At 38.0% G+C, this 144,179-nt stretch overlaps 2 protein-coding genes across 7 annotated transcripts; one reads left to right on the forward strand and one right to left on the reverse strand.

Annotated features, from left to right (window-relative positions):
• Positions 1-5,414: 5,414 nt before the first annotated feature.
• Positions 5,415-73,896, reverse strand: DROSHA (drosha ribonuclease III). Of its 2 annotated transcripts, none has more exons than XM_064662233.1 (32): positions 73,753-73,896; positions 71,741-72,598; positions 69,918-70,010; positions 68,709-68,940; positions 68,002-68,143; positions 65,465-65,619; positions 62,407-62,487; positions 60,518-60,604; positions 60,324-60,410; positions 59,464-59,535; positions 57,830-57,911; positions 56,559-56,633; positions 52,980-53,149; positions 48,283-48,407; positions 45,011-45,110; positions 42,007-42,114; positions 37,394-37,501; positions 34,880-35,018; positions 34,142-34,202; positions 32,201-32,260; positions 30,191-30,290; positions 27,507-27,609; positions 24,986-25,056; positions 23,880-23,924; positions 20,974-21,131; positions 19,312-19,417; positions 15,654-15,795; positions 14,619-14,701; positions 14,403-14,506; positions 12,589-12,681; positions 11,725-11,771; positions 5,415-8,784 (listed from the first exon to the last, which is right to left on the reverse strand). In XM_064662233.1, exons 2-32 carry the CDS (start codon positions 72,589-72,591, stop codon positions 8,654-8,656), a joined length of 4,011 nt encoding a protein of 1,336 aa, XP_064518303.1. In that variant the 5' UTR covers positions 72,592-72,598; positions 73,753-73,896; the 3' UTR covers positions 5,415-8,653. The 2 variants fall into 2 exon arrangements, with proteins under 2 accessions (XP_064518303.1, XP_064518292.1); XM_064662222.1 differs by having other exon boundaries at positions 73,729-73,886.
• Positions 73,897-75,571: 1,675 nt separating this feature from the next.
• On the forward strand, positions 75,572-89,262 carry C1H5orf22 (chromosome 1 C5orf22 homolog). 5 transcript variants are annotated; one of them, XM_064662283.1, is made up of 10 exons: positions 75,595-75,702; positions 77,228-77,352; positions 78,084-78,229; positions 80,070-80,219; positions 82,226-82,688; positions 83,310-83,372; positions 84,319-84,440; positions 85,320-85,386; positions 85,992-86,131; positions 87,498-89,262. In XM_064662283.1, the coding sequence occupies exons 3-10, from the start codon at positions 78,189-78,191 to the stop codon at positions 87,628-87,630; spliced, it is 1,179 nt and encodes a 392-aa protein (XP_064518353.1). In that variant the 5' UTR covers positions 75,595-75,702; positions 77,228-77,352; positions 78,084-78,188; the 3' UTR covers positions 87,631-89,262. The 5 variants fall into 5 exon arrangements, with proteins under 5 accessions (XP_064518374.1, XP_064518338.1, XP_064518353.1 ...); XM_064662293.1 differs by having other exon boundaries at positions 75,686-75,702; positions 77,251-77,352; XM_064662276.1 differs by lacking the exon at positions 75,595-75,702 and adding an exon at positions 75,766-76,482.
• The last annotated feature ends 54,917 nt before the right edge of the window (positions 89,263-144,179 follow it).

Below are 144,179 nucleotides of genomic sequence, written 5' to 3' on the forward strand. Positions count from 1 at the left end.
CAACTGAACTCTAGTGCCACCTGGGCAGCATGTGGGTCTCTGGGCTGTGACCAGCATGACCCTCCCGCTGCAGACAGCGGTGGGCTGTAGCTTCCAGCAGACCTTGCAAAGCTGCTGCCACTGATGACATGCAAGTCAAAACAATTTGATTTCCCACTTCCAGCCAATGTGCTCAACTCAACAGAGACAGTTGCAAGTTTAAAATTAATCTTCGGCATAAGAATTGCAAGACAATGGCCACTAAGATTCTAGGGACTGGAAACCAGATGAAGCTGTTCCTTGATGTGCTGTAACACATGTCAGGTTTGAACCCTTCTGTGCTAATCCTGAGGGATTTGCTTAGCTAAAATAGATTGTGGAATCAAATTGAGGCACCCAAAATCAAGTAAGATTTGGGGACAATTTCTTAAGAAACTGATTGTTCATTCAGAGACATAAGATCTCTTGTGGAAGACAATACAGTTTGAGGCAAGGTTCCCACCAGTGTATCCAAATTAATTTTTTTCTGCTTTTCAAGGTAAGTCCTTTCTAAAACTTCATACTGCAAATTCAAGATTTGTTTCTCCCAAGAAAGTACATGCAATATGTAATAAAAATAGGAACTTTCAAAACAATTTTGAATTTTTCTTTGCCATAGGATATCATTTATTTCCAGAATATTCTTCAAATTTAGACAGCCTCTAACATATGACTAAGTCTGAAGTCACTTTGTCTGTCAAAAGATAAAGGGCAAATGAGTTATAAGGGTAGCTGGGTCATCAGAAGTCATTCTCTTTGGACCCAATGTAGTAAAAAATATGCTCAGTCTTCCAAACAACTAAAGTCCCAAAAGGCCACAAATCTTAGCTTTGCAACAGGCCAACCTATTCAACACAAAGGTCAGCATCATTAAACAGAATAAGAAACCAATCCTATAGCCAGAAATGACAGATCTGCCTAGGAGGCGAAGGAGTCATGCAGCTGTCTCTCTGGGCCTCCTTCACTCCCACACTTGCACAGTCCCAAACTTCTTTGCATGCACGCTCTTCTCTGTTTAACTCCATATACACGTATGCCTACATATGCCTGTACAATGTGTGCATGTGTGGGACCAGACAAAAATCCCTCAAAACATGTGAATCCACAAGATCAGCCATTACCAAACAGTATGGAAGCAGCAGCTGATGGAACTGAGCTCTTCTGCACATCTACTGTCCTCTGGAGTTCCTCTTACTCCTCATTGCTTTGCAGGAAATAATGTTTTCATCAGAGGTTAACCACAGCTTGTAAAATGAAGGACCTGTTTCTACTTTTAGCTCTCACTACCATCTCAACAGTTTCTGCCAGTCAAGGCCAGGCTAAACCCCATGCTCATTCCTCTGCCTGCCTTCTTATCACCTGAAAACGCACTGGATGCGTTCCCACGAGCCTGCCTCGGCATCAGCACACAATGCCCCCAGCCCAGGATAGTACTCAAGCCACCATCTCCACCTTCCCATTACTGCCATGGGAGCTGGCAGCCACTAACCCTCCTGCAGCAACAAGCATGCATGGCAGCACAGACTAAGAAGAGAAGATGCTCTTTTCTTTTTGTGATGCTAACCCATGGCCCCCTCTACCTATCTGTGGCCATTTCTGGAAGGTTTTCATTCTTTTCAGGAGACCACGGAAATAGCTTAGGCACTTCGAAGCCAAGTACTTTTCACAAACAGAGAGCACAGCTGTTCATCTGCTTATTCCCTTTTGTCACCATGCTGGAAGTATATCATATGTGCTTAGAGTCATACTAACCTCTAATGGATTTGGTGAGGATACAATCAGGCTTAAAAGAAACAACAGCCATTAACACCGAGCTGTGAATCCAAAAGAGAAACCTGCCTTCTCCTGCCTGTGTATAACAGGGCCAAGCTCAGCTCCGACGCAGCATGGCAATGCAGCTTGTTACTACCTGAGTGATGCTTGTCACACAGACTGTAGAGACGTGCTGAGCAGTGGACCTTGAAGCACCGAGCTTGAGCTGCCGCAGCAGGAATTCAACAGCAAAGGCAAGCAAATGCAAACGTGGAGGCTCACACCATGCAGGACCAGCCACTTGAATTTTCTTTCACTTTTTAAAATCACTTTTATAACCTTTCAGTATGAAAGAGATTAGGTAAACTCCCATTCTAGGCTGCTGTGCATGAAATTTAAAATACCCATATTAATGCAGAAATAAACTAACTACAACATCTAAAGCTAAATGCTGTAAATAAGTAGCTATGCAGTATGGAGGACTAATCTCAGCTGAGACTTGACAGATTCAGGTTTTGTTCTCGTTTCTACCCTTGACCTGTTTGGTGACTTTGAGTAAGTCGTTGCTTCCTTTCTATTTCCTTCTGGGTCAGAAACTGCCTATTATTTTGTGTTTGTAGTGGCTGGCATGAAAAGACCCAGTCCTAGGGAAGATCTCTGGACACTGCTTCAATATAAACAATCTCTAAATACCTGTTAAACAATAAGCACAGAGAGAAGACTTCTTTTTTTATCCTTGGTAAAGAAAGTATCACACTGCAGTGAGTGAAAACTTCAGATATTTCATAAGTAAATAAATACATACATACATACATATCTGCATTTACACGAAACACACATATTCAAATATGTTCCTAATTAAAATCTAAAAACCTATCACAGCTTTGCTAGATTACTTCCCCCCTCTGTATCTCTAAGATATGAAATTTTTATTGCCTCACTTGTAATAAGTATAGATTTGTTATATCTTACCTTTAAGATTTATTTTCTAGCTTTGCATAAAACTAAACTCTGAATTCATTTTTTAAATCCATCATTATCCCAAGCACATGGCACAGACTTGTATTTATGTTACAATGAAACCCCATATTTTTCAGTCTGCATTTGAAAGCAGTTAACATTTTTCTATCCCAATCAATCTGTTTCTCGGCAGTCAGTGCTGAAATAAGCCTTTTTGTAGTGTTTCAGGCATCTGCTTTGCCTTTTCTTAACCTTTCTCTCCTTGCTTACATGTATAAATGTCCATTTATAAGCTGTCAGCTGAAATGGATGCCAAATTTATTCCAAATGCATAAATTCACAACATAAGCTGGAAAAAATACATCACTATGTGCCTGAAGAACTCAGAGTCTCTCTTAAAACATCTGACAGAAACCACCAAAATTGTACTGGAAAGATTCAGTACTTTACTTCCACGGGTGTGCAGTGAGGCTTTCGCTCTTGCTGTGGGCACTTGATTTCTGATATAACTGTTGAGGTATGGCTTGCAAGGGCAAAGAGTTCAAGGTCATTTATATTCTAGTCTCACAGTGAGCAAGCAATTGATACCATATCTGCTAAGCAAAAGTAAGGATCAGGGAACCATGAAATAGGAGGCAGTAGTGCTTCAGACCACATTAAAACCAAATAAACAAGCAATGAAAACATTAAATAATAATAGTAACAGTAGTAGTGGTAATAATAATAATAATAATAAAAGCATTGGGAGCAAAAGGAATGGGAAGCTTTGACAACCTGTTTCTGAAAGTTTTGAGGGCTTACAAGGTTGGCACTGTCCCACTGTTTTGGATGTCTGGTCAAGCCTTGGTTCAAAAACCAGTAAGCAGTAATACACAGATTGATTTTGGTTGTTAATGTACAGACACCAATTGAGATGGGATATTGGTTGCAATATCTGACATATTACAACAGGTGAAACATATTTAAAACATTTTGTTTCGTTTTTGGAAGAAGGAAGAACACAACAGCATCAAATGACAGGGAATTTGAACATCCAAGATAAGGAAAAAATGGTTTTTTTCCTTTGGATGGTATGATATTTATTTTTTCACAAGTTAAAAGACTCGTGTATTCGACAGTGTTTTTTATCACAAGAGCAGAAGGTAAGAGCAGTAATTCTGGATGACTTGTCCAATGAGATCACTAAAAATTCTTATCTTACAGAATTTAAATATTTTTTTTAATAAAGAAGAAATTTATAATTGGATATTGAATAACACTAGCATTTTCAAATGTTGCCGATTGAGAAATTGCTGCTTTTTGTTTGCCAGTTCAAGTATCCCTCTGGAAACAGAGCTGCAGTATTTGAATTGTAATTCTAGTTGGCAGCAAAAACTAGTCACCATGTCAGAACTGTTCTGACACAGTAAATGACTGAAGTAATGACAGGAGGAAATCTGTAGGGAAGTAACTTTATTTTTTTCAGAAATGTTGGCTGAGCTTGCATCAGTGGGGTCCCATGGGCTCCCACGACCACCATCTCCATCCTTAAATAAGTAACAAGCTACCTCCAGTGACAAACACTTACCCATCACTGCTGCATCACTTCTGGACCACTGATGTATGAGCTGCTTCTGCCTCCAGTGAAAGTTCAGAATTTGTCAGTTCAAGACTCTGTCCTTTGCTAATGGATTACTTTTGAAATGTCTGCTCTAAGCAGAAGGTTTTATTTATTTATTTACTTTTTCTAAAAACATGTACAGGCAACCCACTGTTTGGGCTTTGGCTTCTCATAGGAGACTCACCAGTTCTATAGATCTTGATCATTGTTTTCCAATCCTCCACAGCAAAAGGGGATGAGGGGGACAGTGCCTGCATGGCCAAGTTCTTTTTACTCCCTCACAGACCCTCTAAGACATGTCAGTAGGAACACAGCAGACCTGCAAAGAAGATACTAAAGACACAGACTAAGGCATCCACTGGATGAGACATCATTGCCCTACTACAGATATCGTAAGGCCTGGACCCAAGGCAATATTTCATCCTAGTTTTCATCCCTGAGCAATAGAATAAACAGTCCCTTATTCCCTCCACAAAGGTGCTGTGAAGAGCTTGAGGCATTCAGGTATGATTGTACCGTAAGCCACAGGTATATGACTTATACACTTATTCATGAAAGACTTTGAAATCCTTTTGAGAAATGCAGTGAGGATTTAGAAAAAGAGAAATATACCTAGTTAGCAAGATTTTGGGAGTAAGTTGGTGCTCCCTTTGTTACCTGCAGCAGGCAGGTGAAGAAAAGGGCCTCTAAGGTAAACCTGCTCCCTGATGGATAGGGAAATATGCACAGCTGGAGCATCTAACCTATTTAATCTTAGGGCTTGAGAAAAAACATGAATCTGTGAAGTGTAGGGTTGGATAGGAAGGAGGAGAAGCAGGGTAGGATTTATGGGTCACAGAAATTTCTGTTCCAATGCTATCCTCATCAAAGACAACACAATGGTAAATGATATAGATGAACAATTCCCTAAGCTCTTACAGGGCTTTACAAACTTCCACCAAACAAACTTTTCACAAGTGAACCGCTTACTTCATTTAAATATGCAGCCTGTATAATCAGAGTCTTTGAAGTAGGGAGACAGATGATCAGGATTTGCCTTTTGATCTTTCCAAATTGTTTTAGCAAGTAACAACTATGCCTGAAGTCTTTTCTGGGAAACTTTATTAGCAACGATGTTTACAACAATCTTAGAGACCAAGGTTTTCTTAGTATTGCTGTTAAATAATCCTCCAAAAACTGAAATCTTACAAAGCAAACTTAGGGTCTACAAATAACAATCATGAACTTTATGTAAATTCAATTAAAATCCCTAATCAAATCAGCTACAATTCTATTAGATGCTCTGTACATATTTACATTAAAAATAAAATAGAAAAAAAAAAGTGCTTTCACAGGATCTGTTGGATTCATGCAGCTCTCAGTCTTGTTCTCCATTCATCTACTTGTATCCAAACCAAGTCAACGGCTCTGGCATGAGAACCTCTAGAGCAGAACAGATCAGGCTCTGGAGCAAACAAAAATTAGGACCTGACTTTATCAGTAAACCAGAAACCCCTTCACATTTACAAAAAGCAGCCCAAGTTGCCTAGTTAAAAGCTACAGCTGTCCCACTGATTAACATGAGAAAAATAATAATTTTTATCAAAGGCAACTTAAAGAGGCTTCCTCTCCTTGGTGTCTGTTATAAAGGACTGTGCTCACTTTACACAATCTATGCATCTCCTGAAATTCACAGAAACATTCACAGCCACTGTTTTTAGACAGTGCATACACAGAAAGACACTGCAGTTTTAACACAAACAAAAAGGAACATGAATTTTTTTACCTTGTGTTTTCTGTCCTCAAGACAAGGAAAACAAAATTGCTTCAGACAATTTTCCTAGCCCACGCTTATACAATGAAAAAAGGGAAGATAGCCTGCTTGTGAAAACACGGTTATCATCCACATTTTGAAGAAGTCCTAAAATTCATTAACTGCAGTAACTGGAATGCAGAAATTGTTTTAGAAGTTCATTTTTTTCAGGCAATTTCTGGGTCAAAGAAGAAAAAAGAACAGTTCTGGGTTCCTCCCCCCAAAGACCCTATCTGATAAATTCAATCTGTTTTTATGAAAATGTTTATGAATAAGCTTACAGTCTTCTTACAGCCGAAAAGTGAAATGTTGTATAGGACAAATTAATGTTAAACTATGAGCTGAGAATTCCACTGGGGTACTTTGGTGATATCAGATATGCTGAGAGGCATTTGCTAAGAAACCATACACCTGAAAATGAAGTCACTGCACTTTCTAATTGTTAAATACATAAAACTGGTCACAGGTAAGAAGGAAAAATATAATAATTACATTTAACCCTCACCACCACACCATTTCGACCCTAGAAGCAGATGAGTGATTTTACAAAAGCACTTGGAATACAAAAGACTTAAGGACAGGGGAGTTGCTGCTGCTTTTCAAGCTTGCTACTAGTGAGAAGCATTTCAGCTTTTTATTTACAGACTGAAGCTATAAGAAGTTACAATCACTTCTCAAAAGTCAAATGGCAGCAGCATTCAGCAGAGAGCAGTTCTTTGCCTTCATCTCATTGTTTTTATCTCCTCCTTTATGTTTTAATGGTTTATTATCACTCTCTAAATTACAGAATGTGTTTGTTTTTTTCTTTTCTCTCATCCTCTGAAATGGATTTAAAGCACCAATCCATTAAGAAAAGGCAATCACAGAGATTGGGAGAAGTGAGGTAGTGCTGTGGGTTCAGGTTTTAAACTCCCCTCCACATTTAAGTGCATCTCACATTGCATGTGTACAAAAATGTGCGTATTAAAATACAAACTGATTAGCTCAGAAGTGAAACTTTGGGAAGACATTTGGGTAGTCTGAATTTTTCAGCTTCATTTGTGTCTACTTTGGCACCCACAACAAAGTGCTTTTGTGGATGCCCATCACACACCTACAGAAACACGCTTCAGACAATTGCCAAATTAGTTGCTTGGCAAAGTGTGGACGTTGGGCAAAAGTTTTCTTTCATGAATCCCTTTGAATTCTTTGGGCCAGACTCGTGCATCCATGCTCACAAAGCTGCCCAGTATCTTAACACGTAATTCTATATTACACCAAAAAAGATGCATAAATGACTCGCCAAAAAGGATCTGAACCAGGAAGAAATAAGGATTGCATCTGTTTCAGTTATCAGAAAAGAAAGATAAAAAATGACTACACAATATGTACGAAGGGACCGTTTTAACTGAGAACTGAGGATAATGGGAATGAATGGCTCGAAGCAGGCAAATTTAAAGTAAAAAAAAATGCACCAACAGCTACAGTGAAGCTGGTAACCAGTGGGAAAAACTACCAACAGATTTTCATTTCTGGTGCCACTTAGCTTTTATAGCTTATCTGTCTAATACAAGCCACAGACACCAAAAATTCAAGGAAACTGTGTGACTTCAAACTGTACACCACCTTTGAACTACACTTTGGGGACAAATTCTGTCCTCCTTTTAATAAAAACCATTTTCAATGAACCTATCTGGAACAGCACCTGTAAAGAGTTTCTAATACACTATTTCACAGTTATGGTCATACTGGTATCTTCTCGACAAATTAATCCATTAGACAGCAGCCTCATAGAGCAAGAAGCCAAGAAAGAAATTAAACTTGTAACTGTAAACTCAGTACATTCTCTGCAAAAACAATTGCCATTCTCTTGCTTCATAATTATCTTTTTCTTCAAGTTTTATGACACTGATTTAGAAACAAAAACCCTCATGCTTCCACACACACCTGTGTCACATTCCAGTGGATTCCAGATGTGGAATCCACTGTTTAAAGCAAAACTTATCTCTTTTGCTTAAAGTACTGTACCATTTTCTGTAAAAGGACCTGTAGTTTACAGGTCTGATTTAGCAGAATCAAGCAGTAAATTTAGCTGCAAAACTTAAGTTACATACATGCTTAAGTGTTCAGCTGAATTAGTTTCTCATGACTTTCCTCCTCCACAGCAGAATTCATGCAATAACTTTGTTGGTCACTGACAAAACAGCATTTAGACATAGGAGACAACTGCTAAACAGCTTTTCCTCCTACAAGATTTTGAAATTAATACTTTATTAGTTCATACAACACAGTAAAAATAATAAAAATAATCCAACAACTTTTCATAAAAATTAAAAAGATTTAAAACTAAATCTTATTAAAAAGCCAAACTTAAAACCAAACGAAAGAAACACTATATGTGCACACACTTTTTAAAGAAGAGATTACAATTTTCTTTTTGATATCAACAGGCACTCTTCATTCACCATCTGCAAGAAAGTAGGTTAGGTCTCCATAGGCCACAGTCAGAGTTATTAAGTAAGTAAATATGCCACTGCTGCTGTGCCCTCCTTTTATTTCCTTGCTTCTTCAGTCTCCTCTGGCTCTCTCTCTTGATGCTCTCTTTCCCACCTCAATTCTTTCAATTCTTGTCTGTACTTCCGTTCAATGAACCGTTTCTGATGGGCCATCTGGGGAAAGTTATCTGATACAAGGAGAAACATTTTACATTAATAAACAAACTGGTAACACAGAAAGTCTCAGCTCTTTTTCTTTTTTAACTTTGATGAGATTAGAGGCAAGGGAGAATAATGTTATTACCATTTTCACCCATTTATTTCTAATAATACATAGTAAACCAAGACTGTGTCATAGGACTTTGGTTTCTTTATGATTTCTTTACATCTGTTTCTCCTGCTACAAAGCACTGCCAAATCTAATACACTCACAAAAATAAAATATAAAATTCTGGTATAGCAACATAGCCAGGTATTACCTGGGTTTTACATTCTGTTCCCTTAGCAACAGGTGGTCAATACTGAAAAACAAATGTGAAACTACTGTCAATGCTGTCAGGGTTTTTTGTCTTGTTCTCTCTCCAAAAAGTATGAGCCACCAGTTCCAAGCATTGTACAGATGTTTCCATTATTTTTATTATTATTTTAGACCACACAGAATCGACTTGATGTCCCATATTGTGGCAGCGATCCTAATGGAAAAGTAATAGTGTAGCAAGATGGAATGCAGTAAAATCTGTTCCTGAAAAAGTTAATATTTGGCTGTGTGCCAGAAGACAGCCTTAGCGTAACTGAAGAGCAGGGATGAGTGAAGACTGGCTAGAACAGACTGGACAAGGCTGAGGTGATAGAGGAATAGCTGGGGAGGTGTATGCTTGTGCTTTCAGGCATTTGTCTATTGGCTGCTATGTATGTACATGTTAGAACCGGGACTGTAAAAACAGCTTATGTAATTGAACAGAATTGCTCTAAATTTAGTGCACTGCTCACAGAATATGATATTTTCTGCATGACCAGGGTGCTGACATTCATATGTGTCTGTGCTGCAGAGACCTGCACCCTCCAGCAAGTCAGAAAGCAAAGAGGTGACACAGGTTGTAGTAGCTGGTAAATCCTGCTGGGATTACACAGAGTTCTGGGATCAGCACTGGCTACCTATCTGTGTCTGAGATGAATGTAAAAGGTTACTACACTGACCTTTAAAGCCATAAACAAATTTGGTAGATGCATTGCCAAAGGACTGCTCTCTCTCTAGCTGGCTACTGAGAAAGAATTCAGTTGAGGCTCCTCAGGGAAGAGTACCTTGGCACCAAGCTTTTTACTCCTTTCTTTGGGTCCCAGGCAGCACAGATTTGTTCAGGTGGAGAATATGGTGCAGAAGCCATATAAACTGCAGAATTTTGCTGTAGAGCAGAATAACTTTCTACTGCTTTGTTTTATTGGCCAGTGAAATTTGTGCCTTTTATTATATATACTACAGGAATAAAAGGTTTATTTATCAGTTATTTACAACTTGGGCTTAGGAGGGTATATTCATTTAAACCAGAAAGCAATCTAAATAAAATTGTTTTTCAATTGCTGTTGCTTTAAAAATACTAGTGCTTTGTTTAATGGAGTTCTGGGATATTTTGTTGCTCATGTGCACCACAAAATGAAAATCAGATTTCCATCACTGTGCCTGTAACATGATTCTTGAAGAACTCAGCTTGGTAGCAACCTGTTTGTTCTAATCTGTTTAGGATGGTAAGAAGGAAATTCATGTAATAAATTCATCATAGCTATCATATATAAAAAAAGGTATATGAAAACTACTTGAAGGTAACTACTTATGCATTAAAAAACATAACAAACAAACCAAATCAAACAAAAAAAACTCCATTCCACAAACATACACAAAACAGAACAGGTGCCCTTAAAGGTTGTATAACCTCCACCCCTAAAGACAGTCAAAACTTGACTGGCAAGGCACTGAGAAACTAACTTGAAAGCTGGTTCTGTTTTGAGGGGTAGCTGGAGCACAGACCTCTAGAGATTTGTGGCATTTAAACAAACATATATGTCAGAAGAGAGCTGTGAAGTCCTTGGACTGATAGGCCATGAAGCTCTGAGTGGTGATACTGTCAAAAGAAAATGCACTCAAAGAAAACTCCAGTAACATTTTGCAAATATTCAGCAGAGAAGGGAAGTTATATTTTTCTATTTGTCGAATTTACTGATGGTGAGAAGTATATGCCTAGCAGATGTATATAAAAACATTTCTAAATTACACAGATTCATTGTTTTCTGAAATTCTTAAGCCCTTGAATTTCCAGATCCAGAAATAACAGATTAAAAGCCTCTGGCATCTGAGGAACTGCATGTCTTTCCTTTGAATCAAATGCAAAAAATGGCCCCTCCATGTTCTTCTCAATAGAGAGCTTCTGCTGCACAAAATGCTTGTAATCTATTTGCTTACAGCACATCCACACCTGGCACTTTAACCCAACTGATCAAAGTTAATTCATATAAGAAGCTTGCATACATTCATATCTGAGACTCCATTTCAATGAAGGGCTGCTCCCATGCTGGCTATCTAGCACAGAATTTAGAGAGATGTATACACAGATCCCTGGATCTTTGGCTGATATTACCCCTTCTTCATGGATAAATATCAATTTAAATTGGTTGAGAATCTGCCTGTTAGATTTTAACCTAGTCAACTGATAATCTGAGATCAAATTTTATTTTCTAAAGTATTATTTTCCTCCTCCCCTAAATTAAAGGGTGAGACAACCACAGTGTCTGGGACTACGCAGTCTTTTTCCGCTGCATACTTAAGCACAGAAAATCTCTATGAATCTTCACTGCACAGGGTTCCTTCAAAGTTGCATCCTCTAGAGCTGATCAGCACTCTTTTATCTTCTGTAGCTGAGCAATTCTCTTTAACAAGTACCTGTTGGTATCGTATTAACTTCAACTGTTACAAATCTGTCTTGAAAGTACTAAAAGGGAAACGTGGTGCTTAGAAGCTGTCAGCATTTAGCATGTGTTCTGTTCAAAACTCATCCCCCACAAAACCTGCACCTTGCCTCACTAAAGAATGACAAAGTAAATTATAAATTATTTTCTTTGCTATCCAAATATCTTACATTTTTCAAGTGCATCCATTGCAGCTCCCATTTCTGCTTGCTGAATACTGTGAAAAACAAACAAAAACATGTTACATGAGATCAAAGTTGTATAGAATTAACTTAAGTTTCTGACAAGGTGGAACACTAGCTACTTGTGTAATGAAACTCTGTGGATAACCAGCAGCTAGTAATTTCCACAGTGTATGATATATCAGCCTTTCCATAAATATGTGAGAAATAGTACTACAATGCAGTTAGAATATTTTTTAAACTTAGATCAATAACACTAACAAAATATTCTAGTCCATTCTTCACTAAAGCATTTACTTCTATAATTGAGAGAAAAAAAAGGAACAAAATCATGGATGTGTGAATGCTAAAAAGCCAGTGATATTTTTATAACAACCACCACTAGATTTGGTAGCAGAAAATAACGTGAGGTCTTTGAGGTTCATGGTCTTTGCACACTTAGAACCATTCCAAAATGCCTAGAAGTAATAACATAAGAAAAAAAAATCCATGATAGTGTTGCACTTAAATTGCCAGCATAAGCTGCACAGTAATCCAGTAGCAAATCCAAAGGTAGCCACTGTTTCCTGGAAGCTGCTCTGCAATTTCTAGTCTGAGAGCCATAAATCGGTTACCATTGCTAGCCACCTTGAAGGCAAGTTCACAAAAAAACAAAAACAAAAACAAACAAAAAAAAAACCAAAAAAACAAAACACAGACATTGAACCCTTCAGGTATTCCTGAAGCAGAATAGTTTGAAGAAGGCTCTACAGCTTTCCTTTTCTAAGGCAAACCACACACTTGTCATCTCCATGGCTAGTCATTTTGTATACCACCACACTCTAATACCATGTGATTAATTTTTCAATATACCTTGGACCTTTACCACATCCTATTCTTTCCCCTTTGAAGTACACAGCTACTGTGTATGTCCTGGCATGAGAAGGTCCCACTGTCTGCAAAGTCCTGAAAGAAGAAATATTTTATTAAAGCAGGAAGTATCAAAAACCATAATCTGTTTGTGGCACATACATCACCAAACTTTCAGTCTGGTCAATATATATAGTTCAATCATGGAAAACGTAGAGCAAGGGTTGAAGGATGCCTGTATAGATTACCAGAATGGTGTTTATATCAATCACATTTATTCCTCCCTGGAATAAGGAGCACCACATGAAAATTAAAACTTAATTTAACCTATAAGCAAAAATGCAAACTTATAACATGATATGTTTAAAAACAGTGAAAAGACTTGTAATAAAGCAATAAATTATGTGTAGCTGTGCAACTGTAAATAAACACACCAATATGATTACGTGTGCACTAAAATTTTAGTTGCTAAGAGTTTGGCAGTTAGCAAGGTTTTACAAGGCCTTTATGTTAGACATGGTAGCTCCCTACACACTGAATTATCACAGTATAAAGAAATTTTCATTCAGCTTTGAAAAGTTAGTCACAAAACAAACTTTCCATTTGAGCTAAAGTCTAGAACGTGCATCAACAACCATCTAAAGAGGAAAAGATAATCCCCTAGACGTGCAATGAATTGCTTCTTTTGCAGTTTCTTCCTGTTGTCCAAAATCTCTCCCCACTTTCAGATCGAGTTCTTGCTACTACCTTGTTTCTCTTTAGATGGAGCACGAATTTCACAACAATTTTTAAAGTATCTAAATAAAGTACTCTATTTTCTGTGCACTGTGACAAGAGCAAATAAAACCCACCCTGAATTTAAAACCAGTAGTACTGACTACAGTGAAACAGATAAGAAGAAAAGGAATTTAACAAGATAATAGGAAGATAACAGTGTATTACTAGGTCTAAGCTGTACTATAAAAATCAATTTATTATCACAGCAAAACAAAACAAAGATTTGGTACTTGATACTAAGTGGTTTTTACAAAAACTGGGTGTTGTTTTTATTGTATTCATGTCCCTCACTCAAAGAACCCTCATAGAGAGACACTGAGGAGTCAGGTCTGCAGGGCAGTGGTTGCAGTATTAAAGCAACAGCACTTCTGAAGTGAACTGTTTGTCACTATAACTGAACTGCTACATTTCACTGAAAACCTTACTTCAGTAAATGTGACAAATACACTTAGACTATCATTCTTTCTATCTTTTTAATATAATAATCACAACAACACAAACCTTGAACTTCATGGATAGCCTTTATCTCTTCTTTTGGGGGCTAACATTCTACATTAATTGAATGGATATGGATGCCATATACAGTTTTAGGTTTATTATTGTCTCTTTGAAGCAGCTATTACACTGTTTTACAACTGAAAGAGAAAATGGAGATCCATCCCATCCAGCTTCAGGCATCTAACTGAGATGCACAAGTTAAAAGGTTCACTGCTCTGAGCTCTATCACTGAACAGGAGAACATATGTGGGATGAATTGTACACCAAAAACGTCCAAAACCTGTGTTGCCCTTCAGTGCCTGACTGTGGATTACAAACTGTAGAAGGTAAAATGCTTACTAATTCTTCCTCGTAATGGCTTAAAACACCTAAAGTCGAGAAAACACTGGTTCAACAATTTCCATCTTCAGACAGAGACTAGAGGGCTTGGATAACTACACAAAACCAAACTATGGGAAAAATGTAGGGTGACTGATCACATCTTCCTCCATATACAAGAAAGACTTATAATTAGCTGGTATCCATAAGATGCCTGCTCTTACTTGTAAAGAGGAATATCTGGCTCTTTTCCTTCTGTCCTGAGAGTCAAGCAGCACTGTTGAAGCTGAGATTTAGGATCATTCCAATCTTGATTTAAAATAAACTCCTGTAAGAAGTTCACAGAGATGTTTTATGATTGAGAGACCGTGGTAAGAGTCTCAAATGCAATAATGTGTTAAAACATAGTGGCAGAAAAGTAGGAATCTGACTGATCTTACCTTTAGCCGTGGAAAAAAGCATACATTCATGAAAGTGTGAACGTATTCCAAATCTTTATCAATGTACAGAGCAGCAATAAAGGCTGGGGGGGGAAAAAAGGTACTGTCACTCATCTAAGGAGAACATCAGTGGCTTGCACTTTCAGAAACAAGTATCTCTGAGTACTTTAAAGCCATATTCAATTATGTTTCACAGCAGTGATCCAATGAGGGTATTATCCTGAATACTCAGGAAAAAATCAAGTTGACCAAGAGATTAAGTGATTTACCCAAATCCACCCAGTCATTTGAAGTGCTAGAAACAACGCTCAGCTCCTAATCTCACATTTTAACCAGCAGACCATGGACACTTACAAATAAATCTCTATTGGGTACCATTAAAAAATCTAGATATAAATCACTCCTGTTTGTATGCTATTTTCATTTGCTTAGAGGATTTGGCAAAAGCCAAGTGGTCTGAATGCATCACAAAATATATCAAAATATACAAGATAGGGATTAACTTTCTCAGCAGAATATTTATCACTGTTTCCACTTTCTTTGGAAAGAAGGTAACACAAACTTCAAAAATGAACCAAAAAGAATTTAATTTCCACATAGCCTTCCCTCTCGTGGAATGATTGTTTTAAAACTTCCCAAAATGCAGACAAATGAACCACAGCAATATTCACCTGCTGAACGAACTACTTTGTCTTCCAATAGTGACAAGAACATATTAATTAAACACTGAAACTGCTAAATAGCTCAACTCAGACTACAAACTTTTAATTTTCAAGACATGCTTTTGACCTGGTCACCGTGACCCCTCAGTTTCTAAGTCTTCAGTTTTCTATCTGCAATTATGCCTCTTTCTGCTTTCATATAGACTTGAAAAAACTATGCTAGTGTTCAAAAATCTGGCTTTCAGAGGTATAGGCATAATTCACATGAGAACGTGAATACACATTTTTAGAAGTGGTTTGGGTGACTTCTCATGGCTTTCTTAAGTCCCAAGGAAAAGGAAGTCATTAAGTTGTTATAACCAAATTAACTCACATTCCAAGAGATCAGCCAAAGTCTTAGTTCGAAGAGTTACAGGTCTTTTTGTCTTGTCATTAGTGATGGCAAATTCTTGCATACCCAGCTCTTCTGCCACCTTAGCCTGTGTCCTGTTGTTCACCAAAGAACTTCTCAACAGCTGAAACAGAAAGAAGTTTCATTCAATGGTAACAATTACAAATAGCAAACTATGAAAGGTAGGGAGAGCTGGGGAGAAAAAGTTACTTTTATCCTTACAGTCAGTCACTTCTCTCAGTTTATTGACATTTTGTTTCAGGACACCTCAAGTGATTTACATAAACACACCCGCTGTCATTCTTTCTACTGCTGATTTTTCCTTCTGTTTCAATTCTTCTTACCAATCTTTATTTATTCTATGAACACATTACTTCTGGATGTATGTCTTGCATTTAAAATGCCTGCTTTGTGAGCTTCTTTACAATTATATACCATCTCTTCAGGAGTCCTGTACTTTTTCAGCTAACATGCAGTTTTCTAATTTAAGTAATACACAGTTATATACATTTTTTCACATAAAATGTAAGTAAACAATATTCGGGAGTCTATGGAGCAGCCCTGGTGTCCACCAAATAAGAAAAAAATAGACAGCAATTAAAACAAATACATACACTGCAAGACAGTGCAGTGTTTCAGAATAAGCAGATGAGGAAGCTTCTCCACTCCTTTGGCCTGAAAAAAAGTACATACTTGGACAGCCTGCATGTACTATTTGCTCTACTAAAAGGCAGCACAGCTGAGCCAATGCATCCCTCACAAGGATCGCCTGTAACATTTTCAATGTATGAAAATGTCAGGGATGCCTAGTTCTCTAGCAGGGTGCCCCAAAATGCTTAACCTTGGCTCTAGGCAGATTGCTTAAACATAAAGCTCTGCCAAAGATATAATCCCATACAGCTTAAAAGAGTATTTTGGAATTTTAGGGGTTTATACAATTTTCTGAACCCCTGGCAAGGTGAGTTTTTTTCCGTTTGTTTGCTTCTTTGCTTTAAATGAAACAGCATTAATTTAAGAAGTTAGAGGTACTATAGGAGGGGGGGTGAGAAGTAAAGAACGTCTTTCTTTTCCACTGTTTATGTGTAATCTAGAGTTAGACTCTGCATACACATTTTTTCTCTCTTTGTCTTCCATATCACATTTGCTCATCTTATTAGATTCAACTTATATTCTACCTGGCTCCAGCCTGTCGACTGAGCTTATGAAAAATCAAGATTTATTTGCTGTACTTGATACTTCATCTCTCACAACAGATAAATAAAGAACAGTATGTTCATAATTTGTTTGGCAATGATGTATGAAGCAGATACCCACAACTTGATCTTCATAAACTAGGCAGACCATAGATAGGATTATCACCTGCCTCCCTAATCTCTGCTTAAACTTGTTTTCTACTTGTTTTTTTCCAAAATTCCCAAGCACCATATGTAACCCGCGAGACAGAAGTGCAGTGTCCCATGCCAAAAATCTGTTTCTTGTAACAGGATTTCTTTTGTTGCGTTTACAGAGTATTTATTTTTATGGGATCCATAATCATGATTAGTAGTATCATAAAACAAAGAGCAACATATACACTACACAGTGAATTAGAGATGGAAAAAACCACCCAGTTATCCTTTTAGCACTGTGGTTATTAACTTGCTCTGTATTAGCATTTGCCTCCTCTACAAGTGTGATCCAGCAAGAAACTCAATTCCCCTTAATGATATGGAGAAACATAGTACCTGTGCCTTTCCAGCAGCTTTTTTAGAGCTAGTCTCCACTCTGGCAACAAACAGCCTGCATCACTGCAGATGCTGTAACATGTGACAGATGCTCAGCTGGAGCTTAACTGTAATTACAAAGCAATTTTTAAAAAACTTTTTAATTCTTTCATCTTCAAATAGCATACTACTACCTGTGACTGTACCAGAAGAACCCATAAGCCAGTAGTGGAGAAGCTGTATCTTCCAACATTCAATAAAATGTTAACTCCTTTTTGGCACATTATTTGGCTATCTCAAAGTATGTAGATAAGACTATGTTCTCCTTTCTTTTTTTTGAATATAGTTAATTTACAGACGTGTCTCCATAAGCAATCACTCCACTCTGGGAAGCCACTGCATTGCCAGTTGAGTGGAATCCTTGGCCAAAATCACCCTCGATGCATCAGACACCAATCAGCTGATGTTTCATTATTCTCTCAAATTTAAGTATGGTCCCAGATGACAGGAGAAAGAGCTCAGTGTTTTCTGTTTCTCTTCAGATTCCACATTATCAGTCTCCTTTCTCACATGTCTCCTTTCATTTGCCCTCAAAATTAAAAACATTTTAAGATGATTTTCTTTTTCTCTGCATGCGCATTCTCAGATTTCAAATTTTATTCTAGGCATTGTCTGCTTCAGCATCCATTTCACTCCAGCTTTGTAGTTTCACCTACAAACTTGAACTGTGCAACTTGTACTTGCCAACTCACTAATCATTAAATTAAGCAACACACAGATGTTCTGATCATCGTTCTGAGTATTTATATCCATTAATAGCAACATTTCATATCCTTCTGTCCAAATAGTTCTTGCAAGATTTATCTTACTATAACACCACTAATGCCTACATTCTTTAAAGTCATGTATAAAACAAAAAATCCCACCAGGCTTTATATCCACTGTCTCCTGAATCCATACATATGTAACTGAAACTTATGAAGTAGTGAAGAAAAATTGAAGTTACTTTTAGTCAGAGCACATATTTTCTTTCTTGTAAACAGCTTTAGCCCCAAAGACCCAAGAATCATATTCTTGATAACACATTGCCTGCTAGAGACCTAGTATTGCCATCTCTCTGTTGATCTGAGGAAACCACTCTAAAATTAGGCTGCTTCCTAATTTTAACTAGAAAACTTGACTCACACTCCTGATACATGTATTCCTTTTTTTGTTCTAATTAAGACTTTTAAACTAAGAAAAAAGTTAGTAAGTCCAAGAAAATTTCTTACTTGCAAACAAAGCTACCTGTTCAGCTGCAGTACCACATGAATCAATCAGGAAAAAAACTACATATACTATTACGCTATGTTTAAAGTCCTGTAAATTGTTGAAACATCCCCAAACTGAGTTTTCAGAGCCCAGATAAGAGAGGCTAAAAGACTACAGCAATCAACAACAGGTGAGTATAGCAATTTTAACATTAAATTCAAAAGCTACCACAGGAGCTCCAGATTGAAGACAACAGGAAAACCAGACTAAAATAGATCATATAAACTTTTTATCAGGAAGTATAACCCTGCCGGGTTGCAAGTTAAACAGACCAGAAGTTATGAATAAAAAAAAGTCACATGATACACCTATTTAAATAAATGGTTTAAGACATCCATCTTTAAACAAGAACAATGTCCCAATTTCATCGCCGACATCATTAAAATTATTGATCCATTTCACAGACTGAACAGAAATTATTGAAATTATTGCACTGGGCTCATAAATCACCATTTTTTATTCACTGCAGTGCTCATGACTTAAAATTAACAAAGCCTTATTAAGAGCAGCGGTTGCTGAGGCTTCTTTTATTAATCAAACTCAGAATAATTCACTAGTTGTTCCCATAATTTCAGTCTCCATCCCACTCTTGCTCTTATGGAGAGTATGATTGATGGCCATCTCACCGTTAAGTGCCCTTCATGATGATCGGGGAAATGTATGAATAAATACTCGGTGGCTACCAACTGCATTATGGAGTCACCCAGGAATTCCATCCTCTGGTTGTGGCCTCTGAAAAATGAGACATCAATGCAGCAAAATCAATAAGCACTCAGGGAGGAAAAAACCAAAACCAGCATGCACACACAAATTAAAATAAAGAGTGATCTGAAAGTGAGCCTTGCTCATTTCTGAACACATTTAAGACAATTTTCCAGTGTTAATCAGGTGAGATGAAAACATAGTTCATTACTGTTGTAACACCAACTTTCAGGCAAAAAGCAGATGAGGATAGATACATACAAACACAATCATTAGATCACAGATCTGGGACTAATTCAAGGAGAAGAGCAGTTGACATCAAATTTGTAACAGGATAAGGTCTCTATCTGAAACTTCTGGTAAGAAAGTGAACTAATGAATGCAACAACTTCAACAGAGAAAAAGGTCTGTCCATTCACAAGAAAGAAAAGGATCGGGGTTTCAACTCACACGAGATCCTGGAGTGGGTAACCACTGATATGAAGTTTAACAAGGGCAAGTGCTAGATTCTGCACTTGGGACAGGGCAAGCCTGGTTGTGTGTATAGACTAGGGAATGAGGCTGGAGAGCAGCCTGGTCAATGGCAAGTTGAATATGAGTCAGCAGTGCCCTGGCAGCCAGGAGGGTATCAGGCTGTGCCCTCTGTGTCCCGGGGGCATCAGGCAAAGCATTGCCAGCCGGTCGAGGGAGGTGATTCTCCTGCTCTGCTCTGCACCGGGGCCGCCTCACCTTGATTATTGTGTGCAGTTTTTTGCACAAAACAATATTGTGTGAAGGGTCTGGAGGGGAAGCTGTAGGAGGGGTAGCTGAGGTTACTTGGTCTGTTCGGCCTGGAGAGGAGGAGACTGAGAGGAGACCTCATTCTGGTCCACAATATCCTCATGAGGGGAAGCAGATGGGCAGGTACTGATCTCTTCACTCTAGTGACCAGTGACAGGACTCAAGGAAACAGCATGAAGCTGAGTCAGAGGAAATTTAGTTTGGATCAGGAAAAGGTTTTTCACCCAGAGGGTGCTTGAGCACTGGAAAAAGATCCCCAGGGAAGTGGTCACAGCACCAACCCTGTCGGAGTTCAAGAGCATTTGAACGATGTTCTCAGGTTCATGGTGTGATTTTTGGGATGTCCTGTGCAGAGCTAGGAGTTGGACTCGATGATCCTGATGGGTCCCTTTCAACTCAACATATCCTATGATACTGTTTCCTTGAAACAGTACCTTTGCTTACAACAGAAGAGGGTTACACTTGGACCAAAAAGCATGATTTTACTTCCTTCCTCTGTCCAAATGTACCTCCAGGTATGTTTTGCTACTGCCTCAGGAGTGATGTGCAAATATCAGTGATGCAGAAAACTCAAGATAAACACCAGGATAGGTCTCCAACATCTTCTATAGTCTTTCCCAAGGTATCCACTACTGACTACTGTCAGAGATGGAATACTGAGCCAGGGAGGCTTGTGAACATAGCTGCTCTATTCGCTTCCAGAAAACGGATGTAACATAATTTGTTTACAAATAAGGTACTCTGGGATATATAATGGAAGGGACAACAACAACAGAGCTATGTAAGGACTCTTGCTATGTACTCACAGAGTCAGATGGTTAAAGCCTACTGTCCTCAGAGTGAACGCACGTGCTAGAAGCCGAACGTGAGTGAAGGTGACTCCAATTGCCTCTTCAAACTCCGTAAGCTTTTGAAGAACTGGAGAGGTCTCAATGAGTTGCCTGTCAGTATTGGACTCCTGCAGCTGCAAGAAAAATGAAGTGAGAATAATGATAAACTGACACTGCTGCAGAACTTTTCAGAGAAAAGCAAGCCTTCTGTAAATCAAGGACAAAGAATACAACGGGCAAGTTGTTCCATGGACAGCTGAACCAAGAAAACCAGGCTTCCTCTGCTTTTTGGTCTTGGGTAACTACCACGCAAAGAAGATGTGAGCTCAGATGTATGCTTTTTTAACAGTTGAGGCATTTAAACACATCACTTACACGTCTCTATGTGTGGATAGCATGGAATATTTAGTTTCACAAAACGTGTACAATTGTACATGTCTGCATTTTACAGTATTATCATATTATTTGTAACTGAGCAAAAGATTCAAAAATTATTAGAACAGGGCTGGCAGACTGACAGCTTGTCAAGAGAGACAAAACCCAAATCAATTTCTCCCACTTTCCTTTAGTATCAAAAATCAAGAATAAATACTTTGTATATGAAATTCAAAAGGGCACAATAACACAACAAAATTAAAATTATTGCTTTGGGTCAGTATCTTTTGTTATCACTTTCTTGTCTGATGTCCTTGAGATGTGGTGACAGGTTTAAATGCCTTTGTGGAGCTGGGAAACGGCTTAAGCATTTCCTCCAGCCACTCTGGGCATCTCTTTTGTATAGTAATGCCTTACAGGAGGAACCATCCAGAAGAGGATGCCGAAAAGAAAAGTAAGAATAGCCACAGCTTTTTAAAGCGGTATTCACATAATTTCTGGTTTGTTGTCTGTCCATATTCTATTAATTGATTACATTCAAAATTGTCTTTGTTCTTAAACAGTAGTGAGCTTTTGGCTCACATTTTCATAGACCTACATATCCTTGCACAAAAATCTCACACTTGGGTGATAACGGTCAGTTCAGACCGTTGCATGTGGAACTGAGACTGCTTTTTTCTTTCTCAGGCACAGCCCTTTCTAGTTACCTACACAGAATTTTGTCTGCTCTTTTAACTCCACAGTTAGTCACTCTTGCGTTCTCACAGTTGGACCGAAATTCTTCAGTATGCTGTTGTCCCTGCTACCCTGAAGAATTTGGTATTGTCAATGAACTGCCACCTCACTGCTCATCCTCTTCCCTAAGCTGCTGATGTGAACAGCCTGTACTCCAGTAAAGATCTCTACAGAAATCTGCCAGTGATCACCATCCCTTGTAAAATGCAATCATTTCATTCCTGTTCTCCATTTCTTATGTTTCAGCCATTCCTTTAAATCTTGTAAGGATTGACGGTATTCACTGGGGCTGCATTTTTATTGCTTAAAAAAAAAAAAAACACAACATTTTTTAAAGCCTTTCCTGAGTGTCTTTCTAACAGCTTCTCAGTAACTCCAGCAGACAGTATCATCTGCATTATTACATGCTTTTTTGTCTCCTATTCATTTGGAGGTAGGACTTGTCTTCACATGTCTTTAGAAAGAGTCCATAAATATCCATGTGACCACTAATTATTTTCTCATTACCATTTCTACAGACCTGGCTACTGCCAAATAACAGGGTTACAGATCTTCAGTTGTGTGCATCTTACCCAGAGCTTTTTTTTTTTTAACTGGGATCTCATTTGGTGTACTTTTAAAATGCTATTTTTCAGGCTAGCTGTGCCCAAAGGCCAACCTGAGCAGCCTGTGTTTAACCTACTGGCAAAACCACCTAGGATGGTTTTTGGGACATGGAAGAAAATTTTCATCATACAACTTAAGGTAGTAGCAAGAAAATACAAGCTTCATACACTGACTCTCTCCAATCTCTAAGTCTTTGTGAAAGCAGGTTAAAATAAAAGGTTAAAATAAAGTAAGAGAAAAGAAAGAAATTCACAGTAAGAAAAATCTTCTTGGGAATTTGTGCCACCGTGCAGGATAGCTGGTGGAGTCTCAAAAGTTTATCTTCCCATTAAGAGTTTTTTCTATTTACACTTAGAAAGAGATGGTTGTAAAAAACACATTTGTTGCTGATTTGTTGCTGAAGATTTTGGCTATGCACCCATTGCTGTTCTTGCAGCACTCCTGCACACTCCTGTTTCCAGTGAAGACAAGGAGCTACAGTGCAAAGAGGCTCTGAGACTTGATCTAGGTCTCCCCCAAAACTGAGTCATGGAAAAAGGACTAGGAAACCATTGTCCCAACTTCCAGCCTCATAAACTGACAACTTGTGAAGTTGTATCCTTCAATATATGGAGAATAAGTTAGCCTTCAGGCACCTTCACAATTTTAGTGCTTATTTGGTAATAAAGTTACTGGCATCACTGAAACAACCATAATATCATTGCACACACACAAACACACACATATACATAAAAACCAGAATCAAATTAAAACTTTATTCCACTCCACTAATGTGCCTTCCTACTATTAAGGTTTCAGTCCTAACTTCAGGTTAAGAAAATATGTACACAGTGTTTGCACCCTTTTTCCCCAACTTTGAGAAGATGAACAAGAAGCTGTCAAAATGTTATCTCTCACTGGATTTATTTTATAGGCACAGTTATATAACAAATGTGAGTCAAGGAAAAGCGAATGACTAATCCTCAGAGAGACAGAGACTAATTTATTAAAAAAACCCACAAAACCCCCATATCTCAAACCAAACACAAAGGCAAACATATATATATATTCCTTTGGCTACTTTTTAGCACAATTTCTGAGATGCCATCACAATGGAAACCTACAGAAAAGCATCCCTAAAAATAAAAGAGAGCTATGAAATTTATTATAGAAAGGGATACACTTACTTGAAGTGGGTGTAGTGGATAATTAAGCCATACATCCCGCAGGTCCTGCAAACATTGAAAGATGTCTTTAATGCTCAAGGGAGTCATTTAACAAATTCCACAGTACTAAATAAAATGTCATTACTTGAAATACTGAACTATTTCAGATGCTGACTCTGCTTATTGCAAATTCAATAGTGCTGGCAAACTAATTTTTAAAATCGTGTATTTGCTGTTCAAACTGCCTGTAGTTCTCCCAATTAGCTTATGACAAAGAGGTGGAAAAATCCTTGAAACATATAAAACATGGTTAAAGGAAGAAAAAGATTTGTGTAAGCCTCAGGACTAACTTTATTTGCAAGTACTCCTCAGTATCAAGTTTGATTTCAACAAGGGCAAGGACTGAAAAAGAAAAAGAAAACCACTTATTTTCTATTTCTTATAGGCTTCCTTCACTACAGCCACCAAGCAGGAAATAAACACTGAGTTACAATAAGCTTCAAAATACTTCTATTTCTAATAAGCTTTGTCGTTTCAGACTCAGAGGAAGGAGAATTCTGTACAGTTCATCTGCTCACTGCTGCCACACGTTGTCCTCAGCAGTATGTATTTTCCTTCACCATTATATGGTATATATTTGCACTAAAAATCATCTAAGATACAGTATGCAAGAACAGATCAGACTTGAATTATGCAATTGTGTAGATGCTGGATGAAATGCCCTCTTCTTTTTTTTCCCCAAGCTTTCAGGGGTGGGATGATGCAACCGATGAAACAGGAATAGTTGCTCTACATGTGCATCATTCCTCAAAGCCTGCCAGTTGGATCCACAGCACGTATTTCTGTTGTTAGAGCAGCCCTTTGAATTGAAGCCTGTAGGTTTCCCATGCCACTCACTCTTCCCTAATTCAGCCATTCAACTTGCAGCACACCAGAGGAAACACCATAATTTTTTTGCGCGAACCAGTAGAGCTCACTGTCCTAAACACATTATATTTTATTCAATCTCCAGGAACTACGCACAACACATGTAGTATTCCTGTTCATTTGTGATCCTCAAGTAAAACAATGGACAAGAAAGCACGTCTTAAGTTATTTTTAAAATGGAAATCAAATCATATAAATACCTTTTCATTGAAGAGCAAACGTCCAAATAATTGCTTTGCCTCTTCTAGGCTCCCCTCTAGATAAACAGCTCCTACATGAGGGGACCGATATGCCAAAGGTCAATAATGCAATTAGTATTTAGAAAATTGCTAAGCAGAGGAAAGTCAAAGATCTTTGCCTTCTTCATCTCTAACACATTTATTTTTAAAAGCATGCTTTCTGTAGCAATACCTATTTTGGAGAAATTTAAAGTACGTTAAACACCAACATAAATCAGTTGTCATAAAATGCACAGAAAAACCTGAAATAATTATATCAGTGATAGAAAATGATACATCCAAAGAGCAAAGTTTAAACAAACGATCCCAGAAGCAATACATTTCTAAAAGTACTTTCCAGTAAACAGCTAACTATACAATATAAGCACATAGGAAAACCCATGAAATATGTTTCAATAGCTAGCAAATAATTGCATTTATTCTGTACTTCCAGCAACATTATATTCTGCATATAAATGATGTATCAGGAATATTACAAACCTCAAGGCCTTCTCAATATCACAATTAGACACTGTGATACAACAACACATTGGAAACTGCTCCTTTGCATCTCTCACTTTTTGGAGAGTATGGAATTTATTTATTTATTTATTTTAAACTTCACATACAGCCCTCACTAGCCCCCTCCACATGCCTGTCAGTAACAAGCTCTGCAAAACTTGTGCTATCGTGTTATATTTCTGGGTGTACTCCATACATTCTGTATCTCCACAAGCACTTCATAAATTCAGTATCAACATTTTGTCCTTCGATATTCTTTACAGTAGGGTTTCTAAAAATCTCCAGCTTGTTCTTGTAAGCATATCTGCATAAAAGCAAATGGAATACACAGTTATCTCAAGAACACAGAGAAAAGGAGTCCATGTTCCCACACACAGGAAGACTGCCTTGCTGTCCTTCCCTCCCTCTTTCCTTTTAATTCCTCACTAGGTCAACTACTTTCTTTGGACTCTTTGGAGAACAGTTTGGGGTTTACAAGACTATCTTGCAGAGGTATATTATGAGAGCACAGAATTTCAAACATGTCCTAGGCAGCCTGCTTATACTTCTCATTTTTATTTTTGTCACAGGGAATAAGCACCAGACTTTGTAAAAGAGTCTCAAGTAGGAGCTTCAGACCCCACATACACTTTTATAAACCCTTAACAAGCTCCCAGATTTTAGCTATGGCCCTAGCAAAATCTTATTGCTCAATTACCTTTCCGAATAACTTTGTATTAGAGGTTAAACAGCAAGCCTGCTCTCTCAGCACATCTCAATGCTTGCCAAATAATTCTCATCGCTATATCCTAGACAAGCTGAAGCCTATGAACAAAGAAACAGATACATATCTAGTGTTCCTCTTCTGTTTGTTTTTTTATTTTTAAATTAAAGATCAAAGCATTCATGGAAAGCAAAATAGAGTTAAAAAGAAAACTCTTATTTCTTGATAAGAGGAAACACAATCTGGCCCAAGGCAGAATGCACAGAACTGTTGACATCTAAGCCAACTATGATCTATTTTTCAAAGCAGGACAAAATGCTTTAGGAGCTTGTGTAGTACACAAAGACCTGGATCAGGGCTAAACCATGTCCATAGCTAATATCCTGTACAGTACATTTGGATGAATATGAAGTCAAACCAGTGAGATTTAGCTTGCTTTGTGTACTCAAACAAGTTCATAAAAATATGCTATTTAAAACAGAGCTTGTGTAGACATAGCCAATGAGACTTCTGCCTTACTGCCTGTTTATTCGGTAACTGTGGTCAGGTCCTGATTTATTCTCCAGCATAAATCTATGGACTAGTGCAGCCAGTCACTAATCAGCATCTTAGTGTCCAACCGCAAATTTGACACAACTGTCCTTCACCCTCAGCTAGAGGGTTTTGGTAGCTTTATTACACCAGCATGTTGCCGTGCTTTTTATTTGTAAGAAAAATGCAAAGACTAAAAAATATTTACTTGGCAAATGTCACATTTAATTCATGGAAGGCTAGAAGGGCACAGAGGAAGTAGGCTGGTGACTTGATTGGGAGTGCCTTCTGCATTCAGAAAGCAAGCTGCAGTTTAAAATTCAGGGCTCAGGTTGCAGATCTGTTCAAATACTTTTGAAAGCAGTGAACCTGCCCTTCTTCTGCCAGGCCACGGTGACTGAACTGCTCCCCTCAGACCAGGGGCAGGTGGCAGGCCATGGCGGGCATGAGAGGTGAAGTTCGGCAGTGGCAGACTCAAGTGCTGCGCCACAACAGTATGAAACAGCTCCAACTTCAGTGTGTGGGAGGCAGGATAAGGAAGGTGAGATTTTCATTGTAATACTACACACTCATGTTTTAATGCGGCATACGTGCAGGAGATGGGAAGAGACAAAGAAGAAGCAAGAAGCTTTACCACTGCCTACTCATACTAGCACTACTCAACAGACTCACATCTCCTCCATCACAGTCAACATGGCACATAGACACACATAAAACATTAACTGTCTGCACACACAAACACTTTACCTATTAGGGCTTCAAAGCAGTTGGCCATGGCATGACGGAGATCTGATTCCCTGCAAAGGTCTGGACCATGAGCATAAAGCATAAATCGTTCTAGTTCCAGCTTCTGCAGAATACGAGAAAATAGTTAAAACCACTAAACCTCAATTACACTGTTATCATGCAGCAACTAAGTCTGAACTGTGAGGGAACTGTGGACCTTTTCTCCATAGTTTCAGTTCCAACACAGGCTCAAATTAGAAAACTTCCTATTATTTTATTAAAGGCAAGCAACTACAGTGTGATACCGTGGAAAAACTACGAATTATCAAATCAGATTGTCAAAGGAAGCAAGATCAAAACATGTTATTGGTAAGTTTTAGGAATGAATTCAAGAAAAGGGCTGAGAGTGTGACAGAAAAACAGCCTGATAGTGGCTGGATGGTGTAATATGCTGTGCTTCTTGCTGGTAGTTTGCCCTTGTATGATTAGCCTTCAGAAATGCCAAAGGTACATTCAAAAGAAGAGGAGCTAACACTGAGGAAAAATATTTTGCCAACAAGAACAGTGAGGAATAGGAAATCTGGAAGACACAATCCACTGAACATATGGCTTTTTCCTCTAAGACTGTCAACAGGTGGTAGTAACAAAAGCCTCCGGGCACTGCAAGCAGAAGGCTGATATTATAATGCACAGTGCCACCTAGCTTCCTTCTTCCCTTCAAATGTGCATCATTAATATTCATCTGTTGCCTGAACTACAGTTCTGCCTGCCAGTCAGAATCCCAGGTAGTGAGTCAGATATCTTCTATAATATATGATAATTCTGCTATAGAAATGTGAGCAAGAGCTACTAAATTCTCTTTCTATATTCATCTTTTTGACACAAAACCATTATTGGGAGTTTTACAGAGATTTGCACATCTTGCAAAGTTTGTATGAGAACAGGTTCTTCCCAACTGGGTGTAAGTTTCTACTGATTAATTTCTCATTAACTTTCAACTTCATCCTCATAGATTATATTTAAGAGGTAAAGTTGGAGACTAAGTTGTTTGAGGTGCATTGTGTAGATGTGTTTCAGTTGGAAAAAAGTTTTCCACTATTCACTGCTCCAGAACACAGTGAATTACCCCTTACAATGTTCCATCACACTTTATAATGCATGGTGAGCGTTCCGTAGAGTCAACATAAGAGTAGAGTAATAATTGTCTTATATAAAATTTAAACTTCTTATATCATTTGTTCATGTTGACAGGTCTTGTTTGTGTGTTAGTGCATCTCCCCTACCTCCAATGTCTTACACCTTTTCAGATCTTGCATACAGCCTTTTTTGCATAGGTTTTCGCTTCTCATTTTTTGACCACAATACATTTCAGATTCTTTTTAAAATTTCTGCTACAATGTCCCTTAAAAGCTACAGAAACTGTTTGATCCTCAATTAAAACAGCATTCCACAAGCTCAAGAAAATTGAGAAGATGAGAATTATATTAAGTAAACTGAATGCAACATAACACTGCAGTGGATGAAACCAGGAACATCATATAAGACACATGAAACTTGGTATATGCAGATATCTGATATTTACAGTTGTATCTAATATAATTACAATTTTTAAAATGTTGCAATAAAAATTTTCAAAAATTGTCCACGTACAGTGGTAAAGGCTGTGAACAGACCTTAAGAATATATGATGCAGGTTTAAAAATAGTATCATGAATTCAAATGTCAGGCACCTCAATACCACATTTGTAAACAAAACTATGATTTGAAATGATTCAATGCTTACCTAAATCAGTAAAGAAAGCTTTGGAGAAAAATGACTGTGTTCACTCCCTAGCCTATGCCTCTCCTGAGAGCTGAGCAAAAAGATGACGTTAGAAATCATGCTTTTTTTTGGCAAAATCTCAAGATCGGATATGCTTGTTCAAGTTACTGTGTGATTACAGACAGGGAAGATTAAAAGAGCAACTTGAAAACTATCAGTAGTACAAAGTGTATGTGTGTGTGCATGTGTAGCTTAACCAGTCGCACCAGTAAGTCTGTTTAAAAAAAAAAAAAAGCTAACAAAATCAAGAATGAATAAGGGAATACCTATCTATGAACAGAGACTTTCTATATGATAGTACCACAACTCAGTATCATATAGAAATAGAAGAAGTTCTGTCATTCACAGAATTAAATGAAATAAAATTCTGAGGCATCTCAACTTTTCCCATGAGATAACAGAACTCTTCTCCAAGCATTTCGTTTTGACAGTTCACAGTGAATCTGAAAATGACTGCATAGGTTACGGAGCAGATATAGTGATTTTTTCCCCCCATTTTCTCTACCACCTGCTGCCATGTTCTCCCTACATATTCTATCAGAAAGTCCTTTTATAAACATCGAGTTTGTTTCTTTTCCTTCACAAAATTTCTACTATCAGCTTCATTACCTATGCAAATTAAAGGTAAATATAGACATACCTTCAACATAAGCTAGAAACTTACCCTACCTATTCCTATTCCCAAAAACATGTTTTGGAGAAAACACTAAATCCTACTTTATCTTTAAAATCTACTTTCAAACTGAAAAGAGTTCTTGTATTCCAAATCTTGTACTCAAAACACAGTAAAGAAACTGATGTTCAAAGCAGGCAGATCCCTCAAGAAGCTACCCACACACATTCTAAACACGAGTGTCAAGTACAGAGACACATAAAACTGTACCTTAGCCAGCATGGCCAGGTGTTGGTTCTGTACGATGGCAGTGCGGTATGTAGCTAATCCTCCTTCCTCCAGAGTGGGAAACAGGTAGTATAAGTGGACACTGGTAAAACAAAAAACAAATCAGATGCTGTCAGCATTTGATTAAAGATGAACCACATATACCTCTAAACAACTGTGACCTTCCCTCAGACCCTAGCTGATAAAATAGGTCCCTTACCAAGGTGGAAATTCACCCTGAAGTAAGGTGAAGAAACAATGCCCAATGCTATTTGATGAGTTAGCACTGCCAGGAGGGGTGGAAGAGTGCTGTGTCTCTACTGGACAGCACATAATATCAAATCCCTGCCAAGACCTCCAGTTTCCTCATCTGAGGTTTTTATCTATCAGCAGCGGTGGGTTCAGCAAGGTTGACACCTAGAGGATGCTGAGGAGTAAAGCACAAAGGAACCCTCAGACTCGAGAAACTCCACACTGCAGGTCGGTGCTTTCAGTGCTGCTGCTAATTCAGGCCAGACCAACAGCATAAGTTTCTTAGAGTACTTTTAAGAGATGTTAATGGAGACAAAGAACAGAACTCAACAACTCGTATTTATCAAATGTATGAAGTTATTAATGCCACAGAGGAAAAAAGAGTAAAAATCACAGGTTTTCAGAAACTTTTAATGGTATTTCTCATCATGCAAGTAAGATAATTCATAGAACTGAAAAAAAACAAGTAATTCAGCAATCCAATCAAGATCTGAATAATGAATCAATGATTTTGAACACCTTCATATTCCACGTTGGAAAAAAGTTAACACATAGAGGGCTTTCAACATCCCATAATTAAAGCAGTGTATGGCACTAATTATTACAATATTTTATTAACTTGGTACACAGGGAGGAAAATGCAGACGGATAAAGATTATTTAAGACAAAAACTGCTATAAAACTTAGAGACAATCTAATCAGGCATCATAATTCACAACAGCAGACACCTAAAGCCAAAAGAGGCAGAAAAAAAAAAATCTGACTTAAATAGGTGCTTACATGTTCTATTGAACTGAAATGGAGCTCGTTTTTTTTCTGAATAGAGACTAAAGTTAGCTCAGAAAGTGAACTGATGGTTGATGAACAATGACAATGAAAAATGCAAGACATTTTAATCAGCAAGTCTTCCATTTTATCAACCTGTACTGCTGTAAGAGGGAAAAGGTCATGAGTTTTAAGGGCAGTGGAGACCTTTACAGGCTAATAGTTTTTAATATCACCTAGCTAATGGCTAGTAGAGGCTAGCAGAGAATAGAGACAACAAAGGCATTTTTGTAGTTCAAACAACAACCTGGCTTAAAGAGCAGTTCACTAGTAAACAAGACTACTCCCCTATTAAAAACAGTAGAACAAAGCAGCTGAAAATGGATTATAATCTTTATTTAGTGCAACCTACATGCCTGCCTCTGCTACTCAGGTAAGATAGACCAATGGAAATAACAGGTAATATCCCTGTATTATTAACTGATTTCAGAATACTCAGACCAGAACTGAAGCAACCTCTGATGAACCTGGCTTTTTCTCATTACTTCTAAATAAATGACATTTGCGCTCAACTATTTTATTTACATACAGCCCTAATAACTAGAAATAAAAGAACACATTCAATATTATCAATAAATGTTTCTCCCTTGCAACTAGAGAAAAAGGATCTATGGAAACAAAATGGCATGCTAAGAAAAATATCTCTTTTTCAAAAAGGGTACAAAGTTCAACTTGTCTGTAGCTGACTAATCTCTAACCCAAATCAACTTGAAATCGCACTCCATGAAACATAAAGTCTGGCTTTTAATTTTGTAATCTTGTTTTATCATCAGCACTGAAGGAATTTTCAACAGTTGTGTGCAGATGTGCAAGTCTAAATATCAGGCAGGACTGCAAACATACACAGTCATAAAGCAGACACTGAAAAGCTTAATAAACCCAACAGTATGATAATACTATACAAAGGTGAGAACTACTGAAGAATTCCCCATTTACCTTGTTAAGAACTCCACCACAGCATCTCCCAGAAATTCTAAACGCTCATTGTGGTTAATCCTGAAAAAGACATTTTATGGTTTACTATCAGCTAGTAACACATGCTGGTTATTTTCACAATACAATTAAATTAGAAAAAATCAGAGTTGATTGCTAATTAGCCATGACAGTCATTCTGGCAGCCTCTCCCACCCTCTCCGGGTTACTGTCCTTTCCAAAAACAACTATATGAATCGTGAAACTCAGAACTGACATCACTGTCTTTGAAATTTCCTTATGTTCTATTCTGAGCTATTGTCAGAGCTTCACAAATGGAGAAAGAAATAGTACCACTGACTGGCCCTGAGGTCGGGTTTCTTTGTCCATCAGAGGGCACCACAGGATTGAAACAAACACCCTGTCCTCAACCTTGTGGATGCAACTAGGCAGCTGTACTAATTAACATCAACACCTGCAGGGTGGGATGACTGCAACAGATTGTTGGTGTGGCAGAGCTGTGAGGCAGTAAGTACTTTCAGTTTTCACAGCACCTTTAAGTGCCTTGTTTCCTGTAAGCTCAAAAGAAAAAACGGCTGTACAAGAAGATGCATCCAAAGATGCCATTAAAAGCTAGTAGAATCTTTTATTTCCTGTGTTCTCTTGTCTTGCATAAAGTTTCATTTCCTCCAAGCTCTTTGCCTGCTTATATAACAAAGAACTAACAGGACACAACAGCTGAAAAAGAATGCCAGTCTGTCTTTGAATATATACAAATTTCTGATCTATACATCAAAGCATGTAAGCAGCACTGTTTTTGACTTGATGTGTGATTGTAACAGAATCAAGGCCATTGCCATAGGAATGTATTTATTTACTTTTTTTAATCCAGAAGATCCTTCTCAAGTGTTTGGCAGCTTTTATTGTAATTTGCACTCCCCCAACAATTTTACGGTTAGTGTAATTTCTGAAATAGCAGGCTTTTGTTATGGGCTGAAAGAATTCAAGTACCTCTGCTGGGTAAAACAATGTATGAGCAAATCTACAATTCCTCCGTGTAGCAACACAGCAGAAAACACAGGTCACTCAGAAGTGGGACTTTATATTTGTGTGTTATTTCACAAGAATTAATGCAATTTAGCCTTATCTCATGTTATGTTAAAAGGGCTGAAATAAGCTTTTAAAGAAAAGGGTATGGTCTTGCTGAAACAGCATTTGGGGAACAATGCAACTACTATTTATGCAAAATTCAACTTCTCTTATTTCAGAGATTTCTCTAAAATTATGACTCTTAAAAGGCACAGCACTAGTTAACTAAAATACACTCAGCCATCTAGTTCATGCATTTAGGAGATTTCACATGCAACTGCTTCTTACGTTAGCCCTGTGGGTTTCGTTTATTCAGCTTTATCTTAATATGGTGCCTGTGGCTATAAACAACATCTTAAATATTATTAATTTGCACAGAATTCTTAGTGGTCATTTAAGGATTATTGCATTACAACATTAATGATTTTTGCATCTGTCAAAATTAGACCAGTAAATCAGTGAAGCCCATGTTCAGCATCACGCTCGTGTTAACAAGGTTCCAGGCCAGGAAGGTACTACTCTGAGAAAACATGATGGAGAATCCAATTTATAGCAATGATAACAACAACAAATCTTATTTTTTATTCTGCAGAAAGCACCAAGGTAGCCTTTTAGTCTTCTTCATTTCAGGGATCAACAAAAATGATAACATTATCTGTTAAAACCTTCCTCAGGAGTTTTCTGCGGGCATGACCAAACATTTAGTATGTCACTGCTAATGGAGGTTCAGCGCATCTTCATAATATAAAAGTCAATTCAAAATTACTTTTCATTTCTACTATTTGCCAAAGCTGTTGCTGACAGTAAGTTGGTTGTTTCTATTAAATATCTCTCTCTGCAACAGCTTTCCTGCCTGCAAACAACTATTTTCATTACCTGGAAGGAGCTGGATCATCCTGTCCCAAACGGGACATAATATTTATCAGGGTGTTTATCCCTAGAAATATAAACAATGCACTATTAAATAAACAGCCACTAATTCAATTTGAATACACATAGAAAATAATTACTCAAAATGTTATTTTGTAATTGCTGTACAGAAGATTATTCTGTTATTCACAGGGTTTATTACAGCAAATATAATCCTTATAGATGCTTTCTGCCTAAGTGACCACAGTCCCATTACAACACTATTGTATTTTTGCATTTAGAGAGCCAGATAAAAATACCACCTTTGCATGAAAAAGACATTCCAAATATTAGATAAACAATAAACAATTTACTTCATTACAACTGAATATAATTCTAAGGGCAAAGGAATATTCTGCAGCAGACAGACCACATGTTCACATTAATAAGACATTTTTACAAAATATCCTCCAGTTTGCTCACCATGTTGACCAACAAATTAGGAAAACAACACTTGCCAAAAATCAAAGAAAATACATCGTCCCATTTATTATCCTTGCTTTTTCTCAGCTCTTTATCTGCTGAATTATTTGCAAAATCCAGTCTTTTAGAAAGATCTCACTGATGTCTGTGTATAACCATTGAAATCCTTCACTGAAGGGATCTCTCCAAAGAACAATGGCCAGCAAAATGATAATGGACAAAGGGTGTTCATACTGATTAAGTGTGAAGTAAATGAAAAATGTTAGTGGTGTAACAGCATACCTTTTTTTCTCATGTGTATATGGTGAACTTTTCTATCTCCATACTTTGGCTGTCGAATCCCACAGTTGGATAAGGAATTTCTGGCATGATCTGGATTCATTCCAAAATTTAAGTGATGGCTTGGATGAGTCATGGCAAGCTATAGTGTAACACATACAGGAAAAAAAAAAAAAGTCTTAGATGTATTTTTGCAAATGGAAGAAAAACATTATATAAGAATGACAGCTACTAATTGTTATTTTTCAGTTTGAAGAAAGGTTACAGAGTGATGTAGTCAATCAGTACCTTGGTTCCAGCAATTTAAATGTAGGATGTACTATTTCAGATCTCAGAAAGAAGCAACATTTCTACCCAATCATCACTTTAACTAATTAACTTTCAACATTTTTTTCCTTTAAAGAAAAATTAGTTGAGAAGAGAAAAAGCATGAACTGTCAATTTGCCCTAAGACTTTTGCTTACCAGCTTTGCTGACCTGATTTCAATATATTTGCTTATTTAAACATATATTCTCTCTAACATTGAAGTATAAATATTCATATCAAAAATACAAGCAATTAAAAGAGCTTCTCAACCATCCACATTTGCATTATTTAAGTATCTATAATGCTTTCCTAGTTCAAAAAAATCAAACAACAAGTATATTACTCCTGGCACAGTTATTCACAGAAGAACTCTTTCCCTCATGACTAACAGGGCTCACTATTCAGTTGGAAGTAAAGAGCAATGGCAGCATTCTGTTTTACATTTGTACCACCTGGCATTATCGAAAGCTTACTCTGCTGCTGACCACCACCACTACAAAAATGGCAGCAGTAAACAGAACTTCAGCTTGCTCTCAGAACTTCATCCTGCAAACTCACACCTCTTCTCCTTCTTTACACATACACAGCTCAAAATGTTCTTCATGTACAAAAGTATGTGAACACAAAACTTGTATATAAAAAAGAGATACACTGGCAAATTCAAGCTGTAGAAAGTTACTTCTGACATACTTGCAGGACTGGTGCTGCAGACTATGAGCAAAGACATTTAGTAATTCATTCAAGCGTTCTCTGTTGTTTTCTAAACATAAGACTTACAGAGTAAAATTAGATTTAATCAACAATAAGAACTTTCTCCAAGTCCTTTTAAATTCCTTATTAATATTAGTAAGTTTGCCGTAATTGCACATTCTCAAATTCTGTTCCATCTGAACTGGATGACACATTACAGCTTCTCTGAATAGATAAATTAGTGTAATCTTTTTTTTTCCTGTCTGTACTTTAAAAAGAATATACTATGAAAAAGCAGGTAAAAATCAATGCAAAATTATACAACTAACATCGCCTATGCTTAAGTAGGTTACTGATGCTACATATATATATTTCTTAAAGTTCTTTCTCTTCTGGAAAATGTTTGTGGTTTTCAATATATCTGTGCAGGGATCAAGTATTAAAAAGCACATTTGTTATAACCAAACATGACTAATGCTTATACACTTGATTTTTATGCTTTCATCTCTTTTCAACTGGAATTTGCTTTTTGGTTTCTGTGTTTGGTTTCAACATTTTGAACATTTCCATCACTGCATTTTTATCTTTCACATTAAAACAAAGGCAGCCTGGCAACAACAAACCCTAGAAGACGCTCAATGTTTGATGTAACTTTCAGTAGGAAAGGTCTGGAAAACAACTTCAAGAAAACAGAAGAGCTACAAGAAAAAATATCTCTGTAAACCTCTGCTTAAATATACACAGAAACTGCCATGTTTGAACTTGGTTCAGTCAGTGCAGAGAGATGATGCTTATTTCAGGAGAAATCCCAAAGAGAAGTCCCCATTTGTCTTCACTAACTTCAGAAAAAGTCTAAGAGAAAAGGAGCAACCATGACAAGCATCAGTCTGAGAGGTGATCAATTCCAAATATGCACTAACATAAAAGACTGGTTATGTGACACAGATGCATTTAAAACAAATAAGAAACTCTCCTCTCCGGTTCCTACTCCTGCTTGTTAATGCAAAAATTTCATCATATACTTGCAGAAATAAAGTGCTGCAGAAATTCGCAAATTTCTATTCACTAGCTATGAATGAAAAACAAAAAGGCAACACTTTAATTATTCTTTCTTGCAAGAACAGACTATAAAAAGAAGTAGCAGGGCATATACATTCATCTGCAGAATATTGTATTTTCCATCAATATCTAAAAAAATAACTTAGATGGAAATAATGCATACTTGACAGTCTTTTCAGTAAGCATCTTTTTGTCCTTCTACACATTACAAGCAAGTCCAGAATTACCACAGTAGCAAAGGTAGGTGTATATCTACATGCCCAACAGACATTTCTATCTAGAAGTCTCTTGGGAAAACTGAAACTTTTGAAAGATCTGCAGTGGAAATAATCAGGCACATGCAAGCTGTGGCAATGCAGCACATTTCTCAAGTTTGTACAGCAGGCAGGGTTAAGGATAAACTCAGGAATATTATAAAGACAAACCATCAAGCAGTTGTTTGTTTTTTTTTAATATCTTACCTGCAGCAAACACCTATCTCGAAAAGTGTAGCCTATCAATTTGTCCAAATGCATCAGACACTGATGGTAGCGGACATGGTGAGTGAGGACAGGAAGCATCATTGCATGCTAAAAAACAGTTGGAATAAGGAAAAACATTGAAGCTCAGTGTAGAGGGTACTCAGTTGACTAAGTTATAAAGACGAACACTTTCCATTTGTCACAACACTGAGTTTTAGTGTTTTGGTTTAAATGAGGAAAAAAAAATAATTATGGTTTCCCATCCTTCATTATCAGAGCACTTACATAATTGTACTGGTTCATCTGCACAGCTTTAACCACTTCTTAACCCCTTTTAAACAACAACTTTAATCAGCTTTCACCACTTCTTAACCCCTTTTAAACAACAACTTTAATCAGCTTTCACCAAACAACACTTGGCTACTCACAGCCACTCCATTTTCAAGCACAGTTATTAGTACTTTTCTTCATTTCCTTTTGAGGAAGAATTAAGGGATTTTGAACTGCTGTAGTCTGGCATTTTTTGGCCCTAAGTGCTAAAGAAATATCAGAAAGGCTGCTGGTTGATCATCTAGGAAACAGAAAATATTTTTCTGTTGGGGAAAACGTCAATAAAATTGAAAAAAACCCAACAACTCTACCTTGTAACAACAGGAGTCTCCCTCTTTAAGTATTTAAAAGCAGAAATTCTATGCTAATATTGACTTTGGATGCATCTGGGTTGAAATAAGCAAGTAGTACAGTTTAGCGGCACAGTAGTACAGCAAATATGATATCAACATCACAAATCTTCCATAAGAATGAAAAGAGATAGAGGAGAAATGCAGGATTTAAAGACTTTTGTGCATGTGACTTTTTGTGACACTTTAATTTCTTCTAATCATTCCTATTAGTGACATGACATGAATATATTCAAAAGAAGGGCATCAAAATATGATGGCCAGCACAATTAATTTCAGAAAAAGGACTGTGTGTGATTACAGGAAATGAGTATATAGCATGGAGAGAACCAAGAAAAACAAGCACACAAAGTAGATGATGTATAATTTACAGAATAAATGACATTACAGATTTCTGCAGGTCACTAAAGACAGAACAGCAGAAAATACAGACTGTTGAGTGTCACAAGATCAAGAAATTAAGACTAACCAATGGCACTACTTTCTGTTTAAGTAAAAGACTGTGAAATTCTTGAGAACTGAATGCAGAGCTGAAAGGTAATCACAGAATCATTTAGAGTGAAAAAGACCTTTAAGATCATCAAGTTCAACTGCTAAACTAACACTGCCAACTACACCAACTAAACCATGTCCCAAATGTCTTTATAAATACCTCCAGGGATGGTAACTCTGCCACTTCCTGGGGCAGCCTGTTCCAGTGCTCGATAACCCCTTCAGTGGAGAAATTTTCCCTAATACCCAATTTTAAGCTCCCTTGGTACTATTGAGACTATTTCCTCGTGTCCTGTCACTTATTACCTGGGAGAAAAGGCTGACCTCCACCTCTCTACAGCCTCCATTCAGGTAATGGTAGAGGGCAATAAGATCCTCCTTGAGCTTCCTTTTCTCCAGGCTAAACAACCCCAGCTCCCTCAGCTGCTCCAGACTTGTGCTCCAGACCCTTCACCAGCTCCATTGCTTTTCTCTGGGCTTGCTCCAGCATCTGTCTTATAGTGAGGGTCCCAAATCTGAAACCAAGATTCGAGGTGCGGTTTTACCAGTGCCGAGTACAGGGTGACAATCACTGTCCTGGTCCTGTTGGCCATATTATTATTGATACAATCCAGGATGCCATTGGCCTTCTTGGCCACCTGGGCACACTGCTGGCTCCTGTTCAGCCAGCTGTCAACCAGCACCTCCTAGTCTGTTTCTGTTGGACGGAAATAACCAGATAACAGCAAGAAAAAGACTCCCTGGATTCCTGAAAGGCAGAAAAATGCAAAACCACTCCAAGCAAACTAAGAAAGTGTAAATGAAGTTTTATTTTGTTACCACATCACTAATTTAGAGTTTTCTCAGGGTAATTTATAAGAATGTTCCCTGTTATTGCTATATAAACTGTAAAGGTGTGCTTTATATGTGTTCCTTCAGAGAAGGAGTTAATGGAAAACCCCAAAATAACTCAACCCAAAACTGTTTCACAGGACAGTTCTGCCTCCCTGCCTGTATGCTCCACTGTACTAGACAGAAAGAGTCGCTCAACAAAGGTTTAACATTCTTTGTAGCAACACATGTGGTCCTACCTTTGAGGACTGAAATACAAAGTTTTAGACTTTTATCAGCTCTAGTGCAGTGAACAAAGAATTGACTGATCCCTGGGAGCACACAGAAGGACTTTAATTTGACTCTTGCAATCATATTGACAAAGTGCTACTTTGATGGCACTAACTACTTGACTGATTGAATTAATATCTGTCATCTTGGATTATAACTATTTGACGTTTCTGATGTTTTATGTATTTATGTCTTTAGAAGAAAATAAAATATATCTTTCAAAAATTTTATCAGGCTAAAGATTGGCTAGTGATTAAAAAGAGTCTTCTGAAACCATACAGCCACAGGAGTTACTCCATAACCTTGGTACTTGCATCTGGCTATAAACATACAGGTTATTGCTTTTCTGTTTTTAAATAGATACAATTTTAAATATTCTGGGTGTCTTTTTCTTGCTGTAGCTGACATGGCAAGGCAGAGACTCTCTCAGGTGCCCTCAGCTAGTGCTACCATCCCCCAGGATGGCAGATGCTCCTGATCTGAAGCTACTAAGAGGAAGCAGGTGACCTTAAATATTTTTAAATGTATGATGTTCATGCTGAACACTTAACACTGCTATTGAGGGCATACCAGCAGCAATACAAGCAACAATTTGGTGGAGTGGGGAGACGGAGATATCTTCTCAGCATGGTCCCATCTTATCAGACTTTATAATAAGTGCTGCCCAGCTTAGTGGCCAAATACTGCACTTGATCTACTGGGTAACTTCAAGTGAGCCTGTCAGAACACAGCCATTTTAAATTTTTTTGAACATTCCACTCACCATTTTTCCTCCCCTTTCAAGCGGTTCATTTCTGAGACTGCAAAGACCAGTGTCATTACTGCGATGTGGAACTTAGAGTAAGTATAATCTATCAAGAGTGACTTAGAAGACTTTCAATCTTCTTAACTCTAATGCTTTTAAAAGCAGTAATTTTAAATCGCTGCACTTTAGCTCTGCCCCCAGAGTTGATTTATGCGTATTTAGTTTTAGTCTTCTTTAATCTGGGAAAAAGCATGTAGCAACAGCAGCAATCTTTCATTTCACAGACATACAGTTGCCTATTCTTGGCCTCTCAAAGAAATCAAATCAAAGGACCTTCATACCAGAACTGGCTGATTTAGATGTTATGGCTGCAGATGGGCAGAAAAACTGTGAAACAGCTTTACTTTCATCATTCTTTGGTGTTTTGCTGTCCTTCAACAACAAACAAAAAGGAATATCCAAGACATTAAGAGATGAATCACAAGGTATTCCGAGTAACACAGACTTGTTACAAAGCTCCTAAATTGGAAATTTACACTGTTTACTTAAGCTGTAAAAATAGACACAGTTCACAACAAAAAATTAGAAAAGGGCTGTAATTTTCGTCAGCTATGTGAGAAGATACTGTCCCACTATTCTCTTTCTTCCACTTCAGAAGCACTAGTAGAAGCACAAGAAATGTTTCAGGTAGAAAAAAAGCAATTTAAGTTATTAGCATTTCTTTCCCTCTAGAATTTCCCCTTTGGTCTTATCAGACTTACAACAGGATTTCTACCTACACCTTTGCCTAGCAACCCTCCAAGTTTATACTTCACACTGTTAAGTTAATATTAAGTTGCGTACATTTAATTCTTGAATAACATCTCCAGAAAAACAGCTAAAAAAATAATGCAAGTATACATCTAGAATAATTATTTGGCTGTTACAACTACTTGAACTTTACTATTACAATATTGTATAAAAATTGCATAATTTTTCCTTTTCACAAAGCTGGTGGCTGTCAACTGATTCAGAATAGGATCTGACACATATCCTACTCCTTGGAGATCTTTCCTTGGAGATGTCATGAATATGAAATATAGTATCTGAAAGATATCTTTCTACTGAGGCTTACCTGTTTTAATCCAAAAGTTAGCTATGGTGGGTTTTTGGTTTTTTAACTTTCTTTTAAGTAAATGATATTTCTTCATGCTTCCATGTAAAACTTGGTTTTTTTAAACTATCTAAATAGAAAAATACAATAAAATTAAAATATCTAAAACCAACCTAGTTGGTAGATTAAGAAGACCTTAGAGGTCCGCAGTAGACTCAACATCCAGCCTCAAGCTGGACATCAAGCTAACCCCTCTCCCCTGTGTTAATCAACCAATGGCAAGGAAATAAAAATTTTAAAATATCTTTTTTTGTGTGTATGAAGGGAGTGGACAGGCCACTAGAATAGTTCCCTAAATCAACAGATCTTACTGAGCTGATTCATTACTTACTGATTCATTTCCATTTGGTTCTTCAGTCTAGAACTGCAGCAAAACTTTGCAAGAGGTAAATGGCAGCTATCAAGAAAGAAAACAAACCAGACATCTCTGCAGTTTAGTCACCTGGCAGACGTCAGAGCGTATCCCAGTTTTCCAGAATCCCTGGCTGCTCAACTCGACGGTCACTTCACGTCTCATTGTGTTCTTCTGACGAATTTTTTGCAGTGCTTCCTAAACAGGGAGAGAACAGAACTCCTATGAAGAACTTTCTACAACAAAGCAGTATCAATGTGCACACGAGTGCGCTCACAAAACCCATTTAAGGTTCACTTTTAGTGTGCAGTTTCTAAGGCTCGTACAAATCTGTTAAATGCTAATCACAGACTGTGGCAGAGGTGTTAGAATACAGTGTAAACAGGATTTTGGTAGACTAAGAACAGAACAGAGTTACCATATTTTTTACTGCAAATTACAGAACAAATCAGTCCAACTCATACATCCAGTATGATAAATAAGAAAGTTCAAGTGCTTATAATGAAAGCACCTTATTTATCCCATGTACAAAACAACCTCTTCATTTAAGTCCATCACCATGAGTACTCTTGGCTTGAAGCATTCAGTAGGAGTAAAACAGACTAAATAAAAGAAAGGCCTTGGTTTTGTGATCTTGACTACTTTGCAATAGTTTCTGTTGAACAATGTTAGTACACCCAGTCTGGAAAAGGGGTCAGCAGTTGCTGGTCTTGGAGACTATGATGATGAAATCTACCAATATTATTTCAATTAAAATATGTAAAAAATATCTGTTTTGCCTTGACCACTGCTGTTTGCTGTTGTGCAAACAGTTTATTTGTCTCTAAAACTACGAAAGGGTCAGTTTCATTAAAAATTTTGACAGAATCATTAAAAGAAAATCTTTTCAGTAACAATGGAACGAAAGAAAACCAGATAAAACAAATCATCCCTGGATCAAGATCTCCTGGTTCCAATGCTATAAAGCCCTGGGGTTGGAAGCTCTCCACACAGCATGAACTAACAGTAAAGACTCCCTCAGTGCTCTTCCTTCTTCAGAACATAAAACTCTTCAAAGCTGCAACCTATCCCGTCTCTCCTTCTCCTTTTCACTACAGGGCACTTGCTCAAAGCTGTCTCTCCCCAGCTTCCAGATTGAAGCCTGTGAGCATATCTGGGCAGGAACAGGCTCTGTTTTCTGTTCTGCAGAGACTCCCAGAGTAGTTCCAAGAGGTGCATCTGTCCAGACACAGATTCATCAAACTTCAGACACCTCAGTGCAGAGGCTTCTAGGGTAGGAGGCTGGTTAGCCTTGGCTCCTTTTATATTCAATGAAGGGGGATAAATGGCTTCAAAATGCATTTCTCCCTCCACTGACTTCAAAGTGAGCCTTCAGGTCCCAATTTATGCACCTGCTGTAAACGCTCAAAGTCAGGTTAGAGGAACAAAGCCCCCAGGCATGACCTTGTCACAAATAATACCATTGCACAACCTCAGAGTAATGGATGACTGACGGTAAAGGGAATAGAGATGCTTACAGCACTGCACCCCCTGGTGCATTACCGAAAGTTATGTCATTGAGTTTTTCCTGAGATAGGTGCTACAGTATTTGCTACACCTAACTGTATTTCAGTTTGACTGGCTCATAATATATGATTCATAATCTTTAAAAGCCCATGTACCAGTTAGGTACAGTCCTAGAGCTCCTTGTGAGTTACTGAAACTTCCACTGGAAAATACATAAGTTATCCTCACATAAAGCTTCTGCTTCAGCCCTGTATGCCTCTCTGATGGCAAACTACTGGAAAAACTTGTTATCACAGATAATACAGTCTAGAAACAAAAATCAGCAGTAAGTCCTAAATACAAAAAGAACATTTTATTTTTTGAAGCAAAATATGATCACTCCCTTAAAAACAATCCAATAGAATTTTACAAATGAGTCATCCATTACCCCCTAATGAAAAGATGCCCACACAACAGTGCTCTTCCCTTCTACTTGCTCCGAGTAGTTGTGGCAAACAAAATCATCTCCTGTAGGGATGAAATTTTTTTTCCCCTTACAACTGTAGCACAGTTAAGACACAATGTTATGGGTTTTTTCTTATTTACGAGTAAGGAAGCCAAGGGCTTATTTAACATCAGCAAGAATGAAATGTTAACTAAGATTCTTGCTCATGCAACAGCATATTACACTTTGCAGCAATAATAGAAATCAGGTGCAATGTCAAAAGTATCAAACAGTTGCAGCCAAAGGTACACAATAAACTGGGGAAGTCTCAAGAATTAGACTCCCTGATTTTCATGGATCCTTCCCCACTCAGGGTAGTCTATTATTTTAAGAATAATTAGTATTTCTAATCAATAAATAGAAATACAACACCATTTAATTAAATACCATCCAGTTAACCCAAGAAGTTAATTTCTCTTCTATGTACGCTTTACTCTCTACAGAGTGCCTGATTGACAGGCACCAAAAAAATTCAAAGCTTCAGTTCAAGATTTTAAAAAAAATAGATACCTAATAGCTGTTTTAGTCTATATTTGGGGGGGTCTTTGTTTTTCTGATTTTAATTCCCAATTAATTGAGCATTTACATTTTGGAAATGCTTATTGCTCAACACTTTTGTGGGGGAAAAAAAAAAAAAAGAGAAAAATGCACAGCAATCACACAATTTCAAGTCAAACATCTTAAGCAATGTCACTAAGATTACCTAATAAATTATGGTTTAAAATCAAACACAAGGATGGCAGTTCTTATCTCAGAAGAGAAATGCCTAAAATTATGAGCCAGTTAAAAGTACATTGTGAAATAAAAAATCCTTCTCTATGCTAATTCTTGAAACCATTAATGGCAACAGCTATAAAGACATTATGGTTCCATAATGATTATTTCTATCATTGGCTAAAAAACTTGCAGTAGTTTGACAGCTGAAAAAAGGAAAAAATCCCATCCAATAATACATATAGATAAAAATAAAATCTCTGTTAACAGCTTGAAAAGAAAATCTTTTGTGAAAGATTTCTATTGTTTCCAGAAACAGGGCAGTCACATGGCTTTATTCCATCCCGAATTACAGTGCTCAATTATCAATTCTAGGAAGGCCCAGCATACCTCTCTTTGTGATAATTTCTGTTTATCAGCCTGTTTGACTTTGGGACTATTAGCCAGTAGGTGACGCAGCTTCACATAACTTTTCCACAGCTTTTGGTATCTGAATGACAAAATCAGAAAACAAATATTTTGGTCAATACAACGAAAGTCTCTCACTGTTTGTCATTATGAACACACCAGCTGCTAATAATGCATAAAGTGTACACAGACTGTCTACAAGCATCTTTTTGCTCCAGAATAAAAATAATCCCAAAGCATTTTCTAAGAGAGGTGACAGTGACCCTGCAGTTGCTCCAGCAGGGTGAACAAAGTAGTGTGCAGTGTGAGGTAAAGAACAGCAAAGCTCAAGGCAGATCCCAGGTCTCCCAGATACCTGCCAATCCTCTCCAAAGGGCCACCTCCACATGCTAAAAAGACTTGCTCGCAATATAACAAATCAATTCAAGCAGGTGAAAACTCCCTCTTCTCCACATGGTTTGCCTATCCCTCACTGAAAAGCAGTAGTAACCTTTCCCAGGAAGTGTCTGTCCTTATATTTCCTCAAACATGAGGAAGAGGTCTACAAGTCATGCACAACATTAAGTTATTCTGTGAACAGCGAAATGAAAGTTTCATTCCCTATGGGTTTTTGCTGAATGGAAACAGCAATTCAAGTTTTCTCTGTGGTTAGCACATACTTAAGGTTTCTGGTTTCCTCCAACCATCTAGCATCTTCTTATTTTGGGGGTGTCTAATTACATGAGTCTCGATAATAGAACTTTTTTCTCGGTGAGAGTCTTTCAGCAATCTAGCACAAGCTTACACAAAACTTACTCCATTTGTAGACAACATCCCACATCCCACCATTATATTTAGCTGCAATTGACCAACAGGTTCAAAAGTTACAATGGGAGGAGCAACCAAGAGAATCATGGCAAGGACCTTGTGTCCTGAGGAAACAATGCTATCTTCAAAATATCACATCTGTAGAGTTTTTTCAAGAGAACCCATATAATCAGACTTTGAATAGGAAGCAGGGAATTAGAGGACAGAGGGAAGTTTACCCAAGTTATTTATCTTTTTTCTTATATTTGCAATTTAAAAGTAGATCCTCCTCAGCACCAACTTGGAACAGTGGTTTTATTAGGAATTTTTAACATTAGTGGCTTAGCAACAAACAAAGCAGCAGCTCTTTTACTATTTCACAGTCTTCTCAGGATACCACATTCACAGGCAGATAAATAGATCTTTTCCTATTGGCATTTTTTCCATAGCTATTTCTCTGCAGCATGCTTGAATGTACACTTTCTGCCTCTAGAGATGCTGGTATTTTTTCAGACTATGAACACATCTGAAATGGTCAATCAATAGATTTTTCTCATGCTCCGTTCTCTGCACTTTTGCAATTTGCAGAATAGCACATCTATTTCTGACAAATCACCATCCAAAGAAGAAAAGTGAGTACATGAACAATTAACCAAAAAGAAAAAAAAAAATGCCACAAAGAGGTTTCAACCCTAAAACAAGAACCTGAAACCATGATCTACAATACACATTTTTCTGTTAGTATTGATAAGGGTGAAACAAGCTTTGTCATTGCAATTAAGTTTGAGAATTAATAAGCATATTACCATTACAAAAAAATTGCATATTAGAAAAACATAAAAGACACATTAGAGGAAAATCTCCTCTGTGCATTACCAATTTCACACTTACACCAGAGTTAAAGCTGAGACTTATGATGGCACCTCTGAGTTCTTTCACAAAAACTGCTTTGTTACTTTAACAAAAAGAAGCATACCTACATTCTGTAAGCAGCTTTGAGGTGGAAAAAAAAACAAACCAAAAACAAACCCACAAGGAAATTTTAAAGAAAGTTAAGATAAAAAAGTGTGGGAAGAATGATGTTTGCATCTTTATACTGATTTCAATGGAAAGTACTAGAACTTCACAAATATTAATAAATTCAACATCAAAGTAGAGGTCATTCTTATATATTTGAGTCTAATTATTTCCTTTTGAGGGACAAGAAAACTAAAAGATGAAGAGAAATAAAAGTCATCCTCAAGGCAAAAAAAGAAAAGTGTTCTTATCCGGATAACAACTCTTTATTCCCACTTCCTACCATGTTAAATCTAAAATTCTCAGCAAGCAGTTGTAAAACAATATGACTGTCATATATGCGTATGAGTGTTTGGACCTCAAAACTGCAGCTGAAATACAACATCCTTAAAAGACACCAGAGGAAAATGCACGAGGAAAAAGACAACCTTAACTATATATACACCAGAGACAGACTCTATACTGTCAGTGTGCAGAAAACAGATTTCCCAAACATTGGAAGAGTTCCCTGAAATTGTCAGAGCTAAAAAAAAGAATTGGGAACAAAATCCAATGGTCACTTGTACATCCCTTTATGAATCCACAGTAAACCAGTATTTCTTGCTCCACCTGAAGTCCTGATTCCCTCTCCGCTCCTTCTCAACATTCCTCCCAAAATCTATCAGGATACAGAAGGTACAGAGAAAAGTAGTATGGATGCAACAGCTTCCAGGCTAGGAAACACTATGTAGACTTGATCTTTCAAGGTACAGAAAGAGACGATTAAGTAGGATATGGCAGTATGCAAGAAACATAAATGTCATGAAGAAAGCAAATAGAAAATGGCTATATTCTTCCTTATTAGATGTGAGACTCGAAGTGCATCTAATTAAACAATTAAGTAGCAGCTCTGAAACAAAACTCAGTCCTTTTTCATATGACGCACAATAGTACTGGGGAAGTGATTACCCAGACTCTTCTCCCTGTCAGTAGCATAAAATGATTCAAATAGTGATTTGAGAAATTTAAAGAGGAAAGAACTCAGGGCTGTTAAACAAAATGACATAAATATATCTTCTAGCTGAGAAGTCTGTATGCTACAGACATTAGGAAGCTTGGGTAAGTATTTCTCCCTCTGTGCTTTCCTGTTTCACTGTTCTCTCTCTTAAAACCTGCCACTGGCCTCTCAGAGAAATAACATGGAGCTTGAGGAACTTTTCATCTGACACAGAAGAGCTATTCTCAGGTTAAGAAATTTCATACTGCACACGCATGCATAATTCAGCATATTCTGAAGTGTGCCAGAAAAAAGTTATATCTTATATTCTCTAATTTACAAGAGCTTGTGTCCAATGTCATAAGCACTAAGCTTTATATCAGGCTCAATTAAGCACATAAACAAGCCCTATTTAAGTCAGAAATAACAACAGTAGTGAGTTCCTGAACAAAAGATGGAAGGAAAAGCATCTTACTGAGGATCTCCAGCATAACTGAGTTGAGCAGGTCGTATCCCAAAGTGCACAATAATAGGGAAAGTAATTACATCAGGATTGAACTGTTCACGGTCCAGTTGATCAATACGAACTGAGCTCGGTTTCTAGGAGAAAAACACAAAATACAACTAATTGACAACAGCTTCATGGAAAATTTTTTGCCTCTAGCCCACACTATCCAGGAACCATGACGCAGCAATATTCCAAGCTTAATAAGATGCAAATGAACTAACAATTAATACTGTAATAAACATTTGGCAACTACAATGACTGAAACAAAGCTACTTGACCTAACACTTAAAGAGAAAATAAAAGCACATTTTAATTTTACAAATCTGGAAATTTGCAGTTTGACTATTTCCAAGAACGTAAAACAACTTTCTCTGGTCAAGCATCACACCAGAAATAAAAATCAGGATTAGCATTCTGGCATCCAACCTCCCACGTGCCTGAGCAGTTTGCTAAGATCAGGTTACCTCTCTAATTTTAGTTCTGTTCCTCATTTCCCAAAGCAAATGAAGGCACTATCAGGTCCATTCAATCACACTGACTAAACAGCATCAAAAAAAAAAATGTGTCATGCTACTCTTAGAAAAGGCTCCTGGGTTGATATGTTCAATAAGGAAGACAGTCTTGTATAATGGGGAGACTTTTGCCCCTTTTACAGATCAAAACAGAAGTTCTTTTTATTGTTAAAATGGACAGTGTAAAAGGAGGCAACTTTTGCTTCAGCTCTCTAAACGCAGAAAATAAGTAATTGCGCATCACTGTAGCAGACATGCTGCTTACAGAGCTCTTGATCTAACGTTTAAAAACTCATCTGAAGGTGCACAGTTTGTCTCCAAATAAACATCATCTCCATTACCTGTCAAGCTGCTTTGTTATGTGCCTGCTTACTCCCCTCTTTGCAATCAGCTGGATGAGGCCAGTATATTTTGCTTGTCTTAGGTTTCAGAAAGAGGGCATTACTTCTAGTTACCTGCATCTCAAAACTTCTCATTTAGCACTGTGAATTTCTCAAAGATGAGTTTCAGTGTTAGAGAAACAGCTCCCACCATTCTCTTCACAAAATAAAAACTGTGTCAAGAACAAAGCTTTCACCCTTCAAAGCACCTTGTAGAACTGTTCACAGGAATAATTTTCTGCATGGATAAGCAAATCCAACTCTATATATAAAGGTCAGTCTCATCAGGTGGCCATAATTCTAATATATTCTAGAAAAACAAAAACTTACTTAAAAATTTGCCTTTCAAATATAGAAATATTTTCCAAGGGAAAAATACTTCTCAGCTTCCCTTTGGATAAGATGACTGAACATAAAGTTACATCTCCCCAGTCAAAAATAGGTTGAAAAAAATTTAGTTAAAATTTAACTACCTTAGTTAAAGCTGTCAGGTTTACCAAAAAAAAAAAAAAAAAAGAAAGAAAAGAAAAACAAATAAGAGAAAAAGTTTTCCTCGCAGCACGTCTTACAAAAAGGGATTAGAACAAAAATACCTAAAGAAAAACATGGGAAGGATTTGTAGCAGACAGAATGTTGTTCCTTGAACCAGAGCTGAAATTTATATGCCTTTGTGGGGTTTGCAGAAAGCCCATCTGAAAAGTTCATGTCTTCTCATAAGTTGTTTGTTGGTTCTCCCCACTCTTAACATTAAAAATGAGAATTTCTGCCATCCCTGCCCTCCTTAAAAAAGCAGCCTTGATACACCATTCCTCTGATAGCCAGGTCGGCAAAACATGATTAACAAAATATGAAACAATAGTTATACTCAATACACCAATTATAATCAATGTCTTTTTAAAAATTACAGACAATATTTTTCTATTCAAATGTTTCCCATTTTAGGTACTTCAATAGAAGTAATGTGATCCTCAAAAATGGGGAAAAGAGAGCCTTCAGTATGCCTATAGCAGGGTCTGTATTAAACATATGATCTCAGGACCACTCAAAACCTTCACCACCCAGTTACACAGCTGTTCACAGGTGGCTGATAACAACCAGGACAAAAGAAGTTCTCCAAGACCTAATCACAATTGCTCCCTCACTGACAGTTATGAGAGGGGGGTAGCTGGGCTATGCCTTTTCATTTCATGATGAACACCAGCCTCCTCTCTGGTGCCATTTCTGAACGTTAAATGAACAAACAGCAACGTACAGAAACAGAGTATAAACAGGCACACCAGTAGATAGGATGGAAGCAAATTAGATTATACTCTTTCAGAGTTTTATCCCTGTATTCTTTTAGAAGTGCTGTGATAGACCATCTAATAATGACAACCTTGCCTTTAAAATCACATCAAACCCAAAGAAATTCTAACAGAATAGAGGCCTGTTATCTTTGTTTCCTACTCCAAATCTCATCAACCAATCTAATGCTGACATTAGAATATATAATGAGATAGCATGCAGATGTATTACAGAAGCATCTTAAAATACATATATATATGTACTAGTGAGAATATCAGCAATACTTTAGGAGGAGTGAAGTATTAAAAGATGACTAAAATTTGTGAACTTTTAAATCTATTCCAACACAAAGTTTCATCAAACTAATGAAACATCATGAATAAATTACATAGTTTTAAATAATGCTGAACTATTGTTCGTTGTTTAAGTGGGATTTATCTGCCTATTGAAGTTTTTTTCCCCCTCCTCCATCATGCATATATATACACTTAGCATTTAAAAAAATTAAAATACATATGTATATAAAACCTAGATTTGATCACAAGAGGAATTATTATTTCTGAAGAGATGTTGTGGAAGAAAAGAGCAAAATAAAATTTAGTGGGTTTACTTTGTTGTGTCAAGTGGATAAAATTGAATTGAAGAGCTGTCATTTTCTAAAACAGTTTCACATTGTCTTTCCAACAGAACTGTTTTATCTTCTAATGTTGTAAAATGCACAGATAATACTTTCACACTGTTTTTCCCTTGCTCAATACAATAGTACAGCAATGTACAAGAAAAATCCACAAACTAAGAAGAAAATCATTGCAATCTTGAAAGAAAAAACATGTTCTAATGATGCCATTATAACATGACATTTCAAAGTGCTACATATTTCTTTTATGCTTACATATTTTGATGTCCACATGCATCTCTAAACACATTGCCTCGTAGAATGCAAAGTTTGCCAGTAAAAAAATCACACGAAATCTCAATATTAACAATCCCACTCACAAAGAGCACTGACTTGTGTATAATACAGACATTTACAGTTCAGTGACACAAGGAACAAGCATATATGCATTCCTTCATGCTAAACAAAAAAGCAAGTTGTCAGATAGCTGAAATCAGCATATCTTCAGCAAAATCACTGAAGTTATGTCAGTGTATACCATTCAGACATTGACAATTTGTGGACCAGCACGTACCTTGTACCGCAGAAACCACAGACAAGTTAAGGCTGTTAAAGTTGTCTAACAATTTCTATTATGGTATCCTGGTTTAGCAATCACTTGAAGTAGCTGAGGTAGATTTTTCCACAGTAAGAGTTCACATGTATTTTTGTATTTCATGTTCCCAGAAACAGTCCTATTTTCTTTTATAGAAACTGCTAGAGAGTTTTAGCCAGAACAAAAGCACTGAGTGAAATCAAGGGAAAAATTATCCTGCCCATGTTACTTATTATTACCTTACCGAGTAATTTAATAAATGTAATGCTGCCATACTTAAAAATATGAACTGGAAAAGAATATTTAGCAGGTTGCCTTTGCTGCAATGTGGGGACAGGTTTTTTGGTTGACAAACAAAATCTCTCCTTAGGCATGATATCAAGACACACTTTTTCTTCAGAAACTAAGAAGTTGAACTACGAGCAAAGGAGGAAAATGAAGTCAGAAAAAGAAAGATATTACAAATGAGAATGCTGCATATTAGGTCCAAAACACATCTCCACTACCAAGACACCACTCTGTGATACCGACCAAACCACGCAAATAGAACCCTGCAGTCCATGGGTCCTGAATGCAGGACATTCATCTATTCTTGTGACCCACATTCCTTAACGGTGAAAGTCAGAAAAACGGTCTGAATTCACATTAACACCAGATTTGAAAGGAGTTGTATTCAGAGAACACATGCTTTAAAATACTAATTGTTCCAAAAATAATAAGGCCATAGGGGTTTCAAACTATGCACTGAAAATTAATACATGCATTAATTAATGTACACAAAATTCCTCAGTGTGAATGAGAGCAACACAGAAACAATGTTGAAAAAACCACGTAGGCAGAAAAACACTTCTTCCATATTCAGGGCATTATTTGAACAGCACATATTAAATAGAGCTGTCAATAGGGGGTCAAAAGAGAAAGAGGAAAGTAAATAGTAAATAGTTATTATTTCTGTGGTCCTGTGTCAGGAAAAAGAGAAGGAAATCACGAACATACAGACTGCCTGAGAAAATAGGAAAGTTTTACACACATAAAATATTGCCATTCCTTTTAACATGCACATTGAAAAAGCACCCCTCTGGAAATCCACCCTTCAGTAGAGTAGCAGAGGGTACAAGTCTTCTCAGGGTTGGAACAAGTCAATAAGCTGTTCCTATAGCAATCTGCAACTGCCACTGGTCATCTTTTCCCTTTTCAATTTAGCCTGTAACAAACTGTCTGAAACAAGACATGCACATGTCATTGGATTGCTCATAAATGACAATTATTCGCTTTACCATGCCAGGGCTGGTAACAATCATCCCTTTGCATTCTTCTGCATATTTCTGCCATTCCAGTTCTTCCCACTGAAGCATGTTGGCAATCTCCTCTTCAGGCACCAGAGCTTTACTGCATCGTAACAAGTACAGAAGAATCTGATGCATTGACAGTACTTCTTTTCCTCCATCTTAAAACCATAAATAAATAAGATACATTTCAGAGATCCACTCTAAAAGCATGACCATAAGACACAATATGCAGAACAGAAATTATTTGTATGAGCTAAATAAAATGCAAAATGCTTAAGCGATCTGACAAATATGATGGCAAATGTTTTATTGATGAATACTGCACAACTTGGCTAAACTAAAGCAGTAACAGTAATGGTAGCCAGAGTAACAGTTTTATTGTACTGTAAAGCTAAAGTTTCTAACTTGCCTGACAAAACTTTAAAGTGAGTAGGCAGAACAATCAGTTACGTTGTCCAGTTATATCTTCCTTTTCACGATTTTATCATTCTTTTTACAACAGTAGTTAAAAAGCTCTTAGGCGTTATGCAGCTTTTTTTAAGACACTCAAAATTTTACGGGATACTTCTGGATGAATGTAGAAAGCTATCCCTGCACTTTAAAATCATCTGTACTGCTTACATGCTGTAACTGCAGTAATGAAGGCTAAAGAGCCTCATGCTGTCTCCTGTCACTAAATGAATCAAGGGTATGTGAAAATTACTTCTAAGACTTCAGGAAAAATGCACAGCAAAGGTTGCTTGTAACAAAAGAAGACAGTATAATCTGACTGGCTTCAGGCTGCCAGCTACAGATGTGAATATGCAAACAGGAAAGACAAGTGATGGTTCTGACAGATCACCACCACTCAGAAGACACAACTATTCAACTTCAGTATGTCCGCTCACACGAGTAAAAAGATACTACATGTTACTAAAATGCTTTAATCTTGACATACATCTCCCCAATTCCCTCCTTCAATAACAGGGTATTAATCTGCAGGTATGGAGGAATCTTCAAGTTCCATCCCCACAGAGCATGAACGCTGATTTAGTTCCTCAGGAAGTAGAAACACTCTGGTCCTGCCATTGAGTATATTCTTTCTATCACTACACTCACAAAAAAGTAATGCTGAAGCCTCAGAGCAATATGGGGGATGATGCCACAGCACAAGGAATATGATGCCAGGCACACTGGAAAATCTTTGCAGAACTGCTGCATAACAGCAGCGCTGTGTAAGATGACGTCCTCTACAAGACACGCGAAGCAACAAGCACTTCCCTTACTTCAGCTGGGACTACAGCACTATCATAGAGAAAAGATGAAAGGGAATGGTGTAACCTGGCCTCTTAGAACAGTCAACTCACTTAAACTCCAAGAGGGAATCTTAAATGGGGAAAATACACCACAAGCCTCACTGGAAATAGAAAATACTTCTAAATAGCTACAGGGACAGATTTTTAAATGTGCAAAATTTTCCTTCAAATTAAAGGGGGACTCCATTTACCAGGCTTGTTTTTCTTTGTCAACAAACTAGATTATACTGTTATGCAAGAGGTAGCCCACATCCAACAATCATTAAAATAAAAGTGTATCCTTACCCTCTGAAGACATGTACAGAAAGGTAAGGGTTGCTATAGATCCCTATAGCTGGAGACCCTTTCTGGGTCAGAACATGCAGTACTTGGGACCTCAAATGTGTTTTTTCAGTCTTTTACTCTCCAACTATATTTATCAACATAAAAACCTATGACAATGAATACAATACAGCAACTATTCCACATGCTATGCATCTCTGACACTCAGTACACCTGGTACATCTAGCTCGAAGCTCAGAGCTACCCCCCAAGGCCTGTCTCTAAGTAAATCCACACAGAAAACCTGACATCCCCAACCTCATTATTTTTAGACCATGTTGGAAAAATAAGAAAGAAAGAAAGAAAGAAAAGTAGAGGGGATAGGATATCAGCAATTCATTTCTATCTTTACAGAGACAGCTGATGGATGTGTGGAGATCTGATGCACCAGCATATTCTTTGATTAGACATAAGACATGTTCTGCAAACATACCTGAAGAAAATAGATTCCCACTATCTAAAAATTAAAAATCTCCAAGGATATCTCAAAAAAAATAATCAATAAAAAATGAAACTTGATTAAAAAATACCTGTCAAAAAGATGCTAAAAGGCAACTATATATGCAGAAATATCAGAAAAAAGACATTTTTAAAAAGAGTTAGAAGGCTGGGAACCTTAAAGAAGAAGCAGCACACAGGAATAACATGTTATAGAGACTTATCTCTCTCTATCACTAAACAATCCAACAGCACAGAAAGAGCTGACTTCTAAATTAAAATAAAAAAAGAATCAGAATATAAAAACCCTGAACAGGAAAACACCCTCAAGCTACACAAACCAGGCAGGTCAAACTTGTTCTCATCTTTTGATGAGGTCAAGTTAATCAGCCACATGTGGCTTGATAGCTTATTTTGTAAATTGCTTCAGCAAAACCAAATCAATGTTTGCTAGCAAGCCTCAGAGCTCTGCTTCTGATTGAACAGTGCTGTGTATCCAGGAAGGAACAACAATTAGAAATATAGTCATCTAACCATCAGTACTCTCTATGGTAACGAGCCAAACCTCATTTTGCTGCAGCTATAATTAATATCCCAACTAAATTTCAAAGCACAGAGCACAGAGCACCTCCAGGCCACAGCCCTCTTGATGAATATTGTTCCATGTTTCATGTGCACCCTCAGTCCAGCAGCTGAAACACATCCTTCTGTCCACGCAACACTTCTGGAGTAATCACTGGCAGGACCACAGCAGGACACATTTTCAATGGAGCCGTGACAATTACATCAACTGAAAGTCTGTTCCTGTATCTCAGGATGTGTTACATGTCTACAAAAGCTGTTCACTCAAAATGAGCTCCACACTGAAGCTCGTCATTGGATGGCAGGCTGGGTTGAATTGTATTGGAACAGTGGGTTTGGTCTTTCACGATTTGCTACAAGGTCTCAGCTTGCATTAAGATAAAGAAACAATCAGAAAAACGTGTGCTCAGGGGTGCCAATCGTGCTGACCCTCAAAATTGCACATCAAGATTTTTAACATAATCACACCCTGAAGAGGACAGGGGACATGAAATAGGCGAGATCAGGTAACAGCACTCCTCAAATGCCACAGCTCCATCACAGAGCAAGACAAGGATGACCCAGCACTGCCTAAAATGACAAGAGAAATGAAAGCTGGAAGCGCGACTTAGCCTGCCCATCTGAATTCCAGTTCTGAGTAAACCATCCACACTGCCAGCAAGCACAGAATCGCAGAATATGGTGAGCTGGAAGGGACCCACAAGGATCATGCAGTCCAATTCCCAGCCCTGCACAGGACCATACCCAAGAATCAGGCCATGTGCCCGGGAGTATTGCACTAAAGACTTCAGGTAGAAGCACCAGATCTCTGCGCTGACTGAACCGTGGGACTTGCAATAAGGGGGTTTTTTTGTAGAGGTTTTTTTCAGGGGATTTTTTGGGAAGGTTTTTTAAATCTAATTTCTATAAAGGTATGCAATACAAACATTACCTGGAAGAAATCTCACAAATCGTGGCATGAAGTGATATCTGGGACAGGAAACAGAATCATTTTCAAGTGAAGGACCTTAAATATGAAAAAAAATACAGAAAATTTATGAACAGCAACATATTTGCCATAGAAGAAAAAGAGCAACTTTGCTGCAAACGAAATCATTGAATGGTGATTACATTTGATAGGGCCCAAGTCGCAATTCGAAATGTAACGAAACGCACAGCAGAAAGGAACAGAGAGAACTTGCAGTGAAAGCTTTCACATGGACAATTTAAAAGAAATCTACAATAATTTCAAAATAAAAAGAACCAAACAAAACCTCCAGTACCTTTATGTAAAACAGTAATACAAAAAGACTGGTTTATATAATCAATTAATTATTTCACTTAAGCCTTACAGATACAAGCACTGGTTTATTAGCTCCTCCCAATTAGCAGAGTGGTTTTTGTTTACAATAACAAAGAAAATTTCCATGGTACTATTTTGTGCGGGTATTTTTCATTTCCTATTCATCACATAAAGCTTTACATAAAAACAAAAACTAAACCAGTAAGTACCTAGTGTTAAAAAAGAACTATCAGAAGCGGTGATATGAAAGACAACCTGATAACCTGATATTAGAATATATTTAGCATCACACCAAAGACTACACAAAATGTATTAAACCTGAGTGCTCCTCTGCTTAACTGCAGTGAGTGTAGAGTGCATCTCCACAAAGTCAAGACACTAAGACCTGCAGATACTGAAATATAATTCCTTTGATACATTCCTTTTTCTTTAAGACCATGGGAAGTATCATCCATGAAATTCTCCTTTGCTGCAGTCTTCACAGAAACAAGTATTTTCATCTTGTCAAGTCAAAAAACATTCAGCTCTAATGATACGTTATCCCTCCACAGCTGTCTGTATGACACTGCTTTGTAAGTTGACTGTAGAGAAATATGGTATGAGTAACTTGTTTGTGAGCTTGTAAAAATAAGAGAATAGTTGACTTGACACTTTGGCTTTCAAAACACCATGCCTATGATACTCTGAAATATTAAATGTACCGTAATATTTACTGTTTGATTAAAAAGAACAGTTTTGGATTAAAGCAGAAATTTAGTTTATCTGTGAGAATACAGAGCCAAGTTTGTGCATTTTCATTGCTAAAGAGTTCACACTATTGAACTCTAATATATTTCATCTTCCTGAACAATAAAGTGTCCCTCTCACATAAAACTGCATTTACATTGCTATTTTGAGGACCCTTTCAAAGGTAAAGTTACCTTTAAGATTCCAGTCATACAGCTCCAAAATATCTTTGAATAGATATGAAGAGAACAGCTCAAGACCTCTCACACAAAAATTCTGGAAAAACAAAGTAATAAACCAAAATTATAATTATATAATACTGTAATACAAATAATGCCACTCATGTATAAATAGAACAATGAAAAACCCCAGTGTCTTCATATTTGCCAACCATTAGATACTGGGTTTTGGAAACAGTATTGATATCTCTGTGATCATCTACTGTAACATAGCACAGTGGTCTCTTCAGAAAGCATTGTCAAGAAAGAATGGTATTGAAGACTCTTTACTGAATGCTCAAATCAACACTTGAGGCAGAAGTTATGAATCTGCAATAATGTGCCAAGCACTAAAACCATTTTCACCTGAGCAAGCTAAGCAGATGACATATTTCCGAGAAGTATCTTTTTCATAATTCATTTTTCCTACATACTCATATTAAAAGTTTATAAATCACCACCTGTGGTATCATTACCACTTCCATAGCAACATATCAGTGCAACACAAATTGAGGATTATGACCTCAACAGCCAACAGAAGAGGAGGAAAAAAGACGAAAGGGCTGAAAAAAACCCCATTCTTTTCATCAGGTAGGCTAGTCCAGTGAAGGAACTTATAAACCTTCCTGAACAAACGAAGTCAGGCTGGGTTGATATAAATTGTGCATGTATAATATCAGCCATAAATTTCAAACCCAACACCACAATCTCTCTCACAAGAAATCATCAGTACAGATGGTCCACGAATAACACTGTAGCCATTTGACCAGAAGTCCCCAAAACGGTCACTTCCCTATTTCGCTTGGTGGCCATTTGTTGTTTCAGATCAAGATTTGCAAACAACACGGCAGATTCCCTAACAAGAAATGAATTGCTTTGATCACATTATTCTTTCTGAGGAATTTCAGGGCTGTTGCATATATTTAGATGCTGCTGAGCAACAGAAAAAGAGATAACTAGAAAGAAAAATGCAAATATATGTGACTAAATTAAACACCGATCCTATCTTTGTAGTTAATATGCAGGGGTGTTTCTGTACCTACACACGCTGTTCCACAGTAGCAATTTACTTCACAAACTGGCTTCACCAGGGATTAGTTTGTGATAGAAAAACCCACCATAAACAGATTATGAACTGAATGTGCTTTGTTTGTATCCACAGGAAATTTGTTTTGGCAACAGCTTATATTAAGTACTGATAAGCAATCTTCAGAGCTTCAAACTTACAATTAAGTTTCAGCTCTGCCACTGACTTATGTGGTCCTGGCAAACAGGTACCTCCACATATGCCTTATTTTTGTCATCCGTAAGAGAAGGCTAATACCTTCCTCAGCTTACAAATAAGAGTACCTGACATATATTGTATATAACTTAAAATGAAAGGAACCTATGGATATAAGCACTTCTTACTATTTGATTTTGATATATGATAGCCTAGGTAGATGGATTTACACTAGTACCTGTGAGTGCAAGTTCCTCTTCAGCCATTAACTCAGAACTCAATCAGTCTCTTAGAGACTTCAAAAGATGGGATACTGAAGAGTTTAATCCATTAAGCACATCAACAATTCTTAACCCACTCTAACTTTTAGACTAATTATCCTTCTTACCTCAGGCATCATCTCCTCAATAAAGTGAATTGTATAGTCAATGTTAAATCTGATTACTTTACACAGAGGAATCTGGAAGGAAAATAGAAATTCAGCATGAAGAACTATACAGCATCAAATATATAGTTAATACAATTTTGTATGCAAAGGTATTACTGTCTACTGAAAAGGGCACTTACTAAAACACCTACTCTGGAGGATCGTGCAAAGAGACAGGGACACAAGCATGTGTGAAGGAAGCACCAGTTCTAACCTCCACCTCAGTAATAACGCAATGATGACAGGAGGGATGGTAAAGGAAGGTTAAATATTGCCATCTACTGGAAATGAAATTTTCTTCAGAAGCAAAAGTAAACCCGTAAACCTCAGTAAACCTGTATCTTCTCACTTGTATATTTGGAAGTGAATTTGTTGTTGGTGACACAACAAGTCAGATTGATACAGTGGTCTGAAAGCAAGATGTTTTTAGCACACTGCCAATTCTGTTAGCTATACTGTCTTAAAATGTGGTTTTAAAGCAACACCACATAAGAACTTCAGGATAAACTTACAGGTGTATACCAGTTTCATCCAATAAGTACTCTGAGAAGTTCATTCAACTAACTAGCAAGACAAACATCTAATTCCTTTTTTTCATCTTTGAAGAAGGTTTCTTTGTGGTCACAGTTTGAAGATGCTGCTTACCACAATTAGTCAAGACAAAACCTGAGACTCACTAGCAGAACTGTCTTTCTCCTGTCCACAGTGCTGGCAAGATGTTCGTAACATACATGTATTGTTGTTTTAGAGAAGTTTGGCTTCAGGGCAGAAATAGCATACCTTCTAAACAAACCCCAAGACGTAGCAATGAACATACTTACGTTTGTTAGTGGAGCATGTGCAAACATTGAGAACCCTTCAAAGATATATTCATGGTCATCATACTCAATAACAGTAGGTCTGTCTGTCTTAAAAAAGCAAAGAAAACCACCAGAGAGTAAGCAAGAAGTACTACTACTTTTGTCACTGAAAACAAAATTAGAGTCCTAGTTAGAATTATTTATGAAGTACTTACTAAGAAGTTTGTGGGAGGCGACACAGTAATTCGGTAGTGGTATAGTCTTCCAGCATTATTGGTCATGGGGCGACACGGTTTAATGGGCTTAAAGAAAGAGATAAGTAGAACTATATGTAGAGTCAAGGCAAATTTAGATTAAAAGAGAGAATAAAGCATTTCTAATAGCCATGAAATATGAATTAGGAAAAATTAAATAAAAGCAGGTAGTCATAATTAATCGTTCTGGGAAGAGGGAAAGTGTGGCCTTATCTACACTTTCACTTTCAGAAATACTTTTAATGCTACTCAAAGGCAAAAAAAGGTGAAAAATATTGCTGTATTTTTTTCATTTTCCATTTGACTCTCCACCTTTCTTACACACCGCAGTTAGTTGTTTACAAGCCAGGCTAATTTCCTCTTCTATACAAATTTGTTGCAGGAAACATATTTTTAAAAGTTTACAGAGGAACCTGGACTTCACATGGTAAGGTCTTAAGGTACATTAATTATCAAAACAGACAGGTATCAGCTCATTTGCTTGGGGCAAATCTGCGACCTGAAGAGAAGGGACTACTCTATCACCACAGAGGCAGCTCCAGTAACCCCGCTCTGTTTCCCAGGTTGTCATGCCTGACTATAAGGTACAAAGGTAGCCAGCTCTCCATGCACTCTGGTGCAAAACCAGACACCCGGGATTCTTGTTTCCTGACTTTTTCTGAAGCAGTTCTGTGTAAAGACCTAAAACTCCTCAACAGTCAGACAAAAACCGTTTTTCATATGCCCTACATCCATTTTGTTGCAGTTTGGAGGCTGCCACCAGCCTGTTCAGAATACATCTGTCTGCATAGGAAAAAAAAACAACAAAACCACTGCAGTGAGCAGGGTACTACTCTAAACAGTGCTACAAAAGTTAGCCTGATGGCAATGGCAAGACAGTTATACCACTAGGCTGCTCTGGACACTTGGAAAAACCCATCCAGTAAGTAGGGTGATTACACAGGCTGTTCAACCCCAAAGTAAGCTTCTCACTGTGCAAAACAACAGTTACACACCAGCTAGTTTAAAGCTGGGCAGTTTCTTCTGCAGGACAATGTAAAAATCACTATATCCTGGAGATTTTCTGAAACCTCAGATTCCCCAATGGCCTTGCTCCAGGGAGCAGCTGCCTTCATGCAACAAGTTTTATTTTTATATATATATATTCAAATATATTTTTTATATTTTTTTCCTCCTCCTTTTATCCCTCCTTCTTTCTAAGAAACACACTAGAGATAATGAGTTGAGGAACTGATCCTGAACTAGAGTGATTTCTAGTAAGCTTCAGACCAAAGCCATTTTTCCAAACTCAATAATTTCACAGAAACATGCATAACTCCTTTAGTTGCAGAGAAATAAAAGACTGTTTCAGTAAATATATGTAAGAAGGCCTACCAAAAAATAAATGCTTCAAGAAAATGTACAACAATAAACTGTAAAATCTACATGCTAAGCCAAGAACACCTCCTGACAATCTTTGTGCTCCTTTCAACAGCAGAATTACTATTTAGTTTTCCTTTTAAAGTAATCACTTCACAAAGCAGGCCCTTCACAACCTACTCATACACCTGAAGATAGTAGAACTTAAATCACAAGATCTTTTTTATTAAAGCAATTGTGTTTCAGAAACTTAAAAAAACCCCAAACATAGAACTAAACAAACACAGGCAAAAGTTTTCCCTAGTTTTCAGGTGGATTTCATTATCAGTATTGCATTTTAAATATGAGGTTACACAACTAAGTGATTTAAAGTTGCACAGGAGTTTTTTACTTAGCCTGTAAATCATGGGGAAAAAACTCAAATCAACCCAATTAGGAATTTACAGCAGTAAGTTTGTATTCATAATTGCAATTCTTAGAATTACTAATACCTCTTCACCAGGATAAATGCCATGTCTTATTCCCGTTCGTCGAGCTTTAGCACTGCACTTGCACAAAGGTCCATCATTCATCTGTCAAAAACAAAATAGGATTCTGTTTTCTTGAAAGTGGTTTTGGAAAAGTATGTTGGTTTTAATGCCCAGAGTGCTCATGCTTCTAAAAGCCTGTCATGCTTAGATTAAGTGGATGTTCTTAAGCCAATAAAACTGAAAACAGTATAGACTAATGTAACAGAACTGCACAATAGCATTAGAACTTTATCACTGTTTCAGAAGCACAAGATGGAAACCAACACTTTTAGCAGAATTCTACCTCTCTGCTATCACATACATCTTTTCCATTTCCTATACATACAAACAGCACACTGCCTGTCTAAAATAAAATTCAGGTCCTAAACATGCATGTGCCAATATTTACATGCTGAAATCTCAACATTGAAACAGTTCCACTAAACTCACTGAAAATCCATCTCCAATTAAGCCCTCTGCCATGGGACAAGGCAGAGGGTACTTTAAAGAACTAATGGGAACACTTCAAATCCAAACTGTGAACAGATCAGTAAAAAAGATAAAGGGGGAAAAATACCACTTCAGTATTCTATATGGGTGCATCAAGTAGCTATACCAAAAAGAGCCAATGCACATATTATAAAGCTAGTGTCTTTCTTTTTGCTTTTATGACCAAGATCAATGCATAGTATCAATTACTGCAACACCCTAAAGCTTTCTGCTTTTAACATTACGTTCGCTGCAGAAACACAACGAAAGATGCCAAGAACCAAACCAGAGAAACAAATTAAGTTCCCAACCCCAGGTTTTAATCCAAGTTTGAATCTAAGAACTTAAACTTTTTTCAACTTAGGGGAAAAAAAAGCCAATAACCCTGCAATGCAATACAAAAACCGCAGAACTTTTCATACTTTTACAAGCAGTCTGAAAACATAAATATCACCCATGGTGGGGCTAAATAACATCATCACACAACAGATATAATGTGAAGACATCACAGGAAGCAAGAACCACCGAACTGCTGCTAATGTTAGTTTTAGGCAGTTAGGATAGGGACAGAAGTTTTTAGTTCTGATGTTAATTCTCTGAATGTTCACTTCAGTTTAGTTTCTTAAGACTGGTATGTACAAAGGAATGTAAGAAGCAGGGCACTTTACTTCGACACCTTAAGTCACACAGTCTTAACAATGCAGTGACATGAGAGCTTGTTGTTCATACTTTTTTTCCCTGCACTCTGAGACCCTTGAGGAAAGTACAGGCTCAAAGAAAATGAAGCATGCTTACAGGTAAAAGCGTACTTCCTCATTGGCTTAGACAGCCACAAAAGAGAAGAGAGTTAAAAATGCAGTCAACAGTTAATTGCTCATCAGTCCTCCAAAACTAAGGGCCTACAGAGGCTATTTAAATAATCATCACTTATTTTCAAAAATCTCATCCTTATTTCTTAGAATTGTTCAGCACTAATATTGCCTCTGTTATATTAAATGCACAGACCAAAGTTGAGAGATATATGAAGTACTTGTAAGGCCCAGGACTTGAGAAGCAGGTCAGATACATATATACCTTGTCCCTCATGACACTGCTCATGGAAAAAAACCACAGAAGAGTAATCATGAAGTGATGATAAAATGATGGTGAAAGATCACAAATTTACACAGGCAATGCCTTCTAACTTTCTCTGACCAACAGGGCAGCAAAAACAAGCAGATAATGCTTGCAACGAAAAGGCCACTGTGGCGGCATTGGATTTAACAATTTATTTTCTGGCAACTGGCAGCATTACTGGAGATTATCCAAAATGACAAACAAACTTCTCAGATTGGAGGGTTGGCAAGAGGCATCCTACATATCTAGTTCTATGCCAGACAGAGTACTTGTACAAGTCAGTGCATTCCTGTTTTATTCTGTCGTAGCTAGAAAGCATTTTGGCATACTAGATAAATACCTATGCAAATTTCAAATGTTTTCAGATAAAATCTACTCAGAAGTAATACAGCAGTGACAAGCTCACCATGATCCAATTTCAGCCCTTTCAAGAAAGACGAAGAGGTAACCTCAAGAAAGTTTTTGGGAAAGAGTTTTTGAGCAGGAAACTCATATACTAAACATTCCTGAATCTATTCATTCTACAGTTATTTCACTTTTTTTTTTAGCTAATATTCTGCTTAGAACATTACTTTGAAGTGTGCCCAAGAGCTACGTCATTTTTATAGTTAAATATCTAAACAGTTCGCTACTTTTGTTTTCCATACAAATAAAAATAGCTAGCTATGCTCAATCAATTTTTTTTTTTAACTAGAAGCATAAATACGAATCTGTAATAGAATATTCAACAGACCTTTGAATTACCACAGTGGCAATATGCATTGCAGTATCTCTTCACATTATGATTTGTTGCACACTAAACTCATGCATCATACAAAGTGCCAGAAAAATAAATTTACTGAGATGCCACTTGACAAGGAGAGAATAGACTGTAAAATATTTATCTAAGAAAGATGAAGATGGTGAATTTGCAAACAAAAGCTAGTCTTCTGTGCAATGTTCAAAACAACACTTCATGAGCTCAGCAATTACGTTTAACGAGAACTACAATCTCCACGCAATTACAAAAGAACCGCTACACAAGAAATTAGAACCATTAACTGCATATTTAAAACATTATTTATCATTACAAGCTGAGAGCTTCAAGGTGAATTTATAAAGGACATAAACATGTTGCCTTTTCTCCATCACAGAATTCATTTGTATACCTTTATCTCAGGGCTAAGAGGACAACATTAGCACACTGTTAGCAATTCAGGCTTTATTAACACTGTCAGACATGATTCCAACTGAATAATCCCCATGATTAATTAGCTGGAACCATACTCTTGAAATCAAAAGTGAAGTGCTTTGAAGATGAGAGAGAAAAGGGAAAAGGGGGTAAAGAAAGCATTTTGAAATAGATGCCACCTGGCATGTTTGACAACAAGGCAGAATTTTCGGTCTGTGGGGAGAATGACTTCTGGACACACAGCACTTTTTCCTCTCACCGTACCTGCCCTGGATCGTTGTACCACAGTTCTTCATGAAGACGATCAGGGTGTGCTTTTTTACGCTTAATTTCTGCAATGACGTCAATAACATCTGAATCCGAACTGCTAGAGCAGCTGCTGTCATCTTCAGAGTCACACTCTGACTCACTGGAGCTCTCTGGTTCACACAGTAGAAATAAAGACAGCTGAAAAACACTTACACATGCTCCCTTCTCTGTAGCAATGCACTCTCTAACATGACATTAACCGTGGCATACTCAAAGTTAAAGTTGTGAATGACACTCGCACTAAGAAAAAGATGGACAGCAACTCCATTTTTAATTAAAAATGACAAAAAATGCTGTAGATATTAAATACCTATAAGAAGAGCACCTGTTTGCACACATGAGAGAATGTTGTTTGGCTGCCCAGGAGCACCACTGATAAGTCACAGAAAACCAATTTCAATTACTTGATGTTAAAGATTTTAGAGCTATAACCAACACAAGTATTACTGTAAAGTTAAAAAAAGCACATACTGAACACAAGACTCTCCTTAGTTAAAAGAAAAAGGAGTGAGAAAAAATGAGAGAATACCACTAGTAAAATATTTCCCTTCTTTTTTTTTTTAAGATGCATTTTTACACAGTTCATAATTTGGCACAAAGTGTTATTAAAATATGTCGTTGGAATGTATGGTCAGATATACTCAGCTGAAATTGAGTTTTCTCTAAACGTGTGCATGCGCGTATCACTACAAATATTCACAAAGACTTCAATGTTAAAAGTTCTCTGATACACAACTGGTTATTGTTTAAGTTTAATTTCAGGTGCAAAATGAGCACAGGACCTGTGAGACTAAGCTGGAGTTCTGAAAGACCAACGCAGAACTTCTGGATTTCACATACTGCAATCACAGTCATAGAATGATTTGGGTTGGAAGGGACCTTAAAGATCATCTAGTTCCAAACCCTCTGCCATGGGCAGGGACAGCTCCCACTAGATCAGCTTGCTTAATGTCCCACTCAAGCTGGCCTTGAACACTGCCAGGGATGGGACATTCACAAGTTCTGTGGGCAGCCTGTTCCAGTGCCTCACCACCCTTACAGTAAAGAATTTCTTCTGTAATCAGCCTTTCATGATCTAAAAGTGTTCCTGGAGTGCATTGCTATCTCACTACAATACACAATTACTGCTAACACAAGGCAGAACAGAGACAGCATTTACTGAAGTACAAAATAAGACAAACTACAGAAGCACGGCTGTAGGAGAAGCTGGCACAGACACCGAGTCATCCCAGGGGACCAGTGAAGACACAGAGCTTTCAGGTCCTCCAAAAATACTGGAAAAGGAAACACAAAGAAATTGCTCTTGGCCCAACCATCCATTTTAGCCTAGAGCAGTAGGCTTTCTTCCTGCAGAGATCTGAGAAAGTGAGGGCTTTACGCAGGTATGTTGAAGTTAGCAGTTTTGTACTTGATTCATCTACATGAAAAAACACCTCCTAAAACCCCCTACAGTTAACTTTTCTAGTGATTCTTGAATGAATTCAAATATATGCAAATTTTCTGTTCAAAAAAAAGTTAAAAAAATGGTTTTCTTTACAAAAGTGAATTCACATTTTATTTCATCAGTGTTTATTTTCTCTCATCTTGACTGTATCCTTTTACACCATCAGCATGTATTTAACTATGCCATTATGTCGGTATTTCAACTTTAAAAATTACATATAAAAAATTTTAAAGAGTTACTAAGCTGAGATATGAGAGTCTGAAGCAGCTCATCTGGCAAACACAAAGCATCAGCTAAGAAGCAAGTCCAACAGAGTATCTAAATTACTGTGTCTACGAATTTCCTGAACTAAAGCAACTGACTAAAAACGCACTATGAAACACTGAAATGCTGGAAGTATGAAAGGAAGAGCTAACAGTTCTCACAAAACTAAATAAGAAAAATAGCTTTCACTGACTTCTGAGTAGACGAATTGATATAAAAATCTGCTAATTCAACCACTATTTCCCCAATAAATGATGCTGCTAGCAGATGTATTTCACTGCAAGATGATCCATATGGGTGGCACACGACAATGCAGATAAAGTATGTTATGTAAACAGATGCATAAGTCTGATAATAGTAAGGAGAGTTGCACAACAAAAGTACAATCCAGAAGAAAGATTAGGTGACATAAAAAGCAGACCTATGAGTTTATCACCACTACTCTTTCTTAGTTTTTAGAAATATAAGACCAGGAGCTCCTCAAAGCCTCTCATGTACCATTCTTTGGACTATCTGATCATGCTCAGGGTGCTTTTATGCCATGGAAGAAACCAGCATACAGTAGTGCTGGATACTCTCCATTTTCCCCTAAGCTTTCTGGGTAAAGAATCTAGCTCTACTTCAGTCAAAAGCTAGAATAAAATTCCCATGGATACGCAACACAAAGGAGGGATTTTAAAAACACAGATTAACCTACCAACGTAATTAAATACACACAACTACCAAAACAGGTTAACTAGAGATTACTCCGTTTCTCCTGAGCTTTGTCATCATTTCAGCCTACCTAAATCTTCATCCAGCTTGGTCTTTGGTGGCTCCCATGGTGGCCTGGCTGCTTTGGCCTTTGCCTGTCGCTTTCCTAACTCCTCATCAAATTTTTCATACAGATCTCGGAGCTTGCTTGTTCCTACCACAGTAGAGTCCCCCTGTCAATAAAAAAAATCAGAGCAACAACAAAACAAAACAATACAGTGTTGAAATAGCACATGAACACAACATGTAGCAGCATTTCTGAAGAAAAGCAAGGGGGGGGAAAGACAGATCTACGTAGTTCAATGAAACATGAAAATACCTATTAAGGTTTCAGCATACCATTACATTGCTTCACTAAGTGAACTAGCAGGGAAATTACCTCCTTTGCTAGTATAACATTTCTCCAAGACTGTAGGAATACATGGTGCTTGAGGTATCTTTGCTCAAACACAGGTACAATGGGGAAAAAAAAAATCTTTCCCTCCTGGAGACAAAAAAAAAGTAGCCCTGTTCCATGTACCACTAATCTGAATGCTAACAGATAGAAGAAACTGAGGAAAATAGAGAATAGCACCAACATATAAAGCCCCTAACAGGGTTAAAAGACTGAGATGACTGGGGGAAGAGAAGAATTAAATTACATAAAACATGATCCTGATGAAGGGTTCATATTAATCAAGTAATCAAATAATCAATAACGGACCATGTACAGTAATTTTAAAGTTCTCACAAACATACCACTTGATCCATGGGGTCATTGGAATAATAGCTTTCGGAATGGGTGCAGCGAACCCAGACTGGCTTAAGTAACTCCTCGTCTTCCTCTTCATTTTTTTCAGATGCATTCTCCTCTGATTCTTTGTCTTTGACAGCAGTATAACTTTTCTCTTTGCTGGAGCTCTGGTTCTCAGACCACCTTTCTCTGTCCTCCTCCCATCGCGGTCTCTTCCTCTCTCTGCTTGGAGATCGGCTTAATGGGAGAAAGCAAGCAAAAGCAATTCTCTTTATTATTTTAACAGTGACAGTTTTATAATGAAAAACAGTTTGCTTCAGATCAGTAGATCATTCTATCATACAAGTTGCAGCAAAATCCAGTTGCCTTTCCTGCTTTTAACTTGCACCATAAAGAGTAGAAGAGCACTTTGTAGTTCTGATGTACTGTAAAAATTACTTAAAATTCGAAGTGCTTTTTTATTTTAAATCTTACTCAAGAATAATATATAATAATAATAATATATATGAAAATATATATGCTATCTTAGATTAAAATACTTACTAGTGTTCTAGGTGAATTTATTTTAATTTTGTTCCAAAGTTAGAAACTTTAGAAACTAAAAGTCACATCACTTACAACTAAAAGTTACAGTAAGAACTTTTAATACATAGCCCACAAAATATTTGCATGACAAAAGACTTGGGGTTTTATTAGAAGGATTATTCAGAAGCCACACTTCTGTTACTCTAACACTCTGCATCCCTGTGAACAACACAATTTGTGACAGTCCTTATGTATTGCAAGAGTAATGCTTTCAAAAGATGAATTAGGAAAAATACCTACTATTTTTTTCATCTCCTCTACCTATAAAACCAATAATGTTGCACTGATTTCAGCTATCCAGCATTCAGAAGGAGCACCAAGAAAAACCCCTAAAAGATAATCTAAAGATAGAATGACTTTAAATAATTATGGTACTTTACAGACTGGAAAGAGATGTAAGAGGAAGTCTTTAGGACACAGCAGAGAAAGTCTCTCTCCAGAGATAAATCCTGTTTCTAACTCTACAAGGTCTTGAGATAGCTGACATTTGCATGTATAAATAGATGGTTATAAATTTAAGACACTCAGGTTTTCTGAGTTTAAAAGCAGGCACATATGCATACACAAAACCGCACGAGTGGATGCACAGAGCCTCAAATACTCAAAAGACCATACGCAACCTCCCTTACCTTCCTGCTCTCTTGTAATCTTTTTTGTAGGATCTGTCTGGTGATGGTGATCTTCTGCTGTCACGGTGCCTATGCCTCTCTCTCTCCCGCTCCCTTAGAAAGTACGAAAAATAAGTTAAATGAGAAATCTGGAATTTCATACGTTCCATACCTGAAATGTGCACAAAAGCAGCCTGAGATCACATTACCAAAAATGATATCCACATGCTGACTGCTAAAAATGCAGATATTCTTGATGCTGACGAGCAAGAAATTTGCAAAGGACGGTCACCTATCCATCTCCTCTGCCTTTGTCATAAAGCCATCTATCTCAATATGACAGTTAATTCATACCATGCAGAGGCAACTTCTATGAATTCAGCACAAGTCTTGTTACCATCTTCCTCTTCTCCGGTTATGAATGGAAAAGGGTAAGATACTGCATCTTTAACCATTCCAAAAGCCTCAAGAAAGGGACAAAAAAACCCATCCCATGCACAATAGCTTTGTAAGCACAGCAGTCACGCAAGTGTTTGAGGCAAGCCCTCTCTTCTTTACAGCCAACTCAAGCATACACAAAAAAATGGACAGATACAGACAATCTGCATGATGCCAAAACTATGACTCTCATCTACAAGACTCAGCTTGCACATATGCATAAAGTATTTGATAACACAAACATACTTTTGGGGCAAAAGAGCTTTAAATTAACTCAAGGCTTGAGGAAGAGTGGCTGGAAAGCTGCCCAGTGGAACAGGAGATGAGGATGTTGGTCACAGCCAGCTGAACATGAGCCAGCAGTGTGCCCAGGTGGCCAAGAAGGCCAATGGCATCCTGGTTTGTATTATAAATAGTGTGGCCAGCAGGACTGGGGCAGTGACTGTCCCCCCGTACTCGGCACTGGTGATGCCACATCTTGAGTTCTGTGTCCAGTTTGGGCCTCTCACTACAAGAAAAACATTGAGGAGCTGCAGCATGTTCAGAGCAAGGCAACAGAGCTGGTGAAGGGTGTGGAGCACAAGTCATATGACGAGTGGCTGAGGGAGGTGGGGTTGTTTAGCCTGAAGAAAAGGAGGCTCAGGGAGGATCTTACTGCTCTCTACAACTACCTGACAGTAAATTGCAGTAAGGTGGGGGTCAGTCTCTTCTCCCAAGTAACAAGTGACAATGAAAGGAAACAACCTCAAGTCGCAGGAGAGATTTCATTTGGATATTAGGAAAAATTTCTCCACTGAAAGGGTTGTTGAGCACTGGAACAGGCTTCCCAGGGAAGTGGTGGTATCACCAGCCCTGAAGGCGTTTAAAAGAGATGTAGATGTGGCACTTAGCAACACAGTTAAGTGGTGGAGTTGGCAGCATTAGTAAACGGTTGGACTTGATGACCCTAAGGATGTTTTCCAAGCTAAATGATTCTATGAAATTGTTGTATACATTAGGCAGGAAAGATCACACAGGCAGTTTTCATACTCTGCTAACAGCTGACAACTTGTTAGTCCACCCAACTGTGGATCTATTGTGGGACAGAAACTTCATGATAAATCCCACAATAAGCAGTGCACACTCATCCATCTGAATGATGTCGACACAGCCTACAACTGTCCCACTTCCTTTAACAGGTTTATGGTAATGTTCACTTCAGTCCTCTCTCGAGATCACAGGCTGGCTTGCTGAGGTCTTCACCCTGAACAGAATCACACAGGCAGGTCTTTCCATCAGACCTGAGTACTGGCTACCTCCTGAGCTAGAGGGAAAAACAAGGGTGAGGGAAGAACATTGATGCAAACAAATACTATGAGGCAACGATGACATCCCTCTCCCCGCAGGCAGAAAATACCTCAAGTTACCTGTTTCGCTCGTAACTTCTGTGATGAGGCGATATCCTTCCTCTGTCATAATCTGTCCGGTGCCGACTGCTCTCCTGCCTCCTCCTATCTGGACTCCGGCCTCGATCCCGACGATCCCCATGGTTAGCAGACCGATGCCTGTCCCCGTGGATGTGACCGTGTTCGCGATGTCGGTGCTCATCATAGTGCTTGCTCCTGTCTGGAGACCGCCGATCACTTTGAGGCTTCTCTCCCTGGTACTGACCCGTGTGCCGAAAATGGCTGCTGCCACCACTGCTGTTGGCAGTGCTGCTCTGGAAGGAGCCAGAGTTGTGCTGATAGCTGTTGAAGCTAGGTGGTGGGAACGACTGCTGGGAGTATCCCGTGGAGTACACAGGCTGGTAGTTGACCTGCTGTGGCATGACTGGTGGGGGAGGAGGGTGCGGTACTGTGGGAGGAGGCATCATGTATGGAAAGGTGCTTTGTCCAGCAGGAGTTCCTGGCACAGGGGTGTTGCTAGGATTTGGCACTGGTGGCGGAGCAGGAGGGAAACATGGAGGCACTGGGAAGCTCTGCCTCATCTGATGGTTCGGAAATGGTGGCCTCATGGGACACTGGCTGATGGGATTTTGTGTGGAAGGGGGCACTGGAGGAGGATAGGGCACAAAGTCTGGCCTGGGAGGCATGTAACCAGTGGCTGGAGGGTTTGAATAGGTTGTTGGAGGGGCAGTTTGCTGGTCATACTGGTACTGTATGGAGGGCTGCTGTGGATGAAGCTGCCGTAGGTTCTGAGGGCGGTAGGTCTGCGTTGAAGTTCTTGCTCCTGGTCCCCCTTGACCACGGGGACATCCTCGTCCAGAATGGAAAGACATGGCTCACCTTTAAAGAGGAAAGTAAAAGTCCAGTGTCACACAATTTTTGTAAGATGTCCTTGCTGCATTTGCAGGAACTAATCCTAAAATGCTGAAACTATAGTTTTTGCAGTTTCCTTTAACGGAAGCAGTAAACAATGTCCACCAACTTTCACTGGGAGCTTTGTGCTCCTCAGACCTCTAGTACAGGTCATTTATGTCCCTTTGATTCCTTTAAGCCTCTAAATCCATGAATGCACTCTACAGTCTTTCTACCAAAGCTGGACCATGCTTTCTGACTTAGTGCAATGTTAATTTCAAAAAAATATTGATATAATGACTGGTCAAGGATTCAAGCACCTCTACTAGTACTTAGAAACTCTGACATAAAGACCTCAGATACCCCACACTGAAGAAACCACTCATTATTAATAATTGCAGTTGTCATCCAAAGTTGCATAAAAAGGAGTTCTTTGTAGAACACAATTCTAAACTTTGGGCAGAATGACGTGACTAACGCTCCATTGCGAGTTACCTGGTCCAACAAATCATGTAAACTTTAAATGAGATAGTAGTAATTTACATTCACAACTGAGTCCCCAATTTACTAAAGGACTAAATTCAACAGACCCTTCAAAAATGTTAAGTGAGGTAGGTATATTTTTGTTGAATGTGAATCTTACAGGTTACAGAAAACAATTTTGTGTAGACTGTGCTATTCCTTCATTTTCATTGAAATAAATGGTTCCCAAGAAATCCCTCAGCTGCCTTCTTGGCCTTGTTACCTTTCAGCAATTGCCACTGCTTCAAGTAGGCTTAAGTGTTGCTCAAAGCTACGCATGTATTTAAGGTACTGCATTAATGTTTATAAATGAAAACCACCGTGCTTCATCAGTTAAAACTGATTCTTTAATTACAATGTTAAGTTTCAAAAACTGAAAAAAGAGGGAAAAAACCACTTTATGGCTGGAATAGAGGGAGAGGGAAAAAAAATAGCTAAGCACCCACAGAACTGAAATCCTGTTTTCCATAAAGGGAAGTGAGAGAAAGAAAGGGAAGACACAGACAATTGGAAAGATCACCAGAAACACAAAGCAAAGCCTCCCTTTTAATGAGGCTTTCCTGATGGTGAAGTACATGCACAGAACATTCTCCCACCTGCTATAGTGCAACATGGCCAACCTGGACTGCTCAGAGCACTACTCTCAGCTGCACTTCGGTGCCACTGCAGCAAAAGATGTAGCTCTTGCTGAGAGAAAGCAAACAACTTCTGGTGAACTGCAGGGAGAAAGGAAAAGAGAGGAAAAGTACTGACATTAAAGAGGAGGAATCAAGAGGACCCTAAGACTCTCCTTACACACACAGGGCTTATTGGAAGCCTCTGGAATTGGTGGCAGTGATATTCATTCCCTCTCCAGAACAATCAAATGCCAAAGTAAGTGAGAATCCCACATTTCTAGGAAGCAGCAGCCACAATGGTATAAAGTCATTTGTTCCTTTCAGTCAGCCTGTACTTGCTCAGTACCCTCCAACTTTGTAAAGGCTCTCAAAAAAAAAAAAAAAAAAACAACAGGGGGAAAAAAGAAAGTCAACTTCCATTATGTCATACAGCAATAGTGCAACCTTTTGTTATTAATAATTCCGTTGCATTACATACTGAATCAATTTTGCTTTAGTTCTCTTGTCATGCTCTTACACAGCTCATGCTTGTAACAGTAAACTGTTTCAGATTTTGCTAACATTTACATACATATTTTATTTAAACAGGCTAAGTTAAACCCTTAATTAAAGCACAGGTCACTGTACCACAGTGCCTTGTCTTTAAGTGTGTTTCTTTTTAATATGTCATAGCATTCAAAGAACGGGTTTTCTTTATCAGCTCTCTTAAATAGGCTCTAAGATCTCCTCAACACCAGAGAACTGCTTTGCTTCTACCACCTTAATTTCACTCCTTCAGAACGCACAGAATCACAGCTGGAAAAAGAAATTCAAAAAACACAAGAAACTATTTTAAATTACTGAATTAAAGATCCCTCCGCTGCAAACTCTAGTAACATCCAAATTTTATTTAAAGTTAGGTAAGTACATAAACACCAAAAAGCACAAACTCCCCTTTTCCTGTCACCTAGAAGAGGAAATGTACTGCACTGGTGGGGGCCGTTGCACATTAAAGCAACACTGGTTCCCTAAAAAAGACCGAACAAACTCGCTTCTCCCTGACAACACACCTCTGACAGCAACAGGGCACCGACACATCTTGAGCAGACTGAGAGGGGACCTCATCAATGTCTCTACGTATCTAAAACGGGGGTGTCAAGAGGATGGAGCCAGGCTCTTCTCGGTGGTGCCAAGCAACAGGACAAGAAGCAATGGTTAGAAATTGATGGACAGGAAGTTCCACCTGAACACGAGGAAGAACTTCTTTACTGTGCAGTGACCGAGCACTGGAACGGATTGCCCAAGAGAGCTTGTGGAACCTCCCCCACTGGAGATATTCAAGAACCATCTAGACGCAATCCTGTGCCATGTGCTCTAGGACGACCCTGCTCGAGCAGGGAGCTTGGACCAGATGACCCACTGTGATCCCTTCAAACCTGACCCATCCTGTGACTCTGTGACACCCGGCCTCCCGACTGCCCCCGGAGGGGTGGCAGCGCGGAGACCGCCTGGCGCTGAGCCGACACCCGGCCAGGCCCTGCTGCCCGCACCAAGAGCTCTTGCCCGCCACCCCGACCCCCGCCATCACCGCGGAGTCGCCGTGCCCGCTCTCCTGAGAACCTGCGCGCCCCCCCATCCCGGCGACCGCGGAGACCCGCGGCACCAGAGCAGCGCGGAGTGGCCCCGGGGAGCCCCCGCCCGCCCCGCCGAGGGCAGCCGGACACGCCGAGCCCACCTGGCCCCGCCGCCGCCGCCGCTGCCCAGGCCAGCCCTGCCCGCAGTGCTCCGGCTCCGGAACAGGAAAGCGATGGGAGGTCCTGCGGGCGGAAGCACCGCCTGCCGGGAGGGAGGGAGGGAGGGAGCGGCGGGATGAGCGGTGGGAAGCAGGAGGCCGGCGGTGGGGGTCGGCCCCGCGGGGGCTGCCTGCGGGAGTACCCGGCGCTGCCGGTGTGGGTGGTGGAGGACCACCAGGACGTGAGTGCCCGGCGCTGGGCTGCCGTGGGATGGGCCATCCCTCCGGTGGTGTATGGGGAGTGGCTTTGTTTGTTTGTTTGTTTGTTTGTTTGTCCGCGGCGCGGAGGCTCGGTCTGACTGGTGGATCCCCTGTGCCGGCGCTGACGGCTTCTCGGGGGGATGCGCTTTCCCGCCATGTATCCGGGTTCTGCCCGCTCCAGGCGCTTCCCTGGGAACAGCCCTCCCCTGTATAGCCATGCACAAACATTAAAACTGCCTTCCCTTCTACTGCTGAAACATAAATGAAGTTCAGGGCCCAGGAGATCTGATTTTCCTTTCCCATTCACCGATTAAGTTAATTATTTCCATGATCGAATTTTGACATCTTTTTAAGCAATTGTTGCTGTCTTTTTTCTTTTTTGGGTCATAGTTGCTATAGTTAAAAAGAAATTATACTTGCATTACACCGCTGTTATAATTTGCTGGCCATTAGAGCAGTACTTGGAAACTCAACCCAACCTAGTGTCTGACAGCAGGTATAATCACATTCCAAGGAGCAGATTGACAGCCAGTTGATGAGAAATGTTAAATGTGGAGCTTTGCTTTCTTGGTTAAGTCATTGAAAAAGGGAGTGAAGAAGGAATTGCTTTTGAACTGCTGTTTCTGGTTTCTCATGTTTTGTTTTTTTTTTTATAGTAGCATAAGCTGAGGCCTTCATCCTAAGTAACAGATTATTTACTAGATTCTTTGCAAACAGAAAGTTTTAGTGTAGTAAAGTCCATTACAGAAAATAATGAAATTGTAAGTAAATAGTTTAATGCAGTTCATTTTTGCTAAGACTCACTGAAATATATGATACTGTGATATATGATACTGTGATAGCTGATTTTACATGGTAACCAAGGACTTAGAGCATCGCTGTGATAGTAATACTGAGATAATGCCAGTTAATGATCCTTCTTCTTTATTTTAGTCTCTGTACTTATGTTTTCAAATAACTTAAAGTCTTTTCATGCTAAATGTATACACTGCATTTTCAGGATGTGAAGGTAGATGCACAAAATGCAAATGGCTTTTTATTCCAAGTGTAAGAACTTCACAGAAAATTTAAATAATCCTTTGCTGACAGTGATGTTCCTCTAGGACAAGTTATCAGTAAATGCATCATGCATTGATTAATAATAACAGCTGGCATAAAGGAAATTTTGTTCTTAATTGCAAGGTTAGAGACCTCAGTCTCTCGTGTCTCTTGCAACCTGTAGTTACCCTTTCCTGAGTGAAGCTTCAATTTTAATTCCAAAGATTGTAGGTTTTTCAGGTAGGCCAGATTATTTCTTTTTTCCAAAGAAGTAGAAGTCATGGATCAGGGAACCCTTGTTATTTTTAACCTAGTTTTATCTACTGTTGCAATAGTATACTTATGTTTTATGGTTATGCCTATGCAGTATGCCAGATCTGTCATCTTAATCAGTTTTATGCCAAGAAAAGTAGCTCAGGTGCAGTTGTAATGTAGAGGTCACATGTAATTTTTGTTGCTTCTTTACAGTCTTCACATTCCCTGTATGATAGGGCTGCGATTCACAATCCCTGTTGGATTTGCTCTGGCAGCCAAGGCAGTTGATGTCCCCTAACTGTGAGAAAAACTCCATGTACTGCTGTTCAGTGTAAGAGGTATCATGAATCAGCCATCAGTTTTCTCATTTTTACCACCCTGTACTATTGCACTTCAGTGGTTTTCTATGCTGTAAATTGGTGAGTTGCCTCATCTTCTGTTTTTCGCACCTTTGAGTGAAGACCTTCAGCGGGGGATAAGGTTGGAGAGTTGAGAAAGGTTATATGTTTATTGCAGCCACTAAGTCATTAGGAATTAATTTTTCAAGAGGAATAGGTTTAATGATCAGCTAAAGTCTAAATCATGGTGGGGTCAGTTTTCATTCTATATCAGTTAACTTATAAACCTCGAGTAAAAGAATGTTTTTGTGCTCCACAGCACCCATGCATGGTGAGGAGTGTATGGGGAAGGAAATACAGGGGCAATGTTCTGCAGAAGAGGAAAGGCAGTCCTGGGGTTTAGTTGTAAATGAAAAAAAAGCCCTAGAAATTGAGTTGAATCATTAGTAAGAAGCTACTGCAAACAAGACTTCCTATAAAGAAGGAAAAAGGGAGTAAGGCTGTGATTCTTTAGCAGTTTCCCATGTGGAACGCTTAGGCTTATAATGATTACAGTTCATGAGTTATCTTGCCTCTGGAGTTATTTCCCCTTTGTATTGGTTTCTGTCTCCTCCTCCCTCTAATTTAAATTCTAAAGGAATAAGAGCGAGACTAGTGTTTTTGCTGTTAAAGTGGTCACATTTTTCAGCCTACTGGTTATCATTAAAATGTTTTTATTCATATTGCTTTAGGTGCTGCCTTTCATCTATCGTGCCATTGGTTCGAAGCATCTTCCTGCCAGTAACATCAGTTTTGTTCATCTTGATTCCCATCCAGACCTTCTTATTCCTGTTAATATGCCTGCAGATACTGTATTTGACAAAGAAACTCTTTTTAGGTAAGTCCCAGGTACTGCCTCAGAGTACTTTAAATCTACTTCTTGCTGCCTGTGATTCACAGTGAATATTGGTACAACTGAGTAGGAAACATGAACAAAGGAGGTATAATTCAGGTTCAGGTTGTATCTTCCATCTTTTCACTTTTGCTGAAACTTTATTTTTTTAATGGAAGAAGTTACGTTTGTGTTTTATGAATGTGGCCAAATGTTTATGTGGTCCATCAAGCAATTTAAGATGTATGAATTTGCTTTGTTTAGTTGTTCAGTAGTATATTATGATATTAGCCCCAGTAGTTCCTCTGGGTAACATGAAAACACTCTAAGTTGATGCTTTGACTGAAGAGCTGTAGTTTTAAATCAGTCTTTCTTTCTTCACACTGAAAAATTGACTTTGAGATTGAAATAGCATATCATTTGTTGGCATGGTGAATATGTGAAATTAAACAAGATTTTCATATTAGAATCATAAAGACCAATATTTTCTACCACCATGAGGTAGGTAGGGAATAAGCCACAGGGTGATCTCTGCTATTGTCTTTCTCTTCTTGTTTTAAAATAAATATTGATTGCTTCAGTATTATGGTGATTTACAGCAATTACAAGCTAATGTAATTGTGTAAATACTTGGATCGTCCTACCCATAGTGAATATTTTATTCTCTTTTTTTGACTAATAAGTTTTGTGGACTCTATTTTAGAATCTTTGAATGATTTGGTTTGGAATGGACCTTAAAGATCATCTAGTTCCAACTCCCCTGCCATTGGCAGGGACATTTTCCATTAGACCAGGTTGCTCAAAGCCCCACGCAACCTGGCTTTGAACACTGCCAAGCATGGGTCATTCACAACTTCTCTGGAGAACCTGTTCCAATGCTTCACCACCCTCACAGTGAAGAATTTCTTCCTAATATCTAATCTAAACCCACCCTCTTTCAGTTTAAAGCCTTCCCCCTTGTCTTATCACTGCATGCCCTTGTAAAAAATCCCTTTCCAGCTTTCTTCCCTTTTAGGTACTGGATGGTTCTGTAGGTCTCCCTGCAGCCTCCAGGCTGAACAACCCCAATTCCCTCAGCTTGTCCTCATAGGAGAGGTATTCTAGCCCTCTGATCATCTTCATGGCCTCCTCTGGACCTGGTTCAACAGGACCATGCCCTTCTTATGTTGAGAGCCCCAGAGCTGCATGCAGTATTCTGGGTGGGGTCTCACAAGAGTGGAGTGGAGGGGCATAATCACCTCCCTCAACCTGCTTGTCATGCTTCTTTTGATGTGACCCAGGATACAGTTGACATCATACATGTAATTAAATAGGGTCTTGATAATGAGGAAATATGCTAATCTTGCAGTTGTGGAGTGACTCACTTTAGTTACTGGGATGATATTTAAAATCTACCTAGAGCAGTTTACAATAAAACGCTCTCATGAGGTCAGTCTGAAGTTATTTAGAATGATGTTGTGTCCTTGCTTGCACTTTCCTCTATCTGATGTATCAAGAGAAAAAGGATGTAGAATCACAGAATTGTTAAGGTTGGAAAAGGCCTCTATGGTTATCAAGTCCAACCAGTAACCTAACACTGCCATGTCCACCACTAAGTAGTTTATCAAAGCACCGTACTAAGAGTGAAGCTGATTGCACTCTATGTCTGAACTTTTTTAAATCTACTACAGACATAGATTTCCCTCTTTTTCTTTCTTTGATGATGTTACCCTTACACAGAGTACTAATTTTAGATGATTTGCCTGGAGGTTTTAAAGATGTGGAAGATGGTTGTGGTGTTCTTGACCATATTTTATTTATAAGGAAAGTAACATTGTTACCTCCTGTCTTTCTCTATTGATTACAGTGAATTAAGTATTGAGAACTGGATTATGCCTGCTGTTTATGCTGGACATATTTCTCAAGTAGTATGGCTTCACCCACCCTGGGCTCATCAGATCTCAGAAGGAAAACACAGTTTTCTTGTTGGGAAAGATGTATCAACAACGACAATCAGGTAAATTGTCTGCTGTCATAATGCTAGTAATATAAAAGTTATCTCTGTAGCTTTTCACTGGCATTTTTTTGTGTTCTTGGATAAAGATGAAAATTTAATTTGTAATTTGTATTTGTAATTTCCTTAGGAAATGCCTAATGCAGTTCAACTTATATCTATTTACTCTTTGGTCCGCCTAGTAAAATTTTTATTTGGTGTCAGCCATGATTCTATTTTTCTGGTGTGGGAGTGGTTTTTTTGCTTGTTTTGTTTTTTGGGTTTTTTTAAGTTAGTCTACTACTTAAACACTGAAACAGGTACTCAGGTGGTGAATTCTCCATCCTTTGATAAAGGATGATTGATCTGGGCAGCCTCATCTACCTGGAAGTTAGTTCTGCTTTAATCAGATGATTGACTAGAGACTTCCAGATGTCTCTTCCAGTCTTAATCATTCTGTGATTCAAGTTCTGATCAGAACCCCTCATCATTCTGCAGGATGCAATCCATGATAATTTTGCATTCACTATATTCACTACGTTGTGATTTTGTACAGTTTTAATGGGCACTTACAAATCATGTCTCTTACCAGCATATTGAAGTAAATCTTTTGAAGCAAGTTTAACAGAAGACAGCAAAGAAATGCCTTGTTTTACCACCTTAAATAAAATGCTAAAGCTCTACAATTCTGAATCTGAAGCCTACAGTTAACCTAAATAATAATAATAATAATAATAAATTATAACTATGATAATGATGATAATAATTATAAAGCAGCTAGTAGTTTCAATTACATTTAATCATTTAACCAAGATATAGAAATACTTCATAATGACTGAATAGCTCTCTCACTGGTGGCCTTAGCTGTCACAAAAACAACATTTCAGGCTTCTTTTTGAACACTGTCGGGTACCTTCACTTCAGATTCCAGGCTTACCAAATCCGTGGAGGAAAAAAGGGAAAGAGTCCTCAGAAATACAAACTTGCTTAAAGTTTTGTTGACAACAGATGAATAGGCAATAGATACCTTAGTTAGTGTCCACTAAGGAAAAGGCTGTAGTATGAGCTCATGTTGAACCCCGCAGAATTTCTGAGAAGAGGTCCTGGGAATGCCCCGTCAACAAGATGAAGTTGTGATCCAGCCTCTCATCTTGGCAAGCTCAGGCTAATCCATCCACAAGACACTGGGGAACTGAGCTTCAAATGTCTCCTGCTTATGAAATTATTTGTCTTTGTGGCTGATTGATGGTGATACCCTGTAATCAAACGAGGCTTTAACAGGCTTGAGCGGAAGTTCACACTTAAGCTTATCTTTAGTCTGAGTTTATGATGCTTAAGGCTTAATGTACTGAAATATGGCTTAAAAATTCCATTCTTTATATAAGCAGAGGTTTTAGTACTGTCGCTTTTGTTGAATTAGTTGTTTTGTTTTTTTTTATATAAGTGGATTCAACTGATACCTAACTATTTATCCTCTAGTTACCATTTCTCTCACTTAGAGCAGGGAATCTATCTATGTCAGTGGTAAAAGAAGTTAAATTCTACCTATTAATTAATAATGTTTTACTTTTACTAAATCAATATTTATGCATTTCAGGGCATTTCTCAAGCCCAACTAACATAATTTTCCTGGAAAATTAGAAAAGACAAAATATCTATAGCTTTGCAATCTTATATGCCACAATATTGACAATATCTTGTTCAATTCTGGATGTTGTCTTTAAAATGCAATTTAATGGCAAATTAATCATAGTAGCGCATAATGTAGAATCTTTTTTCTTATCCATTAAAACCTTGTAGGACTATCATAAAAAGTGTAGGATGAATTTATATATATTTATTTCACAATAAAGAAGTGGAAAAATTTTAATTTAAAAACCTGAGGATTGAAATTTTGTCTACACAGTTTTATTGCTTTTGTTACCCATCAAACGTCTGTTTATTCTTCTCTGGATCTTTAAAGTATAAAATGCTTTTTCCTAAGGTCTTTGCCAAGATGTATATTAACTGTGAGTTACTGTCAATTGTAGGGTTACAGGCACAGATCATTACTTTTTAAGTGATGGTCTTTATGTTCCTGCTGATCAACTAGAAAACCAGAAGTCTTTAAATTTACACGTCATTCTCATCAACCCTATCGAATCATCTAATGGCCATGAAGAAAATGGTGAAGTAACATCTGCTAAAAGACTGAAGCTGCATACAGATGACACGGCAAGCGCCACTTCTGCCTCTTCATCAATGGGTCTTGGTGACCTTGATAACAGCACCCCAAGTGTGAAGCAAAAGGAAGTACCAAATGCAAGTGCCCTGAATAGGGCAGGAACCTCGCCAGAGTGCTCAGCTTCAAGCTGTCTCAAAAACAGTGAATGCCCAATAAAGGAAGTTGTTAAAGATATCTGCCAAGTGCTGCAGAAAGGTGATGCATATGTTTTGGACATTGACTTAGATTTTTTTTCAGTTAAAAATCCATTCAAAGAAATGTACACACAGGTAAGCATAACAATTGAATGGCCTCATACAGTTCACAAGTGCCATAGTCTTAGTATTTATGTCTATGGAGAAACTTTCACCTAAGGTTAATCAGCAGAGTAACTGATCACGTTTAATGATTCATGGTCATATTTTAAAGAGAGACATTCTAGTGGAGTGTACGTGATAAAAATTTACAACCGCCAAATAGGGGGAGATTCTTACATTTGATAATGGTATGGAGTGTACATTCAAGCTCAGAGGTATATGGCTCACTTGTGCTTGTTGCTTGGGACATAAAAGCTATGCTTGGGTTTCCACAGGTAACCTTCCAAATACTCACAGCAAGAATCATCAAGGAGGAATCATAGAATGGCGGATTGTGTCATTTTTTACCCTTCATGACATGCTATTAGAAAACCACAGTGGTATCAAGAGACTGCCTTTCAAAAGGCATGGTGGTGTTGATTGTCCAAAGAGTGGTAGCTTGTCCTGATGAGAGGCTGTTATGCTCATTATTGTCTGCAGTACTAGACTAGGGGAATGATCTTGGTAATCACATTATTTTTTTGAAGAAGGAAAGCTTTGAAGATTTGGTTTGTCATTTGAAGAGTCTAATCTTTTTCCTCTTTTTTGTCTAAGACAGAATATGGGCTCTTGCAAGAGTTGTACAATTTCAAGAAGCCGCACAAAAATGCAACAGAGGTATGATATTTCCTTGTGGGATGTAGAGGGAATGATTCTTTTTATTTACCCAATAAAAATGAGTTACGCCAACAGGAAGGAACCTATCAAAGGTGCTTAATGAAGTGGTCTCAAATTAAGCTACGTGGCACGCTGAATGCTAATCAGCAGAATCTTAGAAATTCTTTCCTATTAAATGTTTTGATTAAATGAGTGAATTGCATAAATATTTAGCAGGAGTGTGAAAATTAATTTCTGTAAACAAATGGTAATTGACAAGGAAGGAATGAAAACATTGTAAGTCATCTGCAGTGTTGTTCTTTTTGTGGCTCGACAGGACTTTGGATTGGTGAGGTTTCTTCTTTTTTTTTTTTAACCCCTCCAGGCTCTCCCCTTCTTTGCCCTAGTTGCTCTTGCTTGATAGCCAGAGTTGTGATGAATGTCTAATCGGTATTTTACCTGTCTATTTAGATGTGGAAGGGATGGTATTATGCCACTGTAATGTATTTTTTCATTTTATGTGCTCTCTGCTTCTCATAGGAAATGTAAGCTTTCATAATCTCATCTGGACACTGTTAGAAAGATTCAACACATATAATTAGCACAAATTATTGAAACCTAATTAATATATATGTAAAGAAATAGAGATATGTGGAATATTGGCAAACTGATTTTCATATCTCTTAGTAAATCAGCAGTAAAAACAGGTACATATTTAGAAGGTGGCTTTTTTAAAATTGTTGTTGGAAAGACAGAGCAAAGTGAGATGATTTATTCTGAAAGTATAACAGCTTCTACAGACATTCACTGTGATCCTCTTGAATTGATGTGCCATAGTAATGAAGCAGTTGTTTCAGATTCCCCACTTCCAGTAGATCAGTCATTACAGAGTTTAAATCATAAGGTAAGCCATGATATTCTTACTTCATTTTTTTACTAACATACTGTTATATATGCTTATCTAAAGGAAGGCTTGCTGGATTGTGTTGAAAACCGTGTTCATCAGCTGGAAGATCTGGAAGCAGCATTTGCAGATTTGTGTGACAGTGATGATGAAGAAACCCTCCAGAAATGGGCTTCATATCCTGGGTATGAGAATTATAAATGGCTTAAAATGCAAACAGAAGTTTTGGAACTGATATACCCCAGCACTTTGATAACAGAGAAAGATAGGATCTATGCAAGGATACTGTTTTTCCTTTAGTTCTAGAGGAGAAAGAGTCAGACAAAATAAAAGGAAAGTCAGTCTGCTGTCTTCAGCACCACCGTAAGCCTTTGAAGCTCAGTCTTCTCCAGCTTCGTGCAAATTCTGTTGCCTATGAATGGAGGCATTTTGTTGACTAAAAACTTAGTCATCAGTGTGTATCAGAGTTCTCAAAAAAACAACAAACCAAGGAGGACATGGAGAAGCAATGCTTTGGTGCTCCCAAAGGGTCAGCTTTCTGTGGAAAAATGGAAATGAGTGAAAAATTGTATCTGAGCAACAGTCTCCACTAAACATCTGAACTGTCCCAGCCCCGTTGCCCACTGTGCTGTTAAAGTAAATGTTTTCAGCTGAAAAGAGACACTGAAAATCTGAGCTTTTCCTTGATGGGAAAATCATTTATTTTCCACATCAAATGCAGCAATTACTGTCAGACCTCTGTAATAGTGACAACAAATATTTCCTGTAGAAGTTGATACGACTCGACCTTTGCAGGTCTGCCCTAAAAGAAGCACAAAGAGGACTTGCCAGAGGCAGCTATGAGTATAAGGGCTTTATAAGAAAGAAACAGTACAATAGTACTGATAATTGTACTGGTGAAACAGTACAATAGTACTGATAATTTCCATTTTTTCAGGTCCAAGATGACAAAGAGAGGCAAATTTCATTTTCAAATCCTGGGCCATAATAACTTCTACTTTCCTCTTTTTTTTTTTCTCTTCTTTTTTTTTCTTTTTATTTGTTTCGTTTTGTTTTAACTCCAGAATGAAGCCACTTGTTCAACTAGTTCACAGTTTGAAAACCAGGATGGAAAGCCCAGACTATGAAATGGTAGGTGGCAAGGTAGAAGAGCAGAAAGTAGATGAATTTCAAAAGCATAGCTTCAACAGACAGGGAAAATTCATACTTCCTTTCAGATTTGCTTCTTGATTCAGGACTTTGTGAGAGTTTGTTACTTTTCCTGGGTTTTTATGTCTCATTACTTACTCCAGCTTTTCTTTTTAAAGCTGCTAAAATTCTTCTCTGCTTGTCTATATTTAGGCAACATTAGTGTGATCTTTCAGGACTGTGATATCTTGAGCCACATTCTATGAAGGGAGGTTTCGTTTCACCAGGGTCTGTTGATCTTCTTTATAGAATTTAAGATATCTATTTATAAAGCATCAGAGCTATCATGTTCAAGGACTGCAACACACTCTGAATTTATAGAAAAGGTACAGTGTACTGGAGATAATGAAACAATCCATACAACCTCCAGATTTTTATTTGTTTCGTTTAAAGAACAAGCTGGGGCAGAAAAACCCACAACTCTTACTGTCTAAAGAGGTATAAGTTATCTACTGGGCTAGGGATGGTATGCTAGAGACCTTCTACACAGGTAAGCTGTATCAATAGTTCATCAACAGAAATTAAATCTCTGTTTAATTTACCTGTAGGTACATCAGGCTGGTTTAACCTGTGATTATATAGAGCTTCCTCACCATGTTAGCACTGAAGACGAGATCGAAGGCCTCATACAATCCGTTAAAGTTCTGCTAAAAGATATGCCCAAGCCCACGCTTGTGACTGTTGCTCGGTAAGACTATGTGGACACTTTTAGTTTAAAAAGCTCTGACTGTACTCATGAAGATAAATGATTTTATCAGTATAGCACTGGTTGGTGCATCTTAAGTCCCGTCTTGAAGTGGAAGCCTTATAGTATAGTAAACATTGACATTTGGAAATATTGATCATAAAGATGTGACAGAATCTACAGAGATAAGGGAAGACTCTGCACTGATGGCCAGTTTTACTGGGCTTTAAAGTAGCTGGCACAGATTTCAAAAGCTGTGAAAACATGATGACTTAATCTGCTTCAGCATAAGTTATATAAAGTCTATAATGAGGCCTTGTGTATGTTGGGATTGATAGCTGTCACTGGAGTTCATGCATCTTCACTACTTCCATTACTTGTGCTAATTAGAGCAAAGCTAGGACAAGCCTGCCTGGGCTGACATCCCACGTTTCTTCTTCTCTTGCTCTAGGGTATTGTACTATAGATAGGATTTCTGTTTTCAGTGAAACTTCTGCTGGAACTGGTTTTCGTCTAATAGGCTGAAAGCAATCTATATTCTTTAAGGCTCTAGTAAAGCTTTGTTATGGAGTAAAAGTTATGTTTCCAGGACTGTAAGAGTATTTTTTAGGAGAAAAGGATGGAGCTTGAGGCCAGGGACCTGGGAGAACCAGGGATCTCCAAACCTAATTTGGAGGCCACAGTGTTATCTGTTTTCAAATTGTTGCAATTTAATCATTCAGAAATACCAAGTGTGCCCTTAAAAGGGCAGGCAACAATAGCAGAAGCTGACATGAAACTGGCTTTGTCAATAAGAAATAGTATGGGTAATCCCTACAATAAAAGAAAACTATATTCCCTGTGCCAGCTGCAGGATTGTCATCCAGTGTTGCAGAGAAAACAGAATCATCTCTCTAAATCTTGACAGATAAAAATTCAAGAAGTGTCAGCTCTGCTAGTATTGGTTTGCAGTTCATTAATAGATACTGTAAAAAATGTTATATCCCAGGGATTGTGAAGATGTTTTTCAAGTTTTTCTACCTACTTTACTAGTAGCATTTGAATTTTTCAATTTTAACTTAACATGTGTCCTTTAATTAGATCGTTTGCTTGAACTTTATCTGCCAGCATATTCTGTGTCAGATTCAGGAAGAGAGTAAAATTAGAAAGAAGATTAGGTCACATTCCTGATCTGCTGCAGACTTTCTATTCAGCTTAAAAAGTAGTGAGGAGATCCACAGCACTACACTTTGAAGGGATACTGGGAGGCAGAACTTGCCAAAGTTTGAAAGTAGCTTCAGCCTAGCCACAGGGCCTTACAAAAATACACAATGTTGTCATGCTGGTGATATCTGTATTCTCTCATGCCTTTTTCAATTCCTTGTTACAGATCAAGTTTGGATGACTATTGCCCTTCGGAGCAGGTTGACATGATTCAAGAGAAGGTTCTCAATTTACTCGGTTCGGTGTATGGCTCTCTGGATGTGCACTTAGACTACTCAAGCACTTCATCTTCTTTGTGACCTTGCTTCATGTATTGCTGTCTAATGCAGTGGATTAATTTAAATTGCATATTAGCTATGGTTGCAAGGGGAAAACTACTGTTATTTCACCAGGTGGCACTAGAACCCAAGCTGACCCAGAGCTAGTTTTGAGTTGCATTACTTATCTCTAAGTCAGCTACATCTGAACTGTTCGTTACCTGTTTGGCTTTGTTTAGATTAGTTCTGTGATTATTATTTTTATTGTCTTTCTTCTTAAAATTGGTGCAAGAGAAGTGACTTTTTGTCTATAAAATGACACCTTTTGTCTGATTTCTTTCTGTCTGTAAAAAACCCATAAAATATATTTTTTTTTAAATAAATAGATATATTTTATGTAATTAAACTTTTTTTTTAGTTGAGTTTGGTGAGTAACAGAATTTTTTCCTGAGTTGCATTATATCTTTTAAAAAATTATCTGAATAATGCCCTTAAGACTGTAGGTTTACATAGTGATCTCTTGTAATTTTTATACTTGAGATGAACCTCTCATTTCTAGAGAGCAGCTTATGGCTTCTGCCCTATCCACAGAATATCATTTATATTTATACTCTCTTTCATTAATATTGTCTTATTTTGCCTTAGTATTTCATTGGTGACTCATATGATGTCCTTAATGTACAGACATTGGCTTGATATTTTCACTTTTACATAATTTTCAGGATAAAAAGTATGTTTACATGTGCATGCTTTTATCTTTGGAATCCTGTAAGGAATTGAATTGATAGTTTCTTCAGAAACAAAGATTTAGCTTCATTGAAGTCAGCAGCAAAATCTTCTGTACAAGTTTTTTGCTCATTTCTATATGCTATTTGGAAAATAACAGTTTTAGAAATGTTTAATTTAGAAATCAATATAGTTATAGAGAAAACTGCCACTTTCAGAGATAAAAACCCCACAGGATTTATTTGGGAATGAAAATGAAATGGGAAAGAAAAAAATGCCACCTAGAATATTGTTATTTGTTATGAATATATTTTGCGTGTAATTTCTTCTGAAATAGTTAGGTTCATTTGCTAACATTACTCTTTGCTCTACCATGACTTTGTGCACTTTTACGGTTTTTTATTGCTTCTGCTGTTGATATAAATTACTGTATTATAGATTGTAAATATATAATCATTCTAAAATATTTCTTCCAGTAGAATAAATTCCATGACCATGGACCCACCTTCATTGTGTTTTTTGTGACACATCTGTCACAAAGACATGCCTAGCCTTGGACCCAGTTTCCTTAATACTTCATAAATTATGAACAGCCATACATTACATATAGAAATGGAGTGCAGTCAGATCATGTGCTGATTGTGTAAAGATTGGGGGTTTTTAAAGTTAGAGATGCTTCTTGCTGGGCTTTGCATAAGGTTGTAGAAAACAAAAAAACCCAAACATGTAGGGCACAGCTGAGCCCCTCAGCCACAGGCGGGTGGGCGAGAGCCCTGGGGAAAGCTTGGGCAAGGGAGATCAAAACACTGCCCGGCAGCCAGGGCTGAGGGATCCAACTGGGCGAACCTTTAGCATGGACCAAACTCAGCAATGTTTGCATCTCTGCCTGGGTGCTGCTTTGGGCATTCCTTGGTTGGTGAGGTAACAAAAATAAATTTACTCTTTGCATTTTGTCTGTGGTTTTATGGTTGTTCCTGTGCCCTGCCTGTGCTGGCTTACACACGCATGTTCACTGTGGCTCTTCAGAATTAAACTAGCATCATGAATCGTCTATTCGCTATCCAAGTTGTTTAAGAAATGTTCCTTTCAAGCACAGTTTTTGTTTATGAATGTCAAATTGTTATCTTCTAAAATGTATGACTAACACAAACTGTATAATACACTCCAGAAAATGCCAGTCTCACCTAATTATAGAGACATTAATTTCTACATTAAGGACATTTGCAAGGTTGTTTTTTACTTTGGCAAAAAGTAATCAAGCCAAACCAGAAAGAGGTATCTCTATTTCTCACTTCTATATATGGCTTATTTATTAACCACACATACAAAATCCTCCATTCCCTATGTCTGCCTCAATGTCCTCTCAGCTTATTTCAATATCTATTATGCAGAACAACACAATGAAATCATACTGCCCAACTCCTCTAATCAGTGCTATAAGGATGAGACATGAAGACCCATTAGAAATAAATTCACTTGAGGATATTAACATAGCAGCACCATATAAGACAGCAGCTTCATATTGTCTCTTGTAGCTAGGTGTCCTTGCCAGCTCTGCTGCTCCTTTTGGCACCACTTAGGAGTGAGGATGCCCACTTGGGAGGGCATTTGCAGATATTTGCAGATGGATCTCAGCAGTAGAGATATGCAGGGATAGTTCTGTCATAATTGTGGCTCAGCTTCCATGATGGACCATCAACCTGAGCATAAACAGTAAAACTATCACACTTTTCCATACAGTATGAAATAGAGCCTTAAACCAAATATACTGGGCGGTGTCTCTGCGTCACCAGCTCTGCAGCCCAGCCACACTGCAGTTTCCCAGCTTGTCACTGCGGAACAAAATTAGCTTTTTCAAGAAAAATGAACGGAGGGTGAGTCAGATGGCTGAGGTTATGTCCTTTGTTACCATTTCTTCCTCTCCTTGAGGCTTCTGTCTCTGACAACTCTGTCCCTTCCCTTCCTCTGGTAACTGTACTGTGAGTTAATCACCCTAGTCTCAGGCAGAGCTGGACTATGGGGGTTGAAGAGTCAACTGCATACATATTTCTTCCTGCTGCTATTGTGGAAGAAGAAAATAGTTATCCAACAAGTTCAGTCTTAGGGGAAGAGTCCCTTCCCTGGAGGTACTTAAAAGATGGATGGATGGATGGATGGATGGATGGATGGATGTGGCATTTAGGGACATGGCTTAGTGGTGAGCATGACCATGCTGGGTTAACAGTTGGACTCAATGACCTTAAAGGTCTTTTCCAACCTAAACAGTTCCATGATTCTGTTTCTAGGACACCCAGGATATGGGTCCTGTCTCCTTATGCATCCACTGGACAGCACCTGGAACGGGCCCTCCTGTCCTGCTTGATGGCCCCTATTGTCCCCATGAGTGCCACAAACCCTTTCCATATCCTATCCTCCATCAGGAGGGAGGATGTAAACACGTTTTCTGCCTTTAGTTTTCAGTGTCTCTTGCAGGAGGAAATCCTCTGTGCCCACAGCAGAGGTGCAGCTCCCACACCCCAATGAAAATGGCAAGTCAGGGACCCAACAAACCCAGTCCCAGCTCCAGCCTTGGCACAGACTTCCTCCCTCACTGTCATCAGGTTCAGCCACAGGCCTATCTTGGGAGAGAGCCAGTCTGGCTAGGTCTACACTGGCCCCAAAGGAGGATCATAGCACCACCACAAAGGTATATTAATTCCTTCCCTGTCTTTGAGGCTCTGGGCCACTAGCTGTCCTGCTTCTCTGTCACAAGCAGAGCTCATGAAGGTGCTGGATCCATTCACTAGTGCTCACCTCCCTGCAGACTTACAGGGACGCTCATCTTCCTCCTCTCTCAGTAACTCTCTTCTGCAAAGGAAAGCTGTTGCTCGCCATATCCCCAAATATTCAAGAAATGGCTCTGATCTGAATTTTTGTCTAGTTCTGTGTTGTGGCTGGGTACTTTTTTACAGTTTAATTGCAATTTACTTTAAGCATACATAATTTCAAATAGGGATACTTAGCCCTCTCAAGGAAGCAGACATCTCACTGGAGAGAGACAAATCATTCCAACCTTCCCTTGCTAAATGCAAGTTAAATATATTCATTTGTTTCCCTAAATGTCCTGATGGTTTTGCACATCTCCTACCACAGGGGACTGCATTGTCTGCTAGGGAGCTTTCTTGTGGGATTGCATGCCTTTAGCAGAATTGTTGTCATATATTTTTACTTAAGGCCCTTGACAAAACAAATATTATGCTTGTGTTCATCCTTCACTACTTTACAGAATGAGGTGCATTATGTGCAAATTTAGGGCTAGATCTCCCAAAACACGTTTGACATATGACCCTTTGTCACCTGCCCTAAGCAATACTAAATCTCAGATTTATTCAACGTGCTGTCAGCCAGTCAAGAAATATCTCCCAGCACAGTTTTTAATATGGAGCTGAGATACCATGCTGAATATCACTGTACTACATTCTTTTCTAATGGTTATGTCTTTTGTGCTCTGTTTGCTACCCAGCATCTCTTCCAGCCATCCTTATAATAAACACGACTTTAATAAGATTCCAAGGTGCACAAAAGCCTTCTGGAACACTCTGCCCTGCACCAGGTGATCCTTCCCCGCTACTTGATTTTGCTCAGCACTGAACGCTAACGGCCAGGCTAACTCAAATGCCTGACTTAAATGTATCAAAGCCTGCCTTACAGCTTTCTTCTCTTTACTTCAGCTTTACTTATTTTATCACCTTAAAGCAGTACAGGTCACCAGCTACCCAATTCCCGTTAACACTGAGTTTCTGCTATCATTTTTGTAATTCCAGTTGCCTGAACTCAGATGCCCCATTTTTTCTGTAAGACTAGCTTCTCTGAGTTACTCCCTACCTTGGCTCTAGACCAGTCATTAAATTGGAACATGACTGGTCTTCTCAGTCAGCACATAGTGCTAATTCTTCTCCAAAGGCAATACTGATGTGATAAACTCAGTCCTTCCTCAAACCCTGAATTTGTTCCTTTTTTTTAAGTGCAGCATTTTGTGAATGCCTGTAACTAAAATCAGAACATGGATGGATTTTGTTTCCACACTATTTTATTTCAAATAAATATGGGTCTGCTCAAAGCTAGCTCACTGAAGTTTCTGAGAAATGAAAGTCAAAAAGGTGATGCATTAGTGACTTCCATTTCCCAGGTAGTCCAAAAGTTTCAAAGCAGGTCAATATTATAGCTCACTAATAGTGAACAGAAATAGTTCACTAATTTTGGCTTCTTTGTTTATAAATTGCAATAATAGAAATATGTTTATAAAAATATATATATAGTATACTGGTTTTCATAGGAAATTAGACAGAGTAAAACCTGTGGATTAAAATTTCTGCCTTTGATGAGGTTACACAAATGCTTCTCCTTTTCTAACAAGTCACTCTATGTATCATTAGACAGTGAAGAAGAATAGAAGTAGTTCCCTTTTTTCCTATTTCTCAGATTTCAAGGAGGCAAACAATCCTAGTAACACCACTTCTCTTCCTTCCCCTCCCACTGACTCATCCTTATTTTTTTAATCTACTTCCTTTGCCTTATTTGTCTCCTTTTTGTTTCTAAGCTTTTAATTCATTTGATATTTTCTGACTCTAGACAACAATTCAATATTCAGCCTTAAAAATACATAAGGCATGAGACACCTCTAATCCCAGAATGCTGTAGTATTAAATATTCTACTTTAACCACCTCTAATGTCAGTATTATGGATCCTACTTTAAGTTATAACCTTGTGCACAATGCAGAGCAAGTAACACTAAGATCATCAAACTAGACATCATATTAAAGAGCTAGTAATACAGTCATACTGCTTAAGCCTGTTGCCAAAATGTCCTTGTAATTAGGTCCAACAGCTGAAAAGAAGGACCATTCAGTGAACAAAATGCCTGGGACTGGCCCCATGGAGAAAAAGTACTTTTAAAGTACTGAATGCTATTGGGGATGAATTCCCACTAATATGTTTATTTTTGCTGCTGCCTGTGATTCTTCAGGTTTTTGAGGAAACCCTGGTAAATGCTGACACAGGCCAATAAGCTTTTGAAAAGTGACTTGAAACCAAAGAGAGCCTGCTTACTTAAAGGTATTTTTAGGACAAAATTCCAGATATAAATGTGCTGTATTATCTCCTTCTTTTGTGTCTTACGTCCTTCCTCCCTGCTCTCTCCCAAAAATACTCTCTCCAATTTGTTTCTCCCTTTTGTGTTTTATTGTCTAATTTTTGATGCCTAATTTTATAATTCATAATAGGTAACTAAAAAAAATTCACCTCTCCTTTTTTTCACTGGCAATAACAACTTTTATCAGTAATTTTACTAGTCTGTAAAAATTTTTCATACAGAGTTGTTCAACATTGCATATGTTTTAATGTGTTTAATGTTTGCTTCAATGTGTAGTCTTTTAAATTTTTTTAAGATTAGGGAAATTTATGAATACAAGTAATTTCATCTGAAAAACTGAATATATTAATTGAAATAAGATCAAAATATTCCAGCTTACATATTTAGGAAGAAAAATACATTTTTTATTAAAAAAACTAAATTTACTAACAGTAACTAAGAACAAGTACAATATTGTCAAGCAGGATGCTAAAATACTGTATAAAACTTAACGATTGTGGGTTGGTGATTTATTGTACTTAATTTCTTCTGTATTTTTCTTCTGGAAGCAGTCCTTGTCATATTTTATATCCCATTGTATAATGTGAAAGAAAAAAAATTAAAATATCCACCACAGTAGTCTGCAAGTCACAGCAGGTTCCAAGTCCACTTCCTAGAGCTCCCTTTTAGTGACGTCCCCAGTTCCACAGGAGTAATCAATAAAAGTGATGAAAGGGCTTTAACGATAGAATATTTATTGTATATAATTTATTTACTACCTTTAGCTTTCTTCCCTGTTAGTAAAAAGCATAACATACTTCTGGATCTTACAAATTGGTTTACAATGTGCAATTGTTTGATTTTTTTCATGAATGAAAAGGAGCTTTCCAGAACTTTTGGGGTTTTTTTGCACCAAAGAGTTTATTTATTCCTGATAATATTTATATTATTTTTGTTTGAAAACTTTTTTCCACTATTTGTGCCTATTTCTTAGCTTTGGTGAGTTTTCAAATCCGGCCAGTACTTATTTTATCCCAAAAGAAATTTTTTTTTCATATTATCCTGGGTTTGCCTGGGATAGAGCTAATATTTTCTTACTAGCTGTTTTGGATTCAGTAAAGAATAATGTTGATAACACACTGATGCTAAGTGGTGCTTACTCTAAGTCAAGGACTTTTCACTGTCTCATGTGCTACCGATGAGGAGCTGCACAAGAAGCCAGGAGGGAACATGGCCACGACAAGCTGACCTGAACTGGCCAAAGTGCTATTCCATACCACAGAATGTCATGCCTGGTATAGAAACTGGGGGAGTTACTCAGAAGGGAGTCTGATTGATGCTGAGGGACAGGCTGGGTATCAGGTGGTGAGCAATTGGACTGTGTACAATTTGTTTCTATAAGGGTTTTATCTTTCTCTCTTAGTCTATTATTCTTCTTGTTGTTGTGATCATCATTATTATTATCACTATCATTATATATTACCTTGTTTTAATTATTAAACTGTTCCTATCTCAACTCAGGAGTTTTAATTCTTTTTTGCAGATTCTTCTCCCCATCCTACCATGGGTGCATGGCAGCATGGTACTGACTTAGTTATCAGCTGGGGTTAAACCACAACACTTATGAAAATGACCATCCTATGTTCAGTTTCTTACCTAGGTATAAAAAGAAAGTGATCATTTTATTGATAACACTTTGCAACATGGCATATTAGGAATCACTTAAGACAAGTAAATATGAGATTGAACTTGGAAACATAGGGCAGGTATGAATGAGTATGTCATCATTGTCTTTAGGGATTTGCCTGTAGAAAGCATTATAAAAAATTATAAACAGCTTATTGGTCTCTGGTCTTAGAAGAACTTGTAGCTAAATTCTATAGCTGGAAATGTACATTGCAATCCCTCACATGTACATTAGTGCATACCTGTAACTGTACACACAGTCTGTAATGATATAGTGCATAGCAGTTCATCTTTTACTAAGACTTTTTTAAACATACATTAATCTTTATCAACCTACTCTTCATTGAGCCTTCACAACCACAGTGAGTGTTCTACTGAGTAAAGGAGAAAAGGAAGAAGGAAATGTTATTCCATCATTTGTCATGTTTGTTACTGCAAATTTTTTATGTCTCTGATTCTTTGTGTATTTGTGGTTTAGCAGTGAAAACACAGGATCTAGTAAGTTGTTTATGAGAGAGTGACTACTAAGTACCTTTGACATGATCTCAAATACATTTATTCTCTGAGAGTTCTCCCTATGGCCAGCAGGACTAATGCTGTGGCTATGTTTTGATGATACAATTTTGATTTTCAGAATTATGTATTTCCTAAGACTGGAATAACATTAGATGTGATCTGTCTACTGGTAAAGGTCAAGTTGTATATATTCTTTTCAAACAATGATAGCTACAGAGAGGAAAAACATTTTTTTTTCCACTGAAAATAAGAATGTAGAATGTAACTCACAAGGAAAATAATGTATTGTTTGTATTTGGCACATTTGGAAAATTGATCTTCCAGTTGCAAAACATAAGCCTGAGAAGCAATTTAAGGACAAAACAATTTTCTATTTTTTTCCCAGAAGCAGGAATCGCATGCAGTCACACGCACAAATTACATGGGTATTCGATAGGGCAGAAAAATAATCCCAGCTATGGTTTAGAAGCTTTAATTACTTCATAAATTAAGGAAGATTTCAGGACAGCAAAGGATGCTGGTGATGATTGTCCAGTCATGGAAGGAAAAGACAGTGACAATCCTACTTATCCTGCACTGTGTAATAAGCTATCATGCAAAAGGAGGTGAATTAACACTTTAAGCCATATCCATCTGTAGAGGGAAGACAGAGAAACAATTTGCCCTGGAGGGGAGCTGGAGAAGTTCTCAAAAGTGTGTAGCCTCCTAAAGAAATGAGACATTTATCACCATGATATGGGAGTGAGTGTGACTGTTGTCCTCCGTCTTTCATTTCCCCAGATAACTGATGGCTCTGTTGGTCTTCTTCAAGCAAACTCTGCAGTGGATTAGCATCTCAGACTTTTCAGCCTCACACTTTCACAAGCTCTGTATAAAGAGCAAACCAGGAAATAGGAAGAGACATTACAATTTCTCCCAGTGAGGCAGCAGCCTGAACCGACCAGAGAGTACACAGAGATGCTCAGTCCCTCTGATATGATGGCATCACACACAAGGTAAGAAGCCTCATTAACTCTGGTCTATCTGAATCTCTTTGATCTTCACACAGACTGCCATGGCCTGGGATAAAGCTCTTTATCCTAGAGGTTGCTTCCTGTGTGTCTAGAGTCAAACACAGCAAGTGGACACAACACACACAATGCAGCAGAGATGAAGGGCAAACGCACGGGTCAGCAAATCAGGAGTATGGAACCAAAGACAGCTCCAGAATACCTGCACCAGGAAAACAGAGCTAAGATCAAGGTCAGCAACTCCATATGCAATGCATACAGCTATTCTCTGCACTGCACTTTGCCCATGGTAAGAGATCCTGTGCAACACTGAGACTGTGAGAAAGCCGCACTTTGATGACAATTATCTGTGACTATACTTTTACTAGGTTTGGACGTTTTTCTAATAGTGGGATAGTGGGATGCTAGAAGGAAATATGGGCTCTTACACAATGTTTGACAGATAATATGAAATTGATGAGTTTCACAGTGCTGGAGATTGAGAATAAATTGTCTGACAGTCTGAGGAGAATCAAGAAAGTATGCATCTTGGGCAATCGCAACAGCAGCAGCAAAGGCAAAAGCATCTGAATCGGCCCCTTACCATAAACAAGATATTCCCTTTTCTATGGGTTAAATGAAGGTTATAACCATTTTGACCCTTTTGCAGGTTGAGCCATTTTCATACTTTAGAAGGCTTTCTTACTGGAAAATAAAACAGCTGCTAAATGTTGTCTCACCTTGCAAAGTGAAAACTGCTGCTTCCAGACATTTAAAAGGGCTGGACATTACCTCCTATGAAATTAAGTAATCAATAATATATATGCACAGCAGATTTCATTCCTACTAGTCTTTAACTGCGTACTGAGACATGAGACTCAGGAATTAATCACAAAAATTATAAAATCCTCATGTGTTTTTTTGTTTCTTTCCTGGAGTATTAAATTGTTGTGGTAGTTTATCTCATACCTTTACTGACAGGCTTTCTTCATTCAGTCATCTGTAACATTCTAGACTTGTGGTGGTGTGAGGGACATAAAAGGCCTTGACACTGTGTAAGCACTACTTAGATGCCCCATACCTGGAAACATTCAAGGTCAGTCTGGGGCTCTGAGCAACTCAATCTAGTTGAAGGTGCCCTGGTCTTTCCAGGGCGGTTGAACTAGAAGACCTTTAAAAGTCCCTTCCATCCTGAAGTATTCTATTATTCTATTCTATAAGTGGAATTAACATTAGATTGTTTCAGAAAAGCTTTTTTCATGTATTTGATAGTTAAGACACTTGATGTCATCTACCATTAAATTCCTTGTAAAAAGGAAAATTGAGCTATTGTTTGCTAAATGTGTGCATTGTGCCCTTGTCACTGAGATCTTCCTAATATTAACTGTGAGGTTTTATTTCCTGTAATACTTCAGCATTGATGGTCATAAATTGCTCTGCCTGCTTTTCATGTCCTTAATCAATGGCATATACTCTTCACTTTTACTGCTCACTATTAGTTAGGGGCAAGCCAGTATTCCTAAAGTAAGAGAACTTTAATAATGTAAAGCCTTTGCATGTAAAAGCTTCTGATTTCTGATGAGGTAAAATGGTACTTAATGTCTGTCTTCTCAGGCAGAAGTTTTTTAGTGTATAGGTTACACTAGGGTAACACAGTCTGAAAGCCCAGTCTGACTCCAGCATCTCACTGCAGGAGCCTTGGATTCAGGAACAGACACAGGACAGAAAGAATCAAGTTGTTTTGCTGACCTCCAAAAGAGTTGAGGGAGAACTGTTAGGTCCTCTAATCCAACATTTCTTGGAGAACTAGTCTACTACTAATAAGAGTTGTGGTCAATGTCCCAATGTCCAGCTCAAAGTCCAAGTGAAGATCAGTGACAAATGGCATTCCTCAAGGGCAGGTATTGGGACCAGCAGTTTTTAACATCTTTCTCTGCAGCATGAACAGTGGAACTGAATGAAGCCTCCACAAGTTTGCTGACAACACCAAATTGTGTGGTACAGTTGACATGCTGGAGGGAAGGGATGCCATCCAGAGGGACCTTGGCAGGCTTGAAAGGTGGGCCCATGCAAACCTTGTGAAGTTCAACAAGGCCTAGTGCAAGGTCCTGCACCTGGGTTGGGGCAATTCCAAGAGCAAATACAGGCTGGGTGGAGAATGGATTGAGAGGAGCCCAGGAAAAGGGCTTGGGGTGTTTGTGGACTAAAAGTTAAACAGAACCCAGCAATGTACACTTGCAGCCCAGAAAGTCAACTCTATCCTGGTTGCATCAAAAGCAATGTGGCCAGCAGGTAGACGGGGTGATTCTGCCCCTCCACTCTGCTCTGGTAAGACTCCAGCTGGAATACTGTCTCCAGTTCTGGGGCCCTCAACACAAGAGAGATGTTGACCTGCTGGAACAAGTCCAGAGAAGGGACATCAAGTTGGTCAGAGGACTGGAACACCTTTCCTATCAAGACAGACTGAGAGTTGGTGTTGTTCATCCTGGAGAAGAGAAGGCTTCAGGGAGACCTTATAGCATCTTCGAGTACCCAAAGGGGCTTACAAGAAGGCTGGAGAGGGACTTGTTACAAGGACATGTAGTGATAGGACAAGGGAGATGGTTTTAAACTGAAAGAAAGTAGGTTTAGATTAGATACCAGGAAAAAGTTCTTTGCTATAAGGGTGGTGAGGCACTGAAACAGGTTGTTCAGAGAGGTTGTGGACTCCCCATACCTCGAAGTGTTCAAAATGAGGTGGAATGGAGCTTTGAGCAACCTGTAGTAGTAGGTGTACTAGTAGAATGAGTCCCTGCCCATAGCAGGGGTGGTTGGAACTAGATATTTAGGGTCTTTCTTTAAGGTATCTTCCAACCCATGCCATTCAATGATCCTATGATTCTAGCCTAACTCCTTGACTGACTGTGTTGATTCTCTTGGTTGTCAAAGCCAAATGGCCCTTACCTGATGATTCTCTAGCCATTCATGGGAAATCCAGGTTGTATCTACATCAACAAAGTAGATGGAATCTGCTCTAGTCTACCTTTGGGAACAGCTAATAAACAGGTATGTCTGTTATACAGCCTCTCTTCTACCTGTACACTTCTTAGGCAAAAGTTTCTTTGTTAAACATGAAGAATTAGCATTCCTTGTGAAGGACTGGAATAAAATGACTCCTGCAATTTTTATCCAGATGTTTTGACGTTCTAATCTCCTAGAATGATGTTGGCTCCATTGTGGGCAGAAGGCAACTGCCACCTGTTGAGTCACTGTCACAGCAGTCATTAGAATAATTTTCAGGCACTGTCTTCAGAGGAGCCTCAGGGTTCTTTCAGTCCTGCTGTTCTTCTAAAATCATGTAATGATTAAAACAACATCTAGATTCTGTTTTGGTCCTTGTAAGAGAATAGGTCTTGCAAAAAGCAAGCAAATTTGATTCTGCTTCCTTCTGTAAAAAACAGTGGGAAAGTAGACTGTCCCTGCCTGTCCCTTTGTGATGTTTTCATCTTACATCTTTACTTGATCACTTCAAAGTGGTGTCCTACTCAACAACAAAGTACAGCTGACATGATCATGGGTCCTATGCTTGAAAGTACTTTAAGCTTTGGAAAACTTCTACATTAACAAACTTCAAATCTGTCTTGTATGAAGCCCAAAGAATTACTGTCCTATTAGCAGACATCCTTGATCTGTGAGCTCCTGACTGTTGTCATTCCCTAGCTTAAGGGTTGAGTCACTGAGAATGAAAGGGATGTAGTGAATGAGAATTAGTGAGTGGCATTCATGAGATGGAATTTATAGTAAAGACAAAGAAAATTTTGATTAAAATAAATTTCACTTCACATTGATCTATAATGCATATTTTGTGCAACAAAGATGCCTATTGAAGTCATATGTCAGTATGAGTTAAATAGAGTTTATTCTATTTCCAAGTAAGTGTTCATAAAAGGAAGCCTAAATATTATTCATTTTTTCACATAGCCACTGACTGATGTTTCCTCCTTATTTTGTACTTGGAATAGTAACTGTTTCTCTGACTAAAGATCTTCTCTTGCAGACTAACTTATACATGTTTGCCAGAAATGTGCTGAGCTGTTCTAAGCTAAACACATTCTCTTCCATTACCATAATACTGTATAAGCACGTACTGTCAAGAGGAAGTATATGCTGTTGTTGCTACTTTTTCTTTGCACAGGTATCCGCCTCCCTCCTCCCTCTCTATTGAGAAAGCTGGTCTTCAGCTGGAAAAGAACCTTCCTTCAGGCTACTCGTCTCTGTAGTTGTGCCTCTTTTTCTTGCAACTCAGCCTTGAGAGAGGATACCAGATACACATGGAGGTAATTTTCCTTGTATCTGATGCATAAGATCCTAAGCTTTTCTTATACTAAACAAGCTTTGGTGCTGCCTGGAACATCTCGATGCTTACTTTCTGTTGATAAGCCACAGAAATGGGTCTTGGTCACTTTTCTGTCTCATGTTTTGCAACCAAAAGTACCTTACTGGGAGGACAGGTACTTCAGCTTTCACAGGAGTAACTAAAAGGCTTTAAAAATTTTCAAGATGTCACAGGCGTTACATGAAAGAGGTGATGACAAAACTGGGGAAGGAAAGAGCTGGTGACTTCTACTTTGAATGAAGCTACTTACCTGGGATCTGTTCACTGCTTTTGAACAGTGAGACTCAAAAGAAGGGTCAGAGGGCATGAATGCTTGAGTATTCATCCTGCAGACTTCACAAACCTGAAGGTAATCAACTCCTAATCCTTGTGAAGTTTTGATTGAGTCAAGTTTTTAAGTCGGACAACATTAGCAAACCATTTTTATAAAAGTTCAGACTTAGGAATTTGTCATCTTGCATGGGAAGAGTTGAGCACAAGCTATTGACTTCAGCTGAATCCTTCAGAAACAAATCATAAGTTAAAATTTCTCTTTTGCTACTTACTATGCCTTTAGGATTTGAGTCAGTCTTTTATATGAAAAATGAGTATTTATTTTTCTGTGCCTTGAACCAAGGAAGTGTTCTGCCTGGAGAATTACAGTCTCCATAACCTCTGTGTTAAGTTTAAGGATCTGCGAATGCAAACCAGGTTGTCTCCAGGTGCATTCCTGGCACAGAACCTGCCACAAAATTAGGAAAAACAGAATAATAGAATGTCTGAGGTGGGGAGGGACTTCTGGAGGTCATGTAGTCTGAGTCCCCTGCTCAAGCAGGACCACCTACAGCCAGTTTTCCAGGACCGTGTGCAGATGGCTTTTGAATATTTCCAAGGATGGAGACTCCACAACTCAACTGGGTAACTTGTGTCAGTACTTTGTCATCCTCTCAGTTTCCTGATATTCAGATAGATCCTCTTGTGTTTCAGTTTGCACCCATTGCCTCTAGGCCTGTCAAAAACATCTGTCTGGAGACTTAGAAAGAGTGCACATAGACTGATATACCACATAAAATAATTTTGTCAGTTTTCTTAGCAGGACCTAAGTTTTCTTTGGGAAAAGGCCAATTTTGTGCTGTCCCCTACTAAAGTTTCATGTTAATATTAGCCTTTAATAGACTACAATGCTCTGTTTAGGGAACATCCCAGGTAAGTTCCATGTCTTGCTTCTCTCTGCTGACATCTCTCTAAGAGGTTCTCCTAAGCTGTGGATTGAAATGCCAGTGAAGTGACCAGAGTGGGGTTAAGAATATCTATTTCAAATCAGACACCTCCACAGATTTGTGAAAATGTTGCACTGTCAAGTCTTTACTTACTAGATCTTATAATATAGGCTTTTCTACTGGACTTGGAATTTAATTTCTTGAACATTAAGATGCTTTCCTTAAGACAATGTATATTCATCCTGTTTTCTCATATTGCTCAAGTTTCCCTCTAGATGTGAATGCCAGTGTAGTACATTCAAGGGAAAGTATTCTGAGTAAAACTTCAGGATGTTTTTAGAAAGCATTTTCTCTCACTATGTAGATAAGAGATCTTTAAAAGATCCCAGAAGATGCCTCATTGTCTCAAGAAATTTTGTCTTGTACTAATTCATCCTGATCCATCTAGTGTAAAGTGATGTAACTTTGAGAGCTTTAAACCCACCAAAACAAACAAGGAAACTCACCAAGAAAGATGATGGCTTTCTTACTGATTCAGACTGTGTTCAGCTGAAATAGCTCAATAATTGGCAAAGAACTGTCATGACATAAAAACATTTTGCTAGGAAACATTTCTTATGGTACCTACTTATTGTTCCCTCAGGAGGGAATTGTGTCTTCAGACACAATTTTAATATTCCAGGTTAAACAGCTCTTATTATCTTTGTTCACTACTCAAGAGCTTCTGATCTGAATTCTTAAGACAATGAAATTATACTAGAATAACTGCATCAAATTGCATTCAAATAGGAATGTGAAGAGTGTAGTAGCTTGAGATTGCACATAGAAAGTGAACTGCTCTTTAACATTCATTTCATTGTCTTTGCTGTTTTGAAATCCATCTGTACTGAATCTCTCCTGTGGAGACAAGTTGAATGAAGCTGACATTTCTCAATTCTACTGTTACCAACCTATTCTCTTTTCCAAGATAAATTATTCTCCAGGATGAAGATGAAGCTGCCTTTAATGCTTACCAATTATTATTCAGTTTGAAGTTAAAGCAATTTAAAAATATCTGTACATTATGATTTTCTGAAACAGGACAAGTATGAAAATGCCAGTGTAATCTATAAACTTGACAGAGTAGAATTAGACTTTCCGAGCGAAAGAGAAATGTAGACCTGTATTGCTGGTTTGAAAGTTTATAATATCCAGCAAGAGCCTATGGGGATTATAAGAATAAAAATAGAGGGTTTTTTTTCAGAAAGATATGGAAAGGAAGAACATTCTGAAGATGTGCTTTTACTCTGTAGAAATAGAGGGAGTGTACTGCAGAGAAAAATTTAAAATGGACTATTGCCCTTTCTTCTTGTAAAAACTGATGTTGTATGTAATTGTCAAGCTACTGGCATTAAATTCAACAGTGAACTTTGATTTCTCCAAGGCATAAATTAGTGTGGTTCTTGTCCTGGAAAAAATAGCTTTATGGATTGTGTTCTCTCTGTATGTAGTTGTACAGTCTGTCTCAAAATGTGATATGCTTTCTTAGGTTTGGAGCAGGACAGCAAGTAGGAGCAATGTTGTCTAAATCAGAATTCAGTACCATATGGACAAAAGTTGACTCTAGGAATAGTTTGCTTAGCTTCAGAGGAAAGCAGTTAAACATACTGGAGCATGGGGCTATTTCCCAGGCGAGATGCAGTTCCCAAGCCCCATGCTGGAGAGTGTTAAACCCTCAGGTGGTCCTGATCTGTATCCTTGCACCTCAAATGAGGTTAATGATTTCCGATCTGGGGATTCTTGTTTCATGAAACAAAAAATGAAATGAAGGAGGGTAAAAACAAAATCTTTTGAAGTTGATTCTGTCTTCCTGTGCCCAAGGGCAAGTTTTTCAAGAAAATCCCTGTTCAGGCTCAGATCTCTCAGCATCCAATCTATCAGTAGGGTTATGATAACTGGCTACAGTTATCTTTTGTGAACAGGGTTTTCTTCATTACTTTCTGCTTAAAAAGTTCTTTTTCAAAATATATCTGTCCTCTGTTGCGTATCCATGAAAAATCTGTGATAAACATTATCTTGGTTTAACAACTATGCAGTGACTGCTGTTCTTGAAGATAACATGGTATATATATCTGGAATCTGAGCATTTCTGTGCATGCCCTTTCCTTAATGCAAATATCTTCCTCCTTCAAATCTATGGGGTTTCTCTCTTCAGTTAACATTCCTTCTTCATTTTAGGAGTTGGACTTAATTATCCTTATTTGTCCATTCCAACTCAGGATATTTTGTGATTCTTTTATAAGTAATGAAAAAATATGGAGCTCAGAAAACTCTGTCACTACAAGCTCAAGCCCTGAGCTTGGCTGTGCAGATCTCTGGCATACAATTAGATACAGTGTCACATCAGTTCATCTAATTTTATCTTGTGTCAACAAGGAGCTATTCTATAGAGGTTTATCTTGAAGTGAAACTGTGCCTGTCGTACCTTTCTGTTTAAAAGCTTCTTTGCAGATTATCATCTCCCTACTCATACTTCTGGGAATTTTATTTTTTCTGAGTAATTTGTAGAAAAATGTTCAGCCATTTCTAATGCTCCTCCTTACTGTAAAGCATATGGTTGAGCAGCATAAAAAATATTCTGCACTTCAAGCTGCATCTCAATCTGCCTTTCTTATCCCCAAGTGCATTTTTTTTTTAAATGTGGGCTCTATGCAGGTTAAGATGTCCTTACAAACATAAAAAAGCAGGACAAACAGCCACAGGTGTACCAACTGCAATATGCAGGACTGAAAGAAGTAGGCAATAGATAAAAATGGTAAAATGGTAAAATTGCTTATATGAAAGTGAAAGGAAACATAGCCTTGAGTGTCTCTAACCACCACTCTCACTATGGCAGCATAATCATTGTTTTGGTTATCGCATAGAACTTAAATCTCGAAGTCAGTGAGGTAGGCAGTATGTGTGCTGAACTTAGGAATGTAATATATGTGGCATTAACAGTGGCCTATCAGTGGGCTCATTAAAAAATTACTAGGTATGAAATGGATTGTTTGTTCTCTCTTAGGTATAATGTTCAAGTCCTATTAACATTTACTTTGGAGGACAAGACATGACTCAAAAGTTAATTGACTGTTTACTAGCCTGTCACATTTGAAGATCTGAAATGAACTTTCCCTCACACTTAATGAGCTAGAGCTTTTTTAATTTGAAAAATATTTGTTGTAGTGCTCCAGCTGTTAATATTATAAATGCTTAGGGCTTCCTCTAGCTTAATTTGTTATGCTCTCATTTAAAGTTCACCACAATGCATTTTAAATTGTAGCATATGAACCAGAGGGAAAATTGATCACCTCTTGCAGAAGATTTTTCAAAGACTGAACAAAACCATGCTGCAAGCCCTGACAAAGCTATAAAGCAGACATTAAGAGCAGAGTGTTGTTTATGGTGGGGGACAGGTCTCATGTCAGAGAGAAACACCACAGTTTGGAAAATGTTATTTATGCTATACAGAATTCATCTGAATAGGGATCTTCTTGCAACTGAGAATGTATCTGTGAGATACTGCAGTTGTTATTAGGTTGGAAGGGGCAAGAGGAAAAAAACAGTCAATATATTTCAGTTATAATCCTAAGACATGCCCTTGCTTCTGTTGCTCTTGGAAAATAAAAATATCTTCAAAGTTTATTTTTTCTTTATCTTAACTTTGCAAATGTTCCATCAGAGTTTAAACCTGAGGGTAGCTAAAATATATGTGAAATGGTATTGGAAGGATTTGATTTTTGCCATGTCTTTTCCAGTTCTTTCCATGCATCAGGAAATTATGTACAAGCACACATCAAAAGTTCCCTTGCCTAGGAGAGGCACCTATGATTGAAAATTATTTCCCATTTTTGGCTCTGCATAAAAGTAATGGTATAATTAGAGAAATAATCAAAGTTGTCAAAGCTCTAATTCATCTAAATTTGTGAATTGTTCTTCATAACTAGAAACTGCAGAACAGAATTTCTTAATGTCATTGGGGGTTTACTTGATCACAAAGAGCATAAAAATGTATGACTTTTTCTAAATATTAATGTTGTAATTCAACACATATGATTGCAGCAGTTAAGAAAACATCTAAATCTTTAAGTCTCCGTATCTTGTTTTATGCCTACATGTGCTTTTAAAGGAAAGAAAATCACTAGTCATGGTGTACATGTAAGGAGTGACAGTGTTACTCTCTTGAGTAGAAACCCCAAGCCAAATAAGTCCAAGACTGCCACAGAAGTGTTAATTCTGTAACTGAGATCTAGGTCAAGGACTACCATTGGTTCCAAAATTTTCACAGTCGAGGAAGGAAAATAGTCCTCTGTGCACAGAGAAAGTAGGGGGTAAGTCTGCTGCCAGAACAACTTGAGGCTTCAAGGACAGGTGATACTACTTCCTTATTGCTCCTGTAGCAGAGCGACTGCATTTATTGATGTACAAATGGCTGCTACACTGGGAATATAAGGTACCTCTAGGACTGGAGTGAGGAAGAGGCATCTGGGGAAGGAACTATATTCTAAGGTGTTGGCTAATAAGATTTCGAGTATATCAAGCTTACAAATTCCCTTCCTAGAAGTCCTTACGGGAAAGGCTGGGGACAGGGTAGAGAGTTTGGGAGGAACATTTCAAGATACGTGAGCTGAAGGTACTGAGGGATAGGAGTTAGGGTATGAAAGCTAGAGAAGGGAGCACTGGGGTAAAACATGCTTTGCTTTCAGAGAAGGTCTGTCAGTGTGTGGAAGGGCCAGCACAAAGGTGATGTGGACGGGCAGCCAAGCTTCTGTGAGATCTGTGGGATGACTGTGATGACATGGAGGGTAGCCCATTATCTTCAAAAAGTGACTTCAAAAAAGAAGGCTGTAGACTACAGTTCTGCTACAGCTACACCATCTCCTCCAAAGAGAGCCACAAGAACATACTGATTAAAAAGATACCCCATGTATTTGCAGTTTCTGTCAACAACACAGTAACATTGTGTACCCATCCATGGGCCTGATAACATTATAAACTTTCTGACTATGTGCAGTGAAGACACTGCATAAGCCCAGTCCTTTTGCTGCATTAATCTGCCCCATGGAAGTGTTTGAGCAGCAAACATGCATGTGATTTTGGTGAGCTGGAGTATGGGTGCTTCAGCACACATTAAATTCAGAAGATCAGATATCTAATTTCAATAAAAAAGAATATTAAATAACAGAGCATCTGTCTTACAAGTTATGCATTCCCTTTAAAATTACTGTGGTTTGTAATGCTTTGCTTTAAGTGGTTCAGTTGTGTACTTAGCATAATTACTTGCTTTGGAGGGAGTAGAACTCCAGCCTCCAAGTCTGCCTGAGGCTGATTCCATCAAATGACACTTCGAACCTCCAGGCAGAAGAAGTGACACCATTTTGTAGCCAGCACATTCCTTTGAAATACACAGGTCATCATTCAATTGTCATGCGGTGCTGTCCTTTGATTTATAGCAGAATCACATATACCCATCAGAAACAAAATTAGCAATAATTCTCAAAGGCAGATGAGTACAAACTTGTAACTTGTTTTGGTTGTTTTGTTTTGTTTTGGTTTTTTTTTCTTTTGGGAAGGTGGTGTTGTAGGTTTAAGAGCCTGTTTTCAGCAAATAATAAATTGATTAAGGTACTTATGCATAATGGAACATAATTTTTCACCCATCATCCTTGACAGAAGAAGTTGCGTTGTCTTTACTGAGTCAGATGTCACAAGCCTAAAGCAAGAGATTCTAATTTACGTTGGTACAATTGATTCATTCACAAGACTCTACATTATAGTAATTCAGTGGGAAGAGACTGAGACAGGTCATGTCATTGATTTGTGTTTTTTAATGGAGAAGTAATAACTGTGGGTCAATATACTTCAGCAATGGATGAGCTGACTTCTTACTGAAAGAAACTACTTAGGAATAAGAACCTGAGGCTTGTACTTGTACCTGAGGCTCTGCAACCTATTTATTATTTCTACATGAAAATACAGGCCTCTTGCAGTTGCATTAAATGTTCTGTATTGGATGATTTGTCAGTTGATGACAACTGCTTAGCAGTTTTGGGATCATCAGATGTAATATATATATTTCGTCATTGCACGCAATCTGCATTGATAAGGAAATGGTGTTATTACAATGCATTTAGCATGTCCAATTTCAGGCAAACCAAATTATTTGGAGCATACTTGCTTCCACTTATAATGTAATTTTGCAGCTCCTCTGGGTATATACTGGAAAGTGTCATTAAGAGGAAAGGAAAGAAACTGTTCAGCTCTAACCAAATTCTCACATTTCAAACTGCCTGTTTCTAGAACACAGGGAAGGCTTGTGATAAGGGCTTTGCAAATCGAACCGAAGAAAACCTCACCTTGACAAGATTGCTTAAATAAATAATACAGTGTAAATATATTTAGGCATAACAGTGCTTGGCATAAAAACAGAAAACTGCAGCAAAGAGCAGATACAAACAAAAACTATGAACTGATGTAAAACATAACAGAAATCATAAATGATATCTAAAATGCGGATTGCCAGAGATAAAAGTTAGATATATTAGAGCTTCTTTTCAATGTCGTATGGTACTTGGAATTAATAGTATCCCTTGTTGGTCTCTGAGAATCTGAAATATTAATGAAAACAATTGTGCTACAGGTCATATGGCAGTAGCGTAAATTCTGCAAATCCCACGGCATAGCGACTGGATGATGTAACCAGAAGAAATTATGATGATTGTCAAAATGTCACAGTGGAGTTTAAAATTTATTGTCTGACAGTGGAGGTATATCAGACCTTGAAAAGAAGTAAAGATGTGTTTGGACAGATAGCTTAACAGTTCAGTTACCTAATATTTTTGATGCCTTAAGCCCCTAATGCTTTTTTTAATTTTTCTAATATTTGTAAGACTTGTAAGTTTTATAAGTAGTGGAAGTAGATTTTAAAAGTAGCAACCCCCCCCTCCTTTGTCCCTTGTCCCTTTCCCTTTCTCTCTAGCACCCTTGTTTACACATTCCTTAACCCTCTTACCCCATTCTATGCTCCCTATATCACTCATACCCCTGAATACAGCAGAAATGTTTAGTCTTTTGTCAAGGCAAGGCCTAGATTGTTGGCAGAACAGCATATCAGGGCCTAAACCACAGAACACGGTCAAAAATTGGGTAACTATGTACCCTTTGTGCTCTGAGGGAGAGGAAGATGGGATGAACAGGGGGTCCCGAAAGCCCCCCGACTCAATTCTCAGGGGGTAGACCCGGGGCGGACCAGAGTAAAGGCCACAGGGTGGACACATCTGGGATTGGATGGATGGTATTATAATATGTAACATCTCAGGCAGGGCCGGTGTGTGTCTTGTAACATCTTAGCCTTTGCAAAATAAACCCTTTCTTATCTCACGCCTAATTAACTGCTCCGGGAGATTTTTTCAGCACCAAAATCCCACGGCAACATTTTCAATATTAAAAGGTTGTTGCAGTCTTTCTAAGTGTATTCACATGGTGGCTGTGGTCAGCAAGGGACAAAAGCTTACCCCAAAAGGTCTATTCATCAAGTATCTCAAATATACTGAGACAAGGGATCATAATTATTGTTTCTAACTTCCTGGCTGAACTCCTGAGATATGTGTCAGTCCGTCAAACGACTAAACTGCAGTTTGGTTCATGTTGTCAACATAACAATATCCAAAAGCACTGGGAATTTCTAAAGTCTCTTGGAACACAGAAAAATCCTATGTTGATATCTCCTTAACTCTATTGCCAAACACTTCTATCTAGTGATTTTTCTGCCTGAGCTGAATGAAGTTCCCCTCCAAGGCTGACAAACAAGAGCATGACTGAGAATTGACCCTATGATCCATTAAACAGGGAAAGGTCCATCATTCTGTCCTTTGTATTCACAGTTTTCTGAGCAGAGGTGATAGAAATGAAGCCATACTTGGCTGTATTCTTTTTACTCACCAAGAACTTCTAAATAAAGCCTTTAAGAACCATAACTGACATTTTAAAAGTAATTTTTACTGTTACTATCTTTGGCAACTAGTTCTTCTTTTAAACAAACTGTACATGTCCATACCATGCTTCTAAGGGTTCATGGTCAAAACATGATTGCAATGGAACTTTCAAGTGAGAGAGGAGGTTATATTTCTGCATTAGAAGGGGTAACCACTGAGGGGCTGAAAGGAGAATATAGATGCTTCTCATACACCCTGAAAACTCTTCACTGGTAGTATCAAGTCCATTTCTGTGTAGGGCTGCAAAAGAAGGATGTGTACCTTCCATCACTAGAAGATAGCAGCACTGTGAGTGTGTTCGGGGTTCTGCACTTCAGAAAAGTCTGGGATTCTTCTCGGCACAAACTTCAGATAAATCAAGGCTAAATAGACATAAGAGCCTAGTGACTAGACTTCTGAAGAAAAGCACGTGATATGATTAAACTACCAGAGGCTTGAATTGCTGTAAAAGGTAACTCATCAAAATTGTTCCTCTGTTTTCTTTGCATTGCTAAAGATGTATCTGTAATGATGAGGAAGAGAGATTCTAAAGGCTCACTTTTCTTCTGCATATTCCCCTTGCAGCTCTGAAAACTGGCAGTAAAATGCTCTCTGTTAACATCTCAGGTCTTCATCAGTTCCATTAATGAACAGAATGTCTACTTTGCAAATAATGGTCACTTAAGAATCAATTGCGCTTCATAGTGAAGCATTGTGCTGCTGCAAATTCTACCAGTCAAGAAATTTTGGGCAGCTCTAGCCCGAAAATCTGGATATCTTTGCAGGTCTTTCTTGACAGAAAGAAAGTGAAAGGTAGCCAGATCTTAAGAATTGTTTAAATGTCACACCTCTGTACAGGAAGTTAGAAGCCCAATGAAACTGGATATAGATCTGTCAAATTACCACAAGAAATAGCTTCTGTTAAGATTTATCTTTGCTGTTAAGACCCAGTTCAACTATAGACCACAATATTTCTTACCCACAAATTGATATAATGGGTTCAAATTCAGCTAAATCTGTGTGCTGATACATTGGAATACACGTTCTGAACAGTTGTAAGAATCTATTTTTTTTTGATTTTAGTAGAATTAAAGTCAGGTTATCATGTTTATTTTCTGTGTACACTTTACCTTTATATGTGCCTGATAGATAGATTTAAAAAAACTCTTCCAAAATTACTTCACTGACAAAAGATGAATGCATAATAGTCTAACAAATCAGTAAATGTTACACAGTCTATGTCCTGTAATTACAATCCCCCACGTCTTCAGTTCAAAGAGTTTGTTTTAGTACGTGAAGTTAACCCTTACTGAGAAGACCACGTAAAGACTGTTAGATTAGTGACCTAGCATACCTAACATCACTTAAAGGAACTTAGTGTTAATTCTAGTGAAACCACATTTTTAATGATGAAGGATATGATAACAAGCGCAGTGACAAACCTAGTTAAATGCTCAAGTAGTGACAATAACACAGAAAGCAAAAACTGGCAAAAGATGATAAGCAATGCTGTATAATGCAAACTAGATTCAACTGTATTGAAGATTTATGGCTTTCGTTAAATACTATTTCTCAAGGACAGAGGCACTCAGTTGCATGGTAACAGGGGATCCAGTGACTTTCAGGACTTTTGTGTGAGCAAGTAGCACAGGGGTAAGGAAAATACCTTATACTCAAACTTCAAACACCACTCTGAATGCAAAGCTATAAGAATTTTCTTCAAACATCTACCACATTTGGGCTAGCCAATTATCTAATAGATTCATAAGAATTGTCTAGCTATGGCTTACACATGCTGAGCTGAGATACCAAGTATCCCATTCCTCTCAGACTGGATAAGGAGTGTATCTGGGAATTTTTCAAGCCCATGAAAAAGATTTTGGCACGTCAAGCAAGCACAAAACTCTTTCAGAATGAATAAAAATGAAACTCATTCTGGAACAGACCAGTTCTGGAAATGCAGCTGTTTCTGAGAAGGTATAAAATCAGAAAGCCTGCATTACATGGGGAAGAAATGATGTGCAAGTGAGATGAACTTAATTTTAAAGTCTGGATGATCAAAGGTAAAAATGGTGTTGGTCCTCCAAGTTAGAGCTACAAATTTACCTTGAACAGATGTTCTAGGTGAACCTTCAGTAAATTCAGGTTACCGATTAGTTTAAATAGAGGAGTGAAGACCCAGCCTGTATTTCACCTTTCAGTCTCTGCAAAAGATGTTATTTCTTGGGTGAGTTATAATGATGTTTTAGTAAACATGAAGATCTAGGAACAAAAGCTGCCTTTACTAACCATCAGCTTTGTTACTGTGCATCTTCATTGCACTGCAGCATGGGTAATTCCAACTACTTTTTTCTTTCTGGCAGTCAAAATTAATCTGACTGCTGTTGACAAACTGTGGTGATGGTTGTGAACTCTCATTAACACCAACACTTGCTGAAGTTTAGTACTACCAGCTAAATCCTCTTTTCTGCATTATAGTTAGAATCTGTATACCTGTTCACATGGCAACAGGTCAGTTCACAAAAGCTAATTATTTCAGATTCAGTGACTCTGAGATGTCAATAGTCATTAAAGACTGCAGGTGATTTACTCCTTATCATATAGGTCAAAAATCAGGAGGAAAGATTAAAATTAATACATCAGCAACTGAATTGATAAGTTCTTCTGAAGTGTCACCCAGAAGCTACAAATAAATCTGTGAAATGTTGATCTTGTTGTGAGACTTTGCATTTTCTTCCTGTCCCAGAGGCATCACTGGAGTTGCAACAGCCTTCACACAAGTCAATTGTCCAGTGGCTGCTGAGGCTCTGTGCAGGCTACCCAAATCTCCAATGGATTTTGTGGCAATAAGCTTGTCAACAAAGTTAGCAGCTGAAGTGCCCACGTTTTCCAAACTGTTTAGCTTAAAATTATCAATTATCTCAGCAAACAGAAATAGAGTCTGTGCTTAAAAAAGGAAGGAGGTTTTTTTGGGGTGTTTTTTTCTTGTTGTTGTTGGGGTATTTTTTGTTTGATTGGGTTTTTTTTTGTGGCAGTTTAGATTAACAGGCCTTGTTTGAACACTGTGCTTTATGTCAAGATGCAGTGCTGGCTACAGCCATACCCATGATGCGCAAGGCCATAGCCTGGTATTTCCAGCTGGTGCTTCAGCCCAGAGTTGCAGAACTATAGCATATCCCAGGAGATGACAAGACATCCATAGCAGGAGAAGACCGACTTGTCTCCATCTGGTAAGGCTCCCTTGCCTTGTGTCTGTCTGTTACAGGGTGGCAAGTACAGGTCTGGCTAATGTGCTACAAACTGCAGTACTCTGTGACACCTGCTGAACAGCTTTTTCAAGCCTGTTTTCTTTAGGTTCTTCGTTAAATATAAAACTATTCCTCCTTTGTCTCAGTCCCTTGGAGCAAGTGTTTAATGCTTTAGCCAGACACAAGGCATGGCTTTACGAATTACATAGTACCATCACATTTATTTTCCCTTGCTGAGCTGCACACTGGGAACTCCTGCATGCCACGACCCGCTGGGAGAAGGGAAAGGGGTCGGGCACTGCAAGGAAGGTTCTTCACACGGTGGAGGTTGGTGAAGCAATGCCAAAGTTTATTTGAGGGGTAACAACTTATATAGGGTAGGAATGAGGGTGGAACTTGGGCTAGGGAGGAGCAAGAGACTGACAACTTGGGGAACAAGGTGATTGGGCAGCTGGATAAAGAGGGGAGGAGTTTAGGTATCACCGGGGGAAAGGACCAATAACAGCTACCTCTGCACTGCACCAAACTCTGACCAATGGCAGGCAGAGGAGCGGGAAAACAGGGAAAAGGCGGGAAAACTGAGGGAAGAAGAAGGGGACAACATGGAGGACAAATTTAAAAAACAACAACTGGGGGTACATATAACAGCATAACAATACAACAATGAACCGGGGATAACTGGGGTACAACTGTCATAATTCAGAGGGTGTCACATTCGGTGTTATAAGTCCAGTCTGGTGTATAAAGGTCTTTTCAGGGGTTATAAATCCTCCTCCACGCTTCGTATCTCTCCCAATCGGTTGCATTGCCTCCAACACCTGCAGGCACTCATTCTGCAGGGAGCAGGAGCAAGATGGAGGTGACTGCAGCATTGGTTGGACTTCCTGAAGCAGGGAAGGACCCTCACCTCATGTTCGGGAGCTGCCTTGGAGCCACAGCCCTGGTCCTGCTCCAGTCACTGTCCTCTCTGACTGCCAAGCCTGGCCTGGAACTCATTGCACGGTCACCTTGCATATAGGATTGCACACTGGGTCCCCTGCATATAGGAAAGGCCAACGTGATCATTGTATGGGAAGAGGTGCTGAACTGCATCCCAGCAGAAAAGATTTTAAGGAGAAAGAAAGTCTCCTTTTTTTCCTGGCACACCTTCCACTTTCAGCAGGTGGGAGTCTATTGAGTCTTTCTAAGCAAGTCAGCTGTCCTAGCTCATCATCTTTTCCCTTCTCCTGCCTGGATAATACTCACAAAGACGGTGATATGCAACTCATCATTCCACTGGAAAACACACTCAGATGGCTCTGGTTCCTGTTATGTTTCTTTATCAATGACTTCAATGAATGTTCATCGCCTATACATGTGAGTTGTCTTTTCAAATTAATTGCAGTCACTGAAAACACACACACATACACACACATACACAAGTAGAAGATTGAAAAAAAATATTTTTTTCAACTACTGGCCAAAGAATTATGTAAATGCTGTGGCTGGTACATGTTGCTGCAAGCTGAAAAAAACCCAGACTGTTTTACTGTAGCAGAGCAAAAAGGCCAGTAATTACACTTCCCAAATGAAGTGCTGTCTGCCCAAGTTACAACTTTGCAACTCTTCCAAAATCTTCAGATTCAAATTTCCAGATGCAATTGACCTTTCGACACTCCAAGCCTGCATTTCAGAATGCCTGAACTGCTGGAAAATAATTGTTCTGCTTCTAAACTGTCTCACTTCTAAACTGGCTGTGAACAAAAACCACTCTAATAATACCCCTGCTTCTAGTATTTGGTATCATCACGTAGTTCAAATGAGAAAGCAACCAGAGGATGGATATTAAAGAGCTACTACTTTGCATGGAGATATTGAGAAGTACTCTGAGATCAGATTCTACCAATTCCATGTTCCACTATGAGAAAAATAGGCCTGATTGACTATCTTTCTTGTTGCTTTCCTACCAGTAAGTTTTAAGGATCTCTTAAAAGACTGATTTTTCAAGCCTAGTGATCAGAAAGTCAAGCATCACTTTCCATAGCAAATAAGTAGAAAACTGATGGATTGCCATCTCTGATGTTCCGGTAAATATTCTTTGGAAAACTTTGTCCATTTTTTCCCCGGTCTCTCAAAATTTTTTTGTAAAAGAGGTACTTGAAGAGACAGATCTGTTGGAGCTGTTCCTTAAAAAAGCATTGCATTTTGAAACTTGATTTTACAAATGGCATTAATGGATGCTTGTAATATTTCAGTCTGGATGAGCAAAATGAACTTCTGCAAAATGATTACAAGAATACGCTGAAGTTACTTTTGTCATTTATAGACCCATAGAACAGTTTTGTTGATACATTCCTTTTGCTTTGTTTTTGCTTTTAATTTACACGTATTTAGGATCACTGCACTACCACAATGACACTATGAGACAATTCTAGAACTTCCAACTCCTATTACTGATAAGCTTCCAAGTTTCTTGACACTTCTGACACTTTGCTGGTCAGAAATGTGTAAAATTTCTTGCTTCTCTTCTTATTCCATCTACTTTTGCGTATTATGTCAAAAGGCTCTGGAAACTACAATGTCTTCTCTTGGGCCTGAAATGGTATTTTTGGAGTGCTGCTGCTGGAGGAAAGGTTGAGAAGGAGGAAAGAGGGAAGAGAGAGGGGAGAAATTAAACGTATTTTTGTCCTTACTGGAATTCATAATGACTTTACAAGGATAATTTTGCTTTCATTTATTAAGCACTTTTATACAGTTGACACAGACTCACCTACAGCGAATGGATATATCCTTTTTTTTAATCATAAGCATACAATTTTAAAAGACCAAATAAATGGAAGGGCAGGGACAAGAATTAATCAAAGCTGTAAAAATGAAAAGAGCATGTGTGTGATGCATTTTTGTTCATTTTTAGGTAGTTACTTTTTGATATGGTTATAATAATTCTAGATTGTCCCAGAAAATTCAATTACTTCTACGAAAGATCATGAAAATTCGTTACTAGTATCATGTACCAAGAGTCTGAAGAACCATTTTTCTGTTACTCTTAAATATGTTTGAAATTAGTTAACTTTGTAATTGTAATGCTTGATCTCAGATTGTTGAAGAAGGCAATATATGGCTAACTGAAATTAAGGGATTGGAGGACACTGATTCTTTAAATGAATGGACTTGAGACTCTACTAGTAGTTTGTAAGGCTACATGTAGAAAAACTGCTGACTGTACAGTCCCATTTAACATTATAGTTACTACTGTTCATAGAAAAAATTACTATGATATATACAGCCTTTTTTCAATTATGCTGAAACAAGAAAATGAAGAGAAAGATCACTTGCTGATAAAAACATGGGTCCCATTTACTGAAACTTTGGGAAAACACTGTCCTATATCTTTTATTACCATCATTTAATCTTTACTGGATGGATATAAGAGACTTTTTTTAAAGGTACAGATGCTTCTGTCAACCATCCTGGAATCTTTCATAATCTTTTTCTCTAATCTTCCATCCTTTTTCAGTTACATTGTAAAAATAAAGGAATAAGCTACCATATCAGTTTTAAAGGATGGCAAATATCTATTTCTACCAGTTGTAAACTGAAGTTAGCTCAGTAAAAACCTTTATTTATTCCCATATGCTAGGTCAGAAATAAAATTTTCTTTTTTACGCAATTCTTTTACCATCTAAAGCTAAGTTGAACCTACAAGTTTTACATTTCAATATGATTCTTTTCATTGTTTTCACTCATCAAAATGTATCTTTAATAAACTTCTGTATCATACAGAACTCGCATAGGTCTAAACTGTTTACATACAAAGCATCTTCAGTAGCAAACGTAACGGTAAAGAATGACTTCAGGTTGAATATATCAACATTTTACTATAAAGAAAGACTCTCGCAGGGCTCCACAATTCCACTTTCCTAACCACAGGAGCAGAGAACCTGACTCTCCCAAGATGTTGACAGAGAACAAAGCACATGAACAGCAGTATGAGTGGCAATAACTTAATTGTCAGCTCATTCCAGTCACTGTCAATGGAATGCTGAACATGATAAAGCATTAGCAATTTTCATCTGCTAGCATATCTAGCATTTCATTCATAATCTCTGTTTGGAGAGAGGAAATGCACTGGAAATTTTCTAGCATTTGCTATTTGGCTTGCTACACATGCAACTATCTGATTTACACTCAGACTACCTGCAGACAGAAATGGTCATTTAAGTGTATGTCTCATCAGTTTGCAAATGTGACCCTTAGCTATGAATTTACTTGCAGATTAATGCCACACTGATGTAATGGAAAATGTTCATGCAGCCCAAAGCTTAACTTCTCAGACTAGGACATTACAACAGCTATTTGTGTTTGAAAGGTAGTCTTTGCAACCAAAACAGGTAAGTGGTTTTCCCTTTCATACTTAACATATTAAGAAGTGACAAGATTTATGTAACATTAGGCATTTATAAATTAAGAGTAACAAAAATCAGATTGGCCATGCATATGAAATTAATCTTTATTTATACTTTTTAAAAGAAAGAGTTCATATCCTACTTTCATTGGGACCACAGGCTTGTTATGCTCTTGGTTAGAATATGACAAAGGGAGTGGCAGTGGAAAAAAAATCTCTTGGTAGCAGTTCCTCTTTGATGCTTATTTTGGAATCTATCTACAGTAAGGCAAGAAGAAAAAAGTTTTGGTTTTTTTTTTTTTTTGTTTTGTTTGTTTTTTGGGTTTTTGTTTGTTTTGTTTTGTTTTGTTTTGTTTTGTTTTGTTTTGTTTTGTTTTGTTTTGTTTTGTTTTGTTTTGTTTTGTTTTGTTTTGTTTTGTTTTGTTTTAAGAGGCTGCTAAATGTCCCTCTGGAGATTCTCATTCTGCAGCAGCGTTCATGCAAGGAGTTGGGAAATTTCTTCAAGAATAAGATTTTTGTGTATAATCACTTAATAGCATGTTCCCCATATTCTACATGACTAAACTGATCTAGCTACATTAATGCCAACCTAAGGTTCTTCAGAATTAAGAAGCTTTTGAGCAATGCCCAAAACCACATTTTGCATAATACAAGTGTTCATAACAGTACTGCAAAAGTAGTTCCTTAGTTGCAAGGCAGCTGCAATTGAGCGTAGACTCCACCTAAAAAGCCTGTTAAATAAATAAAATGTGCAAGTAGGATAACAAATTAGATTTTTCACCCAGGGATAAAACTTCTATCCAGTTATTTCTGGATGTTTTACATCAGCATTGATGGATGCTCAAGGATAGACTGCACAGAATATTCTGATTTCAATAGCAAAATCATATAGTTCACTTATTATCAAAGCTATGCAACAAAGAACTTATGGATGTCCTCCCAGTAAAAAGGAACAACTCTGATGTGAACAACAAGATGTTGGCTGAAATTTTCCACAAATGCTGATATCAGAAGGTGCTTTAACATCTGATTGTGCACAGCACTGACAATAACAAGAGCTTCTTTTTTCAAGATATTATCCACCTACTCAACTGCTGCCCCTCCTCTGGAATATTTACTAAATTTGTTAAATAAATCTACTATAAAGTATGAATTATCCTCGTTTGACTTAGAGTATTTACCTTTAAGTCTTAATTCATTAGATTTTTTTTTTTTTTAAATACCAGCCTCTTTTGTACAGCAATCCTTTTTAAAATACTACTTGAAACAGAAGATAATTGGAAACAGATCAGGAAGGAAAAGTAACACAAAGACTGCCAAATATTATTTCTATTATGTGCTACTAGGATCTCAGTTAAGACTCAGTGCAGAACATTAGCAACTGGAAAGCTAAACTTCTGAGATTAACTTCACCACTGCAGTAGCTGCGTGTATGTTACCATGGAAGCATATTTGAGAGGGAAAACGCAGCTGCAGAGAGGGAATTAACTCCTCAGTATAGCTGAAAATAACTTTTACAATGCTGATCTTCTTCTATGAAACTCTTTGCAAGACTATAAATCCAGACCAATAACCATTTCGTGATTAGCCCCGGTAGTGAGGGCAATAATCCGCCAGCTGTCTATAGAATTGAGCTCATTCTATAAAATGGATCCCAGACAAAAGGCTCACATTTAGGTCAGAGAGGAAAAACCACTCTAGAAGAAAAGTGCAATGCCAAATCATATAGAGAAAACAGCATGAAATGACAATTTAATTGGCAAAGTATTCAGGGAAGGTGTGGGTGGACAACATATGTACAAGAGAAGAGTAAAAGGTGCTTTTGTCATTTGATTCTGTCTCTCCATGACTTCAGTTGACTTTGATCTTGGAATATTTCATATCTATAGTTCAGTATATTTCAATGGTGTCTTAATGTTCTGGGGATCTAATATTCAAGATAAATTAAAGTTAACTTGAAAATAAAGAATATCATATAGTCAAGGTGCAGAAGTATATTTGGCATATTTTCTTCAAAAATACGGTAAGAGTTAGGCTTCTAGGTGCTTTGAGATAACTCCACTGGGGTTACTGGGGAACTCTGAAAATATTTAAGACACACTTAAATTATTACTCCATAAAAATGTTGCTGAAAAATGCAGAGTTCATTCATGCTGATGTACCACATTTCTCATGTGTCATTTACAAAATTTACTCAGTATTCATTTATCTTTGGGAGGTGCTGAGTATATTTGCTTTAGCATTGCTATTTTAGCTGGTAATCCTGACTACTGCTAATCTCTCATCATATAATTCATTATCTGAGCACTTAATTGGCACTTAATCTGAGCACTTATCTGAGCACTTAATCGTGGGGCTTGAAAATGACCCTTACTCATAGGAAACTATTTACTCTTAAAAAGTGTTGTCCAATACAGTCCTGTTGTTTGGAAGGTGCAAAGGAAGTCCGTCTGTGATGCACTATGTGTATTAACCTACAGAATGTGTTGAACATGTTTTAAGTCTATTTACTGTTTCAGTGCTGATTTAGTTTCTTGTATTCTCTCTTGTCCCAAGTTTCTGGCTGATGAGCGCATTCCCTTTGACTTCAGTGAGATGAATGTGACAATGGTATGTCAGGGCTGAAATTGAACTAAAGGATGAAGAATTTATGAGAAAGGACAGAAGTGCAATTTCCATGAAATAATCCAGACTGTATATAGTATTAGCCTATGCTAATGGAGACAGCTATGTTCCCCAGTAAATCCATTCACACATCCTATATAAAAAAAACCCAAATTTTTTTTTCTTCTCCTGTCTATAACTTGTATTACAATGTGTTTGCTTGCCTGATCTGAAAACAAGACAGAGCTTAAGTCATTACAAAGAATTGTTTAATAACCGTAACAGCTTCATCAAGAGTAACCAAGCTAGGCAGCCTATTGGCAAAGAGAAACTAATCACCAGCCAAAACTTCAAAGACCTAAACCAAGGAATTAAAAAAAAAAAAAAAAAAAAAGATAAATTTCTCTCCCTACCTATAATAAATATGAGAGTGAATAGCTGATAAAGTTTTGAGATGTTTGGTAACTCAAATATTGGCATATCTTTCTACCTTAATTATTCTCTCTGTTCTGATGTTTCATTCCATTCATGCCAAGTCTATCACTAAAGCTGAATTGAGGGTCTTTGTGGCTCACAATATTATCTTCTCCCTAGGAATAGAAAATGAACTTTTTAGCTGGGGGCTGATGCTGGCATAGCTTAACCAAATCTCAGGTCACAAACTGAGTACTGGAGATTGTCTAGATCAACCTCCTGCTCAAAGTCAGGGCTACTGCTGAGTCTGGATCATCTGTGGCTATGTCTAGCCAGGTCTTCCAGACGTCAAACAAATGAGATGCTTCAGTGAATGGCCCACACAAGAATCAAATCCACAATCTTGGTGTTTTTAGCACCATGCTTTAACCAACCCAGCTAATCTCAGGGTGTGAACCCCTGAAGGAACAATCTGTGACTGCTACTTCCTAATGTATCATTTGGCACTGCCAGGAGGCATTTGGCCCCATAACCTTGGTCCAGCTCTTTAAATAGCTATACGTGACAGTTCCCTCTCAACAAATTTAACCAGTTCAGCTCCCTCCACCTGTCACTACAGGGCACCTGCCCACAGCCTCTGTCCATCATACTTGTTCTCTGCAGGACCCTTTCTGATTTCTCCACATCCCTTTCCAACAGGGAGGCACAGGACTGGTTACAGTATGCCAGGGCAGTCTCACCAGTGCTAAGCAGAGTGGGAATAAAAGCTTTCATAAGCCTGCTGGTCATCTTTCTCTTAATAGAGCCTGGTGTTGGTTTACACAATACATATGCAATGAGTGCCTAATGTAACAAATAGTAGACTGCATAGATTCAGAAGAAATTGGATATAGTTAACAAGAAAAGACCTCTAAGCAGCTGAGTGAACAACAACTGGGTTAACAGTTTGAGGACAAGAGATGGGTTGGCAGGAGTTTCAGCTAGATGAAATAAGAGTGGCATCGGTGCTTAGAAGGCTACAGAGGTAGGGAAGGTATGAAACAGAAGTGAAGAGACTAAGAAATTCACTGAGATAGGTTATTAGTGCTCTTTTGATCAAAATTTGCACAAGGCAACTATTTAATTTCAATAACTCCTGTTCAAATCATGAAAGTGTAAGCAAAAAACCTAGATTAGCCAAAACATTCTTATATTGACAAGTCAGTACAGGAGGTTCAGCTTTTTTTACCTGAAGACAAATTGCTAGAATAAATGCGTTTAATATTTCTCCATTCTGTAAGGCCACCAACTACATGATAAGTTGGTTTTAAGTAGGGCTCCATTTTGGTGCCTTCTATTTTTGCATTCTCCTGTGAAGTGGTTTGAAATAAGGACAAGGAGAGACCACTCACCAATTACCATCAGGAGTAAAACAGACTCAACTTGGGTAAATTAATTTAATTTATTACCAATTAAATCAGAGTAGGGCAGTGAGGAATAAAAACTAAATTTTAAAACACCTTCCCCCTCAAACCTTCTTTGCTTCCTGAACTCAACTGCACTCATGATTTTCTTTATCTTCTTCTCCTCAGCAGCACAGAGGGATGTGGAATGGTGGCTGTGGTCAGTTCATCACATGTTGCCACTGCTGCTCCTTCCTCCTGAGAGGGGGGACTCCTCACGGTCTTCCCTTGCTCCAGCTTTCGGTCCTCCAGGTGGATTTCCACTCCACTGTGGACCTCCATGGACTGCAGGGGAACTGCCTGCCTCACCATGGTCTTCATCACAGGCTGCAGGGGAATCTCTGCTCTGGTGCCTGAAGCAGCTCCTCCCCCTCCTTCTTCACTGATCTGGCTGTCTGCAGAGTTGTTTCTTTCACATTTTCTCATTCCTTTCTCTGGCTGCCTCTATTGTGTTTTGTTTTTCTCCTTAAATATGTTATCCCAGAGGTACTACAATGGTTGATGATGGGCTTGGTGTTGGCTAGTGATGCATCCATCTTGGAGCCGGCTGGCATTGGTTCTATTGGACATGGGGTAAGCTTCTGGCAAGCTTCTCACAGAAGTCACCTCTGTAGTCTCTCCATCCCCCCCACTATCAAAATTTTGCCATGCATCCCAATACAATGTAAAAATAACAAAATATATAAAAATATCTGTTCCCCATCTCTTTTTTCTCTTTTCTATTTCTACCTAGCCAAAGATGAAATGAGCAAGTGCACAGGCTAATATAAGTCTGGAAAAGCAGAAGGAGACAAGTTTGAACCCTTGAAGTGTGGATGGGGGTGATTTGTTATCTGTAGTTCCTGTTTAGCGTTATGCCTAGTGTTTGTGTTAGGCAGAAATTGCACTCAAGTTAGTGGGAGACACAGGTATGGGTAATATTTGTGTTTTCTGTTTAGCTGCACTGAAGGGTCAGGGGTTCTTCTATCAGAAAAGTGTAGCAGATGGTTTCTGCATTATATTTCCCCATGCACCTATACTCTCTTAACAGATCCATATTTACAGAACTAATTATCCCATAGGAGAAAAATATTTGAATAAACAGTCCTTGACACTGTGAGTAACCTGAATGCCGGAACCAGCAAGGGAGTTGCTAACACAAAGTGTTTGCATTTTTGCTTTGTTTTTTTTGTTGTTACTGTACTAGTTTTTTTCAGCCATCTAAAGCCTTCTGAATATTAATCAAGTGCTTTTGCTTGGCAATGCTGTCTGTTGAGCTGGGTATACAGAGCATGATTAATCTTCATGCACATTTAGTCAAGAGCTGCAGCTAATAGTGACTGTGGCTATTAATTCATGTTTATAAAATGTGAACTAAATAGCTAGAATTTTCTGTGAAATGTCACACTTTGGAGCTAAAGAGTTATCTGATATTGACAATAGCTGAAGTCACTTAGGTAGAGATGGTTTTATTTTGCTTCCTCTTACTGAGATATTTTTTGTTTGGTACTATCTAAATCTTTTTGCCTCTGTATGCAAAATGCTACCCAAATAAATAAAAGGTAGTTGAAAATTTATGTGTAGAGACTAAGACAAGGTAACAAATAAACACTTTGAAAAAAATTTCTCAAGAGAAGTGAGACAATAGCAGACAAGGCAACAGCTTCATCCTCACTTGTGTATGTAATAGCCATTTCTTCCAAAGAGAATTATGAGGCAGGATTTGAGTGAGGCCAATGAGATGGTATTAGAGTCTTAGAGAGTTCCTTCCCCTCCATGGTGCCAGTGCAGAGTACCAACAGATAGAAGAATGAAAAAGAAGCAAATTCAGTGACAAAAACCTTCCTGGTGGAACAGAAGACTTGAGTGATTTTTAATATTTTTCTGTATAACACCGTATCCACTTAAGTTGGCCTATGTCTTTGAGCTGTTATATAAGATATAACAGAGAGTTTATCTGAGTCAGATCGTATAAAGTTCAATAGTTCTTTTTTAATAGAAGAACAACACAAGTGAATAGAAATGTATCATTAAGGCAAATGAAACAAGAGCAAGACTAACAGTGAATACACAGGACAGGAGCAGCATGTGGGTGTCATATAAATGGTATAGACTGAGTATGCATTGCAATGAGTTGTAATTCAGCAGAAGCTTTCTGCAAGTGAAACAGCAGTCAGTCCTTTACAGTTTCATATTCGTCTCTTTTCCAGTTACTAATATGGATGGCAGTGTTCCAGAGTAGGAGCTAATCTGTACTTTCACAAGTATTACATTCTGCATGCAAAGGCAAGGAAATACTTGTCTGAGCACCGCTGAGAAATCACAAACTGTATCTAATACTGTAAGTGTTGTATAGAGTCCAAACCGATTTTGTATTTCCAGTTTTTATGAGTTTGTGCTAACTGAATTAATTTGAAAGGGAAATTCCTTTTTACCTTGATACAGCTTCCTGAAGAGGCACTGGGCAAAGAAGTAAAGCCCATTAAAAATCATTAAAACGAACAGACTTGATGAGGAACATATTGCTTCTGTGAGCTGATGAGAATTAACTGTGTGGGAAGAAGTCTGTGGTAAAGCAGTAAATAATGTGTTCTTAAATGAGAAAGCAGGAGTTTACCTAGTGGAACAGGTGATCAACAAAAATTGGTTATTAATCTTTGAAACTCTTCTCACTTGGAGAACAATTTTCCGTATGTGAAAATGCTTCTCTACAGAACCCATCAAGGTAGAAGTTAAATGCTTCTCTCCTCACTATTGGATGGAACACTGCAAGTTTCTGTCCTGGTATCAATTGGGGTAGAGTTAATTTTCTTCTTAGTAGCTGGTACAGTGCTATGGTTTGGACTTAGGATGACAATAGTGTTGATAACACACTGATGTTTTGGCTGTTGCTAAGTAGAGTTTACCCTAAGTCATGGACTTTTCAGTTTCCCATGCTCTGCCGCTAAGGAGCTGCACAAGAAACTGGGAGGGAGCATGGCCAGGGCAGCTGACCTGAACCAGCCACAGGGCTATTCCTTTCCACAGAATGTCATGCTCAATATATAAACTGGAGCAGTTTATATACCAATTGATGCTCAGGGGTAGCAGCGATGAGCAGTTGTGAATCGCTTGTTTCTCTTGGGCTTTATTTCTCTCTCCTTTTTATTAAAATTATTATTATCATGCATAGCAGTAATAGTATTTTATTTTAATTATTAAACTATTCTTATCTCAGCCCATGAAGTTTACCTTTTCTTTCATATTCTACTCCCCAGTGGGGGTGGGGGTGGTGTGTGGGTGTGAGAGGGTGCATGGTGCTTACTTGCTAGCTGGGGTTAAACCACAACAGTTTCTCACTTTGCTTCCTCACTGAGAGCTCAGTCTGGGAGAGAATTCACTGGGAAGGAGTATACTTGGGAAAAAGAAATCCATTCTGTAATGGATTCTGCCTTTTTCTTATTTATCACAGTGCTCTAATAAGAAAAACTCTCAGGTTGTATCTGCTTGGGAAGGAAGGTCAGATTAGTTCAAGACCTGAGATAAGATCACGGCTAGTTCTTGTTGCTTCCTCTGCTGCCTGTCAATGTTCCTTCCCCGTGCTTTCTTGCAGGAATGTCTGTGCCCTGCCATTGCATTGATGACCCTGACTTTATCCTGCCCTCCTTGTTTCCTCTCTTGAGAACTCTCTCATGGCTGCAGCTTCACCGGGCGATTGCTGGACTGCAACCAACCCTGGGCCCCAGCTGTGGTACCAGCCCTCCTTAACCTTGACTCACTGGGGCATGGAGAGGCTGTGCCTACTGGGAGAGGACAGAGGAGCATTAGGCCATAGGATTGAAACTTCCCTATATCCCAGTGAGCATTTTTCACTCCTGCCCCTCCAAAAAGTGATATACAAAGAGTGTGTAATGGTGTCACCTTGCATTACTTACCTTTGAGTATTAAAACCATGTTTCTTTTTTTCTTTTCAAGCCTGACAGAATTGAAGAAGCATTTGGATGATATTCTCAGGCACATGGTGTGACTCTTCGGAATGGTCCTGTGCAGGGCCGGGAGCTGGACTTGATGATCCTTGTGAGTCCCTTCCAACTTAGCATATTTTGTGATTCTGTGATCTTACTACACCAAATAAGACTTGTTCTGGCAGATTTGAAAGTAGCCTGTGTTTCCTGGTATTGTGAAAGAGTTTCAGAGGCTCTCAAACAGGAATGGACAGAGTGCTTATTCTCACCGATGGAAAAAAATATGAGGTATGAGAATTGGGTCTACATCCCCAAAGGAGTGTGCATGAAGTAATCTGTACAAACATCTTGCAAGCAGAGTTTATGATGTATCATCTACTGGTGCACAGCAAAAATAACTACTTTTATTTAAGTTTCTTTTCACAATATAGCTGTAATAATGCTCCAGTATATATTCTGAAAGAAACAGGCTGAGAAATTTCTTTTTCAGAGGGGAGATTCATGTGCTACTTTATTTTGAATATCTAATAAAAATAGTCTCCTCCCACCTTATTCCATTTTAATCTCTTAAATAATTTGAGTGGTTTTAATTCTGCCACTGACTTTCCAGCCAAATTTCATAATAAAATTCAAGTCAGAATGAAATAGTTCTCCAGATAAGTAGTAGGAATTGAAAACAAGTCTGCTTCGTTGCACCAGTACTACGTTATGTCATAGGTATAACTACTACGTTTAGATGTTCTTCTGTAAGATAAGAAGTCTAAAGGGAGTAATGTAATTTCCATTACTAATGATTTTCAGCTGTCTGCAGAACTCTTTCCAGTTTTTCAGCTGTCTCAATAATACAGAAACTATCAACAGAGCTACCTCAGTGAAGATAAAACATGACAAAGCTATACTGAACAGAAGTTATTCAGATTTGTAGAAACTGTGCATATGTTCTTGGAAGTTTCTGCATAATTAACAGTTACTGTCTGTCATTCTTTAGCATAAATTTACATCACTAGAGTACAAACAAATTATTTTTTGTTAATATTCATAATGCACTGTTTTCAGCTGCTGTATACAAAAGAACACTTACAAACACATTAGCCTTCTTCAGCTTTTTGGAAAGTGTCCTTAACTCTTCAAGTAGTAAACAAGATTATTTTGTTTACACTCCAGTGGATGAGTTATTGCTTTGTGATGGCTGGCCAATGTACAGGGGATAAAAAAATGTAATAGCTCCTCTTCAGCTCATTGGTGTAAATGTTGAGTGCATTGCTATAGCAACAACCCAAAATTAAGAATCCACTAGTTCCCCGCATCTCTTTAAATTACTCAGTGTTTTGGAGAGGAAGGAGATGAATTTCATTGTTTTTGTTCAGCAGCAGGCTATTAGCCCCTTTGATATGATCCAAGATGGGCTTAGGCATGTTGGAGCTACCAGATTTCAAACTATGACATCTAAAAAAGCAATTCAGAACCCTGTGGTGGCTGGGCCACCACTTTATCCCAGAGAAACCTAAGGCCTGTTAAAGCGTCTATTTTCTAAATGCCTGAATAGATGAAGATTTGCAGCCCCGCGAGAAAGGATGTAGCTTCCCCAATGGTACTGCCCTGGATGATGGGGCAGCTCTGAGACACAGACTTATTTATATGCAACAGCATTGATGCAAATCCACTTTTTTCCCAGCCTAGCACAGTGGCCCCTCCTGCTTCTGAGGATGCTCCAGAAGCCTTTGTGCAGAAATGCTGTGCTGTGCAGAGTTGACCACCATGATGTAGAGAGTTCATATGCTTGGTTCACTGGAAAAATTAAATGTCTGAGATGGTTTGACTATACTCCTTCACACAATTTTCTCAGTCTAGCATAATCTCTTAGTGTGATATTTGCAGATCTCCGTCAAAATGAGAAGCAATTGGAAAACACAAACATCTGCTGATTAATCAATCAGATCTTTTTCCTCACTTTTTTTTTAAAAATGCCCATCAGCAAAATATTAGTAAGACGGCATCTAACTTAGAAAGGATTAAGATTGTTAATCTTGAAAGAAATTACACCACTCTAGCTCAGAACTAATATTTAAAATCAGGACTTCTGATTGACTTGTGTCATATCTCTGCTCTTGTATCAGGAACACAGTAGTCAGGTTCTTGAATGAATCTTGACTTTGTAGATGCCTGTCAGTTGAAGTTACCCTCTTCCACTATCCACAACTTCAAGGTGAAACTTAAATCAATACAGGTAATAGCTGGACCAGAATTTTCTACATCTTTCCATCCTCATTAAAGAAAAGAGGACCTAAAACTCCATACAAAAGTTTTTTTAAAAGCACTTGATGAATTGAATTTAAATCCAGGCATCAGGTTTTGAAAGAAGTATATTCTTCCAGTTTTGATTTAGCATAGAAGCATTGACTCCAAAAGCACAACAGCAGCAGGAGAGTAGAAATCTGTATCTGACTAAGCTTTGGAGAGTAGCAGACTGCTAAGTACAAGACTATTAAGAGTTAAACTAACTTGCAAGCATGTGTAGTGTCTGCAGTCGACTTGCAAGAAGCAAGATTTTCAATTTCAAAATATGAGGCTCTGTACTTCAGGGGACACCAGGGTTTCTGTTCTGTTAGTTGCTAAATGATAGATCAAATGAGCTATGTTAGATCTGAGGTTTCTGCACTTTCTTTTGCACTGCCCTGAAATAGTAGCAGTTCTCCCACTGGTAGAGACGTTGGTACTTTAGCCTGTGTCAGGATTCTTCCATCAGCAGAGAAGTAAGAAATATCAGCTTGTTCAGTGTTGCTGTGATAATAAGGTCAAAGAAGAGCAGTTTAATCAGAAAATGCCTCATTTGATTTACTTTTGTGTCAGTGTGCATGGGAAAAATAAGTGGTTTATTTAAGCCATTCAAAATGTTTAAAACATGCCATTCTGGAACAAAACCAAATGAAGGGATCTAATCTTGAAGTGCTTATTTGTAGAGTATCCTTCATACCTATTCTGTAGCCCAGCCAGTAGGTTCCTACTGAATTCATAAAAACCTCGGTCTCTAAATCCCTGTGTTACCTGCCTACACTCATTACCTTGTGCAATCCATGAGGAAAGTTAGATGCTTCTGGAAAATCTTGCAGACCAAGCAGCAAGTCAAATGGCTTTTAATGAATGATAAAATATCACCAAATAAATCTATTAAATATAGCCATGAAAACAAAGCTGAAACAGATACTCGGAAAATAAAAATTGTTTTCTATGCAGAATGCTCTTGCCCTCTTTCACACCATAAATATTCTAGAATTATATTCTTTCCCACTTCTCAACATGTTCACCAGATACATCTGTTTGATAACAGATACTTTATCCTTTCACTGAAGCTCCACTTTAAAACGAAAGTAGAAACAACACTTTAGAATGAATTGAATTAGTAGTTTATGTACTTCAAAGTGCTGGGATTAACAAGGGCTGTGAATACATGAGTGGGAAAAAGGGTGCTTCCTGTTGTCCTCATCAGCCAACTCACCGTATTTTAGAAAGAGCTTAGCTTGCTCAGATTTTAATCCATGATAAAAGCAGTTCTGAAAATTAATAGCTCCACTTCTGGAGTAACTGACATAAGGACATGTTTGTTACTTTCTCTGATGTTCTTAACTCATGTTAACCACTTAACATTTATTTAACTCTCCCTTTTTTCACTGGAATACTGCAGTTTCACTCTAGATTCAAAAGGCATCAAAATGTACTCAGTATATGAACTTGGTAGGGAAGTAGCATTGCTAATAAACAGATTAATTACTCTAGAAAATAAGAAAATGTTAGTGGAGAAAGAACTAAGCAACTGGCGAGTGGTAAAAGAAGGAATTCAAGAAGTCGTAGATGAGTTACTAGGCCTTTTAACTTCAGGTCAGTGATCATAATTCAGGCTAGCTCTGTATTGATAAGAAAGTAATTACTCTTTGACACATCTGAGGGTTCTGTGGCGATATGAATTAAAGACATTGGCCAAAACGTAAGGAAAAACTCTACATGTTACAAATCCCCAATACAATAAAAAGCTGAGAATAACTATTAAAATGTGCAAAATTGATTTTATGGAGCGAAAATAACAAATCTGGTACATGTCCTGGTCCTGTCAGGAACCGAGGTGTTTCTGTCACTGTCTGACATAATAAACTGTGTAGATCAAGTGTTTTACCTTCCCTCATTTCCCCTTAATTTCTGTGACAGAGACCCTACCCAGAACTTCACAATCACCAGTTTCATTGGGTGTAGTTACTTGCCAGATTAGAACTGCCCATTTGGCTTAGCACTTTTAATCACTGGCTCACTACTGTAGAGCCACACAAACATGAGTGCTGAATATGCCTTCTGTACATCCCACTCTTTGGTTTCTTCCCCTTAGTCTTCAACGTTTTTCTTCCAACAGAGGCTCTTCCACCAGACTGATTATTAGCGAAGAGTCTGGAGGGGATTTATATGTCCTATGTGCTTTACCTAAACATGTCTCTTTCCTTGCCTACTTTGATAGAATGATTAAGTCTGATAGCAAGATAAACCAGAGTTACAGAAATCAATGAACCGTGAGATAATTGACTGCATTTTACAATCAGTGATTTAGACCAGTACATAAATATTTAATGATATCTTTTAGGTCAAAATTACATGGAACAGGAGAATGAAGGAAAACTTATGCTTTTGCTATTTTTTTGTACTGCATGATTACACCTTTACATCAAATAGAAAGTTTTTTTAAAAAATGTATTTCTTTATCATTTCCCAGTAATAACACTTAGAAATAGGATATAAGAAGAACTGTAAGGATGGATGCAGTCATTATTCTTGAGGTCTGGAACAGATTTCTTCCTCTTTCTCAAAAAACAAAATCATAACTACCTGCCTAAAATCTGAATGTAAATTGCTATTCTGATTCTGCAATGTAAGTTTGTGTTGAAAGTTAAAGAGATTTACTATGATGCAAGAGAAAACAGATTGAAGGTAATCCACCCATGGCAATCTGCTCCTATATTTGTATCCTTTTCACTAGTCTCGTGCCAGTTTTGACTGGGGAAGAGTTAATTTCCTTCTCAATACTGGTACAGGACAGTGTTTTGGATCTGTGCTGAATGCAGTGTCAATAACATAGGGATGTTTTTGTTACTGCTGAGCAGTGCTTACAGAGTTAAAGCCTTTTTTGCTTCTCACACTGCCCTGCCATTGAGGAGGCTGGGGGTACACAAGGAGTTGGGAGAGGACACAGCTGGGACAGCTGACCCTGACCGATCAAGGGTTTATTCCATTCGAGTGGTGTCATATCTAGCATATAGAGCTGTGGGAAGCAGAAGGAAGGGGGGGACGTTCTGATGGATAGCACTTGTCTTCCCAAGTCACCATTATGCATGATGGATCCCTGCTTTCCTGAAGATGGCTGAACACCTGCCTGCCCATGGAGAATGATGAATGAATTCCTCGTTTTGCTTTGCTTGTGTGCATGGCTTTTGCTTTCTCTATTAAACTGTCTTTATCTCAACCCATGAGTTTTCTCACTTTTACTCTTCCAATTCTCTCACCCATCCTGCTGGAGAAGGAGTGAGTGAGTGGCGTGTGGTGCTTAGTTGCTGGCTGGGGTTAAACCACGTCATCTTACTATCCAGTATTCCATATACTACAGTTAAAGCCTATTTGTATGTTTTGACAGAACATGTATGTAAGAGCGTCCTTTAGATCTTTTGCAGCAGTACCTGCGAACCAGCAAGGCTGAATCATGAGCCACTGAAATCACTGAGCTAGAAAAATCAACATCTTGTCTTTTGTTATCTTGTTGGAAAAGGGTGTTTTGAGTTGGTTTGATTTATGGTTTATAGTTGGGTTTTTTCTTTCCCAAAATTCAAAGTATTTTCATATGAGTCACTGAATCTGAAACTCTTGCAGTTCAGTCTAATTTGAGTGGAACCATTTCAGTCTTCTAAGGTACAGATACTAGTAAGTAATATGAATTCCAAATACGTGTCATTAAATCCATGGTACTGGGTAAATAATATTAGACGAGTGACTGGTTAAGATTAAAATGTAGCTACATAAATTGTGATTTGGCAGGAACCTATCCAATCCATCAGCAGTTACAGGCATGTCTCACCTGAGATGAAAGGAAGCAGGGATTTGGGGTTTTTTTGAGGCTGCCAAATTTGGTAGTTTGGCATTAAGAGAATTAAATTGTAAGAAGGATTCGATTTCAGTCACTTGCCCTAAAGAATACCTTCTAGCCAAAAGAAAAACTAGTAGAAAAAATATTTCAGTAGTCAGAGGAGAAATGAGGAGGAAAGAGAGGAAAAAGTGGAAAAAATATTTTTTAAGCACAGCTTCACGGGAAGAATAGAAATGGCTGAAAATGCTGTTACACTTAGTGAGTGGGATAAGATTAGAAGCTGTGAAGAGCTTCCCATCAATTCCATAGTCCTATGGGCATGTTTGGGCAATGACTCATTGAAAGTCAGTTCCTTACAGTAGGGAATTGCTTTTTCCTCACTCAAAGAGCTATTATTTGCCTTTGCAAAAGATGACATCACTAACGATCACACCTTGGTCAAATCCAATTGCCTAGAGTCCATATTTAAGTCATGCAAAGAGAAGAATTTAACCAAAAATGCTTACACATATATATATATATATATATATATATATATATATATATATCCACCTGTTAAAATGCCTTAGCTTGTGTTTGGGTTCTTTGATGAACCCACAGATGGTCCTACAGACACTTTTCATTTTGTTCTCCAGGTAAATTTGCTCCCTCCTGTTTGCAATCACATTAAGTACCTGGCAGAACACAGCACAAATGGACCTGGAGCTCTTCAGATGCTCAGAGACCACAGCAGTAAACGTGCTGGGTCACTTGGTCCACTTTAAGACAAACTGAAACACTACAGAAATGTAGTCTTTTTGGAACTGAAAACACAAAGCAGACACTGTATTTAATCAGTCGTTTATACGCCACCACCAACCAGCACAGAAAGAACAAAAAAAGGTCATTATTCCATCAGAAATATTAATTAAAAACAAACAAACAAACACACACACAAAGAAAAAAAACCTGGACACTAACCCTTCAACATTCTGCAGGAACTGCAAAATCTAAGGAAGTCTGAACAAAAAGTAAGGAGAGGAGCAACAGATCCTGGTCTATGATGCAAGCTGGCATGCTTACCTGACTCCAGCAATCTGCCTACAGACCAATAGAGAAATCCACAAGTCAACAACATACTTTTTCTCAGCCCATCACAGTCCTCCTAATTTAGTGACTAGGAACTCTTCAGGAGCTGCAGTTGTGGGCTAGGACACTGGGTCTTCTTCCCCCAGATGAACACAATTTCTGACATGGTAAAATCCCCTATGGTAGAATCACATCTCCCTATTTGGCACTGTGTTCACCAGAGTTGGAAAACTATTCAATGCTTGAGTTCAAGAGAAAGCAGTTTACTAGCTCTAGGTAAGGATAGAAAACAAAGAAATTTGTACTTAAATCAAATCAGACTTTAAATTACAGATTTTATTCACTTGTTATGAGTTCAGTGTGAATATTTTTTTTCCCTCATGAAATTACTACAGGCTACCATGTAGTGGATACCTCTTTAGTGGAAAATTATGGCAGTGGTACAATATGCTTCTGATTAGCAATTGTATTTAGTAAAATGAATGCAAAACCAAAACCTGAGCCTTCAATAGACCAGATAGATTCAAACTAGCTCTATCAGGAATAATAAAACCACTGGTTATTTGTTTTCCTTCCCTCCCTTCACTTTCTACCTTATAATTAATCTATTTCCTCCTTTGTTGTACTTGTAAATTAGAAGCAGTGCATTAAGCAGAGGAGTCAAAGAAAAGAATAATTATTCCTAATCTAGTCACAGCTGCACTCAAATTAACAAACAATCATGCAGATTAGCTCCTCAAGAGACAGATAGATTAATGGTTTGGTTTGTAACAGTATGAGGCCAGATATTTATAATGAAACCTCAGCCATAGCTTAAAAGAGGTGTAAGTTTCAGTTCACGTAATTGAATTGTTTTAAAATGCTATTCTTCTTCTGGCACTGTTGCATATTCTTTTGTACTGTTCTTAACTTGAACATGAAAGGACATTATATATCATGTTTTAAAGCTGTTTTTAAAAGATCACTCTATCTATTCTTACCCCCCAGCAACGGGAAGCACATCAGTGACCTGAGTCTTCTAGATAGGCCAGGTAATATTAAGAAGCATAACTGAATTTAGTACATCTGCTTTTTAAGAGTATAGATGCCTACATAATGGCAGAGAATTGCCTCTCATCATTCTGAACAGAAATTAAGATGAAAAGTTTCTTTTTGCCGTTTTAAAAGAAAAAGATAACCTGAAGGATCACATACCTCTTAGAGTTCAAGAAGTTTGGACAAATCTCTCAGGCACATGGTGTGATTCTTGCGGTTGTCATGTACAGGGCCAGGAGTTGGACTCATTTATCTTTGTGTGCCCCTTCCAACTCAGGATATTAAGATTTAACTACAAGCTTCTTCCACTACACATTTTCTGTACCCCTATCAATTGGTGTTTTTGTAGTAGCGCACACAAGAATCAGTTCTCGAGTGAATTATGCCTATCTTTTATGCACACCTTTGTTGCTTCTTATCCTAAGTGCTATTATTAAGTCCTTTTTCATTACATTATAAAAAGTCTGCCTTTTGAATTTCAGTAATAGAGGAATGCTCTCACCAAACTCTTCTCTCAGTCCACATAAATTCTCTGGATCAAGCCTCAATAACTTCCAACTTTTTCTTCCATTTTTAGTATTTCCCTTGCAGTCCTGAAATCGATGCAGAACTTTTCTCACCCTCACTTTGTTTCTGAAATGTCATCCCACTAAACCCCCATGGCAATCCACAGCTGAGGTGAAAGTGTTACAAGCCAGGAAGAGGGATACTGACTTAAGATGTCAGCAAGGATTCTCTTCAAAGCTCTCATTTAGTTTGAAATGGAATGGCAGATGTGGATGAATGGCTTAGCGGATGAGGGAAAGGAGTTTGTCCACCTGGACTTTAGTAAAGCCCTGAAAAATATTAGGGCCTACGAATTCATCGGAATAATTTTTTTTTATTTGCTCGTGCTTTAAATTGGTCCTTAAGGCATTGGTGGGGGTGCCTATTTTGACCTGAGGTTTTCTTTCTTCTTTCCTTGGCATGAATTTCTATTCGGAACACTGTACATCACTCCTGGGTTTGGATTTTTTTATGTAGTCAAGATGCAACTTATTATTGTTTAAAAATAATATTGTAAATCCTCAGATCTCTGAGTTGCTTTTGCTTGGGCATCTGTTTATTGTGCATGGAGACTTAACAGAATTACACTGACAGACTGTAAGCATCCAAAAAGTTTCTTGGCTAACATTCATAGTGTTGTGTTGGGAGCAGCATGCCTCAAGGCCGGGCATCTGTATGCTTACCCTCACCCATATCCACTGTCCAATCTGTCCCCAAGTGCATGAAGATGTGTCAGTCTTTGTTCCTATGAACAAGCTGATCCTTGATCTTCCTGAGTTGTCATCCTCTGACCTCCCACTTTCTGTTAGCTTTTTATATCTTTTCATGTGTGTGATTCACTTCTGAATTCTGGAGTTACTAACCTATTATTAATTCAGCACACTCATTCCTGTGCTCTGTGTTCTCTTCTTCTTTCTCATCTTGCCTGATGTAATGTCCTCTGGGATCCCTCACTTACAAACTGGTAGCCATAGCTCAACAACAATTTTTTTTCAGTAAGGCAGGGTCAAGGTCATAAGATCACAAAATATATGCTTGGACATAGGCTACAACATGAGATGACAAATAATTGCATAACCATTTCTAGGAAACAAGGTAAGAAAAGATTAAAAAGGGGTAGAAATGAGGGTCAGGAGCTACTTCAGCTTGATCACGTGGATATTTGGCAGAACTTAGTGTACTTGTGGAAACACATACTTTGTTCTGAAACTATAAATTCATTTCTCTGATATTTATAGCAAAGCTATCTTTCTAAGGAGCAGCTAATTCCTTTCTTCACTGTAGTGGCCTATGTCTTTGGGCAGTTTTATTTACCAGGCAATGCTGCAATGCTGCATGCTGTATGTACTTAATAAAAGAGATAAAAATTGAAAATGTCAAGATCATTGAAAACGTTAAACACATCCAAATTTCCAAGTATTAAAAAAAGTTTACTTTAATCAGGGCCTGTTGGAAAAGTACTAAGCGTTATTCCTATGTACCGTTTCTGATATATATTTATAACGTATAATTAGTGTAGGAAGGTTTCTCATCTGAAACCTTTAATGCACAGAAAGAAGTGAAAAACTAGAATTAACAGTGTAATAAACAGGTATGCACTTCCAAGGCACTTATTAGTAAAGTGACTTTTAAAAGCAAAGTGGAAATAGAGTTAACACTGAAGGATTTTTTTGTATATCAACACATTCAGCCAAACTGTGCACAATTTTCACAAATTCAGATGTCTTTCATCATTTCAAATATGGTCAAAATATGTGATAATTAATGTGAACAGACAACTGGGGAAATAGGCAGCTTTTCAAAGTATCAGTAAGTTTTTAAATCAATTAAATTGGAAAAAATAAGAAACCAATATAGTAGCATATAATTAAATAATTAATTTTTTTTCTAGACAAGTCACAGAAGCACCACTGCAGAATACTGAATAATACACAACAGAAAGTACATTTATGTAGGAATCCATAATTATGTTGACAATACAATCTTGTTTTCACTTTAACAGTGGTAGATGGCAAAGCTACCAATAAATCCAAGGTAACTATTTCCTCTTTATAGACAAGGACAGTGCTCAATAGCATAGAGTGGTTTTCTGATACTAAACAGTAGAAAAATCTGCTGAGTGGACTGCCGAGTTCCTGAAGGCTGTCAAAAGTATTTTTGATTAGTTCTCACCTTGTTGCATACTGGGCATTTGAAAATCTTTTATTTTACTTTGTATGACAATAGTCATTCAAAACCTCAACTAATCAAAATTTCTGCTCATTTTCTGAAAATGCAGCTCAAATGTTCATAGGCAAAAGGCTGATGTGTTGGTTATAATTTATGTTAAGATGAGATCAAATCCTTAGTATGGATTAGTATACTTTCTTAGTATATTATGGATTACCTTAACACAGCACAGATTGGTCTGGCTTGTCTGTCTTAGACTATTTAAGTAAAAACTGATAAGAAAACTTATTCTAATAGCCTCACCTATATGTCATTGGGCCCCTTTAGGGTGCATGGAGGAATCCAGGAGGGTGGAGAATATGTCCTTTTTCTCTTCTTCCTCCGCCATGCAATGCATTTGACTCCAGTACTCTGAGTCAGGCAGTGGCACTGGTCCCAGAGAGGCAAAGAAAAATGGATAGGTTTGTTCCTATTGTTGAGGAAAAACCTCTCAGCATAGGGAGCAATTAGTCTGAATTCACATTTTTGGGTTTTTTAAAGGCTGAGTCCAAATCTGGTCTGTAAGCTCATGAATTGAGAAATGTGTATGATTACAGTGCAAATATTGTTTCAACAAACAAAATTAACTTCAGTGTAAAGCTTTGACCCTGCAATGCAGCTCTGTACATCTTTATGGGATCCTATCAAAATCCAAAGGTTCATTTTAAGGCTTGTCCAGTGCTCATTTCATGTTATATGCTTCATAGGACATAGCTTAAAAAGTCTGTGAACAGAACAGAGTTTAAATGTGCCTACAGGATCAGATATTGATTTCTTAGAAAACGGACTTTGAAAGAGTGAAGAATAATTAAAAACAACTTGGGTTCAATAATGCTTGGAGGATTCACAGTGGGAAAAAATGTGAGGTAATTAAAATGTCTCTTTCATGAGGCTTCAGTTCAAGATGCCTTCTAGCAAAATAAAAGGGCAAACAAAATCAATATGGTTAAGACGGGAGATAACGAGTAAACTGAAAAAAACCCACCACTACCCAATCCCCCATGGATTTTCAATAATATATAGGAATAAGTCTAGTGCCCAACAAGAAACACTACTTCAAATTTCCACAAAAAGCATGTGGTGTTTTGCCTACTAATCTCAGCGGTATAGGCTGCAACATATGAGATGCTGAGACGTGAGCTTTGCAGGTCAAGATCAGAGACACTCAGCGCTGCTAAAAGCACACACCTCTTAAACACCCCAAACAAGGATCTGGATCCTCCACCTCTCCCACTCCAATAACAAACCCTCAAGGGGAACTCACCTTATACTTCCAAGAAGAGAGCTATTTCTGCACAGACAGGCCTATCACGTCGGACTTTCTCTGCCTACACTACAAAGTGACCTGATATAGACTGGAAATTACGTAGTTGTGCTGATACGTTGCTCTGCCTGACCTCAGCTTCAAAACTGAGAGATTTAGCTTGAGCATAACATGAGGATAATATGGTTGTTCATACAGGTTCCAGCGTAGACACAGCTCTCACTGTTGAGAACATGAATGGAGTGAGCTGTGGGCATGTGTTGATCACGAGGCTTCTTCAACTACTAGGTAACAGGTGAATAAATAGGACCTAAAAAACTACGGTCAAATCAGTTACAGCAATCAGCTGTGATTCTTAATTTTTCTGTGACTGTCTAAAATATTTGTGTACAAATGTGTGTATGGCTGTAAATAAGCTTTAAGAAAGTTTGATTGTATTTTCATTAGTTGTGACACACAAAGTATTTTTACCATCGGAAACAACACATTCTTGCATTTTGATTTTCAGCAGCACTCCTTCTTCCTATTTCAAACTTGTTTATTCACTGAATGTTATCTGTCAGCAGACAGCCTAGGACACTTCATCATGTGTTTCAAGTCCCTGTCACCTGAAATACCCAGGAAGTAAGCAGCAAGAATTAAGGTTATAAATATTTCTAAGTAAGAAAGAGCTAAATAAATGATCAGTAAGACTTTACTTTGAACAGAATATTCATAATTGGCTCTTTCCATGTGTGAAGATAAAGTTGTTTCTTTGATAATTTTACAGTCAAGTATGACTGAGATTGCAAGATAGACTTGCCCAAGGACATGGAGGGAACCAAAATAAAGTTGGACGCCCTATCCTTTATTTAACACTTGGGTGAAATCTAAAATATAATATATGCAAGGAGCAATAGCTACTAAATTACGCATGTCTGACAGGATGCATATTTTATCAAAAGTATTATGTCCACTAACATTTCTAAAATACAGGTATGCAGTGTGGCTGGTGACACTGAGCCTGTTGCCTTCTTGCCTTTTTTGTCTTAGCTGAAAATGCATTGTGTAGCCAGATCCAGAAAAAATTTGGAAGCAAAATATCGGGAAAGGAATCAGAACAGCTTGTAAGGAGCAGCTTACCAGAGACAGGTAGGAGACCCTTGTCACATTTCTGTGTGTAATTCCTAGCTGAGCCTTGCTGGCTACACTTTTGTTTCTGTGTACTGTGTAGTTTCTTATGGTTTAAGAAAGGATTCCCATGTGATTCAGAAACAGTAGTCTTTATTGTATTTTTTTCCTATTTCACCATTCTGTATCAATTAATTTTCTAAGTTAGAGTAATTATGGATCTGTTTCATAAGATTAACTATATGATATAATGTATAGTTATATTATTCCATGACTTTTTTATATTCTGTTTTGTGGATATCCAGCATATGAAGAAAAGGGACAATGCTATTTTGCTACAGCATTTTTCATGAAGATCATCACTTCTTTTAATTCAATATTCTATTTATTGGTCTCTAACACCTGCACCCAATACAGTGAACAACTCTTTTTGTTTCAAGAGGGCTGCTCAGTAAAGAATTCAAGGAGCTGAGCCATTTATTTTACATCCCTGTAGCAGAGAATTAGAAACAAACTGCTGAGGACTTCCAGTATGAAGGACTGAATGTTGCAGTGTTTGGCAGAAGAGGTGTCTTCTTTTTGTGCCATGGGCCACCTCCTCTGAAGTTAACCATACAGACCCAAAGCCATAGTAAAGAAAGAATACTGGAGAGTCAGGCACAAGGTTCTAACAGGCTGTTTTTGGGGCCAGTGGTAATCTCTGCTCAGTCCTCTCACTCAGCTTCATTCAAGTGGATGGGAAGGAAAAGCTAGGTGAATTTAGCTGACCACAGCAATTTCTGCTGGTCCTGAACTAGCGTGATGAGTGCAAGAGCCTTCCTGTCAGGTACTGTTGGATCTCTTGTAAATATTTACCCTTGACTGAGATTGTTGCAGTAAACATAACATTTCAAATGACACCTCTCTGTTGGTTAACAGACTTATATGATGCATCTGTGATGATTAAATTCAGTCCTTTTCGGTTGTGTCTACTCTGTGCCTCATAACTAGTGTTAAAAATATACCCCAGCTCTCTTCTGACAGCAGTGATGTTATAAATGGACTTTCTTGCCCAAGGTCTAAGGAAGTTTCTTGAACTACCAGCGTTGTTTAGCAGTGACACCTCTGAACTTCTGTCAAGTACTCAGTACTAAGCATGCTATGAAGCTATCCCAAGAGGACAATTTTATGGTTGGGATTATTTATTTTTCATTTTTGTGTGGAGATTGTTTCTTTTAGGTTTTTTTTAATACTGAGATAAAATGTAATTTTGTTTACTTTAAAGTGCTTGTTTTCAAATTATTTTCTTGCTTTGTATAAAAGAGAATAAAAAGACAAGTAATGAGCCACTTAGAAGTTGATCTTTCTGTCTGTTTTGGAAGTGAAGGAAGAAGAATGTACAAAGACAAACAAGCTAGTTATCTGTTGTTTGCATTTTGTTTGAATACCCACGCCTCATGCTGCTGCTGATGGTGGAGTAGGAGCGGGGAGGGGAGTTTTTAAAATTTCTATTGTCAATATGATCCAGATGTGACCCAGTTGGGAGAATGATTCAGAAAGCATCATACTCATTTCCTGATGCTGAAACCCCCACAAACTAGTTATTATGTAAGGTTCAGCCTTTAGATAGTACAGATTAGTTCAAAGAGGTGAGATGAACCTATTACCTTTGTCTGGGAGAAAAGGGATTCCAGACCCCACATTTACCTCAAAGATACCTACAGACAGGCAAACCTATCTCTTTCTGTATTGAATAGTGCTGGAGGCAGTTGTTATTCTTTCAAGAACTGCCACATCTTCTATTTCCTATGCAAGATTTTATGGTTCTGGACCCGTATGGCTTTGTAGAATATGATGGTCCCATACATGAGTAGTATCTTTTGTGTTTTATAAGATAAGAGTGCCTTCAACAAAAGAAAACACTGTTACGATCTTTTCTTATACCCCCAAACTGGATATTATGGCAAAGACTGTAGTTTTATTAACTCAGGGAGTTAATATAATTGCAGTTTAAACTACGGTTAATAAACTTGCTACAGTCAATAAAACTGTAGTTTTATTAAGTTCAGCGAGGGTGGCAGACTGCAAAGTCACCTTTCACTTTTGTTTCTGTAGTAGGCACAAAGATGTAGTAGTTACAGGTAAAGCCTTCCTCCAACTAGTCTTTCTCTACCCTTGATTTTACCTGTCCAGACACTGAAGTGCTTGGTAGAAGAGAGGTGGACAGAAGAGAAGAATGACAGTTTTGCTAGCTCAGTGCACAGAATGAAAAAAACCAACCCTGTATTACTCAAAGTACTCTGCTCACTCAAACAATTGTTCTGGGCCCCATGAAAAAATGGGATAAATGATGGTCTTTACTTCACAAAGTTCATATAATCAAAACTGGGAGGATGAGCAAACCAGCGAGGGAAGTGAAAATTTAATCATTTGCTTAAGAAATTTATCTAGGTAGGAGCTTTAAGTAGAGTTTGTGTTCTCAAAAGCCCTAGTTCCACTCTTGTACTGTAAGAAAATTGGAGTTCTGATCTTGCTGTTTAATGTAATATATGGCCCTAGACTCAATTTGCATGTGAACTGTAGGTAAATCTAGCAGTCACATAAAATTAAGATGTATTAATTTTGCAAATATTTGCTACTTTACGTTTGTAGTTATTTATTCTGAAACTTGGGACTTGCATTAGATTATTCTCTCTTGTGTATTCTCAAGATCAATGAGAGCGTAAATTAGTTATGATTTTAAATAATTAGAAAGCACTAATCTACAAAGTAAGAAAGGGGCTTTTTTACATTTCAAGAGGAAAAAGCATGAAGCAAAGCCATGCAGGACTCCTTTGATATTGCTTTTTATGTCATCCTCAACTAAAATGGGAAATGTGAAAACATATCAGGAAACCCTGCATTCTTATATCATCAAATTATTTGTATTTTTTAATCTGTCACAATATGAAGTTTATAAAAAAAAAAAGGGCAGTCTTTAAAATTCATATTTATTTAAAATGAATTAATCTTTGGCCTTTAAGCATGGGGAAACTAATTTCTTTTGTTACCTTTTGATAATGTCTGATTTCGTTTGATTCTCTGATAAAAATGAAATTTAATGCAGAGTCCTGCAGAAAGTAAATAATAGAGCAGTGAGAACACACACAAATTTAACAATGTATAACACAAAATGCATAAGTAACATAATACAGTTGCTTTATAATATTTCAGTTGTGGTTTGATTTGAACTAGAAATTCCACAATCCTCATTACTTTTGTGACTTATATCAGGAAGCTAAATAAAAGTAGAAACACTATGAGAAAACATATCTTCCAGGGTCTCATAGGATTGGATAATTTGTTAAAGTTCTCTAGGGTAATTGATGATAAATTATCACCACTTACTTTTTTCTTGCATGTCTTGGGAATTCTTGGTATAAATCATAATAAATTAATCTTCACACAATAAGAAAGGGACAAAGAGAAAGAGACAAAAGAAGCTTATAATATATCTCCAGTTTATTACCTAAGACTTTTCTCTTATTCTTTGCATTTTTGTTGATTAAACATTTTTTTGTTGGACATAAATCTCTTTTTCTCCATTGATTTGGCAGCCCTAACAGAATGGACTATGCCTGTTTCTCTTTGGACTCTTCAGCAACATCAATCCTGCAAATAAAGAAGCCATAACAATTTTCCCATGTAACCTCTAAAAGTAAGCTAGAGCACTTTGTATCATGAAATTTTCATTCCTTTTTTTTTCTAGCAGAACAATTTGAGTTCATGATGTATTAAGGTTTTCTTTTTGTTTGGTTGGGTTTTTTTGGTTTTTTGGGGGGGAGTTTTATTTGTTCATCTTTTAACATTAGCTGCTATAAACAGAAGTTTACTAAAGAGGCCAGTCTGCACCTTTCCAATCAGCTATTTATAATCATAAGGATAACTGGAAATGAGCTCAACCCAAAGGAATTATGGCTCAATGTCATGCATTAAGTGTTCTTTTACTGATTTATTTCTCTAGAAGCTTTACCATATTCCAATCAATTCTGGTACAGGAAAGCTATACTGCACTTTTTTTTCCATGAAAGCAGTGAGTGCAGTGTCTGTGAAATGGATTAATAAAGATGGAAAAGTTGCCTTGTACCTGACATGAGTATTCTTAGAGTAAATTAACATTTTGTAGTTTTGGTTTGTTTTGCCTGTTAGAAGGTTGCAAGACTCCATTACAGGCCATTCCAAGTTCTTAAATGTTCTCTAGCCAATATAATTGACCTGCAGCTAAGGAAGGGTTGATTTTCATTGTAAAACTGCAGATTTCTTTGTTATTGCATTGTCAAAATAAAGAGTGAAGCTGCTTTACTTTAACTGATACATATTTTCCTGCCTGAAATAAAATGAGTTTATGGTTCTGAGAAATGATAAGAATTTTTCAAGCCAGTGATTACTTGTTAAATGATAAAAGTAAGTGAGAAGATTTGCACAAAAGGACCAAATTAGGGAGATAGGTGAGGGTGAACTATACTGCTTGAATTGAAAAATAAAATTCTGGCAATTTTGTGAAAAGTAAAGCTTTTCATCGTATCTTACCTTCATTCTCTCTTTAGGATTTGCAGATTATGTTCAGAAATACTTCTAGGCAAGATCGTGATGACAGTCTCATTTAATGCACAGAAAAA

Source organism: Pseudopipra pipra, chromosome 1, assembly GCF_036250125.1.
Source record: "Pseudopipra pipra isolate bDixPip1 chromosome 1, bDixPip1.hap1, whole genome shotgun sequence".
NCBI lineage: Eukaryota > Metazoa > Chordata > Aves > Passeriformes > Pipridae > Pseudopipra > Pseudopipra pipra.

Bases quoted from the DNA above. Each gene is read 5' to 3' on its own strand.
- C1H5orf22 (XM_064662268.1), top strand. From the start codon at position 75,598: ATGAGCGGTGGGAAGCAGGAGGCCGGCGGTGGGGGTCGGCCCCGCGGG. The intron at 75,703-78,083 runs GTGAGTGCCCGG...ATATTGCTTTAG, and splicing joins TGGTGGAGGACCACCAGGAC to GTGCTGCCTTTCATCTATCG. The intron at 85,387-85,991 runs GTAGGTGGCAAG...ATTTACCTGTAG, and splicing joins AAAGCCCAGACTATGAAATG to GTACATCAGGCTGGTTTAAC.
- DROSHA (XM_064662233.1), bottom strand. From the start codon at position 72,591: ATGTCTTTCCATTCTGGACGAGGATGTCCCCGTGGTCAAGGGGGACCA. The intron at 30,291-32,200 runs GTAAATGGGGAA...TTGTTTTACCAG, and splicing joins GTGGTGGAGTTCTTAACAAG to TGTCCACTTATACTACCTGT. The intron at 8,785-11,724 runs GTAAGATATTTG...TCCTTGTATCAG, and splicing joins AATGGATGCACTTGAAAAAT to ATAACTTTCCCCAGATGGCC.